We start from the raw sequence: 144,179 nt of genomic DNA on the forward strand, positions 1-144,179 counted from the left end.
AATCTAAAAATTAATTCAAACTAACCAGCAATGCGGCCGGATGCCAAATAAAGACACAAAACCATTCTCTATAGGCTGCTAGGTGGCGCAGCGGATACAGCGCTGGACCTGAAGTCAGGGAGACCAAGATGCGAGCCTTAGCTGGGTGACCCTGGGCAACTCCCTTAAACCTCTGTCTGCCTTAGTTTTCCTCATAGGTAAAATACCTCCCGGGAGCGTTATGAGGATAAAGTGATTTAATATTTGTAAAACATTTTGCAAAGCTTTAAGCTGTATGTAAATGGGCATGTGACTTGAATATAAACCAATTAGAGGAAGGAGGAAGAAATTGCCTTTTAGATCTCTGCGTAAGGGAAGATTTCATAATCAAGAGGCAGAGGGTCACAAAAAAATTAAAAGTACCTGAGTATATAAAAATAAAAAGGTTTTGCAGAAACAAAATTAATGCAGTTAAAATTAGAAGGGAAACCAGGTAAGGGGGAAAAATCTTTGCAACGTGTTTCTCTAATAAAGGTCCTATATTCAAGGTATATAGGGAACTGATTCAAATTTAAAAGACCATTACCCATTAAATAAGTGGTCAAGGAATATGAATAGGCAGTTTTCAAAGGATTAAATTCAATCATTATAGCCCTATGAAAAAATGCTTCAAACCACTAATAGAGAAATCACATTAAAGCCACTCTGAGTTTTCATCTCACACATTTCAGATTGGCAAAGATGGGAAAACAGGAAAATGACAAATGGAAGAGCTGTGGAAAAATGGGTATGCTACAGAACTGTTGGTGGAATTGTGAATTCAGGCAACCAGCAATTTGGAGCCATGCCCCAAAAGTTACTAAACTCTACATACCCCTTAGATCCAATGATAATACCACTAGGTATATACTGCCACAGAAATCAAAGAAAGAGGAAAATAAATCATGTATAAAAATATAGTAGCTGATATAACATTGATAGGGAAGTCTGGCAGGTTTTGGAAGGAATGATTATGAGTTTATTCATGGATATGTGGAGTTTAAGATGTCTACTGGATTTTCGGTTCAAAATGTCCAATAGGCAGATGGAAGATCAGCAGAGAGGTTGGTGCTAGATAATTAGATTTGTGAATCATCAGCATAGAGAGCTGAGGAGACCACCAGATGAAATCATATGGGGGAGAAGGTAAGATCACATCATCATAATGAAAGCACCACCAGCAGAGACCCAGCAAAGAAGTGTCAACCTGAAAGTTTGGTTAAAATACTCAAACAGGCTAGGTGATACGTAAATTAATACTGTTTATTCCCTTAAAGCTAGCTGAAGCTAGCGAACATGTATGTACATGGAGACAAAACCTAAGTTCTGACTGTGATAAAAGAATAACCACCCTTTTTAAGTTTAGAACAATCCCAACTCAGGGTCTCTCACTCAAATTTATGATCTCCATATATGTTTAAACATAGTATGAGAAAAGGTATTTTCTTAATTGAATAGGTGGTGAATAAAATAAGAGAGTTGACAAAGTGTCAATTGAAATTATGACCCAGGATATCTGTGTTTTCTTTACCATGCCATAACATAGTATATGTATTGAGATACAGAAAAAGTCCCATTATTCAAGATAGTGTTTCAGGTTAAGGGTCTCATCCTTAATGGCCATAAACCGAGGGAAAAAAATGCCTTTAAGTCAGTCCCATCTGGCCTTGTTGACATAGGAAGAAGTATTCTCTGAGTTTACTCAGAGAACAAAGAAGCGTTAGGTCCAGGCTCTTCATCTGGTTGATTAGTTCAGGCTCTGGCCTTTATTGAGGTTATTAAATTGATGTTAAATGATTATCAGAAGCAAAACTACTGTTTCCTACAACTGGTCTGTATGGACGGAGAAGTGATCCATGCGTATAAGAATGGAATGTAGAGTTGGTATGTGAGAGGCTGAATTCCAAAGACCAAGCCTTGGTAAATAGAAGTGAAACCAGGGATTGATGTTAACCAGGAAGGAGCATTTATTAAGCATCTATTATATACAATTTCTAAAAATTAACTCATTTTAGGGGCAGCTAGGTGGCACAGTGGATAGAGTACTGGGCTTGTAATCAGGAAGACTCACAAATCTGGCCCCAGATCCTTACTAGCTGTGTGACCCTGGAAAAGTCACTGTTTGCCTCAGTTCCTCATCTGTAAAATGACCTGGAGAAGGAAATGGCAAACCACTCCAGTATCTTTGCCAAGAAAACCCCAGTAGGGTCATGAAGAGTCAGAAACAACCATAATAATGATGGTGACAATAGGTAAGTATTATCATTCACATTGTGTAGCTGAAAGATGGAGGCAGTTAAATGACTGGCCCAGGATCACACAGCTAGTAAGGTTCTGAGGTTAGATTTTAATTCAGGCAAGTCTAGCACTCTCTCCATTACACTACCTAGCTGCATTAAATATGGCTTCATAATCAAGTCCTTATGGGTCCGCTATATCCAGCTAGATTCATATAGTACCCCACAAAAAGATGCTGGTGAAAATATAGAATGTGGAATGCACTGCTGTGATGGACAGTTGGATCTCAAGTAACCACTATATTCTGGTCACTCTGAAAAGTATTTGAAGAGAATATCCTTACAACCCATGAAGTTGGTGAACTAAGTGAAGAACCTATATTTGAGATACATCAAAGAAGTTTCTTGAGGAGTTTGTGCCAAATGAAAGGTGGATGGCTCTAGTAGAGCTGCCAATTATTCTGGAATTTCATCATTGATTGGAATTAATTCCAGTCTATTCAAGGTTCTAGAAGGATACTGCAAACAGTAAATTGAGGCCCAATCCCTGCACACTGACCATCCATTTACTGCGGTAGGATAGAAGCAAATGATGGCAATTAACATCTTGAGGACACTACCTCTTCAAAATTTAGATGTTTAACTATGATGACTCTTAGGGCAGAAAGTCAGCAGGTGGAAAGATAAGTTCTTTTTGTATGAATGTGTCACAGCCCTCTGGCAAGGTTTGGACCGGCTCTAAAGACCCTGGGAGTCATCTTTCTTTCCAGCCTTGGAAAAGAGGAAGTTAACTTGAAATCACCACTAAAAAATGGGCTTTCTCTCCTCCCTCATAGCAGGAGTTCTGGGGAGGATCTTAGGAGGAGTGAAGAAGAAGAAGGTAGCAGGGTCTACGTGTAGCAGCGGCGTAACCACAATAACCGGTGGAAGTGACATACGCAGTTCTCTTACTTCCGACCAAAGCTTCCAAGCAAGACCGTGAGAAGTAAAAGTCAAAAAGGCGAGCGAGAGGCGCGACCGTGGGGTTTTGTGGTTTTCTTTTTTAATCGCGGGCTCTCAGGTGGCTAGAATGCTAAGAAAAATGACCGATAGCTGGAACCAGCGGCCTTTACCTCCGCTCTCCTTCTTCAGACGGGCACGACGGGCGCTCATTTCTAACTATGTCCTTTTTTTCTGTTAAAGAGTGTACCAGACCTACATTTGACACCGCTCTTGAATTTCCTCACATGAAGGTACAATATGGCTCCAGGGGCCGTGGAAGAGAGAGTTATCTTTGCTAGCACGGAGCTGCTCTTTCAAAGGTAGAATTATGATGACCTTGGGGCCTCTTAAAATCTGTTTTATCAGACACAAACCTAACGGTGACTTAGGACTTCAAGTGGAATGTCCAACGTGCCCAAAGAACAACTCCCAGAATTTATCTCACCGACTTCTGATAATTCAGAGAATTAACTAGGAAGATTCCTTTTATCTATTATGGAAGATCTCAGAAGCCGCCTTAAAGACGATATCATCACAGAGTCCCACAGTCTAAATACGCCAGTGGTGGTACAAAAGCAGAAGGTTAGACTCAGAATAGATAGAAGCACTAACTAGTCGTGTCCAAGGAAACTCTGAGGTCTAAGGGCTTTTTTAGGACTCAGTGACAACTATCACACATTTGTTAAGATCTATGCTGTAATTGCTCAATCACTGAATGATCTCACTCGTTTAGAGGATGGGAGAGAACCAAAAGCAGGACAAAAAAAGTCACTGAAGTCACTGGAGATCTACAGACAAACAAACGTAAAAAAGCTTTCAGAGACTCGGTCATCTACCTCAGACATGCATCAGCGTGGGCCTGTGAAGATCCAGGCAAGCCTTTTGTCCGTGTCCAGATTCCAGCTAGACTGGAGAGTCTGAGAGAAGCCCTGTGCCAAGGGTAATGACCACCAGAAACCGATTGCATTTGCCAGCAGGGTACTTAGCGCTTCTGAGTCTCAATTCTCACATTCTATGAGGAAGCTAGGTGATGCAGTCAGTAGAGCACCTGCCCTGGAGTCAGAAGGACCAGAGTCTAAATCAGGCCTCAGACACTTGACGCACTAGCTCTGTGACCTTGGGCAAGTCACTTAACCCCAATTGGCCTGCCTTCCCCCCTCCAAAAAAATAGTCCATATTCTAAGAGCTAAAGTTCTTGGTTTTAAAGTGGGCTGACATTGAAAAGTTCAAAGACTATATTTAATACTCTCTAAACCTTGTTTTTCTCTCTCTTCTTTGGAATTTCTAGCATTTGAATTGCTGGAGATAAAAGGCAGTATCTTCATTTTCTGCCTTGAGATCTTTTAGCCTTTCTGTAATAATAGTTAACATTTATATAGCACTTACTATGTGCCAGGCACTGTGCTAAGGGCTTCACAAATAGTATCTCATTTGATCTTCACAACAACCCTCGGAGGTACTGTAATTATTCCCATTTCATAAATGAAGAAACTGAGGCAAACAGAGGTTAACTGATTTCCCCAGCTAGTAATTGTGTGAGGCCTTATTTGAACTCAGGTTTTCCTGATCTGAGGCCTTGTGCTCTATCCAATGCACCAAATGTCCTTTATAATAAGATGATCAGATATGTTATACGGGATGGGCCTTTTCAGAAATAGGAACAGATATTGTCACCAAATGAAAACTTTTCAGATGTTTTTCACCTAATCTATTTCTTTTGTTGAAGGGTAGAAGGTAGGAATCTTCCAAATGAAGGGTTTGCCTTTGTATCAAATATAACTTTTTTCTTAAATTTCTTAAATTTTCTTCTTAAATCTTTTTTTTTCAAATTTCTTAAATTTTCTTAAATTTCAAGATTCAACATTTAAATAGATCTACTGGATATTAATATCAATTGGGTATTTTTTTTCCAATTAACAAATATTTATTTTATCCTTATCTAATATGACCTCTGTTCTCTCCCCAATCGAACATCAACAAAAAAGAAAAATAAAACCCTCAGAACAAATATAAATAGTCAAGTGAAGCAAATTTCTTCATTGGCCATGTTCAAAAATGTATGTCTCATTCTGAATTTGAGTCCATTATCTTTCTGTCATCAGGTGGGTAGTATGCTTCATCTTTGGTCCTCCGGAATCATGGTTTATCATTGTTCAGAATTCTAAAGTTTTTCAAGGTTGTTTTTCTTTACAATGTCTGTTACAGCATATATTGTTCTCCTGGTTTGGTTTACTTCACTCTGCATCATTTCATAGAGGTCTTCCCAATTTTCTGTGAAAGTGCCAATTTTATCATTTTTTTATGGCATGGTACTATTCCATTACATTTACATACCACAATTTGTTTAGCCATTAGGACACCCCCTTGATTTCCAATTCTTTACCACAACAAAAAAGAGCCACGATAAGTTTTTTTTCGGGGGGGTACATATGGATCCTTTTCCTCTTTGTTTGATCTCTTTGGGGTATATGTGAAGTAGTGATATAGTTGTGTCAAAAGATACACACACACACACACACATACACACGCAATAGTTTAGATATAGTTCCAATTTACTTTCTAGAATGGCTAGAAATTTGGGGCTCCACCAACAGTGCATTGGTGTGCCTGTATTCCCACAGCCCTTCCAACAATTGCCATTTTATTGCTTTGTCTTTTTCAAATCTCGTGGATATAAAGTTGTTGATAGCTTAGGTTTCTTCCTTTGAAAACTGCCTGTTTGTATCCTTTGACTATCTATTGGGGAATAGCTGTTATTATTATAAATTTGAATCAGTTCCTTTTATAGTTTTGATGTGGGACCATTTTAAGATAAATTTGCTGCAAAGATTTTTTTCCCAATTACCTGATTACATTCTAATTTTAGCTTTATTGGTCTTGTTTGTTCAAAAACTCTTTGATTTTATATAATTGAAGTTGTACATTTTTTCTTCCGTGATCTTTATCACTTATTTTGTTAGGAACTCTTTGCCTACCTACAAATCAGAAAGGAAATTTCTCTCTTGCTCCTTTACTTTACATATAAAGTTGCCAAGTACATCTAAGTCATGTTTCCAATTGGAGCAAGCTTTTTTCATTTTTCCAGTAGTTTTTGTCAAATAGTTAATCTTTAACCCCAATATTCGGGCTTTGGGTTTGTCAAACACTTTTCTACTGTGTATGTTGGCATCTCTATGTTGTGTATCTGATAAACTCTCTATTTCTCAATTAGTATCAAAGCATTTTGATGATTATTACTCGATAGTATAATTTGAAACCTGATACTGATAGGTTCACCTTCTTTCCCACTTTTTTCCATTTTTCTCTTCAGATTCTTGTTCTGCTAGATGAATTTCATTTCTTTTTTCTACCTCTAGAAAGTAATGCTTTAGTAATTTGATTGGTATGGCACTGAGTAAGTAAATTAATTTGGTAGTATCGTAATTTTTATTATATTGGCATAACCTACCTGATAGCAATCAATATTTCTCCAATTATTTAGGTCTGTCTTTATTTCTGTGAAGAGTGTTTTGTAGTAGTTGAGAGAAATTATTATTTCTCTCTGACATTAATAGTTAATTATTAAAATTGGAGAGATTCAAGCCTTTTTTTTCCCTTGGTCCAATTTCCTTGTCCAATCCCTCAAGGACAGGGCTGTTAGAAGATAGGATTAACATTCTCCTAATTCTGGGTATTGCTACTCCATTTACCTAGATTAAATTTGTAACCTAAGGTGAAACTCCCTTCTGCTAAGGCTCCTATGGGGGATAAATTCTTTGAATAGACTGTGACATAATCAAAGTTCATTAGAATAGGTTCAGCTCTCATTGTAATATTCATTTTCTCATTAATTGTTTACCAATCAGAGTTGAATGCCACCCTCAGGAACACTCCTCTTCTAAGAGATGATAATTCTTGCTTTACCACTGATCTTATTGTAAAGACCTCTAACTTTTCCCATTACATATAATGTTTGCTCTTGGTTTTAGGGAGAAAATATTTACTATGTTGAGGAAAAATCCATTTATTCCCATGCATTCTGGGATTTGGGTTTTTGTAACAGATATGGTATTATGTTTTGTCAAAAGACTTCAGTATCTGATGGTATAATCATGTGGTTATAAATTATTGTTATTAATATGGCTTATAATTATGTAATCTTCCTTTTAATGAACCAAACCTGCATTCCTGGTATAAATCCAATATTTTCAGAGTGCATAATCTTTCTGTTATAATTTAAAATTTTGTATCGATGTTCATTAGGGGTATCAGTCTATAATTTTCTTTATCTGCTTTGTCTCTTTTGGTTTAAGTTATCAAAGACCATATTTGTATCATTAGAGAGAAAATGGAAAGATCTTTCCCTATTTTTTAAAATTAATTGAAATTAATTGTTCATTGAATGTTTGCTAGAATTCACTTGTAAATCCATTTGACCCTGAAATATTTTTCTTTGGAAGTTGAATCATGGCTCATTCAAAAAAAAAATCTTTTTTATTTTGCTAATATTGGGTTATTTAAATAATCCTTTTTCTAATCTTTTACATTTTTTGTAAGTATTAATCAATTTCTTCTAAGTTATTATCTTTATTAATATATGATTGGGGAAAATGGTTTCTTATAATTTCCTTTATTTACTTTTCAATTGTTATAAATTCCCCCTTAACAAATTTTTTATTCAACATTTGGGTTTTCTGACTTTTAAAAACTCAGATGAGCTGTTTCTTTTATTAGCCTCTTCTTTTTTTTTACAAAAAAAGAAACCAGTTCCAATTTTTATTTTTATTTAGCATTTGAAAAGAATTTTTTTGCCTTCACGTTTTGTTAATATCTGATTTTTCAAAATTTCTGTTTTGTCGTTTAATTGAAGGTTTTTAAATTTGTTGTTGTTCTAGTTTTGTTTGGTTTTGTTTTTAGCTGTGTGCCCAATTCATTTAATTATTCTTTCCTTCTTCTGTTGATGGAAGCATTTAGAAATAGCTACTAGGAGGCACAGTGGATAGAAGTCTGGGCCTGGAGTTAGGAAGACCTGAGTTCAAAACCATCCTCAGACATTTACTAGCTGTGTGACTGTGGGCAAGTAACTAAGCTTTTGTTTGCCTCAGTCTCCTCATCTATAAAATGGGAATGGTTGTTGTGAGGATCAAATGACATAATAATTTTAAAGCACTTAGCACAGTGCCTGCCACATAATATGCATTATATAAATGTTTGTTGTTAATATTATTATTATCATCATGTAAAATTTCCCTTAAGGATTATTTTAGCTACATCCACTGGGTTTTGGTATAATGTTTCATTATGATAATTTTCTTTGATTTTTTTTATCATTTGCCATCTGATGCAGCAGTTCTTTAGAATTAAGTTATTCTCCAGTGAATTGTTAATAAAAACAATAAAACAACAAAACAGAAATTCTGAAAATCAAAGAAGAGATTAAAAACATTTTTCAAAAATTGAATTGATAGATAAAACTAGGAACTGTTTAAAAAACAACTCTTGGAATAGGTAAACCATTAGCTAAAAAGGAGAGAGAAAAACCAACTTGTTCACATCAAAAAATGAAAAAGAACTCACATCAAATGAAAAAGGAATAAAGGAAAGTATCAGAAACTATTTAGCCTAATTATAAGCTAGTGATATAGACTTCTTCTCTAGACCTCTTATGAAAAAAGGTGGGCTCAGAAAGGGGAAGTGGTTTATTCAAAGTCACAGTAGTGGCTCATCCAAGGTCACCCCACATTCAAATCCAGGTCTTCTGGCTCTTAGTATACTGTTTTCTCCTCTGCCTTAGTAGTCAGCAGGAGGCAAACTCATTCCCTTAGGGTTATTCTAATGAATTGTAAATCTAATGTCTATACCCCTAGAGGGAACTACTCAGGCCAATTCTTAGGCAACTGAGACTCTGGCACTATTTCCTCTATCCTCCAAATAACCCATTATCTAAAGCCTCTCTCTCTGTCCTATTATGCACCTGCTGCACAACCCTTAGCACTCAAAGCTTATTATGGTCATATTTCCAGCTCCTCCCTTCCCTGTCTTCTTCTTCACTGACCCCATACAAGAATTTTATTATCTTGAACCTAATTCCATTCCAGGATTTTTATGACTTTTAAGGAGATGTCTTGAGAATCTGATTGTGCTTCTAAGTTAATGAGAGACTACAGCAGAAAGTAACTTTCAAAAGTAATCATATTAATAAAATTCTGTACTCTGCATTTTAGGCACGAGCCTGACAGAAACAATTTTAATTAATTTGCACTATTCTAAATCTAAGCATTTTTCTTAGTGAAAAAGCAAAGACCACAGATGGACAGAGTTACTCAGCTCTGAAAATCTCTCTTTGGTGAGCTTTTTAAAAAAATTAATTTTACTGATATCGTTTGTTTTTGTATCACTAAAGTTTCCCAGTTCCTCTGCTCCTCCCCCCCCCAGAGAACTAACCCATACAAAAAATAATATTTTTTAAATAAAAAGAAAGAAAAAAGGAAGATTAAAAAATCAGGAAAACCAATCCATATCTCAAAAAAGTCTGAAAATATATACAATGTTCCATAATGATGGCCCTCCTACCTCTGCAAAGTAGTGGAGTGGGGTCTTCTCATGTGTGGTGGTTCTTTCCATTTACATTGTTAAGGTTATTATATATTGTTTTATTGGTTCTATTTCCTTTCATATAACTATCTATTTGCTTCTCTGTATTCATCATATTTATAATTTCTTACCCACAGTTATATTCCATTACATTCATGTGCAAAAATTGATATAGCCATTCCCCATTTGATAGGTATTCACTTTGTTTCCAATTCTTTGCTACCACAAAAAGTGCTACTGTAAATATTATGGTATATATGGGGGCTTCTTATCAATGACCTCCTTGGGGCATATGGCTGGTAGTGGAATCGATGGATAGGGTATGGCATTTTAGTAACTTTATTTGCATAATTCCAAATTACTTTTCAAAATGGATATATTGATTTACAAGCTCCTCCAACAATGCACTAGTGTGCTTATCTTCCCATTACCTCTCCAATATTCAACATGCAGTCAGCAAGCACTTAAGAAGTGCTTGCTATATACCAGAAACTATGGTAAGCATTGGGGATACAAAGAAAGGGGGTGGGTGTGGGGAAACAGTCCCTGCTCTTAGGAAATTCACAGTTTAACAGGAGAGACAATTTGCAAAGCATCTATGTACAAAGAAGATATATGCAGGATAAGTTGGAAATAATCAACACAGAGAAGACACTAACATTAAGGGGAATTGGGAAAGGCTTCTTGTAGAATAGAGATTATAGCTGGGTCTTGAAGGGAGCTAGGGAGACCAAGAGATAGAGATAGAAAGGAAGATCCTGGATTTGGAAAGTGAAATGTCTTGTACAAGGAAAATAGGAACAAGGTAGGTGCAAGGAAGGCTCATGTCATCTGATCACAGAGTGCATGGGGGTAGAGAGAGTATGCAGGTAGGGAGAGGTGCAGATTAAAACATATATCTTTTTTGGACATGAGCAATGTGGGAATTTGTTTTGCTTGATTATGCATGTTTGTTACAGGGGTTTTGTTTTCCTTTCTTTTTCAGTATGTGCATGAGGAAGGTGGGAAGGAGAGAAGGTAGATTTTGTAAAATGAGAAAGATAAAATTGTGGAGCCAAGATGGAAGAGTAAAGTCAGGAACTCACCTGAACACTCCCAAATTCCCCTCCAAACAACTTTAAAATAATGCCTCAAATCAAATTCTGTAGCAACACAGCCAACAGAAAGTCTGGGTGAAAAAATTTTCCAGTCCAAGATTGGAGGTCAACGGGAAAGATCTGCCCCACCAGGGTGGTGTTCAGGCTTGGAATTCAGTGCAGTACAGCCTGCATCCTAGCAAGCCAGTAGCAGCTTTGGAGGCAACTGCATCAGTGGCAGCAGGAGCTCTGGGAGCTCTCAGCCCACAGATGGTAAGGGAGTTGGATAACTGGTCAATAAAAGATTACAGGGGACCCTTTGCTGGCACTGGATGCAGCCTCCATTGCTGGCATTGGGTGCATTACCCATAAACAGTTCCAGGTCATAGTCCCAGGCTAGAGAAGAGTGCTTATGGTTGCTTATAAGGGAGCAGGGGCCCTGGTCTCAGGTCCAAGGCAGAAAGGAACAGTACCACTTGAGACTGCAGGGGAACAGGGCCCTGGTCACAGTTCCAGGGTGGAGAAGAGTGCTTGTGGTCACTCACAGACTAGAGAATAGCCTAGGAGAGCAGTAACTACACCTCTCCTTAGATGTACCACCCTGGAAGAACCAATAACTTACAGACCCCCCAGAACTAGCTCTGAAAATAACAGCATGAAAAACCTGGACCCTGAGATAGTGTCCCTTTCACCCCAGGAGCAGAGCCCAACTTTGAAAGTCAAGAAATAATGGGCAAATATGAGCAAATGACACTCTCTCTCTGTCCTATTATGCACCTGCTGCACAACCCTTAGCAAATAATGGAAAAAATGAGCAAATAACACAACAAAAAAGAACCTGAACATAGAGAGTTACTATGGTGACAGGGAAGATCAAGATTCAAACTCAGAAGAAGACAACAAAGTCAAAACAGCCATATGCAAAAACTCAAAGGAAAATGTGAATTAGACACAAGCCCCCAAAATAATTCTTGAAAGAGATCAAAAAGGTGTTAATAAATCAAGGAAGATAGGTAGAGGGAAAACTGGGAAAAGAAATGAGAGTGATGCAAGAAAATTATGAAAAGAGAGTTAAGAGCTTGGTAAAAGAGGCACAAAAATCCACTGAAGAAAAGAACTTAAAAAGAAGAATTGACCAAATGGAAAAAGAGGTACAAAAGCTCACCGAAGAAAATAATTCCTTAAAAAATTAAAATTGGGCAAGTGGAAGCTAATGACTCCAAGAGACATCAAGAAACAATGAAACAAAATCAAAAGAATGAAAAAAAAGAAGAAAATGTGAAATATTGAATTGGAAAAACAACTGGCATGGAAAATAGATCAAGGAGAAATAATTTAAGAATTATTGGACTACCTGCAAGGCATGATCAAAAAAAGAGTCTAGACATCGAATTTCAAGAAATTATCAAGGAAACCCATCCTGATATCCTAGAACCAGAGGGTAAAATAGAAATTGAAAGAATCCACCAATCATTTCCTGAAAGAGATCCCAAAATGAAAACTTCCAGGAATAACCAAACTCCAAGCTTCCAAGGCAAGGAGAAAATATCGCAAGAAGCCAGAAAGAAACAATTCAAATATTGTGGAGCCACAGTCAGGATAGCACAAAATTTAGGAGCTTCTACATTCCAGAAGGCAAAGGGGGCTACGATTACAACCAAGAATAACCTAACTAGCAAAACTTAGTGCTATCCTTCAGGGGGAAAATGCATATTTAATGATAGAGGACTTTCAAGCATTTCTGATGAAATAAACAGAACTAAATAGAAAATCTGACTTTCAAATACAAGACTGAAGAGAAGTATAAAAAGGTAAATATGAAAGAGAAATCATAAGGGATTCAAAAAGTTTAAACTGTTTACATTCCTACATTGGAAGATGATACTTGTAACTCCTAAGAACTTTATAATTATTAGGGCAATCTGAAGGAGTATACTTAGACAGAGGGCATGGGTATGAGTTGAGTAAGATGAGATGATTTCAAAAAATAAAATAAAACAAAGAGATGAGAAAGAAGGCTCCACTGGGACAAGAGAGAAGGGAGGAGCAGAATGATGAAAATTCTTCCACGTAGAAGAAGTGCAAAAGGAAGAGCTTTTATAATGGTGGGGAAGATGGGGAGTGGGGAACCCTACTCTTGTCAGAATTGTCTCCAAGAAGGAATAATATCACATCCTCAGTTGGATATAGAAACCCATCTCACCTTATAGGGAAATAAGAGAGGAAGGAAATAAGAGAAAGAAGGGGGATGATAGAAGAGAGGGTGGATTAAGGGAGGCAGTGGTCAGAAGCAAAACAGACTTTTGAGGAGGCATAGGTTTAAAAGAGAGACACAGGAGACAGGGTCTGGCCAGCAGCATGGAACATTGTAGCACATAGGGACTGAAAGAGAGTTGAGACTGGGCATCAGGACAGAAAGGACCAGGGCAGGAAGACCTCCCAGGGATCCCTGGACTAGCACAAGGTGCAGGAACAAGTACTACCTGGCATTTCTGTCTCTCACTACTGAGTCCAGGTCATAAATCTAAGGTAGAAAGAAGTGGTCCCAGAGGAGTCAAGATGGTGGCAGTAGAGCCTGGCTTTCCACTAAACCTTCTTCACAAAGATTTATAAAATGCACCAAACCAAATTCCAATCATGAAAGCCGGGAAAAAGTCATAGTGAGTCATTTCTTTAGCCCAGAAAAGCTTAGGGAGAAAGAGAGATTTATGGATGTTGGAGATGGGGTCTGGTCAGGAGTGCAGGTGGCATGGAACATTCTAGCACCTAGGACTGAAAGGGCCAAAACAGGGCACAAAGAGATGCCAAGAGATCCCTGAACTGTTGCTGAGTACAGGAAAGGATGCCATCTAGCAACTCTGTGTTTCATTTACTACCCAGTTCTGGGTCACAGATACAGGATGGAGAGGAGTGGGCTGGGAGCAGGGCCCTAGCTGTACACTGAGCAAGGAACAACTTCCTGAAACAAACAATAATTTCATTGCTCTGATTCCAGAAGCAAAGTGGAGACTCAGTTTTAGCCTCCATTCTAGTGTGGAGGCTTACAGTGGAATAACCAAGGCAGAAATCCCAAAGGGGGAACATGTAATTCAGTTGCTCTGAACCTGGAAAGCCTCCCAACAGATTAATAGTGGCTGTGTCCAGGAGCAGCCTGCTGAAACTCCCAACCAAGGACAAGTTAACAGACCCAAACCTGGGTTAGGAACTTCCAGAGCCCAGACGAGGAAGGACAGTGAGCAGGCTTTGCCCAGAATCATAGCACTTTGAGAGCACTGAAGGCCTTGCCCGAGATGTGAAAGCAGCAGAAAGATGCCAAAGAACGGAAGCTCAGGCTAGACATTCCCCTCAGGAGTACTAAGAGCCTAGAACTAACATAAAGTCCAATGCCAAGAAGCAGGCAAGAAGAATGAGGAAACAAATAAACCAAAAAACCTACCATAAAAAGCTATTGAGTGACAGGGACAGAAACTCAGAAGAAGAGAATGACTCAAAAACGTCCACAAGCAAGACCTTGAAGAAAAATGCAGCTGGAACATGATTCCAACCAGAATTCCTGGAGTAGTTAAAGACAAAATTTAAAAAAGAAAGCTAAAAAATAATTAAAAAAAACCAAATGAGAGCAATGGAACAAAGGTATAAGAACTTGGAATGAAAGGTATAACATCTTACCAAGAAGATAACTCTGAAAATTAGAATCGACCAAATAGAAACTAAAAACTCCACAAGACATCAAGAAACATTAAAACAAAATCAAAAAACTGAAAAAAATTGAAGAAATGTGAATTATCTCTCAGCAAAAATAACTGACTTGGAAGACAGATTGAGAAGAGCTAGCTAAAAAGATGGTGTCTGAGAATAGGATTTGGTTTTCTTAGAATATAGGAATGGTAGGTTCTTGACCAGGAATGGAGTACATATAAGAAATATCAGGGGAAAAATATTTGCCTGGAATTTTGTGAATCTAAGCTAGAGTCTTAGAATCTAAGCTTTAGAAGGGAAGTGGAAAGAGGAAATAGAAAAATGCCCAAACAGATCTGTAAACCTCATACCATAAAGGAAGGTAGATACAATATAGGAAGAGTAATGCTAGAAGAAAGGATGAGTAAAGCCCAGTAAATGCAGTAGCATAAGATATCTATATACAAATGCACAAAGTATGGATAATATTTTTTAAAAATTCTCCTAATGAAGTAAATTAACTCAGGAACAAATGAGACTTTCAGGAGAGGGACCAGAGGCCTGACTTTAGACTTAACTATCTCTCCTCAAGGACTAAGGCTCATTAACTTTTTGTAGAGAAAAAAACAGATGCAGAATACAATCGGTCCCTTGAATTATTTACACAGCCTTGTAATCAGCAAGGCCTTAAAACACAAAGAAGTGTTTTAAGCTTACGTTACATTTCAAATTCCTAAGATCACTTTTTGCCTCCTCGAGGTAAAGCTCACTGCTCAATCAAGAATTTGAGTTTTTAACATCTTTATTATTTCCTCTCTTTTAGGATTTGTATCCTTATAGATGAATTAAATGCAAGTAACTAGACTGAATTTTCCCTCCCATCATGGGTTTTCAACATTTGTTACATCCTAATTTTAGCTTTAGGCTGTGAGAAGGGGAAGGATTTTTGGACAAAATGCAAGACTATGATAATCATTTCAGATCTTTTGAACCCCAATAAAGGCCAAAGCCTGAACTAATCAACCAGACATGCTTTGCTTTGCTCTAAAAATGCCTTTTCTTGTGTCAGCAACTTTAAGACCAGATGAGACTGATCAGGGCCATTCTTCCTGTTTGTGACCATTAAGAACAGGTTGCCTGCAACCAAACATTATCTTGAATAGTGGGACTTCTCTTACCTTGGTTTCCTAGAGACATATACTATACACAGATATGCTGGGATTATAACTTCCAATTGGCACTACTTTGTCAATTGTCTTGTCTTATTGTATTTACAACTTATTCAACTAAGAAACTTCCTTTCTCCTGGTATGGTTAAACACATATGGAGACCATAAATCTGAGGGACACAGGCATTTTGAGATTGGGATTATTCTAAAACATAGTTAAGGCTGGTCATTCTTTATCAGTCAGTCAGAATTTACGTTCTGGCTCTATGTACGTACATTTGCTAGTTTGGGCTAGCTTTAAGGGAATAAACAATATGAATTTATATATCATGTAGGCTGTTTGCCTCTTTTAACCAAAATTTCAGGTCAACAACTAGAAAAGACATCATCTAATAAATATCTATAGAACCACTAAATCAATGAGTGAGGAGGTGGCAATTCTAAGGATTTATCTGCCTTAACTGTTTTGTTATACCAAGAGCGAGCTAGACACACCACAAAGTATAAGTTTTAAATGGAGAATTTATTAGCTGGCGACCACTTGGGGTTCAACCCAAATCAGAATGGCCCCAAGATGGGATGAAGAAGTCATATTTCTACAGAAAAAAAAAGGGTGCAGCGGTTAATTATCTCTTGAAATTTATGAACCAAGTCACAAGGTGGTCCGGGGCACAGGGACAGATCAAATATTCTGACAGGTTATCATTTGGGATGATCTTATCTATTGACATTCCTTGGAGGAGTCATGGAGCCCCAGGGACATTTGCTAAATGCCAAAAGTTCTGAGTCCATTCTTTCTTATGCAAACTGGGGTTTTCTCAGGGACTGTGGAGCAGCGGTCTCCTTAGCAATAACTGATTTCTCCAGCACCACATTCCCCACTTCTCTTATGGAGCTATTCAAACCTTTGAAAGAGGAACTACCCGATGGGGGCGTAGCAATAGAATGAGGGGACCAGCCAAAATGCTAAGCAGGGTGGTGAGCCGGGGAAGGCATGCATTTTGATAGTAACAATAAAGGGCAAGGCTCAGGCAGAGATTTTGGCCCAATGATAATGCAAGGCCCATGGCCCCAGGGGAAGGCCAGATTCAGTTGGAAGACTCAAGGAGAACTCAAGGAGCCTCCTAGGGACTGTATTCCAGATTCAAGGGGGTTCCCACAGACTGTGCCCTCATCATTCCCCCTCAAACAAATAGGACCCAAATTCTTTTGGGGTCAGGGACGAAGGTCTCAGCTTCTGAAACTGCTTCCTGCTGGCAAGGGGCGTAGAGCTGTCCCTATCTGGATGGGTTCAGTTCAGGGGCTACATAGTCTGAGCAAAGTTTAGAGAACAAAGAAGCCCAGGTCCTGGATCTTCGTCCAGTTACTCATTAATTCAGGCTCTGGGTCTGGTTGAAATTAAAAATGATACAAAATGGTATAAAACGTTCCACATTTCCCCCTTTTAGTCAAAGGTGAACTGAAAGTTTCGCCTGAAGACCAATCAAGGTATGGAAAAAAACCTCTATCTTAAACAAGCAGAGGGAGCAAGTTGCAAGGGGAATCAAGGTAGGGCAAACAGTCTTGGGAACACAAGGACTCAGAAAAGGGAAGGAGCAGGTCTTTGCTCAGGTTCTGGTCTGGAATCTCAGGAGAAAGCTGTCTGCATCTGATGCTGTCCCCTTCAGGCTCTTTGAAACTGGAGGGCAAGGTCTCCTACGGGCTCAGATGTCCACTCGGGAGCAGGGGCAGTCCTCAGATGCGACAGAAGGATCAAGGAGTCCATATCCATATGTTGGCAGCTGTAGAAGTAGTCAGACCTAGCCGGAGCTCCCAGAACACACATGATTTGATAATCGAGAGAACAACAGCACAACATAGGTCCCAGCCACGTAGGGCTAAGTTCAAACAAATACAATAAATGGTTCAGTATCCCAGCCACACAGGGCTGAGTTTAAACAATTACAATAAAGTTTTTCCCATAATTCACAAAACTGCACAATTACATTGAGTCAGGTACAGACCAAACCACTTAGAGGGGGAAATTTGTATGTCACATGTTTTACATTTACACATTAGATAACCAAAAAAACATAAACATGAACCATACAAAAGTAATGCAATCATTATTAACAATGTTGACTAACATTAAATTCCTTGTATCCTGGTAGCACAGTACATATAACATCATCAACTTTTAGTCATGCCATGTCTCTTTGATGGCATTTACAAAATAATCCACAAACCATTGTTAACAAAGCTAAAAATGTTTCTGATTTAATTCCAGCACTTAATTGCACATTTTGTATACAAAGTAACTTTAAATCACAGTTACATATTCACAATATCCATTTAAAGCAGCACTTTTAAATCCCAGATGCCTGATTGTAGTTATCTGGTCCCTAGACAGTAAAAGAGAGTTCTGCTTCTCTGGTTCAGATCTAGAAATTCTTGGACAATTCTAATTTAATATAACTTACTACAATCACTTAAACTTGGCTCTCCTTTTTGAAACTTCAGAGTATTTCAGTTCATACATCATCTACTGTTTCTAACCTTACCTAAATTTTGTACCTGGTATAAGAATCCTTTAAAATATGAAGGTCCAATCATAAATTGAACTCATCTTCCTTTAAAATTATCAGACAGATACTTTACAAAGGAGATATAATTTCACTTGTACTACTATCTTATACAATTTTCTTGTACTAACATCCAAATTTAAGATCTTATTACCAAAACACACTTATCAGCCTCAATTTCCAGGACTGATAAATTTTGGAGCCAATCATACACATCTGTATATAATTCTTAGGGGAATCAATCTGATCCTATTGCCTTTTCAAAATTTGCTATCCCCTTTCTTTTTATTAGACATTTATCACATTACATCTTTGCCTTATTGCTTTGTCTAATCATTTCCTCCTTTTGGCGGATGTTATCTCTATATTATTTCAATGTTTCATTTGACCATGAACATAGGTTAAAATTGTAAGCTATTCATTCCTGCATCCTATTATAATAACTCAGAGATATTTCAATATTCATCGATTACCTAACAGATTTAGCATCATGCTTACAAAACTTCTTGATAATATAAATTTGCTATGAAAGAAAAGATGGACAATGTCATATATCTTAACAGAAGGAAAGAACTTCCTTAGCTCTGCTTGATTCCAGGCATGAGTCATATCTGATAGTCAATCATATGGTCACTAGGTGCTGAAAGCAGGGCTTAGGAGTAATCAGGTGGGGATTTCCTCTTCAGAAAGGAAACAGCAGAATTGGGAAAGAGAGTCAGGAAGATCCTACCTAGGCTGTGTCCAAGGTCGTCTTCAAAACTGTTTCCCAGGCACAGACATTCACCTTTAAAGTTCTCAGCTTGTAATGCCTGCCATACTACTACTGGCTTCATGTGACCTATTCCTGTAATCAGAGTTTAAAACAATATTAAATTGTAGTCCCCTAAAATCTTAAATAGCAAATAAATATCCTTCAGATAAGACTGTCCAAATTTCATTGAGCTAATAATTATCAAATCAAGCTACATAACTTTTCCATCTTCTAAATACTTCTTTTCCCTTTTTCCCAAATTATTCCCATTAACACTTTAGAAACCATATTATCTTTCATTTGGTTATACAAGAGTACCAATGTAACCAGTCATTTGATTAAAAACAACAAGATTTCACATATTTGCATTTATCCAATTTTCCAGTTCCCCCATAAAGCCAACTTCTTTCACAATGGTAACAGATTCTGGCAGATAACTTTCCTTTTGAAAGAGATCTGTCAGATCACCTCCCCCTGAGGGCAAGGTTCTTTTCCACCAGATGGCAAGCTTCACCAATAAAAACTACCAAACCAAACTCCATCTCAAGTCTAGTCTAATCTTATCAGTTCTGCTGACTTTAAGAAGCCAGGTTTGGAGGCTTCTGACCCCTACTGTTTTCTTACTTTCAGTAAAACTCAAATCCCAGTAACTGCTGCTCCTCCCCCTTCCTTCCTTTCTGACAGGTGGGCAAAGGTAAAACTATTTCTTCTTATCTAAACTAAGGGGGGGAGGAGTAAGGAATGCACAGACTGCCTCCTTACTCAGAAATGTAGAATAAGACATTGAAAGGGCCTTTCTTGGGGTACATAAAACACATGCTTTAACCACCCTCCCAAGACTTCTGTAGATAAGCATTAATTTCCAAGTATAAGGTTCTCACCCAGAAACTCTGAAAACTCACTGTAGGTTTGAACTGCAACCAATTAGCTTACAGGTGGAAATTCAGCAGGCCTTCTGAAAATTATACAAAAAGATTTTACAGAGCATTTTCAAAAGTATTTTCCCTTCTTTAAAACAGTTTAAAATTGATCCTGATATAAACAGGGATTGTCACTAAACTTTCATGAAGAAAAATTATTTAGAAGGTTTTAAAATGATAGACATCATCTTTCTCCTTAAAGCAAATCAACCCTTAAACACTGGCATTCTTTAACTAAGTTGGTGGAAGATGTCCTCATTCTCAAATATTGCACAGAATTCCTAGATATTACAAAGTTCCTTCATCAAAAAGGTGTTGTAATGTAGAGGACACTTAATTTCTATAATTACACACCCAATTAAATTTACCTTATCACTATAACAATGTGTACGAGGACTTTAAAAAGTTTTTCCATAGGAATTCCTCTATACAGAAAGCTTTACACAAGATTGATAAGAATTCATGACTAGATGGTTCCAAAAATCCTTACTTCAGTTAACAACCTCAATTTCTTAATTAAGTACAATTCTAAATCTAACAACATCCAGATTATATGAGGAATTATTTTAATCACTAGTGGTAACATTTTAATTTCTAAGGCCCAATACTTAGCACTGTAAAAGAAAAGATTATTGTCTATAAAACCACATTTTCCAATATTGCTGATACATCTGTTTGTCAAATTACACAATTTAGAAATGTAACAATGCCCTAAACATAATTATGCATTTCAAACACTTGAAACAACCCATTTATCAATTTAGGTGAATGCGTTTCTAAATCTCCATGTACAGAGAATCTTTCATCTCATCATTAGAAACTATAACTTTAAACCACCAGATATATTCTCATAATAAAAACTTTTTCACATGTAAAGTCTGTTCTCATGATTAAATATCAGTATTATTAATTATTCACTCGTTATAACCACATATAACAGTTCCAAATTGTCAAATTTTATCACATCCCTTTAAAAACCCGATTGACATATATCAAAATCTCATTAAAATTGCTATAACATCATTTCTTACCACACGATGGTTTTCTCAAATTTCACAATCTAAGAGAATTTTAGAAATACAATGCAATTTTAGAAATACAGCAACAATAAATTTCAGATGACATCAATTGCATTTCCAGATTATCACATATAGAAAATTTTCAGCTTATTACTTTTGGTATTCAAAAACCACTTCAAAGGTTAACAATTACATTAAATCAGAGAGAGATAATAATAATGTTATGTCCAAAATATAAACAACCATCATTATTATTTCCCTTTACAAATCAGGAAACAGGTCAAACAGAGTTGAAAATACAGTTTTGCAACTGGAACAAAGAAGTGTGAAGTTTATCTAGAACGGAGAGCAGGGGCTGGTTTTGCAGTGAAGACAATTTTTTGAGGCAGAGCTTAGGTAATGCTAATCACAGGCCCAATCCATTCATCTTTCCCTTCCCCCACAACTGCAGAAGTTAGTGAGCCTAGGGCAGTTTGCAGCAGCTGGGGACAGGGTGGGTAGAATGCATAGAACCTGGGTGTCTTTTCCAAGCTTTGTCAAAAAGGATGGGCTACAAAGGTACCCAGGGGCATAGGACTGACTGTTAGTCTGTGAATTTCTGTCCTTCTCCTCCTTTTGCCAGGTGGGGAAGGGTGATTTAAGTTTTCCCTACAGTTCTCCTGCATTCTCTTCTAATCTGATCTGGGAGGAGGAGTTTCTTTTAGCTGCTCTAACTTCTGCTGCAGCCCTGGCTCAGTCAGAGACAGGACAACAATGGTGAAAGATCTCAATGATTGTAACTCAAGGAAACTTCACCTTTTGCCCACTCCTAAAAACCTTTTTGCACTTAAATCTAATGGAAAAGATTCCCTCCTAACTTTGGGGAGGGAGTGGATAAGTGATCAGGGATAAAGACAAACACGAGAGTCCAACTGAAAACTTTAACCAGATTCCATATTCACGGATAAACAGAGGTTTTCAGCAAGAAGGATTTTACAGTTTCAAGAGTTCTCTCCCCCAAAATCCAACTAACCAGTTTCCAAACTTTTAATGATTAAAACCCAGAATTTGCCAAAAATTTTAACCCTATTTCCGTTGTAATTCCAAGTTTTCCAGACAAGGAACCATAAGGAAAAGAGTCTTTGTTTCCCTAGTTGCAGCCTGAAATCTCTGGCTGCCTGTGTTTCAGATTTTGCCAAACTATAGACATTTCACACATTTTTTAGACACAGACACAGACAAATTCAGAACGTCCACAACACAGAACAGAACCTGATGTGTGAGTTGAATTGAAAGCTAAACCAGGTCCCCTCGGAGGAAAGAAAAAATAAACCAGATTTCCTCTTTAGGGATAAAGAGGCCTTCAATCTTTCTCACGACCCGCGGTGAGATACAGCATCCCGTCCTCACCCCTCTGAACACGCATGTCCTTGCATCCAGGTAGCGTGTTAACAGAGACCAGATGACTAGCCCAGAACAGAAACCTTACCTCTAGAGGTCTGAAACCAGATTCTCCACAGGCCGAAAAGGGACAAGTCATCAAAGAGCCCATCCTCCAAGACTGTCACCCTACATCAGAGTCCTAGGAAAGGAAATCCCAGGTGCCGACCCTCCGAAGTGAGAGAAGGTGGATCAGGGCAGAGGCTCCCTGTTGAGGTCCGAAATTCTGTGTGTGTCTCCGGGGCGATAACACGGAATACCACCTCTATCTTGCTGGGGCCTCCATTATGTTATGCCAAGAGCGAGCTAGACACACCACAGAGAATAAGTTTTAAATGGAGAATTTATTAGCCGGCGACCATTCGGGGTTCAACCCAAATCAGAATGGCCCTGAGTTGGGGTGAAGAAGTCATATTTCTACAGAAAAAAACAGGGTGCAGTGGTTAATTATCTCTTAAAATTTATGGACCAGGTCACAAGGTGGTCCGGGGCACAGGGACAGATCAAAGATTCTGATAGGTTTGGTGGGATGATCTTATCTATTGACATTCCTTGGAGGAGTCATGGAGCCCCAGGGACATTTGCTAAATGCCAAAAGGTCTGAGTCCATTCTTTCTTATGCAAACTGGGGTTTTCTCAGGGGCTGTGGAGCAGGGGTCTCCTTAGCAATAACTGATTTCTCCAGCACTACAGTTTAGGTTGAGAAATTGAGAGAGGTGATGGCCAAAAATTCAAAACAGTAGTAATATAAGTAATAGGGTCTTTTATCTCTGTATTCTTATCGTAAAGGGTTGAGAGATATCTGGTAATTGTACCAGTAAGATATATCATTTGGTTGCTGTCCTTCATTCTTGAAGAGGGCCAAAATAATATCACTATGTTGACCTATACCAGCTCAGAAAGCTTTACTGGTGGGGTTTAGACTGTAGGAACCCCCTTGAACCCCACCCTGAATCTTCCCACTTGATCTGGCTATTCATGCCCAAATAACCTAGCCTAGCCTTCCATAGTCTGGATTGCCTTCTAGCTGTTTCCCACCCTTGATCCTGATCAAAATATCTACACCCTAGCTCTGTTACCCTAGCCCTCTATTGTCTGTCATCTCCACATAGCCTTCGGCTATTTCCCACTCTGCAGCCTGACCTCACCCCAGTCATCCTCAGACTACTCAAGACCACCCCTCAATCCCTCCCACAATCTTTCTGTATATAAGTTTCTTCTTGCCTCCATGAAGGCGCTCGGATTCAGTCTAGCTCAGCTCAGATTGATCTGGCCCACTGGCATTAGCGTCACAAATGCTCAGGCTCCTTAACAGTCTACCCAATATGGCGAATCCTTAATAAACTTTGTCTTTTTCCTTGGCTGAGAGGGCTTGTGTGGGATTCATTCGGCAGGACCGAGCGTGTAGGTATCTTGGGGTCTCGAGTACCCCTCAGCCCCAAACCTCATCATTACCACAGGTAAGGCACAAATAGTCCACGTGAACATTTGGAGTGTCTCTAAATTTGCACATCTCACCTTTCTTTTGAGCTGCTGCAATTCTTCTTTGCTCATAGAGCACAGCACCTTCTTTGATGTGGGCACATCATTCTGAATGATCCTTAGCTTGTGTCTCCCATGTCACACAATTGATTCCATAGTTCTTCAGAAATGTCCTTGAGAGTGTCCTTGTATTGCTTCTTCTGACTTCCATGTAAGCACTTGCCTTTCGTGAATTTTCCATAAAATAGTCTTTTAGGCAAGTGTACATTTTGCATTCAAATGATGTGGCTAGTCCATCAGAGTTGTACTCTCTGCGGTAGAGTCTGAATGCTTGGCAGTGTGAACTGTTACAGAGTTTGTTCTGAGAAGGACAAACAAAATTAGACTGCATGTTGACAATCCTTTCAGATTATCTGAACCCCAGTAACATCCAAAGCATCCAAACTGGTTTTGCTCTACTCTAAAAATGCCCTTTCTGCGTCAGCAACTTCAAAGACCAGATAAGATTGACAAGGGGTATCTTTCCTGTTGGTGACAGGATGTCTGCAACCAGAACAGTGGGATTTCTCTTATCTTGATATTCTAAGGACATTAGCATCTTTGGATCATAAACTCTAAGTGACACTACCTTGTCAATTGTCTCGTTCAACTAAGAACTTCCTAAGACCATAAGATTGAGTAACACAGACATGCTGAGTTGGGACTAAAAATGTATTTAAACCTTGGGAGGGCAACACTCTAAAGAAATTGTGGTACATCTGAGTCTACTTCCTATGACCAAGGCAGTAGGGGAGAGAGTGGGCCTCCAGATGTTGGGGACAAACATCTGTACTTCTGTCCTTATAAAATCTGATTGATGGGAACTATTTAAATCAACTATGGTGCTAATCACTGGCAGCTGACAGTAGGGGAAGCAATTCAGAAGGAAGGCTTGAGCCAATGGCATTAGAGAAGAGACATTCCCAATACTCAAGGGACCCCTTAAATCCTAGCTCTAGAAGAGGAGTCCAGAGACTTCACTACACGTATGAGAAAAATCTTCAAGTTTGTTCGTTTAACAAATTGTCAAATTCTTATAGAGGTATCTTCACATTTGACAGAAGGAGAGTTATGTGTCTCTATGATCCAATTTCCTAATTACTTTGGTCTGAGTTTAAAATTAACAAAAGCTTCCCTTGTCTTCACACACTTCTGTAGCTTCTTCCTTCACAGAGTCAACTAACAAAGTTTTATGATTTAGTCATGGCTGAGAATTTACTTTTCTTGAAAGAACCAGTGTCTAAAAGTCAGATCTAAACAACTGCAGAAATGTTAATTGCTCATGGGTAGGCCAAGCCAATATAATAAAAATGATGATTCTACCTAGATTAATTTACTTATTCAGTGCCAAAAAATGATTCTGTAGAACTAGAAAAAATACCAACAAATTTCATCTCGAAGAACAAAAAGTCCAGAATGTCAAGGGACTCAATGAAAAAAAAATGTGAAGGGGACCTAGAAGTACCAGATTTCAAATTGTATTACAAAGCAGTAATTATTAAAAGAATCTGGTACTGGAAAGAAGTAGAGTGGTGGATCAGTGGGACAGATTAGGTACATAATACACAACACACAGTATGGTTAAATAACCGTAGTAATCTAGTGTTTGATAAACCCAAAGATCCAAGTTTTGGGGACAAGAACTCACTATTTGACAAAAATTTCTGGGAAAATTGGAAAGCAATTTGGCAGAAATCAGGTATGGACCAACATCTCACACCGTATACCAAGAATAGGTCAAAATGGGTAAATGAGTTAGATGTAAATGGTGATATAAGCAAATTAGGGAAGTGTGGAATATTTAACCTGTCAGATAAGGGAAGAATTTTGACCAAACAAAAGCTAGAGTATATTACAGAATATAAAACAGATAATTTTGATCATATTAATTAAAAAATTTTTGTACAAGCAAAACCAATGCAACCAAGATTAGAAGGAAAGCAGGAAGTTGGGGGAAAAATTACAGCAAAGTTTCTCTGATAAAGGCCATTTTCCCCAAACATATAAAGAACTGAGTCAAATTTATGAGAATATGTCATTCCCTAATTGACAAATGGTCAATGGATATGAACAGAGAGTTTTCAGACAAAGAAACCAAAGCTATCTATAGTCATATAAAAATGTTCTAAATCACTATTATTTAGAGAAATGCAAATTTAAACAACTCTGAGGTGCCTTCACATCTAGCAGATTGACTAATATGACAAAAGGAAAATGAAAAATGTTGGAGGGAATGTGGAAAAATTGGAACACTAATGTAATGCACTGCTGGTGGGGTTGTGAACTGATCCAACCACTCTGGAGAACAATTTGAAAATATGCCCAGAGGGCTATTAAACTGTGCATAACCTCTGACCCAGTAATATCACTACTAGGTCTGTATTCCGAAGAGATCAAAGAAAAAGGAAGAGGAAATTTTATAGAAGGGTAGAAGAAGGCTTCTTGTTTCAATTTCAACTTAAACTTTTCCTTTGTTGACTTTGCTTTTCTGACTGCTCACAGAAACCATATGGCCTCTGTTGAGGATGGGAATTCTAGTCTAAATTCTCATGAAGGTATTTGACTATTTTGGGGGGGGGGATCTCCTTCAGGAGGTGATTGGTGGATTCTTTCAATTTCTATTTTACCTTCTGGTTCTAGAATATCAGGGCAGTTTTCCTTGATAATTTCTTGAAAGATGACGTGTAGGCTCTTTTTTTGATCATGGCTTTCAGGTAGTCCAATAATTTTAAAATGATGTCTCCTGGATCCATTTTCCAGGTCAATTGTTTTTCACATTGTCTTCTATTTTTTTCATTCTTTTGGCTTTTATTGTTTCTTGATTTCTCATAAAGTCATTAGCTTTTATTTGCTCAATTCTAATTTTTAAGAAATTTTCTTTAATGAGCTTTTATACCTCCTTTTCTATTTGGCCAATTATGCTTTTTAAGGCACTCTTCTCCTCATTGGCTTTTTGGACTTCTTTTACCATTTGGCCTAGTCTGTTTTTTAAGGTGTTATTTTCTTCAATACTTTTTAATGTTTCCTTTACCAAGCTGTTGACTTGTTTTTCAGGATTTTCTTGCATCATTCTCATTTCTTTTACCAATTTTTCCTCTACCTCTCTTACTTGATTTTCAAAATCCTTTTTGAGCTCTTCAATGGCCTGAGACCAATTCATACTTTTTTTTGGAGGCTTTGGATGTAGGAGCTTTGACTTTGTTATCTTCTTGAGTGTGTGTTTTGATCTTCCTTGTCACCATCGTAACTTTCTATGGTCAGAATTTTTTTCTGTTTTTTGCTCATTTTTCCAGTCTATTTCTTGACTTTTAACTCTTTGTTAAAGTAGGGCTCTGCTTCCAGGGTGGAGGCGCACTATCCCAAGCTTCAGGGGTTTTCTGCAGCTGTTTTCAGAGATACTTCTAGGGACCTGTAAGTTTTCAGTTCTTCCAAGGTAGTATGATCTAAGGAGAAGTGTTTATTACCCTCATGGCCTGTGGTCTTGTCCCTGAGAGACACTTTTTTCTGCCCTGAAACTGTGATGAGGGTCTCTGCTCCACTGTGGCTGCAAGCTCTGGCATGCTAGTGTTCCTCATTTCCTGGGGCCTGCCGCCCAGGACTGTGACCTGGATCCAAGTATGGGCAATGAAACAGAGTCCTACAACAGTGCTAGCAAAGGGACCCCCATAATCTCCTTCTGACAAGTTGTTCAATCCCCTTAGTGGCTGTGAGCTCCAGAAACACCTGCTGCCACTCTTGATTTAGTGGCTCCCAAGGCCTGCTCCTAGTCTGCTGGGGCCTGGTCTGTGCTGGTGCGGCCTGTGCTGAACTGCACTCCTCTCTTACCCTGGTGCAACAGACTTTTCGGCTGACCTTCTAAGTTGTCTTTGGCTGGAAAACTGTTTCACTCCATCTTTTTGTGGGTTCTGCCATTCTAGAATTTGTTTAGAGTCATTATTTAAAGGCATTTGGAGTAGTTTGGGGAAGAGCTTTGCTAAGTCCCTACCATTATTCTGCCATCTTGGCTCTACCTCTCTTGACAATTTGCTGATCAAAGGCTCTTTCTAAAGGAAATTGCTGTTGGTTACTGTCTTGAGTAAAAAAAACAGAAAGTTCCACTTTTTTAGAAAGCATGTGTAACTTGAACTGTAATTAGTATATATAAAATACACCAGCATCACCTTTGGAAAGGGGTGTTAGAGGCAACTCCTTTGATGATTAAAACCACATAAATTTTCGCATCCCCACCCCCTCACAATCAGACTAAAATAGACACTAAAACTGTAGTATTACCGTAGTTGTTCCTGACAAAATCTGCCACTGTCAATAAACTGTGAAGGCTGATGTTACAATGTCGAAGAGGTGAGGTAATGATGAATACTCCCAACCAAAATATGGAGGATGCTGGTCTCAAAGACTCACTTCTGATACCAATACATCAACTTCATTAGGGACACATAAATGGGACTGACCAAAGCCAAAGGAAAGAGCCAAGATTAGAGAATCATCTGGAATTATAGCATTCAAGAATGTACTTAGCAGGCTGGCTCATGGGCACAGAGCCTGGGGAGAGGGGCTAAGGAGCCAGCTCCTAGGAGAGTTGTGGTGACATGGAATGCAAATGACTTGAAAAGAACTTGAAGACATTCTGTAACCAGTTCCAGTCTGATAGTCCCGGTCAGCAGGGGCCCTTTTTGATTAGCTGCCTTGCTGGAACTAGGGTTTTATGCCAAGTTGGCCTCAACTTAGGCCTTTTTGGCCATTTGCTTTTTGCCTCAGCATTCTTGGATGACTTTTGTGACTCTTTCACTCACAGCATATACTGTTCCCCTCTGGAAAATGAGCCAGAGCATGCTGGCAACATGTGGTGGATGGTCCAGGATGTAGCAAGGATGCTTTGGGCTCAGAGCTAGGCAGGCTACATTTGCCCTTCAGGCAAACCCCAGGGGTTTTGGGTGGGCAGATCTCTACTGCCATTGATTTGACCACTCATGGCTGTGTGCCACTGTTAGGCACCAATAACTAGCTCCCTAGTTCCATTCAACCATTTGATATCAATTGTCTTTTATTTAAAAAGATAATTTAGTTTAAAGATATAACAAGAACAAAGTATGAATATTTCCCCCCAAAACCTTGGGGATACCCTCATAACTCCTAGCTGACATTGGTACCACTTAGTTTATGTCCAGATATATACTAAATGGTTCCTCATCACAGACCCAGGTCCAGATGGTCACTCCTTGCTCCTTGGGACATTGACCCTGAAGTGGCTACAAAATCCAAATTCTGGGACTCTCTCCTTGATGAAGTTTAGAGTTGGTAGGGCTGGTTCAGGTGTGAAAGAATTCACTTAGATGATTTTTCCAAACCAAAGGGAGCTTTATGGATGCAAAAGCAGTACAGGTCTCCTAGCAAGAAAGCTAAGTAAGACTGATATTTGGGGGAATTATACTTATATAGAGGTTTCAGAATGATGATATAGTTTTAGAGGTTTTTATGGGGGTTGAAGGTTAGAGACACGATGAGGACGATGGATGACAGGATAGGAGACACAAGATAAGGGAGACAGGGGAAATTTTATGACCAAGGATGGGGGGAGACAAGGAATTTTATGGTCCCTGATAAGGGGGACGTTTTATGGTATTCTAAGATGAGGGGAAGAGACTTTAGGACACTATCGGGTTAGAGAATAAACCAGGGGCTTCACAAAGTACTGGAAAAGCAACCCTTAACCCTTAGGACACCATTTATATTTTCATCATCCTGACCTTTTGAAATTTATAAGGTTGGCAGCTCCAATCTCTTTTACCTGAAACAGGAAAAAAGCAAAACAAAATGAACAAGTGCAGAGGCCTTAGAGAGCAAGAAGGCCCTAAGGTGTCTCTCCTTAGAGCATTATGCTTTACCACTGAACACTGTGAATAAAGGAATTACCAAGATCCCTGTATATCAGCAAGGCAATAATAACAATATAGATGATAATTGTCAAAATGCCTATGTGGTTCTGAATCACAAAATATACTAGACCCTCCACATAGAAGGTAGAAGTCAACCATTTATTCAGACACCAGAGAACAATATCCCGTAAGCCATCTGCCCAATCCCACAGCAGCAAAGAATTTGATACATAATATTACTGCATGGAGCCTCATCATCCCAAAACCTCTCCTTCCCACAAACTCACAGTACAGCTATCACAGGTCGACTCTCTTTCCCTCAGCTCTGTCATAACTGCTCTCTCAGCATTTCCTGTGACACAACTTCCTTTTCCTCTCAGCAAACTCCTCCTACCATATGTGACTTAGGCTTCCTGTGACATAAGAAGGTCACATGGGTGGGAAAGATCTTCAAATCTAAATTGCTATTACAATCCCCAAGAACACTCAGGTGAAGAACAAATGGCCAGAAAGGCCCAGGTTGAGGCTGACTCAATCTTTTTTGAGATGTCTCCAGTTCTGCCTATACAACCATCTTAAAAAGGCCTAACTAATGCAGTTAACAGACTAGAACCAGTTAGAACCAGACTAGAACCATACTCAAGTCTATCCAAGGCATTTTCATTCCATGTCATTATGACTCTCCTGGAAGCAGGATCCTCAATGACTCTACATGGGGAGACTTCGTCCCAGGTACTCCACATATGTTCCTGACCCCCATTATACTACTATCCCACCTCTTGGGAATCCTCAGCTGTGCCTTGTTATCCCACTTCTGACATTGAAACTGTTAAGTAAAAAAAACCATTCTCCTAACAAAGTGAATTAGCTGAGGAACAAGCAAGATTTTGCAGGAGAGACCCGAGGCCAGAATTTAGACTGGACAGAATTTAATTATAGAGCAAGATTTACAGACAGGTTTTTATATGTTCCAAATAGCAAAAAAAATCTATCAATTAGCACAGTTAACAGCTTGCAGAGAAAAAACATGCAAAAAGCAAAGGAATGGGATATAAAAAAAAATTCAGTTGCAGTCAGTTAACTTGAATAATTTATGCAGTTAAAACAAAGAAGTATTTTATCTTAAAACCATATTCCAAATTCCAGAAGCCATTTATTGCTTCCTCAAGGTAAATTTTGCTGCACAATTAAGAATTAGAGCTTTTTATATCTTTATCAGTAATAAATCGGGTGAACCTGAGAGCCTATCTGAAGAATGCAAAGTGATCTTAATGATTTGGTTGGTTATAATCACTAAGGCCTCCTTTGTGTGGCAAGAGTTAAGGCTTAGTGTTGAAAGAGGATAGGATTAAGGATTCCTGAGGATGCCCACTCTGATCTGGTCTTATCTAAGGGTGTATCCATAACTGTTCCCTTAATGCTAAATATTACTATTCGTGTCCATATCATTATTGTTCCCTTTTGTTAATTATTATAAAATCATAATTGAAAGCTGTGTATTCTTATCCATTTTCTCACTAAGGAATTTCCTCATCTTTTATTTCTCAATTACCATAAATGTTGAGTTGAAATTGCTTTAGACAGAGAATCTTTTGGCTAACAGGGTTAACTTTGTTGGCCAATCTCTTTTCATACAATTGCTTGTGAAATAATAAAGGTGTCTTTGACAGACCATAACTAAATGCAGAGTGAAGACTGTTTTCTTCTACAAAAGGAATTATTGTCATCTGATGAGTTGGGACCAGGGGTGTGCTGGAGGCAGCTTATACTGACCCATTGTTAAATTTTCAATATGAGAATTTATACCTCAGAAATTGGCAAAGCCTACAAATCCGGGTTTCAATTATTGTTTTGTTGATTATCTAGAGTCTGGACTTAATAAAGTGATGGAGAAAATATCAATAAAGCAGATTAAATTAAAAATATGTCTGGTACACATTCCTCTCCATCCCCACTCCCCAAACTAGTTGTTAAACATTTACCAGCACAATCCTGAGTGAGACTCATGAGTGGAATATAGTTCTATAAAGTTATGCTTTATTTAAAAGGAACATAATAGATAAAAGGGCAGTAATACACTATTATACATTAACTATATATTGTTTCTTCTTGTGTGAGGAAATCTAGGAACCTAAGGCAGGAAGCATAAGTGGGGGAGAAACATAAATGATATTGTTGAAGAATACTAGAGATTACCTGGACAGAAAAAAGAAAATTCCTAAAAAATTTGGCCAACAGATCACAAACCTCACATGGAAATATATTGTAGTGACAGGGGACTGAATGTCAAGCTTTGTATTCTAGCTCTGCTACAGAGCTTTCTGCCAAAAGAACTAATACATCTTTGATTTGCCTTAATGACATCTTCATCATAGAGGACCTGATTTTGATCAATAAGAAACTGAACACAGTATCCCAGATGGGGCCTGATCAGGATAGAGTAAAGCAGGATTCTTTCATTATGGATATTCTTGCAAGGGTGATAATCACTGAGTAGATAATTGCCATCTCCTCTTAAACACTCACATACAACAAGCTACATACAGGATAAATTGAGTGTAGTCCAAGAGGGAAGGCATTAAAATTAAGGAAGACTCGGAAAGGCTTCTTGCAGAAAGTGGTAATTCATCTGGGACTTGAAGACATTCATAGCTGGGACATTGTCAAGCAAGCCAGAAGGCAGAGATAAGGAGGGAGCATGGGGGTTAGGCGATAAGGGATAGCCAGTGAAAAAGCAGAGTTGAGAGATGGAGTGATTGGAGACCAATGTTCCTGGATTACAGAGTAAGTGAGAAGTTGCAAAGTGAGAGAAGACTGGAGAGGTTAGGAAAGTCGTTCAATGCCAGAGGATTTTATCTTTGATCCTTAAGGTAATAGGGAGTCACTGAAGCTTACTGAATAGGAAGATGACATGATCAGATCTACCCTTTGGCAAGATTAATTTGATAGCTGAGTGTAGGATAGATGTAATTTGAGAGAGACAAAGCAGGGAGACTATAGCAATGTACCAAGGTGGTGGTGGGATAGAGGAGAGAACGGGGTATTTAAGAAGTAAAATAGGCAGGACTTGGTGAGTGAGAGTAAGAAGTTAAGGATGAGATTTCGATGCTGAGCCTAGGTCACCTTTAGAAAATTTGAAAGAGGGGATTTTTTTGGGGGGGGGCGGGGGGGGGGGGGGGGGAACATGACAAATTCAGTTTTGGATATGTTGAGTTTAAGATGTGAGGGGATATGCAGTTTAAAATGTCCAGCAGACAGCTGAAGATGCGAGCCTGAAGGTTAGGGCTGGAGAAGTGGACCGAAGAATCAGCAGCACAGAAATCGAGTATAAGATTACCAAATGAAATAGCAAGAGGAAGAAATGAAGGTGTAGGAGAGAGCGGGAAGATGGAATGTCCTGTGCAAGAACAGCAAGAAAGTTGGTGTCATTGGATCACAGACTAAGTGGAGGGGAGTAAGGTGTAAGACTAGAAACGTAGGAGGGGCGCGGTTATAAAGAGTTTTATAAGCCAAACAGAAGATTTTATATTTAATCCCGGAAGCAAGGGAAAGACGCTGGAGTTTATTGAGTAGGCAGGAGTGTTACACGATCAGATCTTCTCTAAGAAAATCACTTTAGGGGCTGAATGGAGCACGGATTGGAGAGGGTTCGAGGTAGGCCGACCCCCCAGCAGGCTATGGCACTAATCCAGGTAGGAGATGATGAGGGCCTGCAGCAGCGTGGGGGCTGTGTCAGAGGGAGGAGGGGTGCACACAACAGACGTTGCGAAGGTAAAATCGGCGAGCCTTGGCTACAGCCCGGATATAGGGGGAGGAGGGGGATGGGAGAGGGAGGCAATCAGGATGATTCCTAGGTTGGGAGTCTGAGGGTCTGGGAGGATGGTGTTGCCCTGACAGTAGGACGGAAGGTAAAACTGATAAGAACTTGGATCCTGAACGGGCTCGAGATGAGCGGCACACAAGGACCAGCCCGCCCAGTCTGTCAGTTGCTGGGAAAGGCCCGGGCCGGCGATGTAGGAACTGGAGGCCGGGCTGGGGAAGCTGCTTCTCGGCGTCCCGAGCCTCGGGCCAGGGGGCTGGAGGAGACGGCTCTGTCCGTCTCCGAGGTCCGAGGCCAAGCAGGGGGAGGGCGGCGGCGGCCCAGCGCGGGAAAAAAGCCGGGCCTCGCGGCCAGGGCCGCCGCAACCTCCTAGCCGGGCGGCGCGCCGGAGCACGGAGGAGGAGACTTCCGGGTTTCCTAGAGTGGCCGAGAAGCGACACCCGGAAGGGAATTCGGAGAGAGTTTCCGGCCATTGTTCTGTCCTTCTGGCGTGCGTGGCTGGAGTTCGAAAGGTCCTGCCTGTTTCCCGGTCCTCTTGCCTCTCGTCCCCGCCGCCCACGGCTGGGTCCTTATCTCTTCTCCCCGGACTGCCCCGGGCTCCCGGTGAGTGAGGCGGGGACTGAGTGCGGAGGGGCGCCAAGGCCTGTGGGGGTGCGGGGCGGGGGGAAGGGTCTCCGTTTTTACGGCCACACGGGGTCTCCCAAACCTGCGCTGGGGGTGCCCCTCCGTCCGCTTTCCCGTCTCTCTTGTTCCCCGTTTCTCCCTTTTACCCCCTCCTCCAGTCTCCTGATACCGCTCCCTTTTTCCCTCCCCTCACCCCCTTCCATGTTTTCCTCTCCACTCCCTTTTCCCTCCCCGTTCTCCCGTTTCTCTCTCCCGCTCCCTTCCTCTTTTCCCTTCCTCTCTTCCCCTGTTCCTCTCCTCTATTTCTCTGTTCCCTCCCCCCCCCCACCCTTGGTGCGCCCTGCTTTCCTCCCCACCCCCCGTCCTGCGCATCGAGGGGCTATGGAGAAGGGTCGGGGGGGGGGGTTGTGGGGTGAACCTTCGCAATGACTTCTTCTTTGGGCCTGTTTTCAGATAATGTCAATCAGAAAACAAACAAACAAACGACCAGCCGGGGCATTTAGCGGCTCCAAGAGGGTTGCAGCCTCTTGGCAGCTCCCGATACTGGTAGCTATAACAGCAGTCATTTTTAAGATTTCTAAAGCGCTCTCTTCACAGAGGGCCCGCGGGAGGTAAGTTAAGCAAGCATTGTTACTCCAGTCCGGAATAATAACGGAGAGTATTGTTGGTGACGGAGAAACCGAAGCTTGACTTGACCAAGGTCACAGGCAGGATTCTGGCGCAGGACTCCTGACTTCTCTTTTATTTACACGATAATGATAACTTAGGAAAATACTTCGTTTTATTATAAACTACTTGAGACCCCAGAATGTAACCACCCTAATAACGAAAGGATTGTCTAGACCAACCTCATTTTATAAATGAAGAAACTAGTCAAAACGGGTCTCTAAACTACTGGATGAAAAACCTGAATGTAACTTTACTTAGGAACACAGTAAGATGATTCCTGAATTTAGCATTCCATCACTTACTTGTTTGGAATCCTAACCTTCTTTCAGAGCTTTTAAGTCAAGTACTACATCCTACATGAAGCTTGTTAGTTCTTTCTTCTTATAAAATTATTCAATAAAATGAGGTAATATTTGTAAAGTGCTTAGGACGGTGCCAGAAACACAGTAGTTGCTGTATAAATGCTTATTGCCCCGCTTACTTTCCTCTCCTTTTAATTTTTACTATACATGTTGTATTTCACCCCCCCCCCCCAAGACAGCATGGGCTGTCTTTTGGATTTTGTTTTGAAATAGTCAGTGCACCTTGTACAGTGCCTTGCATACAATAGGTGATTAATAAATGTTGAATTGAATTTCTTTGTAATAAAGATGGATACTGTTGCAGTCTTTGTACCATTATTTTCTTCAACCCCCCACAAAAAACAAATCCTTAATTCAATTAAGGAGGCTGTTATTGATTACCTACAAAGCCTGACTGAAGACTGGTATAACTGATGCCTAATGACTCTTCTTACTGGAAAATACCCATTTTTCCAAAATAACAAAAATTAGTTGATGTCTATTGGATTACTATAAATGGCTCACTGATTAAAAATGAAATTTACATGACCTTTAATTCAGTTTGTTCTCACACAGCATATGCACCAAACATTTCTCAGGTCAAAGACTGGGTTTTGAATTTAGGATGGCTGATGCTTTGGCCCCCTATTATCTCTTGAGGGAAAGGGTGCCTTTGTTTGCTGTTCTTGCTACCTGGCTATAATTCTCCTTGTTTTCAAGGAGTGGGATTGGTAGGTGTATTGGGGAGGTTCTCTGATCCCCCATGAGGATTCTTTGAGATAGCGCATAGATCCTCAGCTGTTGGGATGCAGTGCAGACGTTTGTTTCCATTGAAAAGTGTTGATTGTGCCAGGCTCTGGGGATTCGTTCTGAAGAATGTCTTTTAACCTCCACCTTTGTTTTCCCTGTAATGAGGAATGCATCAGAGCCTTATTCTTTATCTTTTGGGGACTGTCAGGTTGAAGTGATTGTTTTTGCTCTGCTCGGTCTCTTAAGTTTCTATCTCCGTTCATTTCCTTTCATTACAGACCGTTCTCATGAATGGATTTGGTATCTTTTGTGCTGAAGTAGCTTTAGAAGTAGTAGAAGTGAGTAGTGAGAAGGTAGCCCCAGACAGGAGAGAAAGATGAGAAGTTTTGTTCACCTTAGTTCTCTTCTGGGCCTGACTGCAGCCTAGAGTTCATCAGCTTTATTGTGGTGGGAAGAGCTCCTTAGCATGTCGTTATCACTGGTACTTGAGAAGCAGAATAACATGATGGGTAGGGTGCTGAACTGAAGTCAAGAAAATAAAGACGTGAAATCTGCCTGAGATTTTCTAGCTGTGCGGTCTTGGGCCTCTTAGAACCCCAGTTTCCTTATCTGTAAAATGGCTGTAGTAATACTTATACTCTCTACTTCAAGAGATTGTGAGGTCTTTGCACTTTGCAGACCTTAGAGAACTTTGTAAACAGAAGCTGTCCGAATTAGGAGGTTACAAGGATTTCTGTAAAAGTGGACCCTGAACATCTCTTGAGTATTTTCCCTTCTTTTGATGCTATGTTGAGGCAAAAAGTTGTTTCTGTGTTAAAAGGAAAGGGACAGAAACCAGTTTTCGTTGTTTTTGGTATTTTTACTGAGATGGCTGCCAAACCTGCTTTGGGTCCCAGTTACCATTAAATCTGAACTTCCCTGCTAAGTACTAGGGCTAAAAGAACAGTCTCTTGAGGGCATAAGGACTAAAGGCAGTCAGGCTGAATTGTGGCGTAAAACTTCAAGGGATAATCCCCCTTCTTCAGTGTTTGACTAGCCTTCAGATCTGGGGCTGGAGCTTCCGCTGGGAGATTGAAGCTTTATTCTGACAAAGCTTCTAGTAGCAGCTAGGAAAGAAAGTAATAGGGATATAGCTAGAACAATGTAGAGTCACATCTTTTCTGATATAACAGTTCTGAATACTCTTCTCACAAAATGGCTGTCCCCAACACAGTTTATTAGCATTAGGTAGTACCCAAAGAAATTTACAGTGGTTTTCCTGAACAACCAGAAGGACAGGCAGATGCTTCTGCGCAGAGAATCTGAAAAGATCCTGTCACATGCTTTGTGATTATGGATGGCTTATAAAAAGTGATTTGAACCCAAAGGTGAACATAAAGAAGGTTCTCTAGCCCTTGGACCAGGGGTGATAGTTAATGGAGTGAGAAAACAGCAACTCATTGAGTTTAATTCTAAATCTGGAAGGGTTAGAATTCTTGTATAGCCTAGAAAATGGTGTTGTTTTTAAAGTTGTAATCTAAAATAACTTCTTGGGGGAAAAAAACCTGATGAACTAACAGTTGACATCACTAATGTATATTTAATGTGTACTCATTTTTTTTACTTAATTCCATAAAAACAGTTTCATTCTTTACTTAATTCCATATAAACATTTTCATATATAGACAGAGGCACTTATTTTAATAGTAGTATAGTATTTGTCTTTGTGCATTGGGTTGTTTATGATTTTTTATTCATAATTGGGTTGGGACTTGGAAATGAAAAAGAAATCAATTAGTATCAATCATTTTGATTGATTTGCAGTTTGATTATAGGATTAAACTCCTTTCTTCAGGGAAAGCTAGCCCTAACAGTTAAGCCAGACTATCATAGTTGCTTAAGTCTCAGTTACCTATAGATTTAATGAAAAGATAGAGTAAGAAGACTTTATCACTTAGTAGCAGATAATTTAGAATAAGGCATAATAAAGTAATCATAGGATTACTCTTTTTAAAAGTTGTTTCCTTTTTTAGCAGAAAGGGGGGGTTGACCAGAGGCTAAGTTCCCCTTTCTGGCAGCCGGAGAAAGGTTAGCCAGAGGTTATGTTCCGTTTTTTAGTCTTAGTGGATGAGCTCCTTTTTTTCTTGAGTTAGAGTCTGCATAAATCGATTCTTCTAAGGAAGATGGGGTGGGGTGGGTAACTACTAACTGCTGACCATAAGTTTCTCTTTACCAGCATTCTTTCTGGTCGCAAAAGGCACCACCACCTGTAAGGAAAGGACTTTTGGATAGGATTAAGAACAATTGGGAGAAGCTAACTAGTCAGGTGACCTGCTTTGTCCAGTTGAATTATGTTCAAAACAAGGTTCTGTCATTTTTTTAATTCCTCTTTTCTGTTATACAAGTCAGCTCAGTAAATCATTTGGAGTCTCTGACCTCTGAGGAGTCAGGTGACCTGATTTGATGTGCAAATGCTGGCTTTGCATAATAAATCATAGATGGCTTGGTAACTTTGTCCTCAGTTTCCTTTCTACTTCAGATAATTAATTTTAGCAGAAAACTCTAGTCTTGTTACAGCTGCCCTTTCCCCAACATTGTTGATATAGTGAAAATAGCATTGAATTAGAAGACTCACACAATCTCAGAATTATTAATTAGTATTACTAGAAGAAACTCAAGAAACAATTTAGCCTAGTTTATACCTGAACGGGAATACCCTCTACAACATAAATGAAAGGTGGTCATCTAGCCTTTTCTTGAAGACCTCCAGTCAGCCCTCTTGAGGCAATCTTTCCCACTTTTGAAAAGCTCTGTTTGTTAGGAAGTTTTATCATGGATCAGATCCAAAAGATTCCATCTCTGCAGCATCTACCCATTGCTCCTAGTTCTGACCTCTGGGCTTAGACAGGATGAATCCAATCCCTCTTCCTTGTGACAGTCTTCAAATAGCTAAAGACAAGCTATATGTCCATCCCTCTTTTAAGTTTTCTCCAGGCTAAACGTTCGCACTTTCTTCAGCTAATCATTATATGGTGTGATTTAAGCCTTCCCCATCCTTTCTTCCCTCCCCCTCCTATGGATGCACTGCAGTTTATCAGTGTCTTAGAAAGAGATTGTGACATCTAAAACTGAACGTGGTACTCTGCTAGGAGACAGGGCGGAGTTTGATTCCTTGCTTGTTGTGTAACCTTAGTGAATCACTTAATCTCTCTAAGCCTCAGTCTTCCTTTTTGCAAAATGAGTAATGCCTACTTTTGTAAATTGTATTTGTAAAGTATTACATAAACATAAAGTATTCTGGAGGCATTTCCTATGGTTGTCTTTCTTAAACTTTTTTTTCCCATTGTGTTTTCCCAGTGTCACTAAAGACACCTTCCTTGTGTATTGTACTCTCTCTGATAGAAGATAGCAGTTCCAGAGCCTCGCATGGAAACACAGGCTGATTGTGTGTCTCAGGACCCTCAGCTCCTGCTTGAGAGTGGTGAGGAGCATAGATTCCTATGAGAGACAGAGGAGAACAATGGTGATACGGAATTAAAGGGTCCTCTTAAGAGTGGGCACTCAGAAGGTCTCCACAGCAAGTATTATTTTAATCTGGAGTTAATTAGAATTCCCTACTGAGGACATTTTGCCTATGAGATCCTGGTCTTTTCTGTCTGGATTCGTTAAATTAGCAAGCTGGAATCCAAGGAGAATCATTAGCACTACTAAATCCTGTCCCTTATGCAGTCTTGCTGACTCCATTTGAGCAGAAGCCTGTGCTTGTGAAGAGCTGGAATTCTGAAATATGTTGCTTGGGATTATTCCTTAGTTTACACACAAGAGTAGGAAATAGTTGGTTGTCACAAGTATATTATATTGACTTATGCCTACCACATAGACTGTGAAAACTCAGTTTTCATTTTGAGTTGGTGTGGTATTTCTTGTTTTCCTACTCATTGTTAGGAAGCGCTGTACAAAGTGATAGTGAGTCCCTGTGTATGAGTTTATAGTCTATCTCATTGGCACACATATGCATGTAGAAATTATCGAATAAAAATGGTGAATTGAGCACATAAACAGGAAATACTTGCATTTTATATTCTTTTATATACTCAGCCAGGGCTGGGCTAGTTGAAGCTGTTAGCTCTCCTTTTGGACTGATTAGGAGTGGAAGAGAGACAGGTGAGTGGAATGATCAGGGTATTTGGCATAGCTTGAGATAGGACAGAAATAAGGTAAGACAATCCTAAGGGAGCATTGAACTGGTTTCCCTAAGAGAGGGTAGCCTGGGGAGGGAATAGAAGAAAAGTGAGATGGTCCCGATGGCCTGGTGAAAAGTTAGTGTGCAAGGGCTTTCTCTTTGTTCTTTGAACCTAATCTCCGATAGCTTAGGAAACAGTCGTTGTAAGGACCTAAGTCAAAGCAGAATTTCCTTGCCTCTTGACATAGAAGAAAAATGATTGCTTTACTCCCTGTGTTTAAGAAGCAGTGCAAAAGGCTAACAGAAGAAAGCTGAGCATCTCAATCTGTCCTGTGGAGTTTGGCAAGAGGTCATGCAGTTTAAGGAACACTAGTGATAGTATTGAGTGAAAATGAATTGATGAGGATAGTTGAGGGATAGAATATGTGCAGAGTCACATTTGTACATTTATGAACATGTATTTTAGAAATGAGAATAAGTTTTTTAAGGACAAATGTCCTCAGAGCTGGGTAGCTCTGCAAGCTCTGTAAGTACTACATGTACTTGATAAAAACTAGTTGAAATTTTAAAATTCACCACAAGTGAGGTATGTGGGAATAGAGTCTTTCTGGGTGCCAGTGAATTTCTTTTATTTAGGTTGGGGGGAGGGGTTGGCAGAGCAAAGATAGACTTATTTATTACTTCTTTTTTTTCCCCCTCAGCTCCACCTTCTCCCAAAGTTTCTGCTTCTCATGATAAAGGTAACCTGGGAGACCAGATGTTGGCAGCTGCACTTCTAAAAGCCAAGTCCCAGGTGAGCTGTGGTATCATCTTTCTCACTCTTACCTAAAGGTGACTTCATCTCTTCTTATTGAAAATTTTCTACTAAGTTACATCCTATTTTGGGTCCTGATCCTCATTTCTGTTCCCAAGTATGCAGTCCTTTCTTGTTGGGTGAGGGAACTCTGTATTTGCTGTTTCCTGATTCTCTTCTGGTTTTACTTCACTAAGAATCACTTCATATCATCCCCCTACCTAAAACTCTTTACCCAACATTTCACTTCCTAATGCTTACAGCCCTGTCCTATATCCTTAGAATTACATAGGGAAACATGTTTTTACAGGAACTGGTGACATTTGAGGATGTAGCTGTGTACTTCATTCGGAAGGAATGGAAACGTCTGGACCCTGCTCAGAGGGACCTCTACAGGGATGTGATGTTGGAGAATTATGGGAATGTGTTTTCACTGGGTATGAAATGTCTCCCTGAAAAATAAAAAGTAGCTGTCAAGTCAGTGGAAACATTAAGCAGAGGATTAGTTTAGTACCAGTCCTAATCTTTCATCCTTGGGTCCTCCCAGAAAAGTTATATTGAAGTCCTTTAAAAAGGAGAAAGGTGAACCCTTTCCATGTGAAAATATACTGACTGTGCTCTTCTGCTATGTACATGAGAACATTATTGGGTTCTAGCTTGTTTCTTACCTCCTCATATGTCAGGTTGCCTATTAGGAGACCTAGGTCATTTTGTTCTGGCTCTAATATAATTGTCTCTACCTAAACATTTCCTAATAGAGAGAGGGAACATAAACCTATCCTTTTAGGAACAGATTATAAACTTAACCCTACCTCAACTTGCTTTAGAGAAAATATATATACATACATACATACATATATACATATATATATATAGAGAGAGAGAGAGATATTTTAGTTTCATATTTCTTTTTTCTCCATCTGCTCTCTGTAGATAATGGGAATAGGATTGAGTCCTGGGACAGCTCAGTTTGAGCAGCACAAACTTTTCTGTCAATTTCTTTCCTTATGGGCAGGCTTTCCATTCCCAAATCCTGAGATAATCTCTCACCTGGATGGAGAAGAGGAGCCATGGGTCCTGGATTTGAAGGGAGCTGAAAGCCAGGGACTCCAAAGTGCCTCTTGTATAGGTGAGTAAGGGACACGCAGTCACCCACATCTTTAATCTTTAAATAATTTACAGACTTAAAATGCTAATTGTTTAGTTCATTTATAGTTGTTTCTTTTACCTTTAACTTTCTGTAAAAATCTCATGGTAAAAAAAATAAATACAGAATGTAAGCACTGAGGTTTCTACTCTGACAGGGCTAACATGTGCATATAAGCATGAGTCCTAAGATACACCAGAAATGGACATAGCTATCTTTTGCCACCCCTTTGTTTTGTATATGTGGGGTAATTAACTGCAGGCAAACCAATGACTGGGTTCTTCAGGAAGCAGTAGAGCCTCATCTTTGTTGGTACAGTTTCCCCATTTCTGCTTATCAATTTCTTTATCCCCAAGACTGTGACAGCTTTTCCTTACTACTTATCAACTGCTTTTCCAATTACAACTTCCATAATCATGTCTCTGTTCTTTTTGATTGCTCTACTGGCTTATTCCTACATCTCCCTTGATAGCTTCTTCTTCATCCTTTACTTTTTTCCAGCTTGCCTATTTTGTCCCTTGGCTTCTCTACCTAATAGTCGCATTTCACTACTATAGCCCACTGCCCATTCAGTTCCCTCTTCTTGCTTGGCTTTGTGTGCTAATATGAATACTTTTGGACTTTGGTGACCTTCACCTTCCTTATTTTCCTCAACCCTGAATATCCATATCTCTATTTTGCTCCCACTTCTTCTGTGAAGCCTTTTGGCAGGCACATAAAAGCCATATGTTCTTAGTCCTGGATATATTGACACCTGAATTTTTTCCTTTTCTTTTATAATTTCTATTCTTTTCACTAAAGAGAATGTTTTCTCTTTATTGTGTCAGATGGTGAGACCAGAACTAGGAATGATCAAGAAATTTCTGAAGCTGCAGAATCACATGGGGTGATACTGGGAAGATTCCAAAAAGATGTTCCTTCAAGTCTCAAATTTGGAGAAGCCTGTGAATGGGAAGGCAATTTAGAGAGGCAACTGGGAAACTCCGTGGAGGAAAGACTGAGGAGAAAGATGGGAGATCTTAGACAAGTGATAGTTGAGGATCAGAAAAGCCCCACAGGTGAGAGAGTCCAGCAGTACAAAGAATTTGGGAATAGTTTTAGTCTTAATTCAAACCTTGTTATACATCAAAGAGGTTCTGTGGGAGATAAACCCCATAAGTGTGATGAATGTGGCAAAAGCTTTAATCGAACTTCAGACCTCATTCAGCATCAGAGAATCCACACAGGGGAGAAGCCCTATGAATGTAATGAGTGTGGGAAAGCCTTCAGTCAGAGCTCACACCTTATTCAGCACCAGAGAATTCACACTGGAGAGAAACCTTATGAATGTAATGACTGTGGGAAAACCTTCAGTTGTAGCTCTGCTCTTATTCTACATAGGAGAATCCATACTGGAGAAAAGCCCTATGAATGTAATGAGTGTGGGAAAACTTTTAGTTGGAGTTCAACCCTTACTCATCATCAGAGAATACATACTGGGGAAAAACCTTACGAATGTAATGAATGTGGGAAAGCATTCAGTCGGAGTTCAACCCTTATTCATCATCAAAGAATTCATACTGGAGAGAAGCCCTATGAATGTAATGAATGTGGAAAAGCCTTTAGTCAGAGTTCACATCTTTATCAGCATCAGAGAATCCACACAGGAGAGAAACCCTATGAATGTAGGGAATGTGGTGGAAGATTCACTTACAGCTCAGGTCTTATTCAGCATCAGAGAATTCATACAGGGGAGAATCCCTATGAATGTAGTGAGTGTGGGAAAGCCTTCAGGTATAGCTCAGCTCTGGTTCGTCATCAGAGAATCCACACTGGAGAGAAATCTTTGAATGTGATGACTATGGGCAAAGGTTCCATCAGAGTTGCTGCATTAAATATCAGAGAATCCATCCACATGAGAGAGTGAGAGTCTGCTGCCCCAGTAAATACATTTAATGCAAGAAAATGTTTGGTTAGAGCTTGTTCTTAGAGTCTGACAGACTCCATCCTGAGGAATAATCTATGAACATGAAAAATGTGGAAAGTTTCCTTTTAATTGGAATTCTGCCACCATAAAATGAAGTGTATTGGGCAAGACACTCTAACCTCTGTCCCATCAAGGCCAATGATGAGGGGCCAGCAATCTAGGTAGCTTTCCCCAGGATTGGTTTCAGTTATGAAAGTATAACTCCCCAAAGAATAGTTGATTGATTGCTAAGCACAGAAGGGGACTCTGGTCCTGATATTTTTGGAAAGGAGTTTACCATTCACCATTATATATGTATAAATATACACCAGAGGAACTTTTTTGGAAGAAAGTAATTGAGAGATCTCATGACCTCATTTTCGGCAAGTAGATTGTAGAGGCGAGGATATTGATATTGTTAGGGAGGGAAAATGTAGGCTGTGTCTCAGAAGCTAGCTTTTCTAATATTTACTAAAGAGATTTCCTACCATACCACTAAAGGAAGTGGGGGAGGGTAATGTGGGTCCTGAGGAATATGGTTATCGCCATTCAGAGAGGAAAGGGTTTGGGTCTCGTTTCTCCTTTGGGGGAGGGGAGCATGACAGCAGTTGTTTTTCTTGGGCCAGGACGGCTTTCCAAGCTTCCTAGGTTGTTTTCCCAGTTCTTATTTCCCCCCAGTACAAATGAAATGCTGTTTCACTTTTTCAGTCTGTTGAGACAAATGTTTCAGTGTGATTGAGTGAATATAATACATTTTTGTTGAGGATTCAAGGATTTCTTCCCTTTCTGCCCATCCCGCAAATAAACAGGAAACATTAGCTACCTGTGGCTGTGGATTTGACATTTTAAAAAATTACCCAGTTTGGCCATACTCATTGTCCCTCATTTCTTCATTCCTTTTCAGAGTCCCAGCACCTGTCATCTGTTTTTTGTGTGTGCACAGAGCATTGTGTGTGCATTGGGGAAGATGATCAAGGTTAGCTGAGACAACCCTAGCCCTGGAACTTAGCCTTGTAGGAGAGAAAACCACATAACTGTAATCTGTGAGGAAGTTGCCAAGTTGCTGACAAAAGCACTTGGATGTTCGCGAAGTGCTTAATGTGACTTCAGCTTCATAACAACCCTCTGAAGTAAATTACTCTCATTTAACAGAAAGAAATAGGTTGAGAGAGATTTAAGTGTTTTGCTTGTGGTCACACAGCTAGGATCAAAGGGAAAATTTCACGTTGGTCTGCTATGCCATGTGCTTGCTCTAAGTGCAACAAAATGCTATGTTGGGGCTGAGGGGAAAAGCACCCATAAGAGAGGTGGAAATGAGGATCAGGGAAGTCGTTGAGGAAAGATGGCATTTGAGTTGAGCTTGAAAGTCTGCATGGAATCACTGTAGGAAAAAAAGGGAAGATACTAGACATAGGAAACAGCATTAGTAAAGGCACAAGTGACAGGCAAAGAAGGCTGGAAAAATAGGTTATTGCCAGGTTGTGGAAGGTCTTAAATGCCAGGCAAACAAGTTTGACTTTTGTTTGGTATTAGCCACTAAAGGCTTGATATGGTCAGGTCTATGCACAAGAAATTATTTTAGCAGAATTATGAATGGTGGGTTAGGGTGGGAAATAGTTCAGGTGGGTGTGGTGAGGTCCTGTGAAGGTAGCCATGAACATAGGGAATGGATTTAAGAGTTGTTTCACAGATAGGATTAGTAAGACTTTGTAAGTGATTAATGAAATTTAAAAGGTGAGGGAGAGGAGAAAGAAAAGTAAGGTTCTGAACATTAGAGGCTGCATGAATAGGGGTGCCACAGGTAGAAATAATAAAGCTAGAAGAGGAACACGTTTAGGGGGAAGGAATAATATGCTCAGTTTTCAACATGTTGAGTTTGAGGTACTAGTAAGTGCCTTGTAAGATGTGCTTCTGAAACTCAGAGATCAGAATTAGAAACAGATTTGAGGGTAACCTGCAAAGAGGTGATAATTTAAATAGACCAGAATAAGATTACTAGGAAAGCACAGAGGGAAGAAAAAGGGGGCCATGGACAGGCACTTCGAACACCCACATAAAGGGTCAGAGAGGATGTAGGAGATAGGCGACTAAAGAAAACCGAGTAGGATCTGTGACTTTTAAAAGAAAGTATTTTAATAATTTTATAATTAGTTTGCTTTGTAATTCTGTTTATTTTACTTTACGCATTTAAAAACATTCTTGAGGGGTCCATAGGCTCCACCTTCAGACTGCCAAAGGGGTCCATGACAAAGCACGACAAACAAACTCTGCTTTTGAGAGACAGTCAGATAAGGACTGACAAAGGCCATTGGTTTTGTGATTCGGTCACCATTGGGATCTGTCTCAGGAGAGTGTTGCTTTTGGAAAACTTATTGGGAGAGTGAGCAAGAGGGTGTATTTTGAGTAAAATGGAATGTTAAGTGAATGAAAGTAGATCTAGGAAGGCTTTTTTAAAGTTTTAGGATTAAAGAACATTATGGTGATAATAATAGGCAGCTCGAGATAAAAATGATAGGCAGGTGGGAAGGAGTCATTAGCGAAGGAGGAGCCAAATGAAGATTGGGGATGACTGTTAGATTCTTGGAAGAGGCAGAAGAGTGTGATGATAATACATTTCCATTAAAGGTTTGCAAAGCATTTCCAGCTTATCAGGTTGAGAATAATGTGGATTTTAATAAATAATTTATGGAAGAAATGGAAAAAAAGCAGGTCACCATGCTGGTCACCATATTGAAGACTGGAGAGGAGGGATCCTGACCATTTGTATCAGATGGCCTCAGTCATTGGTGGAGTAGGGGGAAAAATCACTTGATAGAGTGAGTTGGGAGTGTGATGGCAACAAGAGTGAAGGGAGAATTGGCAAAAGTTGCTCTGGGGAATGAGGGAGTTTAGAGTTGGACTGACAAGAATTCAAGCATTAGCTATGAAACCCAGTTAAATTTCTAGATCTCAAATTTTGCATGTTTTTTTTTATTGTATTATCTAGAACTGGAAGGGAACCTTAGAAGTTATCCAGTCCAAGCCCATTATTTAAAGCGTGAATTTAGGTCCTACTCTGACTCCAGATGCAGTTGTTCTTTCTTCTGAACCATACTACATTGTGCACCTGTTTGTCACAGTAATCCTCTGACATGTTTGATAATAATAACATGAATTTGCACATGTTTTGGTACATATTTGACTATCCCCTTATTTTTGACTCGGCCCTTGCTCACCATTACTCTTAATGGAACAATGGTAGGATGGTGACTACAAGCCTTCAGGTTAAAAAGGGTTGGGGTTGGGTTGGTTGAGGCCAAGAAGTTTAAAAGGAACTTCTAGGTAACAACAGGCGTCTTTGGGATTTTGGCTTGGCTGCCCAGTTCAGAAGTTTTGGTTGTTGGTGGTATTTCATACAGTGGTGGGGTCCAAAGCCTAAGAAGACAGGTTGGTAATTCAGATAGATTTTTTTGAAGGGCTTTTGGTCTGGGTGTTATCCTGAATGCTGACTTCATAACTAATATACTTTGTCTCGACAAGTAACTCTAATTGGACATTTGGACACTTCAGGTCATTCAGATGTGTAATGTATGTACAGCACTTTGCTAGGCTCCATAGGGGATACAGATATGTAGAAGAAATCCTTGTTTACAAGGGGGGGAAAGAATTGTGTGTAATTAAAATAGTAAATTGAATGGTATAGAATAAAAATGCTAGAGGTCAGAAAATGGAGCAATTAATGCTGGTTGAATTATTTGGGAAAGGTTTCATGTTGCAACTGGGATTTGAGGTGAGTCTTGAAGGTAGGGTAGGATTTATGTAGACAGGAGATCTTCCAGGTGGGGTAACAGCATGAGCAGAGCCTTGGAGTCAACTATAAGCTAGTAGAAGACTTGGGGACCAAGTCATTGCGTTGGAAGTTTGGACAGGGCCACCTAGTGATAAAATGAGCCTTTGTTTTCTGTGACCTTTGAGTGTCTTCGACAGAGAACTACAAGGGATCCTAGAAGAAATCTAGTCCAAACCCTCATATTTTAAAGAGGTAAATGTGTAAACCCACCATCTCTGATTGCTCTTTCCTCTGCTTCCCCTTCCCTGTCCTCCTGCACTCTAATCTCAGCCTGGCCGTTTAGTGATTCTTGGATAATGAGCAGCTCTCTCAGAGTATGTGGACAAATAATCTAAATTGAAATGTCTCATGACTTAAGTGGCTCCAGTTTAATAGTTGACCGCCTCCTTGAAACTTGACTACATGACCCTACGCTGGTTTTATTTCTTCTCTGTCTGATATTTCCTTTTCCTCATCCTGTTCAACCAACTGGGCATTCCCAATAATTGCTGGTTTTTTCCCTTCTGCTTTTCTCTCATCTCCCTCAGATATTTTATCCAGATCCATTGCTTCAACAATCTCCTTTATGCTTGTCATTTCCATTGAAGAAACTATTATCTGTTGCTGATATTGAACAACTTGATGGTGGGCCTTTGGTGGGGAGAACATTTCTGGGTCTTTAGCTGAGCTGCTGAGGAAGTGGGGGTTTGGCATCTGCATAGACCGTTGATCCATCACATCTCCACATGACCAGTGCTGGAGAACACTGCTATTCTACAGGGTCCTCAGCCAAAAGATAGGCCTTGGGCTTGTTAAAGAGGCAACCCCTCAATTTTCTGTAACCTAAGAAGACTTTTGTAGTCAGAATAACTCAGAAGTAGTGGAGAAAAGGGGTCTAGGTTGCTCCTCCAGCTGCTAGTTGCTGAAATTGTGACTCAAATCTGTTAACAGCCTGACCAAATAAATCTTCCCCAATACCATGTCATTAAGGTGGATGGGTCAGTAGCTACTTGGGCCAAGGATATTCTTCACTTCCACCAAGATATCAAAATCCCAAATTAGGTGTTGTCCGTGACATGACTCAAGGAGACATAAGTCTCAAATTGATTAATTTTTCTGTAGATCATTTCCTCATGCCCTTTACTCTTTCCTCCTAGTTTAAAATTTCTGGGCCATCTAGATCACACCAGGGGCTTAGACTGGCAGAATGAACTGTGTTGGTGTAGTGCAGGGGTGTCAGACAGGGCATTGCTTGCCTAACACTCCTGGTAATCATCTGAACCAGCTTAAAAACTAACTGGGTACTTCTAACAAATACCACAAAATATAGATAGTATGTGGGTTTTAAATCAGCACGCAATCTGCATGTGTGTGGGTTTAATGGCCCTTGCTTTTTTGATTTTGGCACTGGTGGTGTGGATTGGGTGCTGGACTTAAGAGCTAGGTCAGGAAAACATGGGCTCAAATCCTGCCTCAGTTACTTCACCTCAGCACATCCAGTTCTGGATATTTCTCTTGAGGATCTAGGAAGGCTCTACATTTGACAAGCAGTTCACTTGGTGCAGCAGTTGCCCTCTTCTAAATACCCACCTTACATTCTTCATAAGGAGACCACAGCAGTGTGTACTTTCCACCAAATTCCAAAAATAAATGGTAAAAATTTAAAAGCAACTACAAACATAGCTAACTAACGTTTAAAAAAATTTTTTTTAAATCCCAAAGGGAATGTATATGGGCTTAATAAGGGAGTCAAACATTCTCCACCTAGGTACTTTCATTCTACAAGTGTTCTCGATGAGCCCTTTCAGATACAACATACATAACTTCAACCTCTGGCCTTAAAACAGACGGTGGTTCAATCCTGGCTTCTTATAAATCACTCCTTATGCCCCTACCCAGGATTTCCTATGGGAACCTCTGACTATACAGCTTGTGTGTTTAGGTTTCTAGAGATGTTAAAAGTCAAGTAAGCCTTCAAGCTAACAATGTATATTTGATATTGGGATTCCGCAGATAATGCAGTTATGTAAAAACACAGTACTTTGTACGATCAATATTTTTGAAAATCCTCCATTGGATCTTTGCTTTCTCCTAACTTCATAGTACTCCCCTTTGGTTGAGACTACCTCAGAAGAAACTTGTCTTACTCAGTCTATTCATTTTCTGACATGAAGCCTAAATTTCTGTCTTTAGCTTACAATGATTGATTATAGTTCTGCTCTCTGGGGTCAAGCAAGCCAAGCCTGATTCCTTTCTATTTAAAAATCCTTTAGATGCTTAAAGATGACTAGCTCATCTACCCCACTCCCTCTTCCCACTGGTCAGACCAGAGTTTTCCACAGGCTAAAAATCCAAAGTTCCCCTTAATGAGTATGAAGTCTTTCAACTTCTTAACTGCCTTTCCTCTGGACACTCTTCAAATCTTTCCTGAAATATTGTACCCAGGACTGAACCATGAGGTTCGACCAGGGCTGAGTACCACAGGCCTATTACCTGTTCGGTCCTGGCCATTTCAGCTTCTATATCACACCTAATTATATTGAGTTTGCCATCCACTAAAACTTGAAAGTTTTCTTTTTTAATATGATCTACTCCGAGCTTCTCTTAACTTGCCGATGAAGTTGGTTTTTGAGCCCAAGTATTTACATATTACATTTCACCCTGTTAGATTCAACCCAGTGTTCAAGCCCATCACGAAATTTTTGGACCTTGGATCTTGTTAAATCACGTATTGACCCTTCAGCTTTGTGTCGTCTCTATTTTGGTTAATGTTATGTCTGCCTTTTATCCAAGTCTGACTAGAACGAAGACTCCTCTGGAGAGCTCCTTCCATGCTGGCATACAGTCAGTTCAGTTCAGTTCAATTATTTATTAAGCTCCTAAGCACACTGTACTAGGCACTGGAGAGAGAGAGAAAAATGAAAAATTCCCTGCTGACAAGAGCTTACATTAATTCCTCAAGGACTACAATTTGAGTCTGACCCAGACTGACCACCGGACCTGCAGTTTGAGATTGAAAGAAAAGACGTTTGTGGGACATCAGGCAGTTAACAGAAGGCTTACTTAGCCATGATAGGTAACTAGTGAGCGTACAGCGTCGATTTGGCTGAGTGGTTTTCTTGTGTCAGTACTGTCCTTGATGATCTGTCTGCTGGTCAGAAATCTGAGGAAGGAGTCAAGCAACTACTGGTGCTCTGGCTTTTGTACTAAGAGCATGAGAAATCTCAAGCCTTTAGTCTCCTGAGCCAATTAAGTCTTAAAGATGGTTTTAATACATTTTACTTTTTATTTTTAAAATTTATGTTTTAATATTAAAATTTCCTCCAGTATCCCTTCAACTTACCCTCTCCCACCAGAGCCATCCCATATTACAAAAAATTATTTAAAAATATGTTATTTTCCTCCATTATATATTAAAAGTTTTTAAACTTAAAAAATGTTTTGCGTTTCTAATTCTATCACTCCTTCCCTTCATGAGATGGTAAGCAGATACAGGCTATACATGTGCAAAACATTTCCTTGCCATATGATAAATATTTTAAAAGGAAAAACACTGGCAAAACTATCAGTGCATCAAAAGGATCTGAAAAGATGTACAACAGCATCGTTATTGTGGCCGTCTCATGTTTGCGAAAGAATGGGGTGAGGGTGTTTGCTTCTGTATTTTCTTTTGTGACATGCTTGTTTTTTTATTGTGATATTGGCTTAACTTTTTGTGGTTAGTCTTTCCCTTTACATTGTCATAGTGTATGTAGTTTTATTGGCTCTGCTTATTTTACCTGCATTAGTTTCTTTAGATCTTTCCATGTTTGATATTTTATCATTTATTACAGCACATTAGGTTTATAAACCACTATTTATTTGGACATTCTTCAACTGATGGATATCTATTTGGTTTCCACTTCTTTGCTATCAAAAAAAGTGCTGCTGTATTTTGGTATAGAAGGGAATTTTCTTATCATTGGCTCTTTCAGGATACGAGCCTGCACCCTTTAGTCACTTTGTTTGCATAATTCCAAATTGCTTTTCAAAATGGTTATACTGATTGAGAGCTCTAACAACATTGCATAACTCCTCCAACATTTACCAGTCCCATTTTCAGTCCTCTTTGCCAGTTGGACGGGGCAATGAGGTAAAAACCTGAGGGTTTTGATTTGTTTCTCTTTGGATTTGGAGCTTTTTTCATATGATTAATAGTTTGAAATTCTTTTGAGAACTGCTTTTGTCTTTTGGCCATGTAGCTATTGGGGAATGACTTTTGGATATAGCTACATACATCTACATATGTACACGCATATATAAAGTCACAATAATACATGTTATATAATAACATAATACATATTGTGTTTTGGATGTCAAACCCTTATCAGAAAAATTTGATAGACTTCCCTCATTCAATGCTTTCTCTTAAAAAAAAAAAAACCTAATGTAATTTGTTTTTTAAACATCACCATAACTCTCCCTCTCCCAGAGCCATCCTATATGACACTTTTTTCCCCCAGAGGTTATATTTTTATTGGCTCATCAGACTGGTCTGTAAAACGGAATCCCTGCTTTTGAAGACTTGACAGTCTTACCCGCAGCCTCTGCTCTAATGTGCCTCACTTTCCCTAAGTCCCCTCTCCATAACAGTTCCCCGAAACAGACCTTCACTGAGGAAATGTACAGTTCCTCGAATCCTAAAATGGCACGCAGCTGGTATTTATATGACAGCTAGCATTTCTAATAGTGCTGTCAGGTATGCGAAAGATTTTACAACTATTAACTCATTTGATCACCCTGACGACCTTAGGAAACAAGTGCTGTTATTATCCTTGTTTTACGCATGAGGAAGCACAGACACAGAGAGGTTAGAATTTGCCCAGTGTCACACGACTAGGAAGTGTCCGAGATAGGATTCAAACTCAGGTGTTCCTGACTCTGAGTCCAGCATTCCGTGCGCTCCCCACCCAGCAGCAGACCTGTGCCAGCATCCATCCTCAGAAATATAAAAGAAGGAAGGGCCATAGTGTGTATAGGGAGAACACACAATTTTTGTGTATCCCTAGACTCTGGTGCTGTCAAACTTGGAGAAAGTGGCCAATGTGATTGTGCCAATTTTCGAAAGCCTGTGCTCAGCAGGGAAGCTAGACACACATGCTACATCATCATTCAGGTCTTGAGGTGGCGGAGAGGAAGAGAGACAATTTGTGATTAGGTAAATTTACTACAAAGGCCTGAAAGAAACCTTAAAAGGCCCTTTGGTGAAACCTTTCTGCCCTGAAACCACATAGCTTCTAGCCCAGCCATCAGGATAGAGGCAGATGGCTTCTTCCAAAGCAGAGAGAGTTAACAGGGCAGGGAAGAGTTAAGCTGTAGACATCATGGAAGAAGTATTATTGGTGCCCCCACATATATGCACCCCTGGGCCCGCTTCACCTTCCTTGGGGCACAGGCAAAGTACAAGCAAACCAGCCAGAGTGTTATCCACTGTGGCCTGTTTCGCTGGGTGCAGCGGGAGTAATAAGCCTGGGAGCAGCTGTAAGCCCAATCACGGCAGGGGTGGATCTGTTATGTCACCATCTGCAACGTCTTTAGACCAACTGAAGGTAAGGCCGGTTGATACAGGGCCAACCACGGTTGCACCACCTATAGTAAGCCAAGTTACTGAACTAAAGTTCATGGGGCTCCAGCTATTGCTACTACCTTATCCCTTATCAGGGCTGTAGGCTTAGATCTAATTACTGTGGGCATATTCAGCTATGTGTCTATGGCACAGGAGGTTCTTTCTTTAAAACTTTAGATTCCAGTGGTCTTGTGACCCTGAACCAAGGCTGCTAAGGCTACCTTATGCTAGACTCTTATCTGTGTCTTTTTGTTCCAACTATCCCCAGTACTTTGTTCCTCTCCACCAGGTGAGCCACATGCCTATGATGGCACTGGTTAATTCTGACTGCCTTTTTTGATGGCATAGCCTGGTAGCTTGCATGAAGAGGAGGAGGTGGGTACCCCTCCCTTTTTTTCCCCTCCATGTGAGGGAGAAAGGAAGAACTAGATGTCAGCTGGTAGGAAAGGAGGATCATTTTGGGATCATATAGCTTTCCTGATAGGGGCTGTATTAGGAGGGCAGAGTTTATAATCTCAAAGAGGATCATATATATGTCTGAAAGGTTCGGAACCGCTGGATATAAGAAACTCTCAAAGTAGGAGGCAGAAGAATCAAAGCATATATTTAGGCTCCACAGTAACCAACCCATGAACCAGCATCCCCATTTTGACATATTGATCAAAAGCTTCCAGGCCCAATAAGTACGCCTCGAAAGAGTAACCAGGAGGCCACAGAGAAGCATGATGGTGTACAGCAAAATCATATACATGCTTCCCCTCTATGGTAAAAACATTACCCACTGGCCTCAAGTCCTTGTTCAGCTTCCTCCCCGTAGGTCAGCTCTGCTACCGGCAGCTCCTGCTTCGGCTGTGGCTGTGGCTGTGGCTGTGGCTGTGGCTGTGGCAGCCTCTGGCTCCAACGGAAGCTGTTTTTAACCATCCGGCTTCTGCGGGGGTGTAAGGTACGCTGGGGAAAGCACAGGTTCTTTCAATCTGCTTAAGCAAGGTGAAGGGGTTGACAGGGAAAGCACAGGTTCTTTCCATCAGCTTAAGCAAGGGAAGCAAGGTGAAGGGGCCAACAAGCTTACTCCAGTCCAACATACAAAGAGCATTCAGTTCAGGGGAAAAAGCCAAACTAGTCAAGGGCGCTTGTTGACTAAGTGCTAAGGAGCCCATTTTTGGTTGCCAACACAGGGGCTTTGAAAACTCTTGTTTCCTGATAAAGGAATCTAAAAGCCCTTCAAACAGGATGAGTTCCAGGGCAGCAATCAAAAGAAATGGGGGTGGGGCTGGGTAACTAGACAAGGAAGGGAGGGGTAGTCTAGAGGTGATTCACCCGAAGGGTAAGAGCCCTGGCTAGTGAGTGTGGATGAGACTGGAGATCATAGGATCTCAGAGATTCTAGGCAGAGTGGGAGAAGGGTGATTGGGGTATGAAAGACTGCAAAATCCCTCCCCTCGCTCCTTCCAGTGGACTACCTGGTGTTGGAATTGCACTAAATTGGAGAGAAGCTGGAGAAAATGAATGGGCAGCGTACGGATGAACTGTGTAGTCTGTTTCACAATGGCTTCCGGCCAGAATGGGCTTACCTCCCTGTGTTAGCTGTTGTTGCCAAAGCTTATTGATTGCTGATTTCAGGACAACCCTGCTGGTGGATCTGCCCTTCTACCCACTCCTCCAGAGGTGAGACAGCCATCTTGTGCGTGGCATGACGTTTCAACCATAAGACGTAGATTGTGGAAGGCCTCTAGTAACTTAGGAGCAGGTTTTCTGAAATCGCCGCCCACTTTTTTTTCTGTCCTGGCACTACTGAGTCATCCATTTTATGGTCAGGAAGCACTGGCATCTCTCATTAAGAGGAGCTGCAGAGTAGCCCTCTTTAAAGATTTTGGCCAACCAGACGGGAAGCTGACAGTTCTTTGGTGCCTGGTGGAAGATGGTATATGGGATTGCACTTGTGGCTTCACAGTCTTGCTATGGCTACGTGGTACTTTTAAGACTGCTTTCTTGTTGGGGTTTCCAGAGTCAGTCATTAAGGATCTGGCCAGGATTTTTTTGTTCCTTTCATCATTATGCTAATGAATTTACTGGGGGCAAATATGGCCAGAAGGGTTACTCTGGTTGTCCCATGGATCATTTGAAACCGCTTTTACCATCACAAGCTGTTCTTGATCCCTCGGCACCCAGAAACCCAGAACAAGTCCCCCTGGACTCCGTAGTCATCATTCAGGCTGAGCTGTGTGCTTCAGGAGTCAAACCTGGGTGGGGTTTTGGTTTTTTAGGTTACGAGGGTCCTCTTGAGCTTCTCTTAAAGGGCACTCTTTAAATATACTCCCTGTTAATGAGAAGAATAGTACAAACCATTAAAAGTCCCATGCACATGTTTAGGAAGACTAACTTTCAGGTTAATTCAATGAGCAGCCACTGACCTGTAAGGAAGATGACACACAAAATGATTTAATAAGAATAGCTAGCATGTGTACGGTGCCTGCTATGTGCCAAGCACGGTTCTCAACACTTTACAAATATAATCTCACTTGATCCTCAGGTACTGTTATTATACCAATTTACAGATGAGGAAGCTGAGGCAAACAGAAAGTAAGTGACTTGCCGGAATCACACAGCTAGTGAGCATCGGAGGCCAGGAGCAGCCCCCTTTCAGGACTGACCGCTCTTTGTATGGCTTTACAGTCTTGTGGTCATATGGTACTTTTTACCATAGGTCTCCTTGACTCCAGACCCCGCGCACAGATCGTTGAAAGCATCAATGACTTAACTGTGACCCTCGGAGACTAGCATGTTCAGTTCAGTCTTTAAAGCAGATAGGAAGGAAGGAAAAATTCCATTACGGATTATGTTGGAAGGTAGCAGCCTATAACAGAGAAAAGACTTATGAAATAGAAAGTACCATTAAATTACAGTCACAGGACCTTGCTCTGTGATTTGGAGCAAATGACTTATCCTATATGGGGCTCGGTCTCCTCATCTGTAATGTCAGAGGTAGAGCATGGGTGTCCATCATTACCGTTATTTGATACAGTGCTAGAAATGGAACTATAGCAGTAAAGCAGGAAAAAGAAAGTCAGGGAAGAAGCACAAAGAGGAGGCAGGTGATGGGTTGCTTTGTTTTTGGTTTTTTGCAGATTACACCACTGTTTACTTATTTTTAAGACCACAGAGAACCAACTAAAATGAAATAATTTCAGCAAGATTGCTGTACATAAAAAATAAATCCACACAAATTATGAGAATTTCTGCATATTAACAACAAAATTCAGCAGGAGGAGACAGAGAAATTCCATGTAAAATTCCTATAGGATATTTAAAATCCTTGGGAGTCCCATTACCAACACATACACAGGAACTATATTGCTACAACTACAAAACACTTTATGGAAAGACCTAAAACAAGACCTAAATGATTAGAGAAACACTAACTACTACCTGAATTAATTTACTTATTCAGTGTCACACTAATCAAACTACTTAAGTGATTACCTTATTGAGCTAGAAAAAATAACAATTCATTAGGAAAGAGAAAAATCAAGAATTTCAAGAGAAAAAATTTGGAAGGGGGGTGGGTCTGGCAGTAGGAGATAGTTTCTATACGATACACAAGTAATCATCAAGATGATTTAGTGCTGGTTAAGAAATAGATTAATGAGTGGATCATATTGGGTATACAACATATAGTAGTAGCCTAGTAACTAGTAACCCAAAGACCTGAGCTATTGGAAGAACTATTTGGCAAAAACAGCTGGGAAAAATGGAAAGCAGTTTGGCAGAAACTAGATAGAGACTAACATCTCACAATGTATACCAAGAAAAAGTCCAAATGAATGTACCACTTAAGACATAGTAACACTGTAAATCAGAGGCACAAGGTTCCAGGAACCATTTTTTAGATCAATTAATTTAACAAACAAAGGATAGGGAAGATCACAAAAGATAAAATGGACAATTTTGATTTATGTAAAATTAAGTTTTTGCACAATCAAAACCAACACAGCTATAATTGGAAGAGAAAAAGATAACTGGTGACAAATCTTTCTCTGACAGGTCTCATTTCCAAAATATACAAAGAAGTGGTTCAAATTCTGAACAAGGGAGGTTTCCAGAAGAAGGAATATGAGCCATATGAAAAAATGTTCTAAATCACTAATAATTAAAGAAATACCATTTAAAGCAACTCATACCCCTCAGATTGGCAAAAAGGGAAAATGAATGTTGGAGGGGTTAAAGGCAAGTAGGGACACTTATAGTGGAGTTGTGAATTGGTCCAGCCATTCTGGAAAGCAATTTGGAACTATGCTTCAAAATTTACTAAACAATGCATTGCTTTTGACCTGGCAAAATCATTACTTGGCCTATACCTCAAAGAGATCAAAGAAAAAAAAAGACCCCATATTTATAAAAATATCCATAGCAGCCTTTTTTTTTGTGGTGGTGAACTCAAAGCTAAAAGGGTACCCCTCAATTGGGGAATGGCTGGAGAAATTGTGGTATATTATTAGAGGCAGCTAGGTAGCATAGTAGATAGAGTGCTGAGCCTAGAGTCAGCAATCTGAGTTAAAATCCAGCCTCAGAAACTTAACTAGCTGTGTAACGTTGGGCAAATCACTTCATGCTCTGTTTGCCTTGGTTTTCTCAACTGTAAACTGAGAATAATAGCACCTAACTCTCAGGGTCATTGTTAAGACTAAATGAGATAATATTTGTAAAAGTGCTTAGTGTTGTGCCTGACACACAGTAGGTACTTAATAAATGATGAAAGGGACAGTTTCAGAAAAGCCTGGGAAGACTTGTATGAACTGATAGAGTGAAGTGAGAAGAACCGGAACTAACTCTCTCTGTACATATGTACATGTGTGTATACATGTGTATACACTCACAACGTTGTAGAGGAAGACAACATTGAAAGACTTTAAGAACTCTGATCAATGCAGTGACCAAGTTCCCCAGAGGACTGATGATGAAACACGCTACCCACCTCCTGATGAAGAGGTGATGGGTGGATGGACTCAGGTTGCAAAATAAGATATTTTTTGGATGTAACCAATGCAGGAATTTTTTTTTTTGCTTGTCTATGCATATTTGTTACAAGTTGTTCTTTTTTAATAGGGGGGAGAGGGAGTTTGGAGGGAGAGAAAATGGATTTTTGTTAACTGAAAAGAAATTAAATTGTTTAAAAATGGGGGGGGGAGGGGTTGGAATAGAAAACCTCTGAGGTCTTTTACATCTCTACATCTAAGGTCTTGTGTGATTCAGATGTTATTTATTCTGTAAACATTTGCTAAATGCCTACTATATATGCTGGAGATAGAAATTAATATGCTCTAACACTGTAGAGATGAAATCAATTTTACATATAAATAAATAAAGTGAACATTTGTCAATTCTTTTCAGAATGATAAACAAATTGCTTAACATTTTGAAAACAACTGTGATCTTTAGATACTCTTGCCACCTTTTGTTAATTTGAATACTCTTAATACCTAGAATTAGACAAAAAGGCTGTAGTTTATCAATTAGGCAGGATATGTTAGAGGAAACAGCTTGGTGTAGTAGGAAAATAAAAGAGTTGCTGGCTTTGGAATAAAAGGACCTCAGTTCAAATTCTCAGTGTGTAACTGAATAATTCTATGATCTTAGACATGTAACACTTTACACGGCTATAAAATGAGGGGGTTGGACTACAGATGACCTCTGTGTTCCCTTCCAGCTATATATCTATGATCCTGTATGACATCTCATCTGTTTATATCATAAAATAATAAGGGATGTATTAAAATGGATCAGAAATTCAGTGAAGCTAGACAGGGCAAAAACTGTTCTTTAAGTCACAAGATTTAAGACTGGAAAAATGGACACGTGGGACACCTGTGGCCTTGCATCTGTTCCTTCGGTAAGGTTACCTCCATGAGTCAAGGGGCTTTTGAGAGTCTCCATCCCAAACCACTCATTCTTTACAAAGAGGTTTCCTTTCTTGAGGGTCCCCCAGTTTAGTCTTGCCACAGAGACTGGAGCAGAACCCATGTCTTCTAAATCTCAATCCAGTGTTTTCCAAGACACTACCTGCACCTTTGGGGCCACTAAGAGGGGACCTGCCAGTCAGACCCTGCCTTCCCTGGCCCTGTTGGTGGGAAATGTTATCTCACCAGAGGCATCCTGGGCCTGGCCTTGGATCCCACTCATTACACCTTGGTTGGGGATGGAGTATGAAAGATCAAAAAAAGTATATTGGTCCTGGGTCACCGTGAGGCATCCATGTGCCCACAGGTTATAAATGATTTCCTATTAAAGTACAGGATTTGTATCATTGGTAGTGCACGTGGTTGAATCCCACCTTTTAGGGGCTTCTTCCTTCAGTTTAGGGCTCTTGATACCACACACTCCTAAGCTCCTTGCAGATCATATCAGGCAAATAGTATTAAGAGGAGAGGCAGGATGAAATGGAGGAACCCATTACCAGGGACATTTTCTTACTCCTGTGTCTTTGACTTGTCAGACCCTGAACTTATACTTTCAGGGCGGTGGGGGAGAGGGGTAAGGACAGAGGGGGAAGGAAGTGATCCTGTTTGACCATGCGCTTCTCTGGATGTAGCCATGCAGTGCACTGGTTTAAGGTGGGCTACTTCTCCCACTTAGCCCATGAATGGGTGTGGGATATTTGGCTTCATGCAGGAAAAGTGCAGCAGTTTTTTGAAGCTAAGTGGAGCTTGTGGGAGAAGGGAAAAATGGGCCAGTTTGGAAGATAAAGGACAGAGGCCTGTCAATTTCACCATTCCAACATCTATCCACTATGCCTCTTTTTCCTCTCTTGGTACTGCCACCACCCTAGTGCAGACCTTCATCACCTCACATCTGAACCACTGTGATAACCCACTGGTGGGTTTGCCAGCTTCAAGTCTCTCCCCTCTCCAATCCAGCCTTCATTCAGACACCAAAGTGATTTTCCTAAAGCCAGGTCCTATCATGTTATCTCCCCTCTCCTTACACACTCAAAAACTCGAGTGGCTCTCTACTGCCTCTAGGATCTAATACAAAATGCTCTGTCTGGCATTCAGAACCCTTCAAAACCTAGCCCTCTCCTACCTTTCTGGTTTTCTTAACACTTTACCCTCAGACATGTGGTCATTGATCCAGCAACACTGGCTTCCTGGCTATTCCATAAACAGGACACTCCATCTCTTGGCTCTGGGCATTTTCTCTAGTTTGTCCCTCATCCTGGGAATGCTCTTCCTCCTCTGCTCCAACTACTGACCTCCCAGGGCTCCTTTAAGTCCCAACTAAAATCTACAGGAAGTCTTCCCTGACCCTTCCAGAGCCTTCTTTCTGATAATTATCTCCTAGTTATCCTGTCCTATACTCACTCTGTATATATTTGCTTGCATTGGACTGTAAGCTCCTTGAGGACAGGGACTGTCTTTTCACCCTTTTTGTATCTCTAGCGCTTAGCACAGTGCTTGGTACATAGTAGGCATTTAATGTTTATTGACTGATTGAATTTCTCTGGATATGAAATAACGTTCCCTATCCAATACCCATATTTTACATTGAATGTAGGAATTGGGAATCCTATTACCCATGTAGCCAGGTATTGTTCTTTCCTATACCTAGCAACAACAATCTCTTGGACAAAGATGTAGGGGTATATTTCACAGGAAGAAAAACACATTTCAGGTGCTCTCAGGGACAAACACTCCAAATCCCAATCCCTCAGTCTGCTCCTCAACTCTCAAATTGGGTCCACAGGCAGACGTGGGGTGTGTGTTCTGAATTTCTTCATAAATTACCACAAATACAGAATTGATCTATGAACTGGCTCTGAGTTCCTGCCCCGGCTTATTAGGAAGAAAACTGACAGTCTTACTGTCAGTCTCAAACCCCAATTTAATAGTCTCAAATATCAATGCTACTGGTAATATTAATTATTAATCAGTAACAAATAACACAAATATATGTATATACACATTCTATGTATATGTGCACATATTACACATGTTGTAGATGTATATATTTGTATATATAATGTATACACACATATATTTGTGTTATCTGCTACTCTCAATAAATATAGATGTACGAATATAGGTCACAATAAGAGTCATCTCTAACCCTCACCTGAAACTGCTGACTTCCCCGCAGGTGTATGAACCACAGACTAACTCAGTTCTTTCAGGATAGCAGTTAATGTTTCTCTCAGGATGTCTTCTGTCAAACTCAGTTTTCTCAGAATGTCTCCCCAGACTCTCAATTATTAGTGATTTGGAGCATTTTTTTCATGTGGTTGTGAATACTTTGCAGTTCCTTTGAGAATTGTTTGTTCATATCCTTTTGACCTTCATATCTATTGCAGAATAACTATTAGTCATAACATAGTACATATGTACATCTGTATGTGAATGCATACAACATATATATATACATATACAGAGAGAGAGAAAGAGAGAGATATCTTAAATACCAAACCCTTCTCAGAGATTTGATACAAAGATTTTTTTCCTTCATTTAACCACTTCCTTTCTTATCCTCAGTGGATTAGTTTTGTCTGTGAAGAAGCTTTCAGTTATCCAAGTTATGCATTTTATCTTTTGTAATTACCTTTAACTCTTGTTTGGTTTAGAATACATTTCTTACCCAGAGCTGTGAGAAGCATATGACTTGTTTCCCTTATAATTTGTTTATAGTATGATCTTTAATATTAAAGTCACATGTCCATGTAGAATATATTGTAGAGTGTGCTGGTCCAAGTCTAATTTCTGCTAGCCTGCTTTTAAGTTTTCCCAGCAGATTTTATCAAATAGGGAGTTTTTCCCTAGATAATTTGTTTTACACTTTGTCAAACACTGGGTTATTGAGTTCTGTTGTTTCTCAATTTCCATTTAGTCTTTTCCATTGATCTTTCTTTTTAACCAATATCACATGTTTTTGACTGCTACTTTATAATACAATTTGAGATCTGGAAGTGCTATTCCCTCTTCATCCTTACTTCTTTTCATTGATTTCCTTGAAGGTCTTGATTTTTTTGCTTTTCCAAATGAATTTTGTTACTACTTTATCAAGTTTTATAAAGTACCCCTTTGGTAATTTGATTGGTATAGCATAAAAGGGCAAATTAATTTTGGTAGCATGTCATTTTTGTTATATTGGCGCAGCCTAGCCATGAACACTGACTATCCCTCCAGCTATTTAGATTGTTATTTCTTTAAGAAGTGCTTTGTAACTGAATCTATAGAAGTCTTTTATGTGTTTTGGGATGCTGATTCCTGATATCTTATGCTTTTTTATTTATTTGGAATGGGATTTTTCTTTCTATTGTTGCTTCTTACATTTTGTTACTATATATAGGAATGCTGTTGACTTTGAGGCCAATTTTGGAGCCTGTAACTTTGATGAAGCTATTGACTCAATAAGTATCTTTGATGATTTTCTGGGGTTTTCTAAGCAAACCATCATAACATCAGCAAATAGGGTTAGATTTATCTCCTCCTGATCTATCTTTATTCCTTTGATTCTTTTCTCTTTTCTTATTGCTATTACTATCATTTATAGAATCATATCAAATAACAGTGGGAAGAATGGGCATTCTTGCCTCACTTCTGTAATTATTGGAAAAGGTTCTTGTGTATCTCCATTGTATATGATGCTTACTTTTGGTTTTAGATAGATGTTTTTATGATGTTAAAGAAAGGTCTTCCTATGTTATAATTTGTAAGGTTTTTAGCATAAAAAAGTATTGTACTTTGTTAAAGACTTTTTTTCTGTATCTATTTAGATGATCATGTGGTTTAGGATGTTCTGGTTTGTAATATGATTAATTAGGGGTGTAGGATGTGTTCAGGGAAGACTAGTACCTCTGGTGTGATGGTGGCTGACCTTTTTCAGGGTTGCTCTCCACCTTTGGTGTCCACTTGTTCCACCTAACTCTCACCTGTGGCTCCAAGAAGCTGTAGCATGTGCAGTGGCCACACCCTGGTAAACTATTTTGGCAGACCAGCTAAACCAGGTTGAGGGTAACTGAGGGGTTTCAGATCTGTTGGTGAGTTAGAGAGGTGTTTACCCCAAGCATGTGAAGACTTCGCCTGGTGGAATGGGCAGATGAAAACAATTTGTTCCAACAGCCGCGAAGGTAGCTACAGCAGGCACTGTGGAGCGCTTAGAACTTGGTTAGACATTGAGGACACCAAGGTCATCCATTGCATCTTGAGCCCTCACCAGTTGTCTTGATTCTGTCTCTGGAGGAGAGAGTAAGGCTAATGACTTTGTGCAACTCTGTCTCACTTAAATACAATTTACACACAAATCAAAAGACATTGCTCATACCATTTTGCCATTATACCTATCTCAAAGTCCTTTGGTGACAGGCAAGTAATGAAGCATCAGGTGTGGATACAGTGGGAGCTGTAGTCACAATCCTGCATACAGGTGGCACAGGGTATAGCATCGTTTTCTCACTGGAAGCAGCAGTGAGATTTGGCAGCTCCCTGGGTATCTGAGCAGCCTTTTAAGGATCACACTGCTCACCTCCTAGTGTGAGGAAGGGGCTAGAAAAGGTGCCCTAAAAATTGTCTGCTTACCCAACCGTAGCCTGATTATCACAGCAGGTGGGGAATCCCACTCTGCAGTTGAAACACAAAAAAGTGTACAAAAACATTTGCAAAGACAATTCCACTTACTAATGGTACATGGAATGTGCACACACTTATAGATAACACAAAATCCAGTAGACCTGAAAGACAAACAGCTCTTGTTGCAAGAGAACTCAGATTGTATTGAATCCAAATAGCAGCACTGAGTGAAACAAGGCTGGCAAATGAAGGCCAGCTTACTGAAGTTGGAGCTGGATACACGTTTTTCTGGAGTGGACACAGTGAAGACAAACACTGTGAAGCCGGCATAGGTTTTGCAATTAAAACTAATCTAGTCAACAAGGTTGTATGCCTACCAAAAGAAGTGAATGGCAGGCTCATGACAATACAATTGCCACTTGCAGGAAAATGTCACGCCACCATCATCATTGTCTATGCTCCTACCACAACAAACCCTGATGAGGTCAAAGAAAAATTTATAAAGACCTGGAGACCCTTATCATCAATGGGCCAAAAGAGGACAAACTTATAATTCTGGGTGACTTCAATGCGAGAATAGGCTCAGACTACCAGACTTGGCAGGGAGTCCTAGGGAGGAATAGAGTTGGAAACAGCAATGGTCAATTATTACCGAAGACTTGTTCATCTCATGACCTCATCACCAACACTGTCTTCCATTTACCTAAATGCAATAAAACTTCATGGATGCACCCTTGCAGTAATATTGGCATTTAATAGACTATATGATTGTAAGGAGAAGAGACAGGATGTGAGAGTGACAAAGGTAATGTGTGGTTTAGAGTGCTGGTCTGATCATAGACTTATCCTCTCCAAGCTAAATATTCACATTCAACAAAAGTGGCATCCCCAAGGCTATCAGACTACCAAAAGACTTAATGTCAATGAATTATATCTCTTCTCTGAGTGGGAACAATGTGTTGCTAACTTGGAGGAAAAGTTGAGCCAATACACAGTTGACAACAGTGGAGCAGAAAAGGAGTGGGCAGCTTTCAGAGATTATGGTGTATAGCACTACATTTGCTCACCTGGGTCAGAACACTTGCAAACACCAAGACTGGTTTAATGAAAGTGATGGGGAAATTCAGAAGCTGCTAAATGAAAATTGAGAACTTCACAGGGTTTATCAGCAGAATAGTTCATCCATCAAGAAGGCAGTATTTAATCCCATCAAAATTAAAGTACAAGCAAAGCTCAAGAGAGATGCGGGATTCTTGGCTCAGTAAGAAGGCAGACGAAATCCAACTTTACACTGATAGTAATAATCCAAAGCACTTTTATGATGCCCTGAAGGCTATTTATGGGCCAAAGACCTATGGTGCATCTCAACTACTCAGTGCTTACCGAGCCACATTGATTAGTGATAAGGACATGATCCTAGAGAGATGGGCTGACCACTTCCATAGTGTTCTCAACAGACCATCATCAATCAATGCTGAGGCCACTGACTGTTTACCTCAGGTTGAAGTCAATCCCTCCCTAGTTGAAGTTCCAACTGAAGAAGAGGTTTTGAATGCCATTAGGTTCATTTCATGTGGCAAACCACCTCATGCTGATTCTATTTACAAGGTCCATTGCTCATACAAAAGATGATTATAATTTTCCAGGTTATATGGCAGAGGTTATCCCTCAGGGGTTCAAGGATGCATCCATTATCCATGTCTATAAAGATAAAGGAAATGATTGTCCTGTGACAATCACAGGGGAGTCTCTTAGTCATTGCTGGCAAGATTCTTCCAGAGTCCTCATTAATAGGCTGATCCTTCACCTGGAAGATCTACCTGAGACGCCAGCGTGGCTTCAGAAAGAACTGAGGAACAGCCGATATGGGTTTGCTGCCTGACAACTGCAAGAGAAATGCGAGGAGCCGAATAGAGGTCTGTATACAATGTTTGTAGATCTGACCAAGGCCTTTGATACTATCAAAATTTGGTTGCTTGGAGAAGTTCATCAGTATTGTATGTCAGTTTCATGATGGCATACTTGCCCGGGTTCTCACACAGTCACCAATGGAGTGAAGCAGGGCTGTGTGCTTGCTCCCATGCTTTTTAGCATGATGTTTTCAAATGTTTTCAATGAGGCACAGCATCAAGGTCAGCTATTGCACCGATGGTAAATTCTTCCTTGAAAAGACTACAAGCCAAGACCAAAGTGGAGGGAGTGTTGGTACATGATTTTCTGTTTGCAGATGGTTGTGCACTCAATGCAGCCTCTGAGGCTGAGATGCAACAAAGTACGGATCAATTCTCTGCTGCTTGTGCTAATTTTGGCCTGAAAGGAGGCTCTGAAGGAAAGTGTGGGAGAGAAGAGGTATTAGACTGACTACCAAACTGAAGGTCTAAAGACCCATTGTGCTGACCTCATTGTTGCATGCCTGTGAAACCTGGATGGTATACCAGTGCCATGCCAGGAAACTGAATTGCTTCCATTTGAATTGTCTTAGGAAGGTTTTGTAGATCACCTAACAGGATAAGATACCAGACACTGAGGTCCTTTTGTGAACTAAACTGCCAAACATTCAAACAGAGAGCATGACTCTGATGGGCTGCAAAACGTATGCTTGCCAAAAAGACTATTTTGTGGAGAACTCACACTGGGCAATACAAAGACACTCTCAAGGTCTCTCTTAAGAACTTTGGTGGCAGCTAGGTGGCACAGTGAATAGAGCACAGGCCCTGGAGTTGGGAGGACCTGAGTTCAAATCCAGCCTCAGACACTTGGCATGTACTAGCTGTGTGGCCTTGGGCAAGTCACTTAACCCCAATTGCCTTGCCTCCTCCCCTCCAAAAAAAAAAAGAACTTTGGAATAGATTGTGTGACATGGGAGACATTGGCACAGGACCACTCAGTATGGTGTGCCCACATCAGAGAAGGTGCTGTGCTCCATAAGCAAAGCAGAATTGAAACAGCTCAGAAGTACAAGATGCGCAAATTTAGAATATCCACCCCAAATGTTCACATGCACTATTTGTGCCCAACCTGTGGTAGAACATCCTAAGCTCATATTGGTCTGATCAATTGGTAATTAAGATGGGACTTTTTTTTTTTTACTGTTTTAGAATGCTAAATTAATTAAGTGTCTTTGATTGAGTCTTACTAGGTGCAAAACCCCAGGCTGGTTAGCAAACTAGTGTGCTAGTTTGAGAGAGGCAGGAAGCCCACAGGGCCCTACGGGGAATTGCTAAGACCAGAGCCAATAGTAGGTGCCTAAGTTCGGTCACTCAGATGATGGCTAAAGACTGTATAAAAAGAGAGAACAGAGTTGTTTGCTTGAGGCTCTCACTCCTGGAGGAGTGTTGACGGGGAGACTCTGGGCAGCCCCTCTGAGAGCCTCCTGGTTTGTCAACCCAGATGTTGATGCTTTCCTGGTAACGATGAATTGTGACTTGGTCTGTTTATATTGTGTATGTTTTTGTTTATACTTGCTCTCTGAAGTTCAGGTTGATGGCTTTTCCTCCTGAACTAAGTGAGTTTATATGTATATGTTGGATTAAAGTAAGATTGTTAACCCCTTAACGTTGCTTTCCTTAGTAAAGCAGATCAAAAGAACCCATGCTGGCAGCGTTCTTGTTGTTGGGCTTGTGTTGGTCTTTCACCATCACAGCAGCTGCTAGCCTAATTGTTGCGACATCAACCATAGATCGATGCATGGAAACTTGATTCTAGCATAGTGATGTCATTTTGGTCCTCTTCAAGAATGAAAGACACTAACCATGATTAATTAAGTTGATTGTTTTCCTAATGCTGAACTATCCCTGCATCCCTGGTATAAATCCTACTTGATTATAATAAATGATTTCTTAGATATATCACTGTATTCTGTTTGATAGGATTTTGTTGAAAATTTTTGAGTTGAATGAACCTTTGTTCATTAATTGGCCTATAGTTTTATTTTTCGCTGGTTTAGGTATTGGGATTATATTTACTTCATAAAAGATTTCTGGTAGTGTTCTTCAACTTTCAAGTGTAATTTGTGAAGTATGGGTACTAACTGTTCTTTAAAAGTTGGATAGAATTCTCCTATGAATCCATCAAGACAGGAGTTTTTCTTTGGTAGTTCCTTTACACCTAGCTCTCTTTTCTTCTCTGAGATCAGTTTATTCAAGATCTGATAATTTGGGTTTTATATTTTTGAAGGTATTCTATTTCTTCTGTGTTCTGCATTGTTAGTACATAACTGGGCATAATATGTTCTAATTATTCTTTTTATTCTGTTTTTTCACCTTGATTTCACCTTGTTCATTTGTTATTTTATAGATTTGAATTTCTGCTCTCTTTTTTCTAATCATATTAGTTATAGGTTTATCAACTTTATGAATCTTTTTAAAGAACCAGCTTTTAGTTTTATCTTTTCTATGCTTTTGTTTCCAATGTATCTATTTCCCCTATAATTGTTAATATCTCCTCTATTGTGCTTATTTTAGGTTTGCTTATTCATTGATTTTCTAATTTTTAAAAATGCATATTCAACGCATTAATCCTTTTTTCTGTTTTATTAATTTATGATATAATTTCCCCCCATGGACTACTTTAGCTGCATCTCAGAAATTTTGGTATGTTATTTCATTATTTTCTTTTACATAATTATTAATTGTTTCTATGATTTATTCTTTGACCTACTCAATGTTTAAGATTTCATTAAGTTTCCATTTGGGTCTGTATCTTTTGTTTGTCCCTGAACCAGTTTCCATTTTTTATTGCATTATAGTCTGTAATTTCTGCCTTTTACATTTGTCTGCAATATTTCTGTGCCCTAGTACATGGTCAGTTTTTGTAAAAATTCCATGTGGTACTGAGAACTATGTATACTCTTTTGCTGTCCCATCTCGAATGTGACATAGACTTTTATCTTTAGTTTCTCTAGAAATCTGTTCAGTTCCATATATTCCCTTTTGCTTATCTTTCTGTTAGACTAATCCAAAACTGAGAGAGGGATGTCAGTCTCCTGTCACTACTGTGCTGCTAAGTCTTCTTGAAGCTCAGATAATGTTTCCTTTATTAATTTGTATGCTAAGGCTTTTGGAGAATATGAGTTTATTGTTGTCTATGCTTCCTTTCAGCATAATATAGTTTCCTTGTTTATTTCTTTTTATTTTTGAATTTCTGGGATTTTTGCTTTGCCTGACAGCATGATAACAACTTCTGCTTTTTTGGATTTACTTGATGCAGAGTAAATTTTCCCCATAACTAGTTTTATTTTGTGATTGCCTTTGTTTTCCAAATGTCTTTCTTGTAAGCAACTGATTGTATGGTTTTGTCCAATCTTATCCAGTCTGCCATTCATTTTTGTTTTATTGGATTGTTTAATCCATTCATATTTAAAGTTATAGATTTATATTTTCCTCCATCTATATCTAAAATTGTTCCCCCCCCCCAGCTTTGACTTTTCCCCTTTCTGCTGTAAATACAATATTATATTCCTTCAGTTACTTTATTTTAATCTTTTTAAAAGGAGGTCTTGTTTCCACTGTCCTACCCTTGATCCTCTCCTTTTGTCCCTTTCCCTTTAGAGTTTTTTAAAAAGTTAGTTCATTTTTCTCTCTGCTTTTGTCAGGTTCTATATTTCTTTCACCTCTTTCTTCCTCTTAGTCAAGATTTCCCTTTCCCCTAGTCCTGCTCATTAGTTTTTAAGATTTCATTTGTTGTACCCCTTTCCAAAAAGGAGTTTTCTCACCTGCTTCATTATCTATCCTGTTTTCTCTAGAAACTCATTTTCTGCTTCATAACCCCTTCAATTATCTGGTCTTTTTCTTTCCTCTTTGTTCTTCACATAACAAAATCTTCCAAGGTATACATTCTAGGCTTTCCTCTCTAGGCACTTTCTGCCACTGCCTTGTAGAGCTTACTCCATGGATCCTCTTTTCCATTGTGCCTCACTCTTAGGATAATGCCAATTATTGCAGGTGTCAGAAAGCACACTGCCCATAGTAGGAGCCTTCTCCCACCACTGATCTATGCCCTCTCTTGTTGACCTTTTTTTCCCTCCATTTACCTGGAAATCTCCTCCCTGTGTCCATGCTCTCTCATTCTTCCATGTGCCAGTCTCTCCCCTGCCAAAAAAAAAAAACCCACAAAAAAACAAGGACACTTTTAAAGCACCAAATCCTGGCCCAGGTCTCATCCAGTGTAAGGCCCACCTCCCTCACTGACCATCTCCACCAATAGGAGTGTTCATCAATGGAACCCCCTTCCACTTCCAAAATAAGGCCTCCTTCCTTTCCCTCCCTTTTGAATCTTTCCCTCCTCCACTCACTCAATCCCCTGGAAGGCTCTTCTCTTTTGGAGACCACACAGGTCACTTTCCTTCATTGCTAGCCCTTGATTTGACCCTGGTGCATCACACACTCCTTTCTATCCTCTGCTACCTTTCTTGCCTCCCATGTTGCAAAAAGAAACACTGATTCACCTGTAAGTAGGGTGTCACCAAATTCTGTTCATAATGCCCCCATTCACCTCTTCATTGTTAACTGTACCAGATTTCCGCCTTCATTCCTGCCTCCTTGTGTACATTTTTTCTGTTGTCACCCTGTTGCTTCTGCATTTATTCACTCCTCTAGCATTTTTTCGTTTGAGACATTTGAGAACCAAATTATTTCTTCAGTTCTGGTTTTCTTTCTAAAAAATGTTTTAAATTCTTCTTTATCATTGAACATCTATCTATCTTTTGTCCTATATGGTTAAGTTCCAGTTTGCAGGCTATGCCACCCTGGGCTGCATTCTGACCTCCACTGCTTTTCAGAACATTCCTTCCTCCTTTTTCTAGTGGGTGCTGAATGGTCCTGCATTATTCAAATGTCCTTTTCTTTGGATTTGAAGCTCTCTCTCCTGATTTGCAGAACTTGTTTTTGAATTGAACTGTTAAATTTAACCACTGTGTGTCTTGGAGTTTGCAGCCTTGGGTTTTTTCCTGGAGGTTATCTGTGAATTCTTTCAATTAGAAGTTCATTTTCTAAGCTTAGAATTTCTAGGCAGTTCTATTATTTCCTTTAATTATGGCATTAGTTTTTTGCCTGTAGTGTTGTTCTGGGAAACCTATGATCCTTTGGTTGTCTCTCTGTATCCTGATCCACGATTTGAGATCCATGTTTTGCTTGCATAAATAAGCATAGTTTCTTTAAATGTTGTTCTTTTTTGCTTATCTTCTTCTAGGTTGTCTTTCCCTTTTGTGTATTTGCATTCTTTGTTTTTATTCTCTATTATTGTTATCTATTTTGTTTTTTGGTTAGGCTTACCATTGCAGATTCAAGTTTTCCTATTCTACTTATTATTTTTGCTGTGTAGGACATAAATTCTCTGTCATAATTCCCATTTCTCTTTTAAATCACTCCGGAACAGTATTTTGTGGTTTCATGTTCTCCTCAAATTCCACAGGTTTCCCTGTCTCATCAAATATTGGATCATCTTCCTTTATTTTGAAGTATTTATTTATAGATTCTTGACCTTGTTTACTAGATCTGGGGACCATATGCTTTTCCTGTTGATTTATCTGTTTATGTTCAAAATCTTTGAGCTTTCGTCTTCCTGAAATCTTTGGTACTTTCAGTCTTTTGTTCCCCTTATTTTCCTTATCACTCAATCCCTGACTCACTCCCCTCTGATTACAGTTTCCTAGGGGGATGGATCTCAAAGTGTCTCCCACAGTGGGCAAACTCACAGTTCACCAGGCTAGGAATCTGCCCCTTTTGGGCAATCAGAAATGGCCCCAGTTGGATGCTGTGCTCTTTCTCTCAGGCTTGGTAGAGTGTTGCATAGCCTCCCATATGCATAGGGTCCTGTCCTGGTGACCTGTCCTCTGTACTTCAGTTCTCTGGTCCTACACAGGCAGTAGAGCTTTGCAGTATCGATGCTTCTGAGTTGTATTCCCTGACAGGCTTTTGCTCCGGAAGGGCTGTGGCCAAGCTGTCTGTAAAAGCCCAAGCAAACTTCTGCAGTCCAGAGGCGGGATCTCCACACCACTGGAAAGTGGGAGGGAGAACAGGGTGTAGTGGTGGATTTTGTTTTAGAGCCTGTGTTTTTGTCTTTACTCCTAGTAGCATGGGAGGTTGGGGAAGGGCGTCATTTATTATGACAGAGATGGATTTATACTATGGATGCAAGAATGTTTCAACATTAGGAAAACAAACAACATAATTATACAAAAATAGAAACACACAAGACCACCTGATTGTCTCAATAGATACAGAACATATTTTTTTTAACAAAGTATAAACTTTCTTTTATGCTAAAACAGTAACAACCTACCTACAAAGTATAAACTTGGAGTGACCTCTTTTTAAATATCATATAAAGTATCTATCTAAAAGTCAAAAAAGTGAAGGAGTAAAGCAGGGATACCCACTCTCCCCATTATTATCTGATACAATTCTAGAAATGCTAGCACCACCAAGATGAAAAGAGAAAGAAATTAATAGTGTAAAGATAGGCAAAGAAGAGATAGAACTATCCCTATTTACTAGCGAAGTGATGGTTTACTTAGAAAATCCTGAGGAATAAACAAAGGTACTAATTGAGACAATTAATAGTGTTAGCAAAGTAGCAGGCAATAAAATAAACCCATAAAAATCATAAGCATTTCTAAATAATAATCACAAAATCCAAGAGGAAGTAATAGAAAGGAATAACTTATTCTAAAAAATTAAAACATGAATAAAATATGTGGAGATTGAACTATCAAAGCACTTGTATTAAAAAAAAAATGTGTATAGAGTGAATTCCAAAATGTTCCTCAGGAAATAGCAACAGCTTAAATAGCTGGAGGAGTATTCAGTGCTGATGACTGGCATGACAAGGATAGTATGACAATACCATCGGGGTTAATTTACTGATTTAATGCTATAAGAATTATAGCATTATAGCATAAAAGGGATAATTTATAAAAATTCAATAAAATAATAACAGAAAATTCCTTTGGGGGAAACAAAAGATTTAGAATATCAAGGGAAATAAAGAAAAGAATAGCACTTCAAGGTACGTTATAAAGCAGTAATTATTAAAATCATTTGGTATTAGTTAAAAGATGGAGAAGTAGACCAAGGGAATAGAATAGGAAAAGGAGAACAGAAATGATGGAACTCAATAACCTAATGTTAGATAAGCCAGAACACATAAATTACTTAGGAAAAAAATCCATATTTAATTTTTTTAAAGGCTAGGAAAATTATAAAGTAGTTTGGCAGAAATTAGTCCAACACTTTACATCATATTCCAAAAAATTTAAAATATATAGAGGACCTCAATATTAAAAATCATATAATAAGCAATTACCAGAAAACAAATCATATATCACTCATATCTTTGGGTAGGAAATGTTTTCTTAACTAAACAAGGAATAGAGGCACTTACAAAATGGACAATTTTGGTTCTACAAAATGGTAAAGCTTTTGCGTGAATAAAATTAATTCATTTAACTTAAGGAAGCAATCAAATAGAGAAAAATCTTCGTATCAGGTTTTTCAGGTAAGGATTTGTTATCCAGACAATTAACATATGTGTGCATGCATGCGTGCACACACACACACACACACACACACACACACACACACACATATCATTCCCTAATACATAAGTAGTCAAAGGATAAGAACAAGCAGTTCACAAAAGAATTGGAAACTATTAATAATCATATGAAAGAATGCTCTAAATCACTAAAAACAAGCCATTTTATCTAATGCTCTGCAAATTGGCAAAGATGACAAAAGATGGGATAGTCAATATTAGAGAGGTTGTGGAAATATAGGAACACCAGTGCATTGTTAGTGGATCTATGAATTAATACAACCATTCCGGAAAGCAACTTAGAATTAAGCAAATGAATTTACTAAAATTTCTATACTCTTTGACCCAAATATTCTACTACTAGGCATATATGCCAAGGAAGTCACTGACAAGAAGAAAGTTCTCATATACACCAAAATATTTTTTTAGCAGCACTTATTATGATAGCAGAAAACTGGAAATAAAGTAAATACCGATCACCTGAGAAATAGCTTAACAAACCGTGGTACATGAATGTATTGCACTATTACTGTACTGTAAGAAATGACGAGTGAGATGAATACAGAGAAACATGATAAGATTCATACAAACTGATGCTGAGTGAAGTAAGCTGAACCAAGAAAATAACGTACACAATAACAACAATGTAATTAGAACAACAAGCACAAAACAACCAAAACTGAATGTTGTTGAATTACGAAGAACAAGCAGGCCTCAAAGAAGAGATATGAGAATATACTTCTCCCTCCCCTCCTTTGCAGAGGTAGGAGATTCACAGAATGAAATATGGTATATATTTTTTGGCTTTTTTTAATGTATTGATTGGTTTTGCTGATTATATGGGATGGCTCTCTCTGGGAAGAATGGAAGGGGAGGGATGTAGGAGGAAATCAAGGTGATGTAAAAACAAAAGATAATCAGTAAAAATTTATTTTAAAAATGTAATAGAGCACTTGTGGACCACAAAATACAATAAAAGCACTTCTATGTGCCAGACACTGTGCTAAGTGATGGGAGTACAAATATAAGCAGAAAGAAAAATGGTCTTTGCCCTCTAGGAGCTTACATTTTTTTTCCTCAATTTATTTATTTATTTTAGTTTTCAACATTCACTTCCACAAGATTTTGAGTTCTAAATTTTCTCCCCTTCTCTCCCCTGCCCATACATTCTGATTACCCCTTCCCCCAATCTGCCCTCCCTTCTATCACCACCACCCCCCTCTCTTATCCCCTTCCCCTTCTATTTACCTGTAGGGTAAGCTAGATTTCTATACTCTATTATCTGTGTATCTTATTTCCCAGTTGCACATAAACACAATTTTTAACATTCATTTTTTAAAACTTTGAGTTCCAAATTCTCTCCCTTTCTCCCTCCCCACCCACCCTCATTGAGAGGGCAAGCAGTTTGATATGGGTTGTACATGTGTAGTCATGCAAAACACTTCCATAATAGTCATGTTGTAAAATTCTTTTTTGGGGGGGGGGCGGTCAGGGCAATTGGGGTTAAGTGACTTGCCCAAGGTCACACAGCTAGTGTCAAGTGTCTGAGGCTAGATTTGAACTCAGGTCCTTCTGACTCCAGGGCCAGTGCTCTACTCACTGCGCCACCTAGCTGCCCCATGTTGTAAAATTCTAACTCTATTTCCCTCCATCCTATTCCACCCCCCATTTATTCTATTCTTTGACCCTGTCCCTCCTCAAAAGTGTTTGCTTCTGATCACCCCATGCCCCAATCTGCCCTCTCTTTAATTATCCGCCCCCCATCTTTTCTCTTCCCCCCCACTTTCCTGTAGGGTAAGATAGATTTCCATACCCAATTGAGTGTATATGTTATTTCCTCCTTAAGCCAAATCCAATGAGAGTAAGGTTCACTCATTCCCTCTCACCTCTCCCCTCCACTGTAAAAGCTTTTTTTTGCTTCTTTTATGTGAGATAATTTACCCCATTCTACCTCTGGGAGGTATTCTAATCAGAAAAGACAAGACATAGCTGAAAAGCAGGGGTTGAGGTGGGGGGAGCAGGGTGAAGGTACCCACTTTAGGGGCATGGTAGAGAGCGCAGCCTGAAGAGGAATAAAGGATGTGTGTTGGCCTGGATACACTCCTTAAAGTACAAGTTCTGTGAGGAACCAAACAATCAGATAAAGAGGCCTCAGGGGGGGAAAGTATTTCCAGTGTGTGAAGTCCAGGGGTGGATCAAGCTTCCAGGGGAAAGTCAGGAGTGAAGTTCCTGGAGAGAACTTTATTAATGAGACTAAAATAATAAAACTTCCAAAGCTCAGGGATATTTATTCCAGTAACAACTAGCCATTCTAGATCAAGAAAGCATTCTCTAGGGGCAGCAGAAGTACCAGTAAAACTCCTGATCTCAATTTCCCTTAAGCTTGGCCTTTTCTAATTCAGGCATCCAGGAAGCTTCTCTAATCTTCTAAGGGAACACCCAGAACACGGCCCTGGATTCATGGGGTGTGAGGCCCTACGTGGGTCCTAGGAGGAAGGGAAAAGGAAGAGAAGGGAGTGGGGATAAAAGCATATGGAGGATGAGGAGGAACCAGACCTCTACTCCTGCCCTAAGCGCTGCAGTCACGGCAAGCTGAACACTCCCCCCTTCCCCACTCCTCATCCCACTTGCTATCCATACGCAGGACGACCACCCAAAGGAGCAACAGCGAGGTTAGATCAGCTATGGAATTACAAACAGGGCACCCCAACTTACAGCACTGACATAACAAAACCACCCTAGAATAAGTAGCACTGGAGGAGGAACTTCCTATAAATATTACCTAATTGTAAATAACAAAAGCACGGAACAAAATAAATAAATAACCTTCTTTAAACAGGGGGGGCAATTTCAGTTCACAATAGGCCTCCTAACATGAAATCCTGGTGTTAGGAGTAGTGCCAAGAACATGAGGTCCACAGCACGGACGGCGATACCTCCAGTGCCACCAACGGTCCCCACGGCAGGCCTAGGTCATCTATACCAAGGTGCCCAAGAGGTCACAGATGCCTCACATGCGACTCGCGGAGCCTGAGCTGGTTGTGGGACTTACTATGTATCACTGCCCACCATAATGAGTATAAAAAAACAATCTTACCTTCCCTATCATGAAAGAACAAGGTGCCTCTCAATAGTCCCACCCTTAGTCCCCTAAGTCCTTTCTAGAAGGAACTGTTTGGATCATCACAGAGAAATGAAACCTGACAATTAAGAGGGAACTGAATTATTCCCTGGACTTAAAGAACCTTCTGATGGGACAACCACCTCGAGGTCCATGTGGCTATACACAGGCTAATCCCTGAATAAGGAAAGAGGTCTGGAGAGGGTCACTTAGGACTATGTTCAAAAGTAGTTATCCTGATCAGATAAATTTCTGAAGGCTAGATCCAAGAAGCTGCCAGAAAGGAAAGCCATCCTACTTTTTAGGGAAGCACTGATTTATGAAAGACACATCTCTAGGAGACAGGATACCCAGCCCTGAAAATCAGGGATGTTATGAAGAAGCTCTTGTTTTAAAAGTCCATTCTACAAATTCAATAGTAAATACTAGCTGGCTGAGAGGAGTATGGGAGAAGGAAAACCTAGTCAATGAGGTAGCAATGGGCCCAAGACCTTCTTCCCAGTAACATGAGTATTTTGATCAGAAGAGATGGTACAAGGGGCAGGGCTATAAGCGTTCAATAAAGGCTTTGGTTGTGCTTGCCATAGTAGCACATTTGACTGGGAGTACAATCCCACATGCTGAATATGTATCCACTTGCCCTGAGATACAGACATAGGGCCAATATGATTGCTCTGTTGGTCAGATGCAGGTTAAGAACTATATTCTGATTAATACAAAGAATGTCACTGAATGGCATAATCCTTAATTGAAGAAGATCATCTGGCCTTGAACCCACCACATATAGATCACAGCTCCCACATCCAGATTTATGTCTCCAACCTTCAATCTGCCGTTCTTGTGAGATCATCAACTTGATCGTTCAACTGTGCAGAAGGTGAAAGGGGGGAAGGCATATGGTTCCCATTCTCCCTGCTGTCCTGCACCCAGACACTGATGGACACTATGCCTTACAAAAACTACATACTAGGAGACATCTGAAAAATCCCTTCACTGGTTCTGACCCCAAACTGTCCAATTCCATTATCTCCAGGCTTTAGACTATTCGGTCAAATTTATAACAACCTACAAGGAATCAGTACTGATAAAAATCTTGACTGTCCCATCCCTCAAGGCTTTCTCACATGTCCTTGCAGCTCATACCTTAGCCCCCTTGGAAGACTTTCCAGGCACCCTACTCCTCAAGTGTCTCTAGTTATTTCACTGATGGCCAAGGTCCATCTGTGTATACCTCTCATGAAAGGCAGAGCCATTGTTGAACCAAGCAAAACAATGTTCCTCAAGAGCTAGGTTCACATAGGTAGGGGCCCACTGGGCCTAGTAGAGGAGGAAAAATACTGGGGCTGGGCCTAGGTGTCTCAGCCTCTAGCAATATTACAACCTGTTCATAAAAGGTACTAATACCTGAGGAGCCTAGGTGAACATAACCTTAGATGTATCATTTCCATTTGATAATGGAAACTTCTTGTGCCCTACCAGTCTTGTTAGAGGACCCACATATCACCTAATGAGCAACTATGAATGAAGGGTTGCATCATCCATTCAGTATTAACTAGAGCCCAATAACAGGCAAGGAACTATTTTTCACAAGTTGTACAGTGAATGAACACTTCAGGATGCTGACCAAAGGCTCCACTTAGCCTGGTTCTTTTGGACAGAGGCCTCTAACAAGGCTCCACAGAATAATAAAGGCTCATGGAAAGACACTGCCTAGCAGACCAGGTTATAAAGCCTGTTCTAGCTCCCACTCAAAATAGACAGTCTTATGAATTACTTAACAAGGGACATCAGAATAATAAATAAGTGAGGAATATGGGTTCTCCAAAAGCCAAATATTCTAATATGTCTCTGAGCTTCCTTTTTAGTCTATTGGGGAAATCAATCAATAAACATTTATTAAGTACCTACTATGTGCCAGGCACTGGGAATACAAAAAAAGGCAAAAGACAGTCCCTACACCCAAGGAACTTATAATCTAATGGGGGAGATGACATGCAAACAAATATATACAAAGTAAGCTATATATAGGACAAATAGGAAATAATTAATAGAGAGAAGGCACTAAAGGGTTTGGGGAAGGCTTCCAGCAAAAAATGGGACTTTAGTTGGGACTTGAAGCCAAAGAGGTTAGTAGTTAGAAAGGAGGGATAATAATATAATAATAATTTCATGGAATAGTCAATTCCACAAGCTCTGATTTGCCTTGACCCACAACAACCAGTATAGAAGGTAATATAAAAGAAGTCCATACAGTAGCAACCTCTAAGAACTCATAATATTCATGCACTGGTAGACCTGACCTGACTTAGCCAATGCAGCCTCATTGTAATAAAGTGAAACACTTGTAGAAGATGTGATAGTTTACAAAAGGAAACCTATCTATAGTAGGCGAAAGACATTCAGGAGGGAAAGAATATTTTGTGAAGATATAGCCTTGATTCAATTCAGCAACAGTTCTCTGCTTCTGTGTTGCCTATGGTGGATCTACTGGTCAAGTTCAAGGAAGCAGCTAAAGCTTCTCATGCCTTGGCTCTTTTTGTACTTGGCAACCATGAAACTATGCCAACAGCCCAAGCCTTTAAATTTCAAGGACACTTTTAATGCCTTTTAAGGAAAAGAAGTGGCCTAATCTTACATAGCAAGGCATCCTGAAAGATAATTTTCCCGCCACATTTGTCTATTTCTCTACTCCCCTGATTGGTTACCACAAAGGAGACCCAAACAGGGGGTCTCCCACCTATCTCTACCACAGCAAAGGTGTTCCTTCCCTCCTAAACAGTAACAGGTGTACTGTTATGGATCTGTTGAGTGGTCCCCTTTATATATGTGGTGCTTTCCCCCCTTTCCAAGTTAGAGTGACTCAGGCCCCCACTGTCCTGCAATTGGGGGGGAAACTTCGGCCCTTGCCCTAGGGTGGTGATTCCCATTTAGTGTTCTGTGAACTCCTTGGGGGTTTGTGATGGTGATTCTAGAATTCTTTAACGGCACCTTCAAGCAGTAAATAACTGCCCATTTATGTTGTGTGTTTAAAGCATTACAGGTTTGTTTCTGTAACAATTCAAAACTGTCATGATCATGTACACAACAAATTTGGTATTTGTGTAGGAATTATATTGAACTGACTGCTTCAAAAACACACTATCTTCTTGCAGTTTCTCAACCTTTCATCAAGTTGTTTCCAAAACACCTCAGATATTCAAATACAAACTGATTCTCAGTGGGTGGTCAGATGCCTTGCATACCCTCATTTGCATTTTGTGTGCTGTACCAGAGTAGCTTCCATGTTCATTTGTGATTCTGTAATCGTATTTCATTAGCTGTGTACTTGTATGATCAAGATGTTATGAATGTTTGCTTTCTTATTGCATGTATGTCAGGATGTTTGAGGACTATAATTGTTGTGTATGCACATTACAAGCTAAATGGAAACCATCACAAATGTCCCACAGAAACAAACTTAATATTGCCTCTCATTTCAGTATTAAGGCTTATAATGGTAATCAGGGCAGGATTTTTTGCTGTTCTCTTTTGGGATGCGAAGGCTATCAAGTGCCTTAGAGTCTGGCCTTTGTTTGAATGGGGCAGGTAAAGTGGGATCCTTTTGTCTTGGGAGTGTTTCTCAGCACTAAGGCAATCGGGAGTCATTGATTGGAAATAATGTATATGATGTGGTACCAGTGATTAAACAACTTTCCCACCCCCTGAAGTTAGTGATTAAAGAACTAACTTTTCCACACCCTCAAACACTTAGATTCCTGAACTGCACATATGGACTGGAAGGTTCTCGTTTGACTTTTGGGGGTACACTCATTGAAAGAGTGTTGGTGATAAGACTCTGGGCAAGCCATTGAAACAGCCCCCTAACCACCCCACCCCCCACAGCTTTGATAACCCAGATGTTGGTGCTTCTCTGGTAACTATGAATTGTGATTTGATCAGACAATGTCTGTTGATCTGTTTGTAATTTCTGTTTTTATTGGCTCTGAAGTTTGGGGGGCTGATCTTTTCCCCTTGAACTAAGTGAATGACACATGTATTCAAGCAATATTTGTGAAATAAATTTAATGTGAAATCTTGCAATAATAAACATGAGGTCTTGCTGGATTATTTCTTTTAATTCTTACAGAATGTCCCATGTAAAATATTTGTAACTATTTTCTAATCAGAAGCTTATAATTTCATATTATATATACATATATACTTGTAGGTAGAATAAAATGTTATAGTTATTTGGAGCTTTAATATTATAAGTCTTGTATTCAATCCCTGGGAGGCTCACATTTCTTTTTTTGCTGTTGTTGAAAGGAGATTTGAACTGAGGTTTCCTAACTCCAAACCTGGAACTCTATCCATCGTACCACCTAGCTGCCTAAGAATGGCTCCGGAGAAGAAAGTGAGACTAGTGACCTTGTACAGCCCTCCCTCGCTCAAATCAAAGTCAACTGCAAGTCATGTCATCATTTCCCTGATGCCATGGTCCCCTTCGAAAACGAAGGATAAACACACAACCTGAAAGGAACAGAAAATGTTGGGAATCATTGCTCTAGGGGGACTAATTCCAACAGTTCTCCAAATTTATACAAAAATGAGTGGCTGTGAATAATCAGGTAGGGTTGTCCTAAGTGGGTGAGGATATCCTAATACTGGCAACCAATACTGCCCTGGTTCTAAATCTTCTGATGGAATTTTACTAACACCACCATGCATTAACCATGAATCATCTTGGTGACCCCATGTTTCAGAAGCTACATCTAAATTTCCTTATGGGAAAGGGTATCATCATCATTTACCTATCTAACATGGCAGTGATGACATCATGCCTCCTTGAATCATGTTCAGAGCACCTACTTATATGGATAGCTTCTCTCACTCAAAACTTCACCAATCGATTTGCACAGGCATATATAGTGAATGGTCTGGGCTGGGAAAGGCCTACTATAAACTGTGACTCAATTTAGGTGAGGCTGCCCCCAAAAGGCAGGATCTAATTGCATTTCAAGCAAGCTAGTAATGAGGAATAAGGAGTCCTAGGATTCATAGGAAGGAAGCATACACCCAGTCTGCCAAACCCATTTCTTTTGAAAATTTATATTTATAGAGCCGAAGCGTGCAGAACTCTCCATTTTACGCACCTAGCAAAGGATAAAGGGCAATCTCCATCCAGAGCTTTCCACTGATTCAGCTGAATATAAGAACTGTAACTCTCCCAGACAATGGAGTTCTGCACCTGATACAAAATCTGAACTGTCCCCATTAGCTTACACTCTTAGTAGTTAATGTTTACTCATTGTCCATCAATCCTCTGCCTCCAGAGGAAGACACTCTTTGGGAAGTAACATGGGGGGAAGGGAAGGGAGTAGTAACAGAACATCTCAATGTGAGTTCTAATTCGCACTTATTATTTATTATTCCTACTCGTAGTCTTCTCTCTCATAAGCCTAATCTTCGCTCCAGAGAACTCTCTAGGGCAGTGATCACGCACCCCACCTATAAAGCACTAGTCTCTTTTTCTGTTGATTCATTGACCACTTCTCTGCCCTCAGGGTCAAATTTTTTAAAAATTAAAAGCTTATTTAACTCTGCCTTTAATTGCCTGATTTTGTCGTTTGTTGTTGCTCAGTCACGTCTCTTTGTGAGGTTTTCTTGGCAAAGTTACTGGAATCGTTTGCCATTTCCTTCTCCGGCTCATTTTACAGATGAGGAAATCAAGGTAAATAGTGACTTGTTCAGGGTCATGCTGCTAGAGTCTGAGGCTAGATCTGAACTCTGGTCTTCCTGACTCAAAGTGTTGCAATCTATCCACTACACAACCTAGCTGCCCAACTGCCTAGTAACTATTAATAAAAGCCAGACAATATTTTTGCTCTCCCTATCAAAATCCTCAAGCATGTTTATCCAGCCAATCCCACAGGTGGAATGAGAGCATTCTCCTTATCCCATGCAAAGGGTTCCCCTCAGACAATGCTTTTGTTTCAGAAAGCCAAAATTCTCTACCTGACCACCCCATCAACTAAGACCCCCTGTCTGCCACAACATCCTTCCTTCCGCTTAAAAATGAATTTACTCATTAACTACACAAAATATTTTGGCCCAGACCAAACCCAGGCCATGACTAATTCAGATTTCGGGGTTGAAATGTACTGAGGCACCTGTGGACTATAAAATAAAATAAAAAATAACTTCACAAATGTGTTTTCCAAAATTAAAAACGGGCATTAACTCCGATAAAATGCTATTTTCCCCTTCACCCTCACCCAGGACTGCTTTTTGAATACAACTTCCTTGTTACTTCTCCTATTTCCCCACAATTCTCATCCTTGGGACGTCCAATCCATTTTACTTAACCCTTTACCCTCCCCCGCCCTCCCATTTGATTCCCCGCCCAGTCATATGCAATGGTTGGTAATTACTGTGATGTACAAAGTGTTTTCCTCACAACAAAACTATGAGGTGAGAGGTGTCTGTAATACCTTCATTTTTAACCTCAAGGAAATTGAGGCTCTGAAAGGTTAAATGACTTGCTCAAAGCCACACAGAGAGTGCCAAGATAAAATCACAGATCTCTTGACTGGTTTGGAAAGCTATTTCAGGGCTGCCCATATGAAATGTTTGCTCTCCATGTTTAGATTTGCACATTCAGATTTCAAGAGGTTCATTCACCCTACCAAGATCTGTGTCTGTGACAGCAGGTGGTGGTGCCCCTCAGTGCCCAAACTCTGATAGTAGGATTCAGCCATGCTTACTCCTCATATCCTTGTTGTATGTTTTTGATCATTACCACAAGCTTTCAGGTTAGGGTCATTAAAGTGTGAGAGCAAGCTTCCTAAGTATTAAAGCCTTGCTTTTACTGTGGTATTTGTCCCCTTTTCTCCCATTTCCTCTGGACCTCCTAATTTCTACCCACCCACCTTTCTTCCTTTGAATATCTCCTGTAGATTTCTTGATTATATTTGTAAAGCCATCTGGCCCAGCCCTCTGGTATTTATTGATTTCTATTGCTTATGCTGCCCAAACATTTTTGTGTCATCCTCATTCTGACATCCCATCTGGTTCCTCTGGCCCACTGCTATGCCCATGACCTAGGGGCTAACTGAAAATGCAATTACAACTATTAACTTTCTAGATTAAAAATGTGTGTTTATGTATATTATATATGCAATATATTGATATACACAATTATAAAGAAAATATACACATACATGTATATATGTAAACTCCTCCTCCAATGCCTTATTATAGCATGCGGTGACTCTGGAGTCTCAAAACCTGTACTAGCATAGTATAAGCTCCCATAGGTCCTACATGGAGCTGGAAAAGCTTTAAGTGAATGACTGTCATCCCAGGGCAGCATAAGTAAGTTCAAAGATGCTTAGCAGCAAGGTTACAGGTTTATTAGCATGCCTACAGGGTTATATATTTTTTTGGCCACAGCAACTCTTGAAGACCATCTACAAAGCTGAGACTGCAATCTTATCAGAGAACAGGCTGGGGTTGTGATGGGCATCAGTAAAGGGATGACCCATACAAATGAAACTGCAGATACATGAAGTATATAACAATTAAAACAGTTAAACACAAAAACTTTAAAGACTACAGCATTTAGAGAAAAAAGACATAGAACAAGATTTAAAGGCGGAAAAAGGCAACTTAGGTACAATTCATTATGTTTTTTTTTTATTAATCCTTATCTATTACAAATCGCCATTTAATCTAACCCTGGTTTTATCCCCAAACCTAAACAGAAAGCTTCTTTCTTAACTCACTCTGGATCTTAGTGCCAGATCTATCCTGAAGTGAGTACATGATTCCTAGATTATCAGGCCACTAAAACACCTTAGGCTTTTCCTTAGTTATTATTAACTACCTTAAGAATACTGTGACTGCCATAGTTACAGGATATGATTAAGTCATATAGTCATATGACTTTTTTGAACAACCAGTGGCTTCTTCATTTTCTTGCTGTATATTTTTTCTGGTCTTTCTAGCTCTCAAGTGGCTTGAGGAAGAAATTGTAGCCTTTATGTTTGTATTTCTTCTCCCTATTTATTTTCCTCTGTCCTAATGAGGAAATATGCAAAACATTTATTTTTGAGAAACAAATCCTTTCTGGTCAAACCTTATTCTTGAAGGATTAGTCCTACTTCTTCCCAACAGGTATTCTGAGCTGCTGGCTAAGGTCTTCTAGCAATTTCCAGGCAATGGTACCCTTACCAACTGCTACACTAATACTCAGGGAAGATAAAGTACTAGAGAAGTAATAGGAGAAGGGCCAAGATCTCAAAGGTGTGGTCTCAAGTGAAATAAACCTTGATTCCCTGGGGTGGTAGCCAGAAGCCACCTGTTACTAGGTAGCATTCTGTTTAGGGGTTGCCTTAAGCTCTTAATGATTCTTCATTGATTCCCCATCCTAATTTCTACAGGAACTATAAAAGTATGGGGATTGTGTGTATATGTTGGGGAGAAATGGAGGCAGGTAGGGGTGTTTACGACCTCTCTGCTTCTGTCTACTATGGATCAGGTCTGCGGGCCTTCTCAGAGCCACCAACCAGAAAAATAATTATTCTCTGCTTTGTTCCTGGGAATGTTCTATTCTTCTAGCTCTCATGTAGTAGTTATTGTAACTGAAGTTGAAGCTACCATTTAAATTTTTCTAAGATTTATTATGCTGTAGAGTTTTTCCCCAGGGGTCCCTCTTTGACATTTAATAAGGAATAAGCAAATTCTGAATTTTCCCCATATCTGCCGTGTTTTTCTCCCTTTGGCATGTGTACTCTCTGGTGCTGAGAAAGGTTTGACTTAGTACAGAAGGCTTTCTCACATTTACTACAATGATAAGGCTTCTCCTTAGAGTGGATTCTCTGATGTTTAATAAGATTTGAACTATGACTGAAGGTTTTCCCACATTCGTTACATTTATAGGGTCTCTCTCCAGTGTGAAGTCTCTGGTGTGAAATAAGACCTGCTTGCTGACTGAAGCTTTTCCCACACTGATTACACTGATATGGTTTCTCTCCAGTGTGGATTCTATGATGCTGAATGAGGCTGGCTTTGCTTCTGAAGGTTTTCTCACATTCTTTACATTTATAGGGTGTCTCCCCAGTGTGAATTCTCTGATGTTTACTAAAGTCTGAGCTATTGCTGAAGGTTTTCCCACACTCAACACACTTATAGCATCTCTCTCCTGGGCAGAGTTTGCTGTGGATTAAATTTGAGACTTCCCTTGACCCAGTCTCTTGCAAAGAATATTTCCTTGTTCTTTCTCCTATAGGTTTTTCCCACTGCCTTTGTAATGTACTTTCATGGTCATGTGCCTCTCTGTATTTGGTTTTCTCAGCAACATCACCTATGAATCTTCCTGATACCATTGCTGGAGGTTCTACTTTGGATATTTCATTTTTAGGTGTTGACTCTTCATTCTGAAGCTTGGACTGACAATCTGAAACAATAAATAGAATAGGCATATGTCAGTTCCCTGTGCTGGGAGAAGATAACTAATGGACTCTACCCTCCTCTAATTTGAAAGGTATTTAAGTTCAGCTTAATTATGGTCAGCCTCAATAAAAAGGACACATATAAATAACCACTAAAATCTAATGATCTTGGTGCAACTACAAACTCAAGTTTCTGAATTTATGTGTACAGGAGGTCTTCATTATCCAAGGATAGTTGGTACCAGAAAAAGTCCAAAAAGTAAATGTCCTTAAAATGAAGACCAACACTTCAGAGGTAAGGAGTAAAAAGTTCTGATGGAAACTTTATCATGAAAAATGAAACTAAAAATTAAGAAAATAAGTTTATTTTTTATCTTAGGTTTAATAAAATTTAAGTTATAACTAGAACCATGTACGAGTTCTCTAAATGAGTTAATGGTGTATCAAGTGTTACTTTTGGGGGGACAAGTTTTATGACAACATAATACCACATCTTTCACATCTGACTTTGCAAAAGGATCATAAAGAGGGCCATGGTACAAAAAATATTCAAGTGCTTCATCAATTTTCCCAAGGGCCTTTCTTAATGTTTTGTTATTTAAACCAGTCTCTTTCGAAATATCTACTGACAATCAGTAAATGGATTTACCCATAAAAGATGCTGACATAATGGGTGGTGATAGAAGCTAGTGTTAAGTGGGTGAGGATGTATGAGTAGGAATTATTGTTTTTTATATATATATATGTGTATATGTATATACACATATATATGCATATATATGTATATATATATACACATATATATGCATATATATGTATAAACCTTGTTTTATATAAACCTTGTCAGTGAATTCATAATAAATTTTTAAAAAAGTATAACCACTTTCAATTCTCCATGCAACTTCTTATGGAATAATGGATACAGAAAGGCCTCAGAGGGAGGCAAGTCAGGATTAAAGCCCCACCTCTGACACATACAGGCAAATCTCTTAACCTTTTAGTACCCTCCAGCCAACTACCTAAGATTTTAAGTTGCAGAATAGTTGCCAATATGAACTGGAAGAAGGAGATTCCTCATTAGTAATTCACTACACCTATGAAACCATATGTCCATACTAAAACAAAATGCACCCTCATAACTGTGGAGTCTCAGATTACAAACACTTGGATAATAAGGACCCCCTGTATTTCAAAATAGGGCAGAACACAGCATGGTATAGAATAGAAGTAGGTACATAGAAGTAATTCTGTATGACTACAGAACTGATACTAAGGAGAAAGGAGGATGGGGCCAAGCAGCAGGGCAGGGAAGGTAAACTGTGTTTGTGAAGGGGTCAGAAAAGAAGGGAAAAGCAAGGACAAGAGAATAAAAAGGGCAAAATGGGTAGATTAAGCAACAATTTTATTTTTTAAATCCTCAATCTCAGGCCTATTTGTTTGGATGAAGGCATTAATTCCCATGAGGTTTTAGCCTTCAGGTCTGTGTCCTTGTACTTAGAAATTAAATAATTATGGAAAAAAATTTGGCGGAGGAAGCAGATTGGAGGGGAGAATCTGATTATAGCAATTATTGCTTGAAATAAGAAGTCCATGAAGAAACCATTCTGTTTCAAAACCTTGCTATGGTATTTAAATGTTTTGTGATTAGGGAAGGAGAAAGGTATGTTTTGGTGAACTTAGATGGATGGCTGAGTAATCTGAAAACATATTACTTGGGGAAGCACTCCCTATACAATAAGAAAATTAGGAAAACTGGAAAGGAGTTTGGCAGAAATTAGGTTTAAATGAACATTTAACAATATATACTATAACAAGCTTAAAATAGATACTAAACCTGAATGTTAAAGGTCATGCTATTAAAAAAAAAGTAATAGAACCAGATGAGGACCTTTTCACTGCTGTTAGAATTCTTAACTAAAGAAGGGATGCAAAGAGATCACAAAAAATAAAATAGATTACTTTCATTATATGAAATTGAAAAGCCTTTGAATGAACAAAATTTCAGTGTAAAATCTTATCAATTAGGACAAGGAAAGGAGGGAGGGCAGGGAAGGATTTACATAGAGCTTGCTACTACATGTTAGGTACTATGCTAAGTGCTTTCTAAATATTATCTAATTTGATCCTCATAACAACCCCTGGGGGGTAGGTACTGTTAATATCTCCATTTTACAGTTGAGGAAACTGAAGCAAACTGTGTGACTAGTCCAGGGTCACAAAGCTAATAAGTATCTGAGGTCAAGTTTGAACTTAGGTCTTCCTGAATCCAGGCCTAGTGCTCCATATACTGCACAACCTAGCTGCTTTATGATAAAAAGGGGAAATTGTCAAATAAGAAAAAATCTGCATCAAATATTGCTGAGTAGAGCCTGATAGCCAAGAAATAAGAGACTAATACAAAAGATCAAGAATTGTTCCCCAATAGACTTAAGTGGCCAGAGTACAAAGACGACAAAGGTCTCAAAAGATTTGTAAGCTATTAACAACCATGTAAAACACAAGAAGATTGCAAATCAAAACAGCTCTTCAGGTTCAGGAAACTGGCGAAGATAACAAGATGGAAATGGTCCACATTGGAAGGGTTTCAGACAGAAAGACACCTAATACACTACTGGTCCAACCATTCTGGAAAGCAATTTCGAAATCATGCAACAAAATCATTATAGCAGCACTTTTTGTGGTAGTAAGGAACTGGAAACAAAGTAAACAGAAATGACGACTGTAAGATTAAAGAGAAGACGAAGAAGATCTGAGATGATACGATATGAAGTGAGGTAAGCAAAATCAGGAAAAAAAATCCACACTATGATCCCAAAAATGTAAATGGAAAGAAGAAAAACTACAAAATGCAACTGCATACTGTGTAATCATAATGATCAATTTGGCCCCGAGTAAGAGGAGAAAGCACCTCCCAGCCTTCTTCGCAGAGTATAAATTCTTATGAGTATGAAATTCTGCACATATTGTTAGACTTGGTTTGCAATGTTAGTTTTGCTAAGTTTCTTGCTTCCCTTCTCTTTCTTTTTAGTCTATTAAAATATACAACTCTCTGGGCAAGGGAGGGAGGATGGATATACCTGGAAATGAAAATGGTATAAAAACAAAGTACATAAAGGAAAGGGTTTTTTTGGGGGAGAAAAATAATAAAGCAGGATAGATCAGAGACACATCCATGATAATCATTAAGGGCCCAAATTAGTGTAGATTAGGAATAGCACAATTCTAGCTTTAAAAAATAGAAGAAATGATTGGCTGGTTAAGACACCTTTTTTTGGAGGGGAAATCCTGGCATTGGGGCTCATTCACCCAGTGAAAGGATATACCACATAATCGGAATCTCCCTTTTAGCAATCATGTGGCTCAGAAAGGTAAATGTCTTCCTCACACTAGGAAACAGAGAAAGAAATTAGCTAGTTAAGAAATAAAGGGGCGGCTAGGTAGCGCACTGAGTAGAGCACTGGCCCTGGAGTCAGGAGGACCTGAGTTCAAATATGGCCTCAGACACTTTACACATGTACTAGCTGTGTGACCTTGGGCAAGTCATGTACCCCCAGCTACCCTGCCAAAAAGCAATCAATCAATCAATCAATAAATAAATAAATAAGTAAGTAAGCAAATAAATAAATAAATAAATAAATAAGAAAATAAAAATGCTGAGCATCACTAGCCAAATCAAAAAGCCTAGCTGGAGGGCCAGGATACTGGCTGAAGGAGGCGGCTTGAGTTAACTGTGCCATGTTCTCACAAGACCAACTGAGGCTATTTTAAGCTGAGAAACAGCAAAGCTCACCTAGGGCAGTTTGAGTTGACTTTGCCACCAGAGAGCCTGGTCTGGGACAGGTATGTGTTCTCTAGGTAAGGAGGATATAAAAACAGTTTTAGAACTTTAGTAGGAAGCTCTTGAGACCCCACAAACTTCCTCGTTGATCACTTTTATCTTTCTGTAGTAGGGAGTGTTGGAACTGTTAATCTGAACCCTCAGACTCTGAATAATTCACTGCACCAGATGTGGAACAGTGAACACTCAAAAAACAGTAAAGCTGTTAAAAATTCAAAAGCTACACAAAAATGCATTTTTTAAGAGGGAATTTTGGTTCAGGCTAAGTTATTTCTATTCAAGCATGGAACTAGCACTAGTTTAAAATTAAGCAGGGATTAATAATTAAAGATTAATGGGAAAGGTATAGAATTATATCTGATATAGTCATAATGGCATCTCCTATTTAAATAGAATTTCTGTGCATATTTATTATATATTTATGTGCTTATAAATTTTTATGTGTTTTAGTAATTTCTATAAAAATTAACAAACTCCCTGTGGTGTGGAAGGAAGAGCACTGGCCTAAGAGACAGAAAACTTGGGTTCTTGTCCTAGATTAGCCACCAACCTGGACAAGCAAAAAGATAGTGGTGGTCTTAACAGAAATGGGGGAAGTTAGGAAGACAGGTGAATTGTGGGAGGGAAAATGAAGTTCTATTTGAGTCTGAAGTGCCTGTGGGACATTCAGTTTAAACTGTCTAATACTAATATATTGCAATGTAGGGTTTGCAGCTGAGGTGAAAGACTAGGAAAGGATATATAGATCTGATATTCATCTGCAAAGATATGAAAGACTGATTCATGGAAGCTGATGAGATCACATAGAGGTGGAATGTAGACAAGGAAGAGAAGAAGGCCTAGGGCAGGGTCTTGGGGTGCATTCAAAGTTTGACATGGATAATGATCCAGGATGGACTAAGAAAGGATGACCAGACTAGTAGAATAGTATTATAGTAGTATCATAATAATTTCAGAAAGACCAAGAGAGAGTCATCATAAGCTCAAAGACCAGAAGGACCTTAGAAGCCTTCCAGTCTAACCTCTAGTTGAAGAAACTAAGGACTGAGTATTCAGGAGGAGAGGTCTACAGTGTCAACCACTATAGGGAAGACAAGAAGACTGAGTACTAAGAAAAAGGCCACTGGATAGAAATAGTGGTGATTTCTGTGGATTTATTTTTTAAGTTACTCCTTTACTAAAATTACTGTTTCAATTAATTTCTTTGCTGATTCTTTTGGGTTTCCTAAGTAAGTCATCATGTCATCAACAAATACAGTTTTGTCTCCTTTTTGCCTTTAATTTCTTTCTCTTGTCTTATAACTATTATTACTAGAACTATATCAAGTAACAGTGGAGAAAATGCGCATCCTTGCTTAATTCCTGCATTTATTAAGAAAGATTTTAGTGTTCCTACTGCAAACTATGCTAGCTTTTGGTTTTCGATATGTATTTTTTTGGTCACATTAAAAAATGGCCCTTCTATGCCTATATTTTGTAAGGTTTGGGTTTTTTTTTTAAAACATAAATGAATGTTGTGCTCTATTATAATTTATGGTTTGGAGTGTTCCGTTTTTATTTTCATTTTTATTATTAGGAGCTTGAAAGATATCAATAAACATGGACACTTCTGTTTTGTTTTTAACATATTAAATATTTTCATTAATACAAATATATTGTCTTCCTAATGTAAACTACATTTGTACCCTGAAGATTCAGTTTGTTATTGTTCATTTAGTTGTGTCCTCACTGGGATTTTCTTGGCAAAGACTGATTTGCCATGTCCTTCTCCAGATCATTTTAAAGATGAGAAAACTGAGGCAAAAACAGGGTTAAGTGACTTGCCCAGGGTCACAATGCTAATAAGTGTTTGAGGTCAGATTTAAACTCAGAAAGATGAATCTTCCTGACTCCAGGCCTGGCACTCTATCCACTGCGCCATCTCGCTGCCCATACTGAAGATAAATATAACTTAATTTTAGGAAATAATTTTTTATAACTTCCTACAGTCTGTTAGGATTTTATTTCAAATTTTAAATTGATATGCATTAGTTCATAATTCATAGATATTAATCTATGTTTATCTTTCTTTGCTTTATCCTATCCTTGGTTTAAATATCAGGAGTATACCTTTCTCATAAAAGAATCAAAGATTAAGAAATGGAAGGTAACTCTGAGTCATCTACTCCAACCCCCCTTATTTTGACAGTTAAAGAATACTGAAGTAGTGTGCACTATTTTGCAATCTTAAGAATAAAATGATTCATTATTCTTTAAACATTTGATAGAATTCATTTACAAATCAGTCTGGATGAGGAAGTTTTTTCTTGGGCAGTTAGTTCCTTTACAAGTAGTTTGAATTCTTCTTTTCTGAAAGTGAATTGCTTAAGATTTCTATTTCTTGTTCTGTTAATTTAGCTATTTTATATATTTTTAAAGATATTTCTCTATTTTAACTTTTTGTTTGTTATGACTTCACTTTGTTCTATTATCTTAGTAATTTGATTTTTTCTCCCTCTTTTCTTTAACAGTATCTTAGAGTTCATCTACAGCATCAACTTCAATACTTACAGATAAAATTTTAAAATACTTCTCAAAGAAACAACAGACAATTTAAACAACTAGAGATTGAGTGTTCATGACTAAGTCTTGCCAATATAATACAAAGAATGACAAACCTACTTGAATTAATTTATGGATTTAGTTTATTTAGCTACACTACTCAAGCTACTATGGGGATACTTTATAAAGCTAGACATAATTATAACAAGAATTTATTCACAGGAACAAAAGTCTAGAATCTCTTGAGAAACTGAAAAAAAGTAGTAATCAAGAATAGCATTTTCAGACCTCATGTTATGCTATACAGCAATATTCATTCAAATTATTTGGTACGGACTTAAAAATAGCAAAGATCAATGAGAATAGGCTAGATAAAGAACTAGAACCAACTGTATTCAATAACCTAGTTCAATAAACTATTTGGGAAAGAACTTCCTATTTGACAATATATGCTGGGAAAATCAAAAAGCAGCTTGGAAGAAATGAGATTTAAAGAAAAGGCTAACTGGATTTAGTAATTAACAAATCACTAGAGAGGGCAATTTCAGCTAAGTGATGAGACTGGAATCCCAGCTGCAAGAGGTTGAAAAGTGTTGAGATCAAAGCACTACCATCTACAAGTCAGGGATAGTTAGTTGAAAGGTCAAACAGTTGTGCCTTAGAGGTTCGTGCCAAGATAGAAGCATAAGCAATCTTGTAAGCCTATTCAAGAGATGTTAGGATTTCTAAGCTCCTTAAGCACTCTACAAGCCTTTGGGGGGCTGGGTAGCCCACAACAGGACTTAGAGCATAGTCTACATAGCATTGTTACCTAGGTTTGTAATGCTACCAAGTGAAAATAAACATATGATTTATTAACGTATTAGAATTTATAAATAATAAATCTTGAATATTTGTGTTACAGTCCTCAGACTTTAAATGGAAAGAAATTGGGTAACGGCATCAGCAAGATCCAATCAGTGTTTCTTTCATGACATATTTCACTAAGTGAATGTACCTCTTGGTGTGCCACTGCAATTCTCTTTGAACACTGACTCTTCATCCTTCAAAGTACATGGGGTTGTTATATAAGCATACAGTGCACCTCCTTTAATCAATAATCCATTATATCCCTCCTCCTTGAAATCATTTGACTACCTCAAACACCATCAGTTAGTGACATCCATACCTCACTCCTGCCTAAAATAACCACTGGCACTTTCAGAATCTTACAAGTCCCTCTTTCCAACTAAGGAGAATCCCTATATTCTCTGTCACCACTGCTGCCTATAAAGCACACCTTTCTTTAGCCCTATATAACCTTCTAGTATCTCCAGCCTGTTTGCTCCCTGGCTAAAGTAAGTATTAAAACTACTTCCAGACCCTACCCAACCTACTCCTTGCCAGGAGTTAGAATCCCACAAGCAGCTTCCTTGGTCACTTCCAAAGTATTCCAGTACTGAAGTTTAATATTCCATCTTCTATAATTGTCTGATATGTGAGTATCTTGTTTTTTCAACTAGATTAAAAGTTCCTTGAAAGCACAAAACATATCTTATACTTTTGTTTGTATTCCTCACAGTGCTGGGCACACATTAAGCCTCAAGTACTGTTCACCCACTTTAAACTAACCACCGTGGCAAAACAATCCACCCTTCCCTCTCTTTAGATGAATCCCTTTCTCACCAATCTTTTGAAGAGGACGGGGATCCGCAGATTCACATTTCAACTGAGTCTCCATGGATTGAATCCGAATGCTCGGTGACTTCCTCAATGTCACTGGAGCTGGGAACAGGGGTGTCACCCCTTCCCAGAGTAATGCCTGTTCCTGTGTATGGGCTGAGACCTGGAAACAATTGGGTGAGGTTGGGCTTATGATCAATGAATCAACACGCATTAATTAAGTGCTTACTATGTGTGAGGCACTACAATAAGCAATGATAATACAATGCTAAAAGGGGGAGACCCCCCCCACACCCACCCCTATCTATTAATGAGTACATAAAGAATCCATATAAAACAAATAAATAAATAAAAGGTGCTTTTGCTAGGGAGTACCTAATAGCTAGGGAAAACCTGAAGAGAGTCCTCAGGGAACAACTCAGAGAGACAAAAGGCACTAGAATAAAAAAAAACCAGTTGCTTTCAGTTAACAAGCTATCAGGGAACAGAGGAGAGAAAAGAGGAACAGTTTTTTCTTGTTTTAAAATGTTTTAAACTCAGCCACTGTCCCAAATTCTGTGCCCATAACCCCTTGCTGCAATCTAAAAGTCTGCACCCCCAGTGTCCTATGACACAGAACCATCCTCCCTACCTGCTGTCCTGGCTCATCCAATTCTCTCTCCAAATCTTCCAGCAGCATCACTACCTCCTCACCACTTTCTGGATGTCGTTCCTGTAACCAGATCTGGAGTTCCTCTGGTAGGATACTCAGGAACTGCTCCAGCACCAGCAGTTCCAAGATCTCCTCCTTAGTGTGCATCTCTGGCCTCAGCCACTCACAACAGAGTGTCCGCAGTCGGCTCAGAGCCTCTCGGGGCCCAGGTGTCTCCTGGTAGCACAGCTGCCTGAAGCGCTGCCGCCAGATCTCCTGGTTGGGGTGACTAGATTCCTGCTCCCAGGTGGGATCATCTTCCACCTTGATTATTATAGGCCCATCCTGGTCCTGTAGAGCCTGAGGAGAAAGGATGGCAGTCTCTTTGGATTCTGCAGTCATCGTACAGGCTCACAGGGTGGTCTCCCTCCAGACAGGATGTGTGCTGCTGCTATCAAATCCCAAATGTCCTTTAGGCACCCAGAGGTTCCTGATGAGCTTCTCTTTAAGTTATTCTTTAAGAAACAGAAATTGTCATTACTGAAGAATAGCTGACATTTACATAGTGTATGCCCACACCTCCCCAGTCCTCCAACACACAATCGCATGACTACTTCAGCCTAAAAACAATTCTGTGAGGCTATACTGACTTCTATTCTCTTTGAAACTGCTACAAGTTCAATTAATTCAAAATGCATTAAATGCCTCCTATGTGTAAAGTACTTTGCTAGTTACTGGGATACAAAGACAAATGAAAAAGTTCTCTACCATGGAGGAGCTTGTGTTCTACTGAGAGATATAGCCTATCAGCAGATAAATAGAAGATAAGGAGGTAGAAGAAATCACTACCAAGGAGGAGGGAGTCCTTGAGCTGAACCTTAAAAGAAACTACAGATTCTAAGATGTAGAGGTGAAGCAATGCACACCTCAGGCATGGGGGGCACTTCTGTAGAGGTACAGAAATGAAGATGGAATGCCAAGCTGAGTGAAGGTCAAGGAGCCCACCTTGGCTGGAAGACAGATTGTATAAAGTGGGTAATGTGAGTGAAATATATTTAGAAAGGAGTATTTTCTGGGAGGAGTATTTTATCCTAGAAGCAACAGGGATCTGCTGGAAATTTTTGAGGAGAGGAGAGGCATGGTCAGCATTGGGCTTTACTTAAGAATATTACTTTGGCAGCTTTTAAGGAGAATATATTTTAGACAGCTAAGACCAGAAGGAACAATGGAATGAATGACCTTCCAATTAGGAAGCTACTGCAATAGTCCAAGTAGAGATGGTAAAGGCCTTACCTAAGGTAGAGAACAAAGAAGAAGAGGAAGAAATGACAACTGATTGGACTTTGTAAATGAAAGAGAAGAGGCAAGGAGGACTTAGAGGTTACACATGATGACTAGAAGAATGGCGGTGCCCTTGACATCAACAGGGAAGTCTGGAGGAACACGTGGTCTAAAAGTGTTGTATGAAAAACTTTTATGGCTGATGTTAAGAGAAAGACAATTTATTAGGGCCTCGGACTCTGAACTTTCACAAGCTTTCCTTAATGTAACTGGAGATATCCAAAAGTTAAAAAAAAAATCAAAGCAGGGTTAAGAAAGTCTGCTGAAATATCCTGTGCTAGCACATGGCAGCATATAGGCAGAGTGCCAGGACAATTCACTGAAATCAACATTTGTTAGTGGTCTTGACAATTTGATAGAAAGTCAAGTTACTTAAACAAGGATAAAATAATTTGTGACATCTGCTTTACTAAAATACAAATTGAAGAACACTACAATTTCAGAGCTAAAATTACCAATAAGCCAAAGAGCAATTTGAAAAGTCACATAGTAGCGCATCATGGACACAGTGCAGCGTTACCAGTGACAATTTTAATGACAAGTAGAATAAATGACATTGTAGAAGATGTTTTCCCAGCAAAAGGAGTCCTGATCTAACTACGCATCACTCAGATAGTTCTACGTGGTAGGTAAGGTTTTCCTGACTTCAGGCCCAGATTCGCCTCTCTGCAACTTCTACCCATTGCTTCTGTTTCTGCCCTTTAAATACCTGAACACAGCTACCATATTTCTCCTAAATATTCTCCAGTTCCTTCAAACAATCCTTATATGACATGAACTCAAGGCTATTCACCAGGAAGCCCTTCTCCAGACAAGATCTGGTTACCAATGTCTTTTCTAAAACAGATACCCAGAACTGAACACAAAATACACCCCAAGTTGTCTGATTAGGACAGATTACAACTGAGGCTATTTCCTCCTTAACACCTGGAAGCTAAGCCTCTCTTAAGCTTTTCTGGCAGTTATATTACACAACTGACTCATGGCAAACTTGATGTTCACCAAAACCCTTTGGTGGTTTCCAGATGAACTGCTATCTAGCCAAAAATCAAGTTCTTGAATTTAAATATAATATTTAACATACATTTTTATCTTATAAGATCAATTTTCTAGTCTGTCAAGGTCTTTCTGGATCCTGCCATCCAGCGTCAGCTATCCCACCTAGTTTTTTGTCATCTATAAAATGCACCATAGATGTCTATTTTATGCATTTTTTTTCTTCAAAGCCTCTCTGCTTTGCATGCCAAACACCCTTCTTAAGACTCTGATCATCTAGTCTAATTTTTACCTGGCCAAGAACCACCCAAAAGTGGTCATACAGACTTCATTAAACATATGACCTTTCCTGGCTTTTTGTTCATCAGCTCTTATGAGTTCAATTACCATTTCTAAGTAGATGATTCCCAGATCTGTATGTTCAGTCCTAGTCTCTCTCCTGAGCTACAGTTCCACATCACCAACTGCTTACTGTCACCTTGGACTAGAAGCCTTGCAGACATCTCAAACTTAGTATCATCCAAAACAGAACTCATCCTCTTTACTGACAAACCCTTTGCTTTCCCAACTCCCCTATTACTTTTGGGGAGACCACCATCCTTCCTGTCACCTAAGGCCTATCATCTCAATGTTATCCTCAATTTCTTGCTCTCATTCACCGTTCCGTTGCCAAATCTTGTACTTTTTACCTTCACAACACCTCTCCTTTACTTTCTCTTCTCACCACTCACAGAGCCACCACCCAAATTCAGGTTCCTAATCACCTCTTGACCAGACTACTGCAATAGCCTTCTAAACTGTCTCCCTGCTTGAAGTCTTTCACCACTCTGCTATCAAGGTGAATTTTCTATAGGGAAAACCTTACCCTATCATCCCCAAATCCCCCATGTACTCCAATGTCTCCTACCTACCTCTAAGATCAAATACAAATTCTTATTTGACATTTCAAACTTTCATAACCCAGCCCTTTCCTACCTTTTCAGTCTTCTTACACTTTAGCCCTCTCTATGCACGGATGCATACGGCCACTCTGACCTCTGCTTTTCTTCCTCTACTATGGCACTCCATTTCCCTTCTCCATGCCTTTGCACCGGCTTCCCCACGCTTGCAATGGTCTCCCTCCTCACTTCCACCTCCTGTCTTTCTCTGGCTTCAAGAGTCGGGTCAAATCTCACTTTCCAAAGGATGCCTAGCCGCTGGTGTCTTCCCCTCTGGGATCACCTTCCCTCTACAATGCATGTATCTGACACATGCATAAGATCCAGCTTTACCCCTATTCGAACGTAAGCCCCTGGAGGGTGGGTTCTTTCTTTGTATCCCCAGAGCTCGGCTCCTGCCTGGCACATCCTAAGTGTCTAATACATAACTGCGGACTGACCTCCCTTCTCTACGGTCTCCCTGCCTTTAATTTCTCCCCACTCGACTCCCAAGGTGAAGTTCCTAATGGGAAGGTTTTACATACCACGCTCCCACAAACTCCCACGAGCTCCAGTGGCTCCCTGTTACTCACCTCTAGGACCAAATATACTGTACAGTAGAATGTGTGGGGCGGTAAAAAGAGACAAGGGGCCTGGGTCGGCCACTTAGTACTGTGGAACCTCGACTACGTCACTTCCTCTCTCTGGGCCTCAGTTTCCCCATTTGTAAACCAACCCTTCCCTAAACCGGGCCCGCGCCGTCTGCGAGGCTCAGAAGTATCCGGGAGCCCCGAGCCCGGGCCCAGAACCAGTGTCTGCTCGCAGGAGGAGAAGGGGTGTGAGTGTGTATCGGGGGTGGGGGTTGGGGCCACACAACCTTCCCCTTCCCTCACCGCCCCCCCTCTTCCTTCCCGCCCCGCCCCCCCCCGCCTTGCTCTCTGCTCTCGCGGGAAAGGAAGAAGAGGAGGAAGGCCTCTTCCTCACACCTGCCCTGGGCCAGTTTGGGGGACCGCAGGAGCTCAGACCCCACCCCTTACCCCCCCTTTCCCGGAACCCTAACCGCTCACCAGCCCCGAACCGACCTCTCCAGAATCCTAGAGAACGGAACAATGCCGAGTTCACAAAGCCGGAAGTTTGGGACGAGAGATTCCCTCCCCAGGGCGCGAGGCAGACAGGCTTCCCCCTCTCTAGGACGGCGGGAGGACTCCACGCCTCTATGGTACCCTCCCTTTGGCCGGCCGGGCGCCCGGAGAAACCTGAAGGGTTTCCCATTAGATCTGTTGAAAAACTTTGGGGCCGAGGCGTGTCTCCTTCATCCCAGGAGTTCTTAACGTGGGGTCTGTGGGCTTGTATTTTAATGTTAAATACTTATTTGTTTGAACTAACACTTATGATCGCTCTCACGCCTCTCCTTGAACAATTTTTTAAAACCCTCAAACACTCCTAGTCCTGCAGAATAAATGCCCCCCAAAGCATGTTTCCTTCAGGTGGTCGAGTCCATCACGTTTCCGGCAGAGGGCGGGTGGTGTGAATCACCGTTTATCCTTGTTTTAGTCAGAATTCTAAAGTAGGTTTTTCAAAATTGTTTTTCTCTGTAACCTTGTTTACTTGTGTGAGTTGTCCTCTTAGATCTGCTTCCTTCATTTTGCATCGATCGGCTCGTGGAGACCTTCCCAGTTTCCTCAGAAAATGTCCATTTCATCACTTTTTTTGGCACCATAATATCCCGTTACCATCCAGTACCAAGATTTGTTTAGCTATTCCCACGATAGTTGAGCATTCCCCTTCGTTTCCAGTTTTGGGCTACTATGAAAAAAAATTGCTATAAATATTTTTGTGCGTTGGGACCTTTTTTTTTTCTTTGAACTCTTCCAGGGGCCTAGACTAGTAGTGATATGACTGGGTCAAAGGACATGACAGTTTAACTTTGTGAGCATAGTTCCAAATTGCTTTGAAGAATAACGGGATAGATTCAACTCACAACACCATTAGCAATGTATCCATGGGCCTATATTCCCACAGTCCCACAAACATTTATCATTTTCGTCTTTTGTCATTGCACATCCAATGAGTGCAAAGCGGAACCTAAGAGTTGCTTTAAATTGCATTTCGCTAATTAGTGATTTTTCACTATTAGTGATTTGGGGCATTTTTTATGGTTATTAATAGCTAGGGTGTCTTCCTTTGAAAACTGCTTGTTCCTATTCTTTGACCATCTATCTCATGGGGAATATCTCTTAGTCTTATGTATGTTCTGTCTTGTCCGAAGCTTTGTGACCCCATTTCGCTTCATGAGTGAAGCAGAATTGCAGTGGCTCAAAACAAACGCAAGATGCACAAATTTAGAGACATCTCCACTCCAAATATTCATATGAACTATTTGTGCCCAACCTGTGGTGGAACATTCCAAGCTCCTGTCAGTCTGATCAGCCACAGTTGGACATACTGAGCCTTGACTCCAACATAGTGATATCATTTTGGTCCCCTTTGAAAAAGGGACACCAACCAACCAACCAACCAATGGGGAATATCTCTCAGTCCTGCCCAGCTCTTTGTGACCCTGTTTGGGGTTTTCTTGGCAAAGATACTGGAATGGTTTGCCATTTCCTTCTCCATTTCATTTTACAGATGAGGAAACTGAGGCAAACAGGTTTAAGTGACTTGCCCAGGGTCACACAGCTAGTAAGTATCTGAGGCCAGATTTGAACAATTTGTTTTTTTTCTACTCTTCATCCCCACCTCATAGAATCTCTAACTTCCTTCAAGATACAGCTTAGTATTACCTTTGGCACGATCCTTTCAATTGCTAGGGCCATCCTTTCCTTATAGCTAACTCGTTTGGATTTATTCTCTTTTTATTTATTCTGTATGTATGTGTACACACACACACACACACACACACACACATATATATATATGTATGTATATACATATATATATATTTCCACTAAAATGTAAGCTTGGAGAGATTGTAATGTAATTGTAATGTAAGCAAGGAGAGATTCTTTGTTTTTATATTCCAGTCCTCAGCACAGTGCCTGACACAAAATAAATGCAGTACTGTAGTCCCTTAGCAAAGTGGTATTAATAAACAAGTAGTTTAATAACAGACAAGTAGTAGTTATTTGTTGATTGGCTGCCAATTTTACAAAGGAGGAAATCAAGACTCAGAGAGCCCATCATCACATAGCCAGTGAGTGTCCCAGGTGACATCTGACCCCAGGGGTTCTTGATTCTAACTCCTATGTGCTGTTCATATTGCCATGCGGACTCCCCAAAACAATGTAGTACAAACTTTTAAAAATGCTGAAGGAATACAAAATAAAGGAGTCGGTTGGATGTAAGATCCTTGAGAAAAGGGATTGTTCCACTTTTGTCTTTGTATTCCTAGAGTCTGGCACATAGTCAGACTAGATTATTCTTCAGGTTCCTTTCAATTCTGTGATTCTATGTTCTACTACAAATGGATGCAGACTGGTGAAGAACACGAGGTCATGATCAGAACTGTTGTCTAGGAATTGTGAGGAGGGGACAGTGACTAGTTCACTTTGACCAGAACACATAGCACACGTATTAGAAGACAAGGTTAGAGATGATGCCTGGAGATAGAATTTGGAGGACCTTGAATGCCAGGATAAGGAGTTTCCATTCAAGTGCATTTTAAAGAAATATTGCCTTCCTTTGAGATTGACAAGAAGGAAGAGACTATAGATTGAGGCCTAAGAGAAGTTTAGAAAAGTGGAAAACGAAAGCTAATTAATGTGTAGGGGAGCCTCATAAAGATTTTGTATACATGGGAAAGCATGGATAGGTAAATAATTTGGTAGTTGTTGACATTCTCTTGGCCGTTTTTTTTAATGTTGATAAGGCCTCTGATTTCTTCCATGCCTTTGGTTTCTTCTTCAGACACCTTTTGAATTGATCCTCAGTGCACTCATAATTATATCCCCTCCAGCATGAATTTTATACACACACAGACACATACATATATACATATACACATAAATATACATATATATACCTGTGCATATACACAAATACACACATATAATCACGATCCAGTTCTCTGGAATGCCATTTCCATTGCCCCTAGAAGCATGTCCAGAATTGTGGAGTCAGAGTCTAAAGGGGGTGGCACCACTGTCTTTGATGTTGAAAATAGCTTGGCATAAAAATCTTTCCAAATCTTTTCCATTTTTCTTCTGTTTACTTTATTACCATTTTTTTGTCCTTAAATTTCCCAAGGATGGCTTTCCTTAGTTGGATCTGTTGCCAGGCTTTACCTAAACTGTTTTTTTTTCCTCCATTGCTTCTCTCTGTCTTGTCTTTGACTATAATACCCTGTTACAACAATTAACTAAGGTCAACTTGGTTCTCCACCCTTTGTCTTTAGGATTTATTTAAAATGAAATGTCCCAAGTTCAATGACAATGCCTCTGAGCACCAGGTTAGAACGACACCTAACATCTAGGTTCTTTGTCTAGCCTTACCTTTATATTGATCTTTAGTTAACCCTGGCCTTTTTGTTGTTAAGACAAAATTCTGTTTACTAGAAATATTTGGGTAATGAAATAGCAGATTATATTATAGTGTCCGGATAGAGAGTTTGACAGGCATCAAGAGGAGAAGTTGGGGGAATGCACGATCTGTTCTTGGTACTTCCCTCAACCTGGGTCTTCCACTCCAAGATGCCTCCAGAACCAATGACTCTCTTTAATATCTCATAATCTCTGCCACAGTTCTTCAATTGAAACTACTCTCTCCAAAGTTACTGTTTTTTCTTTTAATTGCCGGAACTCAGGGCATTTTCTAAATCTTCATTCTCCCTGACTTCTCTGCATCCTTTGACACCATTGGTCAACCTCCCCTCCTTGATAACTCTCTTCTCTCTAGGTTTTTGTGACACTGCTCTATCCTGGTTCCCCTACTACTTATCTGACAACTGCTTTTCAGTTTCCTTTACCGGATCTAAATCCAGGGCATGCCTGCTAACTCTGAATATCCCACAGGGCTCTATGCTGGGTCCTTTTCTCCTTCACTAGAGGCTTCAAACTTGTGGCCAGGAAGCCACAAGCGGTCTACAAAATTAAGTTTTAACTGAATTAAAATGTAATTCCAAAATACTTAACAAAATAAATAAAAATATAACATAGATATAATATTAATTTGTGGTTTTCTAAGTCAATATGCAGCCAGCAGAGATTCCTTTGTATTTTACTTTAACACCACTGTTTTATACAGTTTTACTTGGTGATCTCAGCAGCTCCCATGGTTTTGTCTACTATCTCTATGCAAATGATTTTCAGATTAAATCAGCCCTCATCTCTTTCCCGACTTTCATCTCCAACTGCCTATTTGACATTTGAACTAGGTGAACATCTTAAATTAAATATGTCCAAAACAAAAATTCATTATTTTCCCCTCCAAACATTCTCCTCTCCTGAACTTCCCTGTTACTATTTGAGAGTATATGTTGTTAGTCCTTCCTTTTCGAAGGGGACCAATGACACCACGATGTGATGATGGATGGTGCCTTGACTTGCAGGTGAATTGGATTTAACTGAGGCAGAATTGTGAAAAGTTAACAACTTTTCACACCCCTATTTCACTCTCTCTTCCAGATCATCGTCCTGGTTACCCAGGCTTAAATCTAGAGCTAGAAAAGACCTCAGAAGACCAGTCCTTTATGTTTATTTCCCCTCCTTCACCCAATCTTCAAGCATTTATTAAGCACTTAATAAGTGCCAGCTACTCTATTGAGGAAAACAAAGAAAAAGCAAAAACAGCCTCTGCCCTTGAGGTTCTCACATTCTTTTTTCTTAAATTCAATTTTATTTTGAGTTTAAATTCTCTCCCTCCTTCCTGTTCTTCCCCCACTCATTGAGAAGGCAAGAAAAACAAAACTGTTACAAATATATATAGTTGTGCAAAACAGATTTCCATATTAACCATGTCCAATGCCTCCCACTTCAAAAAACAACAAACAAAAAGTAGAGGGAAGAAAGTAAGCTTTAGTTCATACCTGAGTCCATTAGTTCTGGACAGGTCTGCCATCTGGAGGTGGATAGCATGTTTTAATGAGGCCTTTGGTTGTTCATCATATTGATCATCAGAGTTACTAAGTCTTTCAGTGCTGATTAGCGCTACAATATTATTACTGAATAAATGATTCCTCCTGGTTCTGCTTACTTTACATAGTTTCATGCAAGATTTCCCATGTTTTTAAGAAACCATCCCCTTCATTATTTCTTATAGTATTCCATTACGTTCATATACCATAATTAGTTCAGCCATTCCCTAATTGATAGACATCCTCTCATTTTCGAATTCTTTGCTACCACAAAAAGAGCTGCTATAAATATTCTTGTGCACGTGGGTCCTTTTCCTTTTCCTTTGATCCACAGCATGTTCCTAAAGTCTGGACACATAGGCAAAAATGCATGCTTTCAAAAAATGAAATTTTCAACATTTTATTTAATTGTATTATTAACAAATAACATCTTCAATATGATTTCCATCATTTGTGATGCAAAGGTTGATTTGCTTTGCAAGATTCATGTGAACTTGATGCAATAACTCCACATTGCTGTCAATTTTAGCACATTCACTCTTTATGCATTCAATCAAGTGTGTTGCATCACTTTTTTACTTTTCATTGAGTACACCCTCTCTTTTAGCATACTGCAGAAAAAGAAGTCACCAAACAACACAGCGCCTTCAGTGAAACGGTTAATGAGATGTTAATTTGATTTCCTATGTGTCCAGACTTTAGGGACACTCTGTAGTATAACTCTTAGTAGCAATTTTGCTGTTATGCACAATTAAGTAACTTTTTGAGCATAGTTCTGAATTGCTTTCCAGAATGGTCGGAATGGTTCACAGCTCCGACAGTGTGTTAAAGTACCTGTTTTTCCTAATCCGCCTCCTGCACTTGTTATTTTTGCTTTGTGTCAGCATAGTCAATCTGATGGGTGTGAGGTGGTACCTCAGTGTTGTTTTAACTAGGATTTCTCTAATTATTAATGATTTAGAGCATTTTTATGTGGCTATTGAAAGCTTGGATTTCTTCTTCTGAAAACTGCCTATCCTATGACCATTTATGAATTGGGGAATGGATATTATTCTTATAAATTTGACTAATTTTCTTATGTATCTTAGAAATGAGACCTTTATGACAGAAACTTGCCAAAAAGATTCTCCCTTCCAATTTCTTGATTCTCATCTAATTTTGGTTGCTTTGGTTTTGTTTGTACAAAAACAGTTTTTAATTTTATGTAATTAAAATTGTCAATTTACATACCACCCCACCTGTGAACCTCTCTATTTTCTTGTTTGGATGATGAACTCTTGAACTCTTCCTCCATCCATAGATCTAACACGTAATTTTTTCCATGATCTACTTTATTTATGATGCCATCCTTCATATAGATAATATACTTATTTGGAGTTTATCTTGGTATATAGTGTGAGATATTCTGTATCTGCCAGTTTCTGCCAGACTTCTTTCCAGTTTTCCCAACAGTTTTTGTTGAATAGTGAGTTCTTGCTCTAGTAGCTGGGATTTATCAAACAATAGGTAACTATTTAGGTAACTGCTCATTTGCTTCTGTATACTGTGTACCTAATCCATTCCACTGATTAACCTCTCTATTAACTTACACCAAATTGTTTTGATGATTACAGTTTTGTAGTATAGTTTGAGATCTAGTAGTTCTAGGCCTCATTTTTTTCATTGATTCCCTTTATATTCTTGATCTTTCATTTCTCCAGATGAAAGTTGCTATTATTTTTTTCCAACTCTTTAAAGTAATCCTTTGGTGGTTTGATTGGTATGGTACTGAATAATTGATTCAGGTAGCATTGTCATTTTTATTATATTGGCTTGGCCTATCCATTAGCAAATATTTATCTAATTAGTTACATATATTTGTGCAAAGAGTGTTTTGTATTTGTGTTTATATATTACCTATAGATTCCCAAGTACTTTCTTTTTCATTTTAGGATCAGAAGAACCTTTATTGGAAAAGGTAACCAGGTTTGGCTCCTGGGTTCTAGCCAGGCAGTTTAGAGGCAGCCAGGTGGCACAGTAGATAGGATACTGGGCCTATAGTCAGAAAGATCCAAGTTCAAATTTGGTCTCAGACTCTAGTTGTGTAACCCAGGACAAGTCACCTAATCTCTTCCTGCCTCAGTTTTCTCAATTGTAAAATCAAGATGATAGCACCTATTTTGTAGGGTTGTTGTGAGGGTCAAACAAGATATTTGTAAATATGTGCCTGGCACATAGCAGGCACTATTGTTTTAACAATCTGGCTAGCAGCTTCTGTGGGGGTGTAAGATCCACCCACAGCCAGCACCCAGAAAGCTGCCGGCATGCCAGGAAAGCACAGGTTCTTTTTATCTACTTAACCAAGGAAAGCACGGTAAAGGGGTTGACAAGCTTTTAAAAGGATTTTAAAAATGAAGCCAATATGCAGACCACAGGGAACTTTATGAACAAATTAGTGGCCCCCATTTCTATTTGAGTTTGATACCATTGCTCTAGAGAGACAGCAAGTCAAAATCAGTTTCTTTGCTCTGGTATTTTTTTTAAAACTTATGGAATAAAACAAGTATAACATAACATAGTACAATAAAAAAGATGATTTTACGTGGAACTGCAAATCTACTCTGCACAACTTGCTATTCCTTTGAAATATACAACAAAATTATCATGTAAATTTCTTTTTTTTCTTTGATCCCCTTTCCCCCCATGGCTACTTTTAGACACAAATAGGTATATATATGTAAAATGATTTCATATATCCTTCTATTTATCAATTCTTTCTGAAGATACAGATAATATCTTTCTTCATATATCCTTTATGGTTAATTTGGACAAAATAACTTATTTGCTCAAAGTCGTTCTTAAAACAATATTGCTATTACTGTATACAATGTTCTCTTGGTTCTACTCATTTTGCTCTTCATTATTTCATGCAAGTCATTCCATGTTTTTCTAAAATCACTGAGCTCATCATCTCTTATAGCATAGTCATATTCCATCACAATCATATATCACAACTTGTCCAGCCATTCTCCAATTGATGGGCATCCCTGCAATTTCCAGTTCTTTGCCACCACAAAGAGAGCTGCTATAAATCTTTTTTTTGTTTTGTTTTTAAATACATAAAGGGCAAAATTATTTATTTTTCTTTCTTTTTTTTCCTTAAAAAGTAGATATAGCATCATAGAAAAGACTTTGGCATTGAACCCTTTAAGAAATATTGCCAAGCTATAAGTTTCCTCAGAGAAGTCTTGATGTCCTCGTTCCTCAAGCTATAGATGATAGGGTTCGGAGTTGGGGGCACCACTGCATAGAACATAGACAATAACAGATCCACAACTGAGTCAGAGTACAAAGGTGGCTTTAGATAAGCCATGATCGCACTCGTTGCAAAAACCATGAGAACAATAAGGTGGGGAAGGCAAGTGGAAAAGGCTTTTGACTGTGCCTCTGTACTTGGAATCTTCAGCACCGTTGAGAAGATGTGGCCATTAGACACCGTTATGGAAATACAGCAGAATATTCCTAAACCAAGTACAAAAGCCGTTGTCAAATATATTGCCATGTGTGGTCTCAGAGCAAGAGATCTTGACTAAAGAAGGGACATCACAAAAGAACTGATGGATCTTCTTGGAGCCACAGAAGGGATGAGAGAAAGTAGTAGCTGAGTACATGACACCAAACACACATCCAGCAAGCCAGGAAACAGCTGCCGTCCTCAAATAAGCATCTCTGGTCATGATGACTTCATAGTGCAGGGGCTGACAGATGGCCACATAGCGGTCATAGGACATTGCTGTGAGGAGAAAAATCTCTGACCCTGAGAACAAAATTACTAAAAAGAGCTGTAATACACACCCCAAGTAAGAGATTTAAGACTTCTGACTTAAGGAATTTGCAATCGATTTGGGGACAGTAACAGAAATGAAGCAGAGATCTAAAAGGGACAAGTTCTTAAGGAAGAAGTACATGGGAGTGTGGAGGTGCTCATCTAGAGAGATGAGAATGAAGATGAGCAGATTCCCCATCAGGGCCACCAAGTAGATCAGCAAGAAGAACATGGCATGTAAGATTTGCAGCTGCCAAGCATTGCAAAAGTTCATGAGGAAGAATTCTGTCATCATCGTGAGGTTGGCCATCCTCTATGTTTTCTCTTAACTTTTCTTGATTCTTGTGTTTGTGCTTCTCTTGATTCTTGTGTTTGAAAGTCAAATTTTCTATTCAGCTCTGGTCTTTTCACTGAGAAAGGTTGAAAGTCCTCTATTTTATTGAAAATCCATATTTTGCCTTGGAGCATGATACTCAGTTTTGCTGGGTAGGTGATTCTTGGTTTTAATCCTAGCTCTATTGACCTCCGGAATATTGTATTCCAAGCCCTTTGGTCCCTTAATGTGGAAGCTGCCAGATCCTGTATTATCCTGATTGTTTTTCCACAATACTCAAATTGTTTCTTTCTGGCTGCTCGCAGTATTTTCTTCTTGACCTGGGAGCTCTGGAATTTGGCGACAATGTTCCTAAGAGTTTTCTTTTTGGGATCTATTTGAGGAGGCGATCGGTGGATTCTTTCAATTTCTATTTTACCCTCTGGCTCTAGAATATCAGGGCAGTTCTCCTTGATAATTTCTTGAAAGATGATATCTAGGCTCTTTTTTTGATCATGGCTTTCAGGTAGTCCAATAATTTTTAAATTATCTCTCCTGGATCTATTTTCTAGGTCAGTGGTTTTTCCGATGAGATATTTCACATTGTCTTCCACTTTTTCATTCCTTTGGTTCTGTTTTATAATATCTTGATTTCTCATAAAGTCACTAGCTTCCACTTGTTCCAATCTCATTTTTAAGGTAGTATTTTCTTCAGTGGTCTTTTGGACTTCCTTTTCCATTTGGCTAATTCTGCCTTTCAAGGCATTCTTCTCCTCATTGGCTTTTTGGAGCTCTTTTGCCATTTGAGTTAGTCTATCTTTTAAAGTGTTGTTTTCTTCAATATTTTTTTCAGTATTTTTTGGGGTCTCCTTTAGCAAGTCATTGACTTGTTTTTCATGGTTTTCTCGCATCCTTCTCATTTCTCTTCCCAATTTTTCCTCTACTTCTAACTTGCTTTTCCAAATCCTTTTTGAGCTCTTCCATGGCCTGAGACCAGTTCATGTTTTTCTTGGAGGCTTTTGGTGTAGCCTCTTTGACTTTGTTGACTTCTTTAGGCTGTATGTTTTGGTCTTCTTTGTCACCACAGAAAGATTCCAAAGTCTGAGACTGAATCTGAGTGCGTTTTGGCTGCCTGGCCATGTTCCCAGCCAACTTACTTGACCCTTGAGTTTTTCGTCAGGGTATGACTGCTTGTAGAGCAAAGAGTACTTTGTTCTAAGCTTGAGGGCATGCGCTGTTGATTTCAGATCTATTTCTATACAGCCAGCTCTGCCACACCAGCACTCCTCCTTCCTCAAGAACCACCAACCCGGACCTGACACAAATCTTAAGCAGGCTCTGCACTCCTGCTCTGATCTGCCACTTAATTCCTCCCACCACGTGGGCCTGGGGCTGGAAGTAACTGCAGCTGTAGTTCTGTAGCTGCACCTCCCTCGCTGCCCCTGGGGCAGTGGCCAAACTGCGAACTCTGTCCCCCGCAGCTTTTCCCACTAACCTTCTCTGTTGTCTTTGGTGTTTGTGGGTTAAGAAGTCTGGTAACTGCCACAGCTCACTGATTCAGAGCGCTAGGGCCTGTTCCAGCTGGTCTGGTTGGTCCTCCCGCCACCCATGCTGAGCTCCACTCTCTATATTAGGAAGGCAGAATTTATGATTTAAAAGAGAATCTCATATGTGCCTGAAAGGTTCAGAACCGCAGGATATAAGGAATTCTCTAGGCAGAAGGCAGGAGAACTAAAGCATGTATTTACACTCCACAGTAACAAGCCCACAAACCAGCACCCCCATTTTGATATTTTCATCAAAAGCTTCCAGGCCCAATAAGTCCACCTCACAAGGGTAACCAGGAGGCCACAGAGAAGCGAGATAGTATAAGGCAAAATCGTATACATGCTTCCCCTCCATGGTAAGAAGATTACCCACTGGCCTCCAGTCCTGGCTCAGCACTCCTCGCTCCACGTGGGTCAGCTCTGGGTCAGCTCTGCTACCGGCAGCTCAGCTTCAGCTGTAGGCGTCTCTGGCTCCAACTGGAAAAGGAAAAGGGATCTTCAAGCTGTCCTCTCCCCTCTTATAGAGTTTTTGACATCATCTAGCGCCGCCTGAATGACCAGGGCCAATTGGTTCTTGACTTGGCCCCTCCCCCTAACGTAGACCAGGTTAACACATCTCCCCTCACCCAGCCCCATGACTCATCACACAGGAAGTTCTCTGAGTCCTGGCATGGTCGCTGGGCTTCCTGCCCCGGAAGAGCAAGCCCCAGTGTCCAGGGAAGCTCAGTGAGGTAAGCTGAGTCATTCAAAGAAAACAAAGGCCATTCTGGTTACACTCCCCTCTGCTCCTAGCGCGATAGACCTCATCCAGCGACCATCCAGGCTGTCCTGGGCTAGATCCCTGCTTCCCTCTGCTATTTTGTGGGTTCTGCCATTCTAGAATTTTTTCAGAGCCATTTTTTATAGGTTTTTGGAGGGACCTGGCGGGGAGCTCACACAAGTCCCTGCTTTTCAGCCGCCATCTTGGCTCCACCCCCTGCTATAAATCTTTTAGAACATATAGGTTCTGTTCCTTTTTTCCTAATCATCTCAGGAAATAGACCAAATAGTGGTATTGCTGGGTCAAAGGTTTATAGGTTGTTTAATAACTCTTTGGGGATAATTCCAGATTGCTCTCCAAAATGGTTGAATCATTTTACAATTCCATCAACAGCAAATTGATGTCCCAATTTTCCCACATCCCTTCCACCATTTGTTACTTCCTTCTATCATTTTAGCCAGTCTGGTAGGTGTAAAATGATATCTCAAGGTTGTTTTAATCTGCATTTCTTTAATCAATAATGATTTAGAGCATTTTTATACAACTACAAATTGTTTAGATGTCTCCATTGGAAAACTGCCTGTTCATCTCCTTTGACTATCCATTGGGAATTGACTCATATTTTTATAGATTTGATAAAGTTCTTTGTATATTTTAGATGTGAAACCTTTTTTTGATAAACCGTCCATAAATTTCCTCCCAATTTTCTGCTTTCATTCTAATCTTGACTATATTTGTTCTATTAATACAAACCCTTTTAAATTTAATGTAATAAAATTATCCATTTTACACCTAATTTTGCTGTCTCTTGTTTATTTTTAAATTGTTTACCTATCCATAAATCTGATAAATATGTTCCATGTTCTTCTAATTCTCTTGTAAAATCTCTCTTTATATCTAGGTCATGTATCCATTTTGACTTTATGTTGGCAAATAGTGTGAGATATTGGTCCATGTCCAGTTTCTACCATACTGTTTTCCAGTTTTCCCAACAATTTTTTTTTTTTTACCAAATAGTGAATTCTTAAGTCTTTACACTTGTCAAATACAAGATTATGTTTATTTGCTGCTGTTAACTGTATGTCTACTCTATTCCATTGATTTGCCTTTCTCCTTCTTAGCTAGTACCAGATAGTTTTGATAATTACTGCAATATAATACAGTTTAAAATTTGGTACTGCCAAACTTCCTTCGTTTACCCTTTTTTCGTTATTTCCTTTGATATTCTTGACTTTTTGGTTTTCCAAATGAATTCTATTATTGTCCTTTCTAATTCAGTAAAATAATTTTTTGGTAATTTAATTGGGATGGCATTGAACACATCAATTAGTCTGGGTAAAATTGCCATTTTTATATTGGCTCTGGCTACCCATGAACAATCAATATCTCTCCAATTATTTAAATCTGACTTTATTTGTATAAAAAATTTTTTTTAAAAATAATTTTGTTTTTATAGTTCCTGGGTTTGCTTTAGCAGGTATACTTCCAGATATTACTGTTTAGAGATATTTTCTTTTCTTTTTTTTTTTTTGAGGGGGAAGGCAGGGCAATTGGGGTTAAGTGACTTGCCCAAGGTCACACAGCTAGTGTGTCAAGTGTCTGAGGCTGAATTTGAACTCAGGTCCTCCTGATTCCAGTGCCAGTGCTCCACTCACTGCTCCTCCTAGCTGCCCCCAGAGGTATTTTAAATGGGGTATTTTTTTTTTTACTCTTATTGTAGTTTTGTTTGTGATGTATAGGAATGCTGATGATTTATGTGGATTTACTTTATATCCTGCTACTTGGCTAAATTATTGTTTCAGTTAACTTTTTAGTTGAGTCTTTGGGATTTTCCAAGAATTTCATCATATTGTCTACAAAAAAGATAGTTTTATTACCTCATTCCTTATTCTGATTCCTTCAATTTCTTTTTCTTCTCTTACAGTTATTGCTAGGATTTCCAATACAATATTGAATAACATTGGTGACAATGGGCATCCTTGTTTCACATCTGATCTGGTCTCTTCCTATTACAAACAATTCTTGCTGATGGTTTTAGATAAATGCTTTTTATCAATTTAAGATAAAATCCATTTATATAAAACTTTCAAGTATTATTAATAAAAATGAGTGTTGCACTCTAACAAAAGCTTTTTCTGCATCTATTTATATAGTCATATAATTAAAAAACTTTTATTATTGACATAATCAACTATGTTAATAATTTCCCTTGTTAAAACATTCCTACATTCCTGGTATGAATCCCATTTGATCATAATGTATAACCTTTGTAATATATCTTATTTAGCATTTTTATATCCATATTCATTAATAATATTGGTCTGTAATTTTCTTTTTCTCTTTTTATTCTTCCTGGTTTAGGTATTACTATCATATTTGTTTTATAAAAGGAGGTTGATAGAATCCCATCTTTGCCTATTATTCCAAATAATTTATTGGTCTATTTGATAGAATTCACATGTAAAACCATCTGGTCCTTCTGGATTTCTCTTAGGAAGCTCATTTATGACCTGTTCAATTTCTTTTTTCAAAAATCTCTCTATTTAGATATTCTATTTCCTCTTCTGCTAATGTATGCATTTACATTTTTGAAAATATTCTTCCATTTCACTTAAATTGTTTAAATTTATTGGCATATAGTCAGGCAAAATAACTTGTTATAATTGCTTTATTTCATCTTCGTTGGTGATATATTCACCTTTTTCATTTTTAATATTAGTGATTTGGTTTTCTTTTACAAATCTATTTAAATATTTTATTTTAAAATCTTTTTGTTCATAAAAAACAGACTCCTAGTTTTACTTATTAATTCAATGGGTTTTTTTTAACTTTTAATTTTCTTTCACCTTTGATACTTAAGATTTCCAAGTTAGTGTTTAATTGGGTATTTTTAATGTTTTTTTTTAATTGTATACCCAATTCATTAATTTGCTTTTTTCTATGTAAGCATTTAGAGATGTAAAATTTCCTCTAATGACTGCTTTTGCTATATCCCATAGGTTTTAACATGTTGTCTCAATATTGTCATTCCCTTTAAGGAAATTGTTTCTATGATTTGTTCTTTAACCTACTATTCTTTAAGATGAGGTTGTTTAATCTCCAATTAGTTTTTAATATGTTTCCTTGGTTCCTTATTAAGTATAATTTTTATTGCATTATGATCTAAAAAGGATAATTCTAAGATTTCTGCTTTTTACTATAAAATTTTTATGTACCAATATATGGTAAATCTTTGTAAATATACCATAAACTGCTGAGAAAAAGATATCTACCATATCTGGTATTCTTTGATAAATAGGTGGGACCAATGAAGATCTTTCCGCTCTGATAAGTTGCCCTAGGGGGTTTCCCCAGGTGCTTTGACAATATGATGAAATAGCTCAGGGTATCTGGGTGGCTACTATCCAAGTCAAGTGCCTCTTACAGAACTCCGTTTACATCCTCCCACTTCCCTGGGCCACGTAGCAGGCAGCTTGGCCTTTGAGTAGAAGGTAGAAGAACACTTACCAGCTATCTCTTGGAAAATGTAATAGGCATTCTCAAGCTTTTCACCAGCCATGAGCATACTGACTTAGGCAGTGGCCACCTGAGTTGGAGCTGTATCCTAACATCTTCAGCTCCAGCTTCAGAAGTATTTGCACAATCATAGCCATACACTCCAAGCTTTCCCCCTTGTACAATGTGCCCAGAGCATGAGGGTTTTTGTCATGGAAACAGAAGCTCCCATCAACAAGGTCATATTGGGTATTGATCCTATCAACATAATCTTTGATCAAAATCTGCAACAATTGCATCTCTCTGGCTTTCACTGTAAAGATACTTTGCAAATATGCATGTCCTGGAGCTGGGGTGGGGGGAGGAGGGGAGGAGGAGTATGGCTTTAATCTCAGCCAGTATAACAACATACTTTCCCTATGTATGATAATGTGATTGACCATGTTAATAACAAAAGTAATATAATTTCATTATATTTTAAAAAAAGCTTTTGACAAAATACAATACTCATTCCTATTTTTAAAAACATACTAGAAAGGCTAGGAATAAATGAAGCTTTCCTTAAAGTGATAAATAGTAGCTAAAACCAAGAACCAGCACTATTTGTAATGGAAGTAATGTCAGAGGTAAAGCAAGGTGAGGGAGATAATAAAAGTGGGGAGTGAATTTCCTTAGGCATCAGGGCAAATAGTATCTAGGCCTTAGGATATGAGGATAGATGTAAAGAAAAAGATGTATAGAGACCCTAGTTTAGGGTGTTGATTTCAGGAATTAGGCGAGGTCCTTAGTAGGAGAGTGCGTGTGTGGGAGGAGGGGGTGGGGTGGGGCTAGGGTCTTGGCTTAGTGTGGAACAGCCACTTTTAGGGAGCTGGTAACTAGTCTCATTTAGCTTATTATTGTGACAAGGGCATGATTTGATGGACAGCATGAAACTAGTGAGTCTTCTAGGTTTTGCATCTCATTCCAGCGCCACTCTACAGCTAAGGTGTAGAAAAAGAGAAACCAGATGGAGACAATCTCGGTTTGGTGTAGCAAGCAAAGCAGAAAGTCAAGGGAGAAGGCAATGGGGAACCAAAACACAAATCCCTTGATGAACTTGTGTCTAGCTGGGGATATTATCTGAAGCAGCCAGGACTTAGGCATGAAAAAGACCTGAATTCAAATGCTGCCTCATATACCAGATATGTAATCACCAACTCTTTCAGCCTCAGTTTCCATATCTGTAAAGTAGGGCTAATATCTACTCCCACAAGATTGTAAAAATTAGATAATACATGTAAAGTGCTACACAAATGCTACTTAAAAGTTATTCCTATCTATCCATTGTTAACAAGAGGTGTATGTGTGTTGCAACTATGATTTCCACAAGACCCGCTCAAACCAGCTCTGAAATGTCACTTTCATCCCAGTTGTAGAAAATTGTCCTATGCAGGGAGTAGGATTTGTGAGGACAAAGAACATGGTGGAGAGAATAGAGATCAGGCCCTTACAAAGTTATTCTGCATATATACCTATACAAAATTTTGGTTCCGCCCAGGATTTTAATTTTTGAGGAAATTCTATGTGCATCCCACATAGATCAGCACTTGTTAGGCAACTAAGAATTGTCTCTATTTCTATATAACATATATAATGAACATCTACTTAACATTCCATATATATTTACTAATGGCAAATAACTCAGTAACACAGCTATTTCCACCCCCACCCCCAGTAATGCACTCAGATACACACTACAATAGCAAGCCATTTATATAGTGCTTCAAGGCTTGCAAAATACTATCTCATTTTAACATTGCACTCCCCCCCACCCCGTCCCAAATATGCTTTGATTTTATTCTCTACATTCCTGGGAGCCAAGAGGAGCTTTCCTTAAAGGCTAAAGGTAAAACTGTAGTCCTGAGAACTGACTTGAGCCAAGTCATGATAAAATTCATTACAATTAACCTATATTGATTGGGGTGAAGGATGGAAGGAAGACTTACTTTTTCAAAAACAAAACTATTCTTTTAGTTCTTTAAGTGAAAGTTCAACTATGTCTGAGAAAGTTTCAAATTATTTGGAACGATATAGTACAAAACAGAAAAGTTTCATAAATAGGCTACAACATAGTAAGAATGTAACTATTGGCTCAAACTCGGAGAGTTCCCAGGATGGGAAGGTTGAAGGAAACCATTTTACTGAGATGAGTCAATTCAGCTATTGGCAGTTAAAGTGGTTTTTTTTTGGGGGGGGGGGGAGGTAGCAGGGGCTAAATGAATTACTTTTAATAATTTTATATTTGTGGGAGAATATAGTGTTGTCTAGTTTATTTTCTACAGACTTCATTGTCATCTTCATCCTATGAGAGCATTTTTTCTGAAAGAGCATGGAGTCAGAAAGCAAACTGTCCAAAGTGTTGTCATCTACAGGTGGAATATTTATTACATTTGATTGACCATGACCCAAGTAACATAAAAAGGAAAAAAAAAATACAATCTTCATAACCTCCATCCACAACCTTACCACCATATTTAATTTTTAAAAATCAGAACCTTTCCTCCCCAACACAGATCATTAATTACAAATTATAATCTTATTACCATTTACTTCATGGAGAAGTACTAAAATATTAGCACTCAATCATGCAGATTTAAAGAAACTCACATCAGTGAACTAATTAAATATTTATTAAGTACATATTAAGCACCTGTATTCTTTAGACACTACTGTAGCTTCTTCTGTAGATTAGAGTCTTTCTTACTTTGGATTAATTTAGTCTGGGGATTGAAAAAGCAGGAAGTTTTATCTAAGTGTACAAATTAAGATAAAGCCTGAATTAACCACATAAATCAATATATTAAGTTTTCCATTGTTGACTAAGCTGAAAGTGTGTATATGCCTAAAAAAAAAAAAAGCTTATTTTAAAATTACTGAATCTTAACTGTATATTCCCACCCCAACCCTCACACATACAATCTAAGAAAAGCAAGAATTTTTATTCACCCATCCCCCTTTTCCCTCTCCCTCATCCCCCCTTTTTTTTTGTTTTGAAAGAGGAACACCACTAACTGCAGAAGATTCTCTAAGCCAAATGTTTTGGCTTTTGCCAGGATAAAGGTTGACATTTTAAAAACACTTGGCTGCCTGTAATTAACTAGGGTGGAAGACAAGTTAAATGTTTAAAGTTTAAAATGCCTACATTCATTCCTCTACCTCCTCCCAACTGCCCTTGAGTTTCATCACTACTTCCCCCCTAAGTTCAGGGTGCAGGGCTGTTGGCTCCTCAGATCCATCTCCACCCTTGTGAAAGATGTCATTAGTGAACTGGAGCTGCACCAGCTGCCTGGCTGCACTCTTCTGAATCCAAAGGTGATTGAGGCTCAGACTTGAGAGTTCATACAAGGGTAAAAATACCACCTTTTTAATCATTCATAAAATCCTTGCCCTCTGAATGTGTCTTCAGCTTTATTCCCCTAAAGAAGTCTAACAGTGAGTAACTGCAGAAAGGGAAAAATGTTTTGTTCTGAAACCAACGAATGTTATCAGTGATTATCACTACAGGTGCAAAAGTCCTAAAAAAAAATCATGAAGATTTTATAGAGGGCTGTGGCAGAGGTCAGATGTCGGTCCTCTCCAACTTCTCTCTCCTCACTTGAGAACAAATGGAGCAGCTCAAGATCATCTATTTCAGTCCCTTCATCTTATAGATGAAGAAACCCAAATTAAACAATTTGCCCAAGGTTATACAATGAGTTGAACAGTACGTGTGAGTATTTGATGCTGAGGGAAAAAACCAGCAGATTATACAGACTTGCTTTAAATTATTTTAAAACTTGCTTTGAGCTGATAAATTTTGTAAATTTAATTGGACAAAAACTATTAATAAATGAAACAGTTTTCAGATGGCAGAAAATTATCAAATCATTGCTTTTAAATGTTTAGTAGAGATATTTTCTACCTTTATTGCTTGGGAAGAATTATGTCAAACTAAAACACACAAGAATGAAAATGCCTAAATTGAGTGACAAATCAAAAGCCACCCAGAGTCCTTGGATGTAAACATCCCTTAAGTGTATCCAATTTTTTCTTCTCATTTTAGTCATTTTACAAAGTTGACCTTAATTTTTCTGAAGTAGGAAATGCCTTCTCATTCCTTTCACAAACCTATTCTGCTTAAGACAAAAATTGAGAAACATCAAAATATGGTTCCTCTAACAATGGTAGACACTAATGAAAATTTAATTTTTTACTTTAGTTTATAAACCAATTCTCTTTTAAAAAGGTTTGCCTACGAACAAACAGTTCACTAGGGTTTGATTAGCTAACAAACTCCTGCTTGATTGGCTGCTGTAATAAAGATGACTATAATTCTAAAATGTTATTAATAACCAGGAAAAATGAAGATAAATCTTACACTCCTAACCACCTTAACAATACCTTTTCCTGTTCATTCTCAATGTGCCAGGGGTACTATCCATGTGGAAACCTTCCAAGGTAACTTTTGAAGCCTTCTCTGAAAGTCTGATGGCAGCCGCACAAGGTCCATGTCTTTGGACAGATGTCCAAAATTCTTTAAGCAAAAATATGAAATTACTGGACTGGTACGTCATGGAATAAGAGTAGGATAGGTGGACCCAATGACTTCCTCAGTGTACTCCCTACTTTCAGTTTTGTAATATTTCCTGACCTTTATTTTCTCCCCTTTCCCCACCAAGCCATCAAAGGACACATTTCCTTCTCTGGTGGTTAAAGGCTTAGACTCTGCTGAGATATAGAGAAACCACTTCTACTTAACAGTCAAACCTGGCTCTTCTATAGAGTTTATCAGTCTCCCTTATTTGACTGAAACCAAATACTACGAAGCTCTTGCTTATTTTCATTTCTTTCTCTCCACAGAGGAGCAGCTAGGTGGTGCAGTGGATAGAATGATAGACCTGGAGTCAGGAACACTCTTATCTTTTTGAGTTCAAATCCAGCCTGACACTGGCTGTGTGACCCTGGGCAAGTCACTTGACCCTGTTTGCCTCAGTTCCTCATCTGTAAAATGATCTGAAGAATATGGCAAACCATTCCAGTATCTTTGCCAAGAAAACCCCCCATGGGGTCACAAAGAGTGAGACACGACTGAAAAATGACTCAACATCAAGAACCGCCACAGTGTCATTTCTTATTGTCTACAACTACATTGATTTCTTCTTCACTGCTCCAAATCTCTGCCGTTAAAATCTGGGGCAGCAAGGTAAGCTGAAAAGGAAATGTGATCCTCTTACAGAAATTTTTAAACAAGAAACCACACGTACCCTGACCCCATGGGGTTTACAGAATAGATAAGGGATGGAAGAACAAAACAAATACTGACATTTTGGTTATAACTAACACAGAGACAACGTTCTACAATTGTTATTTCCTTATGGTCTCATTCTTTATCTTATCGATCCTTTGGAGTTAAGTTTGAGCTTCCCCTACAAAGTTTCTAAATTCATTAAGCCACTTTTTGAAAGCAACTTGCAATTTCCCTGGTGTCAAATCAAGTAAATGTTTAGATCAGTTGTCTTAAATTTCAGTTGTGTATTTATTTCACCTTTGTAACATTATTTGTTACAAGCTCATCTTTTTTTCCCAAAGCCTTGTTCAATCTAGTTAAATCTATCATACCAAAGGAAGAAAGGACTGCAATACATACAGTCTTCTTAGAAGTAGCCTTTTCTCAGGCTTCTGCTGTTAGTTTTCTAAAGGTGGCTTATCTTGATTGCTATTATCTTTGGATGAAATAGTTGTTTTCTAGTAAAGAGAGGTGCAAACTTAAAAAATCTGACAGACTGTATAGGGTTAGCAGCAGTCCAAAGGCTCAGATGCTTACCACATTTTTCACATTTAAAGGGTTTTTCTCTCCAGAAGGAATTATAAGGTATCAACTTCAACACCCATCTCAAATTTCTCTCTCTGTATATATTCATCTAGCAGGTTCCCTTAATTAATTTATCAAAATATACAAGTACACTACATATCTAGATGTTTTGCATATTTCCTGAATTCTAGCTTTCTGCCAGACTGGAAGCAAAACACAATTTCAAACTACTAGCAAATCAAAGATTTTCTTTTCCTTCTTCCTGGTAGAACTGGAGCAAAACATAAACCAAAACCCTTCAAAGAATTTCACGGGGCCAACTACATACAGAACCTTATTGAATATTTAACTATATAGTGCTTTAAAGGGATAAACTGACAGTTACTCCAGAATTACACTTTGGTGCTGAGAGTCCCCCAGCCTTTTAACAACACTATTACAGTATGTGATATTTGATGAACTAATGCCCTAAGACACTGGTTTAGTCAGTGACTAAGGTCAGCAATACTTTTAGAAAAAGCATCTGTCCATGTGGCTCTTCTCCCACTTAATGAGTTTTGTTATATCTGAGGCAAATGCTGAGCCAGTGGGACAAATCCAATTTAGTGAGAAGTCTCAACAAAATGGAAATTAACTAGGCTTAATGATAATAGTATTTAATTTTTGAAGATGAGGGTATAGCTATGTAGCTGCAAAGACTAATGTGAGAATTATAAAGTCCTTCCTACACTGTCCATACTGGGAATCTGTGTCCAGCTGAAATTTCTGATTAACTTGTTACTCTTCTTGCTATGGCCCCTTAGAACACAGGATGATCCAAAGTCTTTGCTCAAAAAAAGCAACTCCAGACCTTCTGGATTATCAGTTTGGTCTGTGAACTGTAGTTACTGGTCAATCATCCACAGTTATGCCACACTTCAGGAGGCTCTGCTTCCATGGATTCTTGAAGTATCTCTTCTTTCCCCTTTTCCTGAATCCTTGACTTCAGGTATTTTATAAATTTGCCACCTAGGTATGCTGTTCATCAGTATCCAACTCAGCTGTGTTAAGCATTACCTTCTACTATTATATTGGAGACATTCATGGACTTGGTTAATGATGATCTGGTCCTGCTAAACTCAGGTTCCGGACAATATTGCCCACAAATGTCATTAATTAGCTAACCCTAACCCAGCTTGAGAAATTGGTCCAGGTCACAGAGCCACAATAGATGTTAGAAAAAGCAGCTCTAGAGAAATTCAACTTATTTGGTGCCTGACTTTCAGCTGTCGTTTTTAGTTTCCAACTTCTTGGTTGTGTTCAGTGAATTCTTGCAGAATGTGAAGTCTTGTAGAATTCAGTGACAGCTTTCGGTTGTTTTTCCAGTTCAGATTCTCATGCTATGTGTAGGGTTTCTATGCTGTAGTACTGTCCATCTTGGCAATTCTGTACTATTTTCCATGTCCAGTTAAAGGGCAATCATCAACAGCTCTATGACATGCTCTTGATTGCTTTTTCCTTATGATGAAACTCATGCCTTATGGACATGGAAGTGTCCACCTGCTGGTTTTTTGCTCCCTATTTGTATTCTGAAACATGGTTAGCTCAAAAAGGCTTAATAACAATGAACGTGATAATTTCATTCTTCCAAAAGGCTGAACACTTAAGAGAACTCTTAGAATGGATCTGATCCTGGGCAATAAAGGAAGTTGAAGGTTGCTGAAGTAGGAATCTTAAGGAGAAATGACTATTCTATTTTAGAATTTGTGAGAATGGAAGGGGAAATCAGGGCATAAAATCTCCAAAGGATAGAAAGGTTAGGTGGGATGTCATGGTCTAAAATTCTAGAGGAACTCAGCTCCCAAGTATTAAATCCTAAAGATATAAACAATTCCAGTGAGGAAGAAAAGGGCTGGTTTAAAGAGAATGATGTGGCTATACATCAACAAATTTGTGGAAAGGACATGTATAGAACGTGGAATCAAAAGATACTAACATTCTTATAAGAATAGTGTCAAGAATCCTAAAGTTCAGAATGAGCTGAAGTTGTTGAATGCTAAGGGAAAAAAAAGTTTTGGGTTTCTTATTTACTATGATGAGATGAGTGGAAGGACAAAAGGGATAGGACCACAGTAAGGGACCATGATAAGGAATCTATGGAGATGATAAGGAGAAGGCAGATTTAATTCTTATTTTGTTTGCTTTCTTGGCCAAGAATAATCCTTGTACCAGAAAGGATATCTAAAAAATGGTTACTACAAAGTTAAAATCCAAAATAAAGAGACAGTGGGAGCACCCAGCTACTTTTCTTGAGTTCAAGTCACCAGCTCTAGCTAACCTAGGTTCCAGGGTATTGAAAAAGCTGGAGGATGGGATTACTGGGTCATTTTTAGTCATTTTCTGAAAGATGACAAAGGGCAGATTTGTCCCTATTTTCTGGAAGGAAAGAAAAGGAGGGAGGGAAAGGAAATCTGCAAAGTATAGGTTGGTGAACTAACCCAATTCCTGGTAAAACTCTTATCACATAATCTAGAAAACAGGAAATGATCACTAAGTTACTATGACTCCATCAAGAATGGGTCATGTCAAATATGCTATTAAGGTGGTTTTGTTTACCTGTTTTAAGGAATGTACTAAACTGTTAGATGAATGAACTATTACATAGTTTATCTAGACTAGTAGAACATATGATGAATCCTCTCATGCTAACCTTGTGGTGAAGATGGAAAGATATAGACTAGTTAATGGTACCGTTAGGTGAATTCAGAACTGGTTTTATGACCAGACGCAAAGAATAACAGGTAACTGTTCAGGAATTCTCCAGAAGTGCACCACAGATCCATTCTTAGCCTCATGTTATTTTACTTTTATTTTTAGTGACTTGAATAGAAGGCAAAGATGGCATACTTGCCAAATTTGTAAATGACACAAAGTTGGGAGTTAGCTAACTTGGTGGTAATAATCAGGCTGCAACAAAATATTTCTACAAAGCTATTATGATGAGCCAAATATATTAAGGACAGGAACTGGAACTGCTGGCGACTCACTTCCTCTGGTAATATGGGTTGATACTGCCTCTGCAATTTATAGAGCATTGAGAAGTTAAGTGACTTGCCCATATAACCAGTATGCGTCAGAAGCAGGACTTAAACCTAGATATTCCTGGCCAAGGCCAACTTTCTATCCATTATGTCACACTGCCTCTCATAAATCTATTAAAAAATTTAATAGAGATAAGTATAAAGTCTTACAATTGGGTTCAAAAAATTAGCTTGACAAGCACAAGGTGAGAAAAATGTGACTTAGATGATACTTGTCTGAACAAGATCCAAGGCTGTAGAGAACTGAAAGCTAAATATGAAGGCAGTGTGACACAGCGACAGAAAAGCAGATACAATCTCAGGCTTCAGTTAGAGGCACAGAATTTAGTACAGAGGCGATAGTCCCACTTGTCTGACTACATCTGGAGGGCACCCAATTGGCCATGCTGTGCAGGAGCTAAAGTGAGAGATGCATGGCTAGGATTTTACCAGTCACAGCAACCAAAGGGAGTCAAAGTCATTGTTTCAATTAACTTCTTAAAGGTGATAATGATGCCTCTGAAATCTTGTGCCACTTAGCTAACACTTTATGTATTTTAAAAGATTTTAAGTACGCAGGCAAGCGGTACCTTCCTTTTATGCTTAAAGAGCTCAGGGAGAATAGCATTCTATAGAGTTTTAGAATTTTACATGGCAACAAGTGGTGGTTTCTGCAGAAATTAGGCTGGGTTGTTCTACTTTAGCAGGACTCATGCTTCAGTTTGGGAGTCCTGTTAAGAAGTCAGTGAGTACTTATTTAGCAAGGAACAGAATAATGTCATCAAACAATAATCTCCTATCAGTTCTTACTAAGGCTATTAGGTAGGAGATCAGTTCCTTAGAATCTCGTTGGGGAGGTAAGATTTACTACATTCATGAGACAATTAAAAGACAGTATACAATCAAAAGCTAAATTCTATATAAGACTACAGGAACACTATAGCACTATAGGAGTTCAGAAAAGGGAGAGTACTGTCATTTCTATAGAATTTCTCTGTGATAAGGATGGAGTCAACTACACTCTTTTGGAGAGATATGAGTTGAGTCATCCGTACATACTCTTCAGGAAGAGCTAGAAGTCTTTGGTTTGGTTTTGATCTGCATAGCCTTAGATCTCTTCAGCTTTGGCATCCCACCTTTGATTACTCATGTTTTAGTTGTAGCAGCATGCCCCAGGCCAGGATTCTGTAAGTATCCTATGGGTCATGATGTACAAAAAGATGTTGGGCAAGCACTGCTTGCTTTGCAGAAAAAAACTGCCTAATCTCAGTTTAAGCCAATTAAGCAACAAGTATCCATTAAGCACTTACTATGTGCCAGGCACTGTGCTAGGCACCGGGGATACAAATCTCAAGCTCGGTGGATTTCAATTACATCGGTGGCTGCAGACAGGGATCCCTTGAATCAACAAGTTTGACTAGCTTCTTATAAGTGTCCTCATTCCCAAAAAGTCTGGTGTTTATCTTAATGTGTGCATGTATTCTTAAGTAAGATCATCTATCTGACTAACCTTTTTTGCAGAGGGTTGCGTTGGAGAAGTAAATGCCCACAGATTATACTGACAAAGGCAGCACTGCTGTTTGATGTACTTTTTAAAGTGTGATTTGATTATATATTAGAGGCCAAATATTTTTCCCATGGGCACACATCTATGAAATTATGGAAGGTAATGGGAAATTTCACTTTATACACAGCTTTTCAGGAATGCACCAAATGCATCTAGTGAGGTGGAGCTGTAATCAGACGCTCTCTCTCTGTTATGAATTCTGTGATGTAGCGTAAGAGTTGAACTTCGGGTGAACGCTTTCCCACACTTATTACACTTATATGGTTTTTCTCTGGTATGAATTCTCCGATGAAGAATAAGGTATGAATTCCGGTTGAAAGCTTTGCCACATTCATTACATTCATAGGGCTTCTCTCCAGTGTGGATTCTCTGATGTTTGGTAAGGTCTGAGCTCTGACTAAAAGCTTTGCCACATTCATTACATTCATAAGGTTTTTCTCCAGAGTGGATTCTCTGATGTAGTATAAGATTTGAGCTATGACTAAAAGCTTTCCCACACTCATTACATTCATGGGGTTTCTCTCCAGTGTGGATTCTCTGATGAAGAATGAGGTTTGAGTTAAGACTGAAGGCTTTCCCACACTCATTACATTCATAGGGCTTCTCTCCAGTGTGAATTATCCGATGTCGAATAAGACTGGAACTCCTTGTAAAGCATTTGCCACATTCATCACATTTATGGGATTTTGTTCCTGTAGGAACTTCTTCCTGTGTAACAAGGTTTGAACTCAGACTGAAACTTCTCCCCAATCCTTTGCCTTTCTCTCGATGGCCTCGCTCCCCTGTGGGTGCTTTCTTGTCCTTGACTGTCATCTGTCTAAACTCTGTCTTTTCTAGTTTCAGTTTCTCTTCTAAGTTTCTCTGTTGCCTTTCTAACCTGCTTTCCTGTTCACATGTTTCTCCAAATTCCCTTTGGAATCTTCCAGATATCTCCCCATGAGATGCTGCTGCTTCCGAAATATCTTCCTTTGAAGTGGATTCCTCATTGGTTGACCTGCTTCCACAACCTGACAAACAGAAAAGACAAATATCCATTTCTTCTGTTGAAAAGTAGAAGTGCTCAATGATCAAGTGATGTCGTTTACTAGGGGAACACGGCTATGTCTGCAAAGCGGCTTCACAAGGGAAGCAAGTGACAAGGGAAGGCAAAGCACCCAGGGACAATAGGGGGAAGTACTTTTTAGAGGTGCTAAAGGGAAAGTTAAGTCAGCAGGGGTGAGCTGCATGGATAATAAACCAAAGTAAGATGGATGGACAGAAAGGTAAGAGAGAGCAGGGAGAAAGAAAAAGATTGGGTGATAAAAACAGGTAACTCATGAGAATGAGCAAGAGGAACAGAGCCCATTGGGTGAAGCTTGTGTGTGGAGGGGAAGGGAGATAGCTAGAAGAAAAAGATGTCAGTATGGAAGAAATGTACTAAAAGAAATGAGTAGGAGAAAGGAGGTAAAGGATAATAGCTCAAACTCCTGCTGCCATTTCCTACAATACTAATTGCTATAGTTAACCCATAAATACCATGAATATATACGTGTGTATGTATAAACATACATACACATACATATACCTATACACACACATATATTTACATGTACATACACATATAAATCATTTGCTTAAGCACTCTATTTTGTTTAATCAAAATAACGTACATACAGCACTTTGTAAGCATAAAGTACTATAAAAATGTAAAGTATTATTTAATAAGATCTAGAAGTTTCCAAAAAAGAACATCTCTCCCTCTCTGTGAGGGCATTCTCACAGTATGAGGGCAATTAAAAAGCAGGGCAAGCAGCTCTGAAGAGGCCAGATGGACCTTTGCTTGACGAAACTCAAAGCATTTTCTCCATACCTATAATCTCTAAATAAAAAAAGCAGTGAGTGCTAGAATAAAGGGACAGAGGAGAGAGGCTACTCCAGGAAGGTATAATTAGTGAGCACAATTAACACCTTCCCTGATGCTCTACTAAGAATAAGGTGGATCAAAGGGCAAACAGGATACAAGCCTTAAAGTCTTACCTTTCATGGTAAGATAACATACACAAAAGTACTCATGAGCATGGTTTAATTATAGTTTAGTTTAGCAATAAATATTTATTCCTAGGAATGTTTTTATTTATACTTTGCTCTAAAACTTCTATATTGCTTTAAGACAAAATCAGTTCTTTGCTATCTTAATAAAATGTCTATTTTATTAGACATTTATTATTTCATTATTTTATTTAGGAAAAATGAGAATAGATAGTTTCTTACATCACTGCTCTTCAGTTATACAGCAGGAAGCTAGGTGGCACAGTGGACCTTTGTCCACTGGCACTGGAATAAAGAAAACTGGAGTTGAAATCCACCCTCAGACACCTGGTAGCAGTGTGACCCTGGGCAAGTTACTTAGTTTCCTCAACTGTAAAATGGAGATAATCAGCACTTACCTCACAGGGTTGTTGGGAGGATCAAATGAGATATTTTAAAGTGTTTGGCACATGGTATTTAATAAATTCTTGTTTCCTTCTGGAAGCTTAAGTACTAGAACTAGGCAACCTTAAGTAGGCACTGTCACCTAGCAGCAACTCGCTGTGGTTCAGGCATAGCGCTTAGAAGAAATTAATTATCTTGGAGACTTAATTCAGCGACCAAAATATCATAAAGGCCAAACAAAATGAACAGGAAGTTAAGTCTATTTTTACTTCCTCCCTTTCCCTGCTTCCCTCTCCCTCTTCTATGAGAGTGGAAATCTTAGTTTGGCTTCCACTGCATGTTATTTCTTTAAGGTTTTACCTCGTGAGAACATAAAAAAGCGTAGAAAATTAATTGTAAACACTTTAAACAGATTAACATTTTCTGTTGGTCTAGTAAAACATTTTAAATAGTAAGACTGTAGAAAAAGTACAACAGGAGAGGAAACAGAGCAAGTCTAACAGTTTTTTTTTTGGAACCATAGCTCTTAGTAGGTAATCATATATGGTCTGGAAATCCTGGTCACAGAGAAGGAAATGGGGAATGTTTGTGGAATTACAAAGCACTGTTCTAGAAAACTGTTCAGTGGGAGTGAATGGCAACAGAGAAGAATTAACCAGAGAATACATGTTAAAGTGAGAGGACCCTCCATAGAGTTCAGTGACATGCTCCCAGGGGACTAACTGATAATTTGGTTCAAAAGGATAATTAATTTATCTGCTTGTTCCCTGCTAAGAGACAAAGAAAGGTCCTTAGTAATGATAGCCAATAAAGCTGGGTGAGGGTCATCTCCAGGTAACTGAAAGGATGAAGAAGATAAGGACACAAAACACAAGGAAGTTCTCTTTTTCCATTTTTACAGAATGATCCCAAACAGAGCAAACAAATGTTTTTGTGACCTCGGAACAGGGAGTTGAAATGTCCTGCTTCTAAACACTAACTCAAATGCTCTTATCTATCGACAAGCCCTCTTGGCCATTTGGTGGCCGAACACACAAACTCCACAACTAACAAATCAGGAGGCAAAGAAATCTTATTAGACAATGATCTCCCTTTACGCCTCCATTAGTTCTTACCCTGAGAGAACATGTTCCCATAATTCTCCTGTCTGTTATCTCTACAGAGGTTCCTCCGAGCCAGGTTTTGACATCCCCATTCCTCCAGGATGAGAGACACAGCCATGTCCTCGATTTTTACCAATGCCTGAAACAATATGAGATTCCCAACTCAGTTTTCAACACATCTACTACAAACCTATGAGGCAGAGCCAGATGAATTAAGATTAAGAGAAAGCAAAGAGAAAGATTATGAGAAAGCAAAGGATCCTAAATGGGTATGGGCTTTTGGATAGGAAGAAAGGAGAGACAGCAATTAGGACATAGGAAGTTAGCTTAATCTGAGTAAGAAATGAATATAGTAGGTGAGATCTACAGAAGAAACTTCCAAAAGAATATATGAAAACAAAGGTCTTAGTGAAGACAGAGGAGGCCCACAACTCACCTGGGAATCTGCCGTGAATAGTGCAGAGGTAACAGCCTGGTCTCTAGGACTCCTCTCATGGGAAACAGGAACATGGGAAGTAGGGTAAGCTGAGGAAGAAAGGAGCTGTGAGATCTGTCTTAAAGCTTCCCTTGAATGTAGAATATAAGATGACTCTATCCCCTACTTTTAACCTCCACCTCTCACCCGTGGCTAAGGTACAATAACTCAAAAGAATGTAGAAAAGATATGATTCCTGCCTACTCATCTTCCAGTTTCAGGCAGTAAAATTCCAAAGGGGATCAATGGCATTTTAGAATTGGAACAGACCTGAAAGATAAACTAGTCCAACAACTTCATTCTGAAGAACTGAGGCTCAGACAAGTTAAAATGATTTGCCCCAAGTGTGACTTCCGGTTGTTCTGTTACTGTCACAGACTACTCTTGATTTCTAAAAGGCACAACATGCAGGAGTAGATAACTTTGAATCCATGTATTGGGTCTGATCTGTGGCTCAATTTCATGCAGGCCAAGAGGCAAGGACCAGAGCATTTGGTAATAACTGGGAAAATAAAAAAATGGCTTTTAAAATGTCTTAAGCAGCAGTAGTCTAAAAGATAGTGATGTTATTAAAACATGTGGGTTGAATGTTTAGACAGTGACAAATTTGGACAGAATTGGGACAATTTATTATAAAATGTGATAAGGGCACAGTGAATTAATAGGCATCAGTGATGAGTTGGGAATAACTACACTAATTGTACTATGTGCAAAAAAGGAGAAATTCAAAACAGAAGAACAACTTCTGCTGTTGGGGAAACATAAGTAGATTTTGAAAGTTACTGTAAAACTGAAAATGTTCTAAGTGCAAAGACACTGGAGATAAGAAATGGAAAATGAATCATGAATAGAACTGAACCACTGGAAATTGTACACTGAAGTACAGCACCTCAGCCTTATGAATCCAGAAACACAAAGAGCATCAATGTCTAGGTCTTTTGATAACACTCTTCAGTATAATTCCTCTATTTCCACAGGAATGAAATTTTGTTCCTTACCACTCTGTTGTAAAAGACTTGGCTTTCGTGTTACATGCTTGATCTGGGGTGTCCGATGCTGGAATTCAAAGCTTGAAGATCCAGGTGCTGCTCCCAGTGGTACCATCTCCCGGGACAGCATTTCATGTCCATGCACACGGACTGGTACCTGAGGACAAGAAAGCTGGGTTTATCTGGGAATCACTGTGGTAATGAGATTTAAAACTTCAGAGAAAAGATAAGAATCACCCCCTTAAAACATAGGACACAGTTAGAAACAGCACTAGATTTAAAAGTCAAGAAAACAGGACAAAAGGGGACACCTAGCATTCAACAAAGGAACTAGCTCCAATTTTAACTCAGTTAAAAACTTTAACAAAACTTAACGTCATGCTGAATTCCCTTACTCCAGTTTCAAGGCCCACGCTCTGCTCACCCAATGTATGTTTCATTCCTCCTTTCTCACCTGCTGTCCTGATAAATCAAGCTCAAGATCCTCCAACAGTGTCACTGCTTCCTCTCCACAGTCAGGACGGTACTCCTGCAACCAGGTCTGGATCTCTCTAGGCAAGACAGCCAGGAATTGCTCCAGCACTAGCAGTTCTAGGATCTGCTCTTTCGTATTCATCTCTGGCCTTAGCCATTGATGGCAAAGTTCCCGGAGGCGACCAAGGGCCTCCCTCGGCCCAGAAGTATCCTGGTAGCAGAACTGCCTGAAGCGTTGGCGGAAAATCTCTGGATCAGAAGGGCTATTGCTTCTTTGAAGGCTAGAATCTTGGCCCCAGAGATGTTCTTCTTCATCTTCCTCTTCCACCTTTACTATCACAAGTCCCTCTTTATCTTGTATAGCCTGAGGGGTCATGACTGCAGCGTCCCTAGATTCTGCAGTCATCATTCAGGTTCAGAGTTCGTCCTCACTCTGTTGGAATCTGTCGGGCAGACTGACACGGGAGATATCTGAGGATTTTTTTCTTGCACTGCTCCTGAATTACAAAAAATTCTTATTAAAAAAAAAAAAGAAAATGACTTACGTTTCTAGGGCATCCAACATTTGCCCACCTTCACCGAGGGAATTCACTGAGGACCACTCTGATTAGCAATAAAACTGACAAGCAACTGTGACATTAATGTCTAACTTTTATTTCTTTAGGTTTGTCACAATGACATTTACCTGGAACAGGCTAGAAAGTCTACCTCAAAGCCAAGAAAAATTGGATTCAAGTCCTGCCTATTACATTCAGGTGGTGAGACTGTGGGCAAGTCACTAAAGAACCTGAGCATCCCTGGGCAACTCTCTAAGCCTCTAAGTTACAGAACAGCTGCTGATCAGCACGGGCAGAGGGGGAGCTTCCTCATAGAGAGGTGCCTACACTAATTAAATCACCAGTCTAGTAGTCCTCCTCCTCACCTTCCCTCCTCCCCCTACAAATTTTTCCTGCAGTTTTTGCTGCCAATAAGTGAGGAACAGTGCATTCTTTATGTGGACTCTGGTCTGAGAGACAAGGCACATGCTTTAATCTGAGATCCAAAGCAGAATCATGAATTTTCCACTTCATAGCTTTTAAAAACTGAAAAATAGAAGCATTTATTAAAACATAAAACATTAACAGTATAATGGAAAAGAATACACATATCTGTACATTTAAAGAAACATGAAAAAGTGTGGTACCTTTCTCACTAAAATCAACTGTTATGATTCCTATTCCAATGCTGAACATGCATAATTGAAAAGTTTTTTTTTTTTTGTAATTCATCCTACTTCTTTTAATTTAGATCTAAATCTTTTTCAAGGGTATGGTTCTAGGCTTCAGGCCAGGCAACAAAAACCTTTATAGCAACCTATAGCTGTGGGTTCTCCTGTGACTACCTGAGGCTGCAGGCTGCTACCACCATAATTCTCTATAAACGTTAGCTTCCTTTTTCTCCCTCAAAGTTCTTCTTTCATTTCTTTTCAAAGATAGAAGCAAGAAGAGAGTGAAATGAGAGACACATGATCTCTTTATATAGACAACATAAATCCCACTGGTCTTTTCCCAATCAGCAAGGATTAATTGTTCACTCTCTACTCAAAAAAGGCTCCCCTCCCAAACTTCACATATTTGAAATTTGCTAGTTCCTCATCCTGATTTATGCCACCTTCTCTTATTTGTTAACGACACTATTCTTTTAGCCATCCATAGGAACTATGTTTGATTCACCCTTCTATGCGTCTAATATCCTTTGTTCTTCTGGGGTCAGTAAAGGTCTAAGGAGGCAAAATCGGGTGGATATTGCTGAAAAAGTAATTTTGGGAGCTGAGAGTAGTTGTTAAGAGTTGACATAACTCCATTTTGTCCTGTATTTGCCATTTTTTACCATGCGATGCCTTACACCATTCAGCAGGGACAGCTGTCTCCTATAATACCTCCTTTCCCCCAACTGTTTTTATGAGTACAAAAGAAAACTCACAGGCCGTTGAGTTTAAGGAAGCTGTTCCCTTCTTTCTCCTACCAGATAAAGTAACAGTATACTTTCCTTGGGTCTAGCATAAATGACTATGCTAACAAGTACACTTCCCCCCACCCCCTTTGTAACAAGTGATAATCCTCTTTTGTAGCAATAAGTACCTTTACCTACCTAGTCAAAGTGATCTATCTGCTCAGGAAGAATCACATCTCTTTTGTTAATTTCTCAGGCTGAGCAGCTTTGGAGAAGAGGATATATTATGCCACCTCAGACATTTCCATCAATTGCTGGTGGAATGTGCCACAGTCTGAAATACCCTGCAGTAAAATGTTTCTGATTCTGACATCAGCTAGTTGAAAAGATAAGAAAATTCATGCAACAATAGATACCAAATCTTATATGGCATCAAGGCCAGCCAATTCTTTCTTCACAAAGTCTCTAAAATCTATCTCTTTCCATCCCTTTGAGCCTTAAGACTAATCTTCCTAAAAAAACAGACTTTCATCATGTTACTCCCCTGCTTAACAATTCTTTGATAGCTCCCACAGTCTAAAGCCCAAATTCCTTTGTATTCAAGGTCCCCAACAAATACAGCATTATCTCTCACAAACATATCAAGTCCCTCAGGACTCTGTCAAAATAACTGTCTGTCCACTCTTTTCCTGAACACATGCCTTGTGTTTTCTTGCCTTCAGTAAACCTCTGCTCATCTTTCAAAGCCAAGGTCAAGTCACTCCTTTCAGCCTACAATAATCTTTCTTCATGGAATTGTAACACTAATTATTGTGTTGTGTAGTTGAAGGAGAGTTGCACTTGGAATCAGGAGAACTAGGTTCCAGTTCTGCCTCAAGATACTTACTAGCTGTGTCACCCTACAGCAAGTCATTTAAGTTCTGAGAGTTGTAGCTCCTCATCTATAAAGTGAGCCTACTTCCCTCTTCACTACTTACTTCACTGGACTGTAAAAAGTACTTTTTAAATCTTAAAATGACACATAAATGGGATTTATTATTGAAAACATTTAGTTGTAAAACATTTTTTTCCTTTAAATCATACATTTGTGTTTTCATTCATACATACTGTGAACTTTCAGTGAAGAAACTCCTACCACTGATTCAGAATCTCCCCTTAGAGTCATGCCTAAGGCCCTGAGAAGGAGAGATTTGGAGACACGTCCAGAATTCTCTCACCAGTATTTATCTTAGATCAGTAGCAGGCACCTCTCTATCTACTACTCCTACAACTGCCTTTTAAATTAATCATATTCTATCTTACAATGTTACTCACTTTTCTTGCCTATTTTACTATGTCTCGTCTCTCCAACTAGATTCTATGCTTGGGCTGTGGATAGAAAACATTTTAAAAATATATTAAGGACTTTCTATGCATCAAGTACTATATTGGTGATGGGAATACAAAGACAGATTCTGCCTTCAGTGAGTTTATAATCTAAAAGGAGAATAAAGACAAAAATAGAGTACAAGGAAACACAAGACACTGAGAGGAATATTGAGCTTGGGTCAGAGCAGTGAAGGATGGCAGGAAAGCTTAAGAACTAGATCACAAAAGGAATGATTTTAACAGGCAAGGAAATTAGTGGTGGTGGTAGCAGAAGCCTTCATTCTAGGCATGGGGGGGACTACATGAGAAGAAACCCTTTAGCTAGGAAAAGGAAGGAACAAGGAATAGGGGGAAAAAGCAGTTTTCTGGAATACTGAGTATTCAAAGGGGGTGAGCAGTAATATAAGTAATGTGTCAGACTCTGGATGGCTTTGAATGCCAGAGCAAGTTTCTATTTTATTTAAAAAGACGAAGAAGCTCCACAAGCCTGTGTAGGTGGAGGAATCAGTTCTGAAACAATGCTTTAGTAAGATTACTTGAGAAATAGCCTAAAGGATGAATTGGTTAGGTAACTGTATATGAAGCTAAGAAAGTGAAATGAATCTAAACCTGAGAAGTTAAAAGTTAGAATAGTAAGAAGGGGACAGAAGAGAGTTACTGAGAAGCTAGTTCTACTGATTAGACTTCTGACTGAATACAGTACTGGAATCGGAGTCAAGATCTGAGATTCAAAATTTCCCTCAGATATTACTTGTGTGAAACCTGGGCAAGTCACTTAAATTAACCTCTTTGTGCTTCAATTTTCTCATTAATAAAACAGGATATTTAATGTCTATAGTACTTACCTCTCAAAATTATAATGAGGCTGACATTAGGTAACGTATGTCAAATGCTTCAAAGTTCTATAAATGTCAAGTTATCACAGGCTGCCTCTCAATATATATTCTTGGCATTTAAGGCTCTTTATAGTCTGACTCCACCTTACTTTTCTTGACTAATTTAATATTTTCTTGACTAATTTAATTATTAATATGTATTCATACATGCTTCTTGATTTTCAATCAAAAGCCTTTCCTGCTCAAATTATTTTGTCTTCATTTATCAGTTTATGGGTTATATGCTCTCTCCCGTCCCTGGTTCCTTCTTTTCTCCCCAAGTTCCTTGATGGATATTTGGAAACTTTTTACCCCCTTCCATTTTTATTTTTGCATCCCTAGTGCCTAAGCACAGCACTTTGCATAGAGTAGGCCTTAATACATATTTGTTAAATTGACTTGCAATATTAAATGATACAGAAGTTAGGTATTAGCTGTGTGACCCTACAGCAAGTCATGAGGCCTTTAAAAGGCCATTTTATTTGCCTACATGGATCCCATTACTGAATTTGGAGAGAATAGTTAGGGTAGACTAGTAGGAACAGAAATGAGATTATACGGGATTGAGGACTGATTGAGTAGTGGGGAAGGACAGGCCATGAATATAGGCTATTCTTTCTAGAAATCTGGCAGTGAAGGCAAGGAGCAATTGAAAGGCAGCTTGAGTAAGCTAGAGGGGGTATATATCCCCTCCACATGCATAGCTGATACCACAAGCAGGCACTTAAATATCTGCTAATTGCTTCATGATATTTCCACAGAGAGACATGTACACATATAAGTATTTACAAAATAAATACAAAGTAAAGGCTATGTCAGAGGAGCAAAGTGGGAAGGGGAAGGGAAGCTTTGCTTTAAACTTTCTAATTAACTAACTTGATTCAAGTCTGATTTGGTTGATTTGAAGGACAAGATGCCTACACCTACTCCTTTTGGGGAACATTTTAAACAAACATAAACTTCTGCAAATATATATATACACACACACGCATATGCTTTATGAATAAAATGGTTATCTTTTTTTATCTATTCTAAAAAACCATGAAGAAATTCCTGAAATATAATGATTTGGCATTTCACACCTGGAAAAGTAATTGATAAAGCAATCAACCACGTTTGTAAATTTGAAGATTTCACTCTGTACACCCTTTTTCAGTTCATTTATAATATATTCAAATAACAATGGAAGACATGGTACAGTAGGAAGGACAATGGTCTAAGTGTCAGGAATCCAAGTAGTTCTAGTGCTTCAAGAGCCTGGACAATCCAATTCAATAAATATTTATGGAGCTATCTACCAAGTCCCAGGCATAAAGTCAGGTATTAGGGAATACTAAGAAGAGTAAGACTGAATCTTCTCTCATAGAGTTTACTGTCTAATGGGGAGTTAACTCTATGAGCCTCAGTTTTCTCATCTGTAAAAAGGAGGCATTAGATGGAATAGCTTCTAAGGTCCCAAAGAACCCCTAAATTCTATGATCTGTGAACCTCTCCAGGTGAGATAAGAAAGCTAAGAAACCAGCTTTCCCATAGCATTATATACAAATCACTTATTGACTTGAGAGCTTGGCATTCTGAAAAAAATCTCCTTTTGTTCCAAAAACTGTTTCTAAAAGGACCAGTACAAAACTTTGACAAACAATAAACAGAAAATTCACAAGGTTTTAAAATAGAGCTATAAAGCCATTCTGCCATGTGAATGCAATACTAATTTAACAAGAGATTCTACCCAAAGGTATCAGAAGGAAAAAAGCTAAGATTTAATATGAAAGCTATTTAACATTTAGATCCAACTCAAAGCATGTTAGAACATAAAAAGAATATTTAAATCAAGAATAAGCTAAAATCTGTCTTATTAAATTTTCAAATATGCCCAATGATCCAGAAAGGCATCTGCCAAGTAAACAGTCACAATAATTAAAGTGAAAGTAGTAACCAGCAGAAAACTTTCCAGGAGAGTGAAATGATCTTTTGTACGACAAAGCTGTTTTTTCATAGATGGCTGGCAAACAGCAACCGTGCTCTGTTTTGGTTGCACTAAATTCTCCACAATTCAATCGACCAACTGTTCATAAACCACAATCTGCCTAGAACTGGCCTTCACAATAAATGCTTTCTTTGGTCCCAGTCCATGTAATTTCCACTTTCTATGATGAAAGTATCTTATTGTGTATTTGTGGGGGTGTAGGGAAGGAGGAGGAGATCCAGCTCAGCTGAACTCTTCACAGCTCTATTCACAAAATAATAGGTCTGGAAAGGTCTTTGGGAGATCATGCAATTCAATTTCTTCATTTTACTAATTTCTTAATTTTACAGTTGGGGAAACATTGATCTAAAGAGTCCAAAGTTACTCGTCCAAGGTCACACGGCTAGTTATTGACAACACCAGAGCCAAAATCCAGATCTCCACGCTCTGGGGTCTAGTGCTTTTTCTGCTAAAGTATGCAGCAACGCCCTTCAGAATACAAACAAAATATCCAACACAGAGACGTCAATTCAACCAATCCCCTGGTCGCCCTGACCTAAAAAAAAAAAAAAAAGACAAAACAAAAAAAAAAAGACACACACACACCTTAACGCCAAATCGTTCATTAAAATACAGCACTGAGTTCCAAAAACTGGAACCAAAAGGATGGGGTTGTACCTAAGACCGCCCCATCTCACCTCTTAGGCCCAAATCACACAACGTGAATAGACAGAAATGGTTTAATTGCCAGCTTTGGCGCAGCAGGCGTGCCAGCTCAAACAATGTACGTACTCGAAATCGCTGAAAGAGCCTTAGATACAAAACAATCCCAACGAACTCCTTAGGATGAAGTGTCACCTGCCCTTTAAACCTCCGTCTCCCCCCACTCCCCCGCCCCCAAACCTCCCTCCCGAGGCTGCTACGGAGTCAGGAAGCCAGAGCAGGAATGACAGCGAGGTCACTGCTCGGCCATCCCGAAGGACCCCCCCGAGGGAACCGCAGTCCCAGCCCAGACGGGTTGTCTCGGGGCTGACACCGCCCCTCCTTCCCATCCCCCACTCCCAGCTCGGGCTCCAGCCGCGAAGCTGACCAGACGCCCCCACGCCCACCCACAAGGACACTCCATTCCCCTCCTCCCGTGCCTGCCCAGGATCTCTCCTTTATCGTTCTCAGTCCAGGGGGATCGCGAGTCCTCTGGCCGGAGCCGGGCTGGTAGCCCCTCCGCGCGCTGGGCCCGGGCCCGGCTCGGGGTGGACCCCGCGAGGCTGCAGACTCTCCGCCCTGCTCCGGGGCCCACTCGGCCGCAGCGCACCCCACCCCCACACCCCGGGCCCAGACTTACTCACCGCAGACCCAGGGGCAGCTCTGGGCAGGGTGACAGGCGAGGGAGCGCAGACCCCTGGAGACGGGAGAAACGAGAGGAGGAAGGACGAGACCCAAGGCCCTCCGGACGCCTAGAAAGACACAATGAGTCACAAAGGGCGGAAGTAAGTCAAGGACTTAGCTTCCGGGGCGGAACAGGAACTCTGGGGACGCTCTAGGAATTCTGGAGGTGCCCACGTCTCGTTGGTTCTTTAGTTTGCCTACTTTGTGTCAATGCTTGGTCTCCCGGGCACCTCAGCAGAGTTTAGGAGGCAAAGCTTCTTTGTTAAATATGAACTGACGGGGCTACAAAATAAACCCTCAGAAATCAACTGTTTCTGTAGTAATAATAACAAAATCCAAGAGGCAACAATACCAAGCGAAATGTCATCCCAGGTAACTGCAACATGGATAAAATATTTGGGGATCAGTCTACCGAAGCAAGACTTGGGTAGATAGAATTACAAAGTGCCATTTTTTAAAATGAAGGACTTAAATAGCTTTAAGAGATTATTCGGTGCTCACAGCTGTACTGTACCAAGGAAGGAAGCATTTATTAAGCACCTGCTATGTTCTAGGTGCTTTAGAAATATCTCATTTGGTCCTCACAACCCTGGGAGGGAGGTGCTGTTATTATTCCCACCTTACAATTGGGGAAACTGAGGCAGACGACGGTTAAATGACTTGCTAAGGTTCACCCAGCTGGTAAAGTATTCTGAGGCCAGTTTTGAACTCATCTTCCCAACTCCCTGCCTCGTGTGCTCCCTAGCAGCCAATAAAAGAAGAAATGACCATAGTACCCCAAAGAATGAATTGTCACTGGATGCTGCCTGCACCTAATAAAATATGGGGTATCAGACTTGTGTGCTTTTTAGTGTTTAGTGATAGTATCCCAAAACTAGGCATTGCGTAGTCTACAGAGGACATGTCATCCATATGCAATAATAATGATAGTAGCTATGTTTGTCTTAGTTAACAATAATTAACAATGATGTGGCATATTAAAAAAAAGATGTCAATGTTGTAATCCTAACACCACACCGACCCGTAATTTAAACTCCTTGGATTTAGTGACAAATTATTTCTGTTATCCCTTTTACATCCTCAAGTACCTAGGAGCCCTTTTGAACCTCAAGCATCCTTCCCAATTTCAACTCCCATTCTCACAAACCTAATCCCAGGCTACATTTCCCCCCTCAGAATTCTAGGGTTAACCCTGAGAGGTTGAGGTAATTCTTTGCTAATACTGTTTTCTTGAGCCATAATTACAAAATGTCAATTGCCAGTGATTAACTCCTAGTGTTACTTAGCAATTAACATCAATTAGCTTTTTCAGAGGGATACTTACAGAGATTATATAGCAAGAATAGAAGTATTAAAATCTATCCTCAAAACCTAGGGGCTTACTCTCCCTTACACAATCTTGATTCCTGGTGATAGTGGTCTCAATATTTTATTTTTGGAGAGGAAGAGTTTTATGAATTTATTTTTTACTTTTTTTATGTGTGTCTGTAATTTAGCACGTAAAACTCTCACAATAAATGTACATAATCCAACAACACAAATAGGATCTAAATACTTAATGGGAAAGTTAATTCATTTGTAGAGAGAAATAGATAGCAAAACTATAGTGCCCCAGGACTTAAATGTACCCCTTTTAGACCTAAGTAGTCTAATTAAAAGATAGGCAAGAAAAAAAAGTTAAGGACATGAATAAAACTTTAGATAAATTAGAGATGATAAATCACTAGCAATTGGTGAATGGAAGCAGAAAGGAATTTGTATTCTAGCCCATCCATTCCTATTTATCTTGTGTCACGCATTCTGTTGCCAGAAATGAAAAGGCTGTTTTCTTACTCACTCCCTAAACCCTCCAGCACTTATAAGGAATATAGTAGCTTTCCTGAACCTGTTATGAGAAGCCTCAAACTCAAAACCCCTGATTCACCCTGTCAGAGAAATACCAACAGTAACAGCTCCCCCTTTTGCCACCTGCAGGGAGTATGAGTATCAACTAGCCTCCAATTCCCCAGAAGTCTTCCCCCGCACCCAACTTCACTAGAAGAAATTAGCATTAGTCCCTAGGTCTAGATTCCTTGAACCCTTCCCCCAATGCCTGGTTCTACTGGACCCAGATAAAAAACCTGTAAAAACCTATCAAACATAACTGGTTGTGGAGAGCATACTCTATTCCCTCTGGAGACAGAGAGGACCATCTAACTCCATTTGGAATCTTATTGGACTGTCCTGCCTTCATCCATCCTGTATCTCTCTTCCATAAAACTAGTTTACTTTACTGTCTTAATGTGAACTCCATGTTTCCTGGTATGAGACTATGGTATTCAGAATGGAACCTTCCTAAGTTGTATTGATACCACCCTCCATGGCACATTTTCCTCAGTTACATGGTGATGTGGGGGGAATTTTTCTTGGGTAGGAGGCAGAATTTTTCCGGTGGCGTCTTCTGATTACAGTTTTGGTGACTGTGTATCACTTAGGCTATAAATGCCTTAAACCAACTCCTTGCTCAGAAAGGGGAGACTATTGGGACCATGCATAGCAGAAGAAGGGGATGGAGTGAAGTGTTAGGGCACAAGGGTAGGTGTGGTTGTCTTGGGGCCAAGGTTGTTGCCTGCATAGAGTTACTTCCCCCAAACTTACTCCAGCAAAAACATTAAATTCATATCAGACCAAATAATGATTAAGAACCATGAGAAACTATAGTGACTTTTTCCATCCCATAAATGCACAAAAAGTCAGTCACTTATAGGAAATAGGAAAGAAGGGCACTGACAAAGCTAGCACCAGTTCAGGCAAATAAGCCCATGGCTTCCAAGATACATATAGCCTTTAGGACTTTCTTCCTCTTTTACCCCTAATCACCAGAGTGCTTGTTAAACCATGGTAGGAGGTGACTTTGGGGAGCAGCAGAGACCAATTTGGATGCAGTAGCCAACAGACTGGCTTAGTACCACTCAGACCAGAAGAGCCCGGGTTCTAGGGGCATTAAGGTCCCCAGCATTCTATTCTATAACACCACTCATTCATTCTATCCATATAATGCCATTCTATCCTATAATGCTACTTATAATGCCATAAGTGCCTATAATGCACTGAAGATCCAACACTCTGTGACATTTAAAAAGTTGAGGAGACATAATTTCTGGGAAATTTAATCATTTTATTAAGAATTGCAGCATGTTTATTAATAAAAGGATGGTCATTTGGCCAGCTTTCTTAGACCAAAGACCACCCCCCATGGGTGGCTTCACAGTTTCTACGCCCTTGAAAGAGCAGGTGTTCCTCAGGGTGGCAATCAACTCTGGTTAACAATTAATGAGAAAATGAATATACAACAAGAGGCTGGGCTATATAACTATCAGGATTTAGGGGTACCTGACTTAGATCACTCAAATCTTGTTTAAAAGACTTATCAATGTCCATATCACTTATCTGATGAAAGAGAGAATCAACACTTTACCAAACCTGTGTGAGTAAATACATTGAACAGGGATGTATCCATTAGCCTAAACTCAGAGTTTCTTTTACTGTCTGATTGGACCTTGGCCTGGGTAAATATCTCAGTGAGATTTCCCACACTGGTTAATTTCTGGATGAGGAAGTAGAACTGATTGAATAATTGGTTATTAATACAAGAGAGCAATAATCATTTCTCACAACTCTTAACTCCCCAAATCCAAAGGGTCTGACCCTGAGAAGTAGAGAGCAATGCAGGAACTGAGGGCAAGAAAACAGGCATAAAAAGCACAGCAGGATTTGGAGTAGTGCTCAGCATCTTATCTAACTTGTCTTATACTGTAGAGGGAATCAAGTCCCTGAGTTGTTTTTTTTTTTTCTATTTACATCAGATACATATTTCTAGTTATCAGGTTTCTACAAAGGGTGGATATTACTACTGACTGCTTCACTGTTGTGGTTCTGTGGGGATAATGCAACACTGGGGTAGTCAAGTTGCTATGCCACTGGGGTGCATCTGCTTGGGTTGGAGTGGATGGAATGCTCAAGTCCGTGGATTCTTCACAGGGCGGTGTGAGCATTGAGCTGACAGAAGACCTAAAAGGGATGGCCAGGGACCTAAAAGAGCTGGGAGGAGACCTCTGAGAGCAAAGAGAAGACCTTTGATGGCAGAGACTTGCTGAAGGAGCCTCCAAACTTTAAAGGTGAGTGGAGCTGTAGGGCGGGGACCTGCCCACAGGAAGGAGGGTTAGCTTAAGCCCCTTTTGAGAGCTGTTAAAGTGAACTGAGCTGTTAACACAGAGCCTCTGGGCTTTGGAGGTGAATTGAGATGGTGGTGTTGGTAGTGTGTGTTCCTGTCCTGTTAAGCTTTGTTTTCCCAGAAACAGAAGCTTAGGGCAGGAACCCTTGGAGCCTGCTGTCAGGCAGGACCTTGGAGTGGAGCAGTCCCTGTGAGCTGAGAAGCTGAACATACAAGTACATGTATTGAGAATATGTGTTAAACTAAGTCTGTGTCCCAAAGAGGTTAAAGGAAAAGGACCTACATGGACAAAATTATTTAGCAACTCTTTCTGGAGTGGTAAAGAATTGGAAATTGAGGGAATGCTCATTAATTGGGGAATGGCTAAATAAATTATGGCATATGATTTGATGGAGTGCTATTGTGTTATAAGAAATGACAAGGAGGTGGTTTCAGAAAAACATGGCGAGAACTATATGAACTGATGCTGTGGTACTTGTTATTTCTGTAGATTCCTGCCCCACAGCCTCTGATAAGACCCCCAGTCTGCATAAGAAAGGATGGACTAAGACCCTGCAGTTCAACAAATGTCCCTGGGGACCCGTGACTGCTCAGGACTCAGAGCCTGAACTAATAAACTAGAAGAAAAGCCTAACCCTAACAGTCTCTTTGTTCCCTGAGTAGGCTCAGAGATGTCTCTATCTTATGTCAACAAACCCAGATGGAGCATCCGTTGGTCTGTCTATGGCCATTAAGGGTGAAAACCTTAGCCCCAGACATTATCTTGAACTACGTGACTTTTCCTTATCCTGATATTTTATGAACATATACCATATTGTGGAATGTTAATGGCAAATTGGACACAGAGATCTTGGGTTGTAATTTCAGTTGACACTTTGACAACTATCTAATTTGTTGTATTTACCATCTATTCCATTAAGGAAGTGCCTCTTCTTGTATCATGGCCATAAAAGTGAAATAACACAGGCTTGCCAGGTCTGCTAAAATAACATATGTAAGTTTCAAGAAATAATTAACCACTGCACCTTGATTTTTCTGTATAAATATGTCTCCTTCACCCCCACTCTTGGCCATTCTGATTTGGGCTGCTAATGCCCCGGAATGGATGCCGGCTAATAAATTCTCCATTTAAAACTTATACTCTGTGGCGTGTCTTGCCCGTTGTTGGTACAACAATGCAAAGTGATGTGAAAAGAACTAGCGCAGTAACAGCAATGTTATAATGATTATCAACTGAGAAAGGCTACTCTGATCAATACAATGATCCAAGAAAATTCCAGAGGTCTCATGATGAAAAAATGTTAACTACTTCCAGAAAGAGAGAACTGATGGACTCTGAGTGAAAATTGAAGTATAATTTTCTCCCTTTATTTTTCTGGATTTTTTTGGAAATATGACTAATATAGAAATATGTTTTGCATAATTTCACATGTATAATTGATATATTGTTTACTTTCTCAGTGGGTGTGGGAGATATTGGAAGGGAGAAAGAGAATTTAGAACTCAAAATTAAAAAAAAAAGAATGTAATAAATAATAAAATGTGAAAAAAAACATGCTAAAATTTGTTAACTAAAGGAATGTTGGCCTAATCAATGGGCAGAACTCCTCCTGAGACATTACTGAATACTGAGAGCCTGTCTTGGACTTTCAAATCAATGAAGAAGATTCCTCAAGTGCATCTACCTCATGGAGTCTTTGTGAGGAAAGTTCTTAGTTAACTTTCAAGTGCTGAGCAATTATTATTAGTGGTATTCTCTTGGAAAAACCTAATAATAGACATCTGTACTTAATATAAATGAAAAAACCAAACAAAACAACAATAAGGACTTGGTTCCTTCTACAGTACTAGAAAAGGCCAAGCTAGATAAGGGACTGAGCACCAATGCCATTCCATTTACTAAGTTTGGGGTCCTCTATCCACTCCCATAACTTTTGCTACTGCTGCAGTCATTGAAACCCTTGATTTCCATCAGTTAAAAACTCTATTTTTAGCACATACTTTCAATATATTGCATAAATATTGTAATAGTCTCCTAACTGGTCTCTCTATCTTCAGCTTTTCCTTATCTGTCTTGGCCTTTTCTAGTATTGTAGAAGGAACCAAGTCCTTGTTGTTGTTTTGTTTGGTTTGGTTTTTCCTCCTTCTGTCCATCCTGCATACTACTAATAATCTTTTCTAAAGCACTGCTTTATTTTTCTTTATACTTTCTTTAGCACTACTTCCATCATATCCCATTCCCGCTCAGACAACACAAGAGGCTCCCTACTTTTCACTCCTTGGGATAGTTAATAAGCCTCCTAAGGCAGTACTATAACCATATAATAGTTTTGTATCATACTTGGACTTATGACTACTCATACCCCACTTTCTCTAAGCCTTCCAGTCTCTGTCCTTCATTCCTGAAGCAGAAAAAACTGATTGCTTTTGGGGTTCTGGTGTACTTTGAGGAATTAAAGGACTCTTTGTAATGTACTTTCACTGGAAGGAGTGAGAACAGAGTAGCTGGCTCT

At 39.4% G+C, this 144,179-nt stretch overlaps 3 protein-coding genes and 2 pseudogenes across 3 annotated transcripts; 1 reads left to right on the forward strand and 4 right to left on the reverse strand.

The window, feature by feature from the left end:
* Positions 1-34,076: 34,076 nt before the first annotated feature.
* ZNF3 (zinc finger protein 3) lies at positions 34,077-44,872 on the forward strand. The gene is made up of 6 exons (XM_036766033.1): positions 34,077-34,222; positions 39,340-39,463; positions 40,867-40,958; positions 41,269-41,395; positions 41,974-42,087; positions 42,933-44,872. The coding sequence occupies exons 2-6, from the start codon at positions 39,409-39,411 to the stop codon at positions 44,009-44,011; spliced, it is 1,467 nt and encodes a 488-aa protein (XP_036621928.1). The 5' UTR covers positions 34,077-34,222; positions 39,340-39,408; the 3' UTR covers positions 44,012-44,872.
* A 9,170-nt stretch (positions 44,873-54,042) lies between these two features.
* On the reverse strand, positions 54,043-99,162 carry ZSCAN21 (zinc finger and SCAN domain containing 21). Its single transcript, XM_036766040.1, has 4 exons — positions 99,095-99,162; positions 94,774-95,288; positions 94,146-94,305; positions 54,043-55,779 (listed from the first exon to the last, which is right to left on the reverse strand). The coding sequence occupies exons 2-4, from the start codon at positions 95,173-95,175 to the stop codon at positions 55,697-55,699; spliced, it is 645 nt and encodes a 214-aa protein (XP_036621935.1). The 5' UTR covers positions 95,176-95,288; positions 99,095-99,162; the 3' UTR covers positions 54,043-55,696.
* An 8,092-nt stretch (positions 99,163-107,254) lies between these two features.
* LOC118857946 lies at positions 107,255-108,212 on the reverse strand (annotated as a pseudogene).
* Positions 108,213-113,790: 5,578 nt separating this feature from the next.
* On the reverse strand, positions 113,791-118,609 carry LOC118857947 (annotated as a pseudogene).
* A 943-nt stretch (positions 118,610-119,552) lies between these two features.
* Positions 119,553-137,555, reverse strand: ZKSCAN1 (zinc finger with KRAB and SCAN domains 1). Its single transcript, XM_036766029.1, has 6 exons — positions 137,414-137,555; positions 129,907-130,423; positions 129,462-129,609; positions 128,425-128,513; positions 128,001-128,127; positions 119,553-125,480 (listed from the first exon to the last, which is right to left on the reverse strand). The coding sequence occupies exons 2-6, from the start codon at positions 130,333-130,335 to the stop codon at positions 124,591-124,593; spliced, it is 1,683 nt and encodes a 560-aa protein (XP_036621924.1). The 5' UTR covers positions 130,336-130,423; positions 137,414-137,555; the 3' UTR covers positions 119,553-124,590.
* Positions 137,556-144,179: the final 6,624 nt, after the last annotated feature.

This window comes from Trichosurus vulpecula, chromosome 7 (genome assembly GCF_011100635.1).
Source record: "Trichosurus vulpecula isolate mTriVul1 chromosome 7, mTriVul1.pri, whole genome shotgun sequence".
Lineage (NCBI taxonomy): Eukaryota > Metazoa > Chordata > Mammalia > Diprotodontia > Phalangeridae > Trichosurus > Trichosurus vulpecula.

Excerpts from the sequence above, each read along its gene's own strand:
- ZKSCAN1 (XM_036766029.1), bottom strand. The coding sequence starts at position 130,335 with ATGATGACTGCAGAATCTAGGGACGCTGCAGTCATGACCCCTCAGGCT. Across the intron at positions 129,610-129,906 it reads TTGATTTATCAGGACAGCAG|GTACCAGTCCGTGTGCATGG; the intron begins GTGAGAAAGGAG and ends TCTTGTCCTCAG. Across the intron at positions 125,481-128,000 it reads TGGGAACATGTTCTCTCAGG|GTTGTGGAAGCAGGTCAACC; the intron begins GTAAGAACTAAT and ends TCTGTTTGTCAG.
- ZSCAN21 (XM_036766040.1), bottom strand. The coding sequence starts at position 95,175 with ATGACTGCAGAATCCAAAGAGACTGCCATCCTTTCTCCTCAGGCTCTA. Across the intron at positions 94,306-94,773 it reads TGGATGAGCCAGGACAGCAG|GTCTCAGCCCATACACAGGA; the intron begins GTAGGGAGGATG and ends AATTGTTTCCAG. Across the intron at positions 55,780-94,145 it reads CCGTCCTCTTCAAAAGATTG|GGAGTATATTTAAAGAGTGC; the intron begins GTGAGAAAGGGA and ends TCTCATTAACAG.
- ZNF3 (XM_036766033.1), top strand. The coding sequence starts at position 39,409 with ATGGAAACACAGGCTGATTGTGTGTCTCAGGACCCTCAGCTCCTGCTT. Across the intron at positions 39,464-40,866 it reads TCAGCTCCTGCTTGAGAGTG|CTCCACCTTCTCCCAAAGTT; the intron begins GTGAGGAGCATA and ends TTTCCCCCTCAG. Across the intron at positions 41,396-41,973 it reads TGGGAATGTGTTTTCACTGG|GCTTTCCATTCCCAAATCCT; the intron begins GTATGAAATGTC and ends CCTTATGGGCAG.